We start from the raw sequence: 144,179 nt of genomic DNA, 5'->3' as shown, positions 1-144,179 counted from the left end.
ATTCATAATGCCCTAGATAGCAATTAGACCCCATGCAGTAATTGCTGCTTTTAGTACCCCCTCTCCACATAGTAAAACTGCCCCCTTTTTGCTCCCATCAGTAGTAATGCTAACTCATCTGCCCACCATAATTGAAAATGCCCCTTTTCTGCCCCAATAAGTAATAATGCTCACTTTCTGCTCCCATAATTAATAATGTCACTTTTTATGCCCCCCATAATAAATAATGTCACTTTTTATGCCCCCATAATAAATAATGCCCCTCTTCTGCCCCTGTAATAAATAATGCCATTCTATCTGACCCCATAATAGATAAGGCTGTCACTTTGGCCCTCATACGTTATATTGCGAATTTTCCCCCCATAATTAATAATTCTGCCTTTTTTTCTGCCCGTTATTAATATTGCTGCCTTTTTCTGCCCCATTAATAATGCCAGCTTTTCTGCCCCTGTAGGTAGTAATGCTGCCGTTTTCTGCCCCATTAATAATGCCGCCTCTTTCTGTTCCGTAATTCATCATGCTGCCGTTTCTGCCCCTTTGAGTAATAATGCCACCTTTTTTTGCCCCATTAATAATGCCACCCTTTTCTGCCCTAATTATTAATAATTCATCTTCTCTGTCTTGTAGGTAATAATGCTGCCTTTTTCTGCCTCAGTAATAGTAATTATTAACACTTCCTTTCTCTGCCCCCTTTTCTGCCTCTGTGGGTAATAATATTGCCTTTTTCTGCCCCCGTAATTATTAATCTGCCTTTTTTCTTCCCCCATTAATAAAGCCACCTTCTTCTGCCCTTAATCAGATCTCACCTTTTCTGCTGGTTTTAAAACAAAAACACCCGTATACCCACCTGCTATCTAATAAAAGCTTAGGACTGTACAAAAGTAGAAAAATATGACAATTATCCAGATATTTACTGATTGCAAGATATCCAGGTGCTCCAAATGTGTAGGAATTTCGAGAATGTAGAAGTGTTACTTGCAGATATTTCTTCCTCTACATATGTCTGGTTGATCAAAGTGATAACTCACCTATGTTAAGGATCTCAGCATTTTTCTAGTGTCTAAGAATAATCAAGTTTGCTAATGCCAGCACTTTGCATACCAGTGAATCACAGAAAGGGAAATATAAAAACAAACAATCACTGAAAACAGCCATGTACTTACTGACACAGGAGGGCAAACATGTGCACCAACCTCAGCATGCAGGCAGCCATACTGCCAAATGAGGGAGCCAAGTACACCTGTGGAGGACACCGATGAGACAGCCACTCACACAACCTCCTATATAGAGGGGGGTCGCTGCTTGGTGTATACTCCTGCACAGAGTAGATACAAAGTGTCAGACTATCCTGATACATGTAGTGCACCACGCAAAAAAGCAACCTATTAATGATGCCATAATAGTTCGGTGGGCTGCCCTTCCCCTTAAAAAGTGAACTACATTGGTACTGTCACCCTGGACTTTCCCGGCACAGTGTGGCTGCTTGCATGCTGAGGTTGGTACATATGTTTGTCCTCCTGTGTCAGTAAGTATATGGCCGTTTTCAGTGATTGTCACTTTGCATACCAGGATTCAAACCTTTAGTAGGATAGGATGGGAGTTAATGTTCATCAGAGCTAGCAAGGAGATTTCCAGGCTCTATGACCAATTGAAGATAGTAATTGAAACACAAAGTCCCAATCCTGCTGGAGAAAAGGGCAGTTCCACATTTTGTACAGCAATGATCCCTTGCCGCCACAGTTTCTCTAAGGCCGCATTCACACAAATGTTTGTGTATTTACATAAGTATGAGCGAAGTGTTTTTATGGAATAAACGAGGCTTGTTTGCATGCGCATCAGCATATTTTACTGTACTTTTTGCACCCGCAAGACATGTTCACTTGCGTGCAGCAAACAAAGACTCGATGATTGAATAGCTAATTAGTCTTAATGAATTCCAGATGTGTTCCTTTTCCTGTGCAAGTACACAGTGTTGCACACATCCTCTTGCCTATCACATCTGCATTTGTACCCCCCCCCCCCCCTTCTCTTCCTCCCCATTGGCTTCTATGGGGACCTTTGGTGCGCAAATATACAGAAAAATAGAATATGTTCTACTTTTTTTGTGCAACCGAAATGTGCACACAAAATACGGAACTCTGAATGAACCCATTGGCCGAATCCACATATAAAAAAAACAAACCGCTGACGCGCAGTTATTCTATGCTTTTGGAAATCAGTTGATCCTCAAAACATAGAGGAAGGGTTTAGATAAGTGTCTCCAACCCAACATGTCAGGTACTGTGTTTATTTAGACTTGAACTCTGGTCATTCCCTGCCATGCTTTGTAGCCTTGACCACTATGCTACTCAGTCTTGTTTGCTCTGTTACATCTCTCCTGCATCTAGTAATTGGGAAATGCTTGCACCTGTTCAATAGCAATGATTGCTGGACTATTTAAACCCACAGTTTAGCACTACCTGTATTCTTGATTATTCTATTATTTTGGCTGGCGGTCACTCTACAGTACACTGCAACCTTGGCTCAGTTATTTCATGATGTGGCAATCCATGACTCCAGTATTCTGTGATGTGCTACACATACAATCACATCTTTTAGTACTGCAATTTAGTTTTGTCGTTTAAGGGCTTATTCACATGAGCGTATATCAGCTGCGTTTTTACGGCCGACCAACTGATGCATTGGATTCCAATGCACCAATTCAGCTGGCCGATTTTCGGGTGTGTAAAAACGGTCGACCAGAAAAGACAGTGCGCATTCCATGCCGGCCGGAAAAGATAGTTCCAGAACTATATAGCGGCCGGTCTCATTGACTCCTATGTGAGCCTATGGGAGCTGCCGAAAAAGGGAGGTTGGAGGGAGTTTAGCAGAGGCTTTGCTAAACTCCCTCCCCCTCTCTGCCCCTTGCTGGCTGTTGGTAAAGGGAAAGAGCAGGATGGGATGGAAGATTAGCACACTAGCTCCCACCCCATCCTTCCCCCTCTCTTTGCCAACAGCCGGCAAGGGGCAGAGAGGGGGCGGGAAGGGAGTTTAGCAGAGCTAAACTCTCTTCCCCTGCCTAATAGTATCCCGGCTCAGCGTATACTCACTGCACCCGAACCGTCTGAATAGGCGTATAAATGAGACGTAGCCGTGACTTGGTCAAGGCTGCCTCTTGTTCATGCGATATTTAGCTGCACTTCGGCCATGACACAGCTGACCAAAAATCGCAGCGCCCGTGTGAAGAAGCCCTAAGACTTATTTTTTTCATTAAATTGGACTATGATGGAAACTCTGTTGCCTGTCTCACCACTTTGACTCTGCAACCAGATTGTAACATCATGAAAGAATTGATTGCCATAACCCTTGTGGAAATGTCTTGGTGTGGCAATACTTGGTTCTACTAGTCTACTTTTCAATGTTCCCTACCTACCATACTCTGGACTAATGACTAATTCTCTTATACAAGGACCTTCTATGGAGTTATTTGACTAATTCAAATTTTTTACAGCACCTTTCGAAGCCCCCAGAATTCGGTGAGACCTCCAAAGTTCCTCTACATGGTCTTCTCATTTCTCTTTTTTCTCCTGTCTTGGTATATGCGGTATCTCTCTATCCAGGTAGCATTTTTAGCTGTCTTATGCATTTACAACAGCAAGACAAAAAGATGATGATCCCGCAGTCTGACTGATCAATATAATCACTTCAGATGCCATCTACTTATACCTCTCACAGGGTTTATAAAGTATATGCAGACTGATTTCAGAGGCATTTATAACTTGCAGGGACATATCTAGCTGTTTTACATCTTTCTTTGTATTTTCTGGTCTCATATGGGGATATTAAATTGAAGTTTTAGCTCTTCTATCTTTCTACAGCATTTATCTGTTTCTATCTCGGTTGTGTTCCTCAGGGTTAATGTCTGTAATTCTGTTTGCTCTTTATATTGAAAATAAAAATCCTTGAATTTGAAGAATACAAATGTTTAATTATTTAGCATTATACAAGATAACACTCTTAAATGCACCTTAGTGTGTAGGGTTGAATGATGCATGCATAGTCGTCCTTGATTTCTATACACATGCTTTTACTTTCATTTCAGAGCTGCCCATGAACTCTATAAATCGTAAAAAGGTAAAATACAGCTCAACACAAATCTTGCTCCACAGCGTTATGCTAAACAGCCAAGTCCAATAAGGGGAGCACGGAAAACAACGCCAAGCCGGTTTTTCAAGCATGCAATGTGGAAAAAACTATATCGATAGCTCCGGCGCTTCTCATAGAAAATAAACCTTCATTAGAATATATCCATAGAAAGGTTAAAAAAATGCTCACATGTGCAAACAGTGACCTACATGCTTCGGCACAAAACTAAACTTCAACCCCTTTAGTGGCACGCTCGGAAAATCTCCGGGGCTTGCTGCACTGACCATGCAGTTAAACCCAGGAAGATTTCCGTGGACAGTTCTAGTGCTGAAATGCTGGCCAGCACACATAGTTATTGTGCCACTGTACACGTTTGCCACTTCAAATGACCTCAGGAAAATCTCTGGGGCTTGCTGCACTGACAAGGTAATAATAAACCTGCCACTGAAGGGGTTAAACAAGAAGCAAATAATTTAAAGGTAACAGGACAGGACATAACCAAAGCGTGACCACTCCAATAATGAAAAAAAAACAAGGGAATAAAACATGAAAAACAATATAAAAGAATACAAAAACATTAGTATATAAATATGAGATCAGATCCAAGGTTAAGACCATGTGGAAATCAGTTTTTCAACCGCATAATCCAATAAACCTTTCTTGAAAGCAATTTTTTAAACCAATTTCCACCTCTTGCTGGGCGGAACATCCTTTCAATGCCAGTGTCTTTATATGAGGATATGTCCTTGGTGGAGTTCCAAAAATGTCTGGATGCTGCAGACGGGGAACCTGCAGAGGGATTAGAGCCAGATATATGCTCAGCAATACGTAGTTTTAATCTACGTGATGTACATCTGATGTATTACTTGCAACAGATAGCACATTCAATAACATAAATGATAGGAGTGGTGTTATAATGTATAAATTAATTTATATAAAACATCTGCGATGTTGTGGAGGAAGAAAATGTTTTGGTTTATTGTAATAGAGAGTGTACACCACATCCTGATTGAGCACCTCTGAAACACCCTTTAGTCATGAGCCAACTTGGAGTTGTCAAAGTAGTATTATTGTATACGCTAGGAGCTATCCTGTTGCCTATTGTACTTGTTTTCTATTTATGATCCCACTATGGTAACCACAATGGCACAACCTGTCAAAAATAATACAACACTTAATTTTATTATCTTTTTTCCTATACAATTTAACTTCAATTTTCTTTGATAACGAGTCTCCAATAAGGAAGACATCAAGAAAAGAGAGAGATAGAATGTTGCGGAAAAGTAGAAGAGACTAGAGATGAGCGAGCATACTCGTTAAGGACAAATGCTCGAGCGAATATTGTCCTTTTCGAGTACCTGCCCGCTCGTGAGAAAAGATTCAGGTGCCCCCCCCCCCCCCCCGCTCACTCCCGCAACACAGCGCTCACCCCCGCTGGCACCTGAATCTTTTCTCACGAGCGGGCAGGTACTCGAAAAGGACAATACTCGCTTTGTCCTTAACGAGTATGCTCATTGCTCGCTCATCTCTAGAACAGGCCAAAACTATTATTATTGAGATCGGAAATATAATCAGAAATCAAACTGGGGGAATCCTGCCAAACAAGAAGGGTCATCTAGATATCTCACGTACCAACGGATCTTTTGCAGAAACGGGTTATAGAAGGCATATAGACAAGACTCCTCTCATAGAGGCATAGAGATTAGTGAGGAACAGGGAGGATGAGCACATGGGGCAACCACAAACTTAAGAAAAAATGTTATGTCAAACATAAACATTTTCTGAAAAAGCAAAAAATATGTAACATATGCAATTTTAGATCATCTGAATAGTTGCTATAACCATCCAGATGATGTCTCAATGCATTAATGGCTCTACTACCGTAAGTGGAATAACTGTATAAAGAAAGGAAACATCATGCCCATGACTGACCACTCCTGCCTGCTAGATGGATTTCTCACCCTTTTTTTTTATGTTTACAAATTTAGTTTTGTTTGAGGTCATACATTAATGGACTATAGAATAGAACTCGTGATTGTTATGAGGTTTGTTTACAATACAAATACAATCAGGGGAGACTTTTCCCAATTTTACAGATTAAAATCAAATGTAATTCATAAACTGTTATATGTAATTTTGGTATATAGTATTGTATAAAAGTTTTAAGCAGGTGTGGAAAACGTGCTGCAAAATAAGAATTTTTTTCAAAAATAGAAGGCTACTCTAAATGTTTTCTGCAACAGCACAACGACCACAAACATAAAGCCAATGTCATTAACAACTATCTTTAGTGTAAACAGGGAACTAGGAGTCCAAGAAGTGATGATATGGCCCCACAGAGTCCTAATCTCAACATTGAGTCTGTCTGGGATTACAAGAGACAGAAGGATTTCAGCAAGCCGACATCCACAGAAGACCTGTGCTTAGATATAATTGGAAACAGTTACTTATGTAGCACCAAATTTCATTATAAACTAATCATCTGCACTCTCTCCACTCACACCTAAATTAACACATCCTAATTTTATACCAAGACATAGCTGGTGGTATCAACTCAAACTACATACCTAGTTTGACTATTGCAGCTTAGAGAAACCTAAAGGCCCTTTTACATACAAAAATAATCTTTCAAACGACTGAAAGATTTAGCGATCTATTTGCATAAAGCGTTAAGGGCCATTAATTGCCCTTAACACTTTATCATCTTTATTTGCATGTAAAAAGACGTCCATAAGTTGTTTGCAGAGTTGGGCGTGTGTTGAAACACACTCCCAGCTGTGTAAACAGCTGCTAGCACATTCCATTGTTCTCCTCTTGGCTGTAGAGACATTCCATTGTTCTCCTCCTGGCTAGTGTAAACATGCCATGGGGAGCACATCCTGCAGTCTTTTGAAAGTTGAGAGAAGTACATTTAAATGGAATGCATTTGATCAGTCTTTCAGCGGCTGAACGATGGATTTTAAGTGAACTAAAATCCATAGTTAAAACGAAAAGTGCATGATGCCCGCATTTACATGTAATGATTATCCCTCATTTTCAGCCGTTTTGACGAATTTTGAGAGCTAATTGATGCATGTAAAAGGGTCTTAACTCTAAGCCAATATAGGACAAGTTTGCTTTTCCTGATGTGGAGGGATTTTGCCTGCTACAAGTCTTCCACTTTTTGAGTTCCTTAACTAAAATAATCCCTATCATCTCCACAACCACTTTTGAATGGATTTGCCTACTCATACTGCTACACGGAGGTTATATCTCCCTGCTATATTCCATTTTCAATATAACCCCCCCCCAGAACAAAACTACCCTTTATATTACAGTGGAAAGTGGATTTGCGTACTACAATGACCCTGGCCTGATGGTATAACTGTTGTACAACAATCTTATAGAGCAGTCACTAGGTTATGTTGGCCAAAACAGCTCTCAGAGTGGCACACCAGACATATTTAGTACCGCAACACTTTCGTCCTATTTTTTCTAGTAGCTCTCCTTTGTGTTTCTGACATGTTCTGATGATATGGCTCACTCACCCTTAATTGGTGGACATGCCCAGTAGCTCTAGATATTTGGCACCAGGTAACTCGCCTAATCTCTAGAGTCCACCAGATATAAGTTCCTTTCATGTCTACAGTCTCCTTCTCTTTGGGGACGAAGTACATATGAATGGCTGCTCAGATGCATATTGCTTCTCAGTGGAAGTCTTCACGGAGAGTCATGAACGCCATCATTTTAAATTTATGTACATTATAAAACTGGCTTAAATATATTGATAAATCTGACCCATTGTATTAAATCCAAAAACATCTGTTCAATAGGAGTAAAGTTAAAAAATTATATATATATATTAGAGATGAGCGAGCATACTCGCTAAGGCAAACTACTCGAGCAAGTAGTGCCTTATGCCAGTACCTGCCCGCTCGTCTCTAAAGACATGGGTGCCGGAGGGGGAGAGCGGTGAGTTGCAGGAGTGAGCAGGGAGGAGAGGGGGGGGGGGGGAGAGAGATCTCCTCCCCGCTCTTCACCGCTCTCCCCCGCCGACACCCGAATCTTTAGAGACGAGCGGGCAGGTACTCGCATAAGGCACTACTCGCTCGAGTAGTTTGCCTTAGCGAGTACGCTCGCTCATCTCTAAGATATATATATATATTTTTTTTAGTTGTATAACTTCTTATAAGCATATTTCTACCAAAACATTAAGACTGCACACGTGCTTATGAATGGTTGTCTGATGTGTTCAGTATTTTATTGGTTATAACAGTACATTACTCAGTACATAGCGACACTTTAGTGCCGCCTGTGCCTACTTGATTAATATATAGAAAAACGTATTCCAATACTGACAAAGCCCATATAAGTGAGACCAGTGAGGAAAGAATACACATTGCCTTATTGCTACCATTTAATTCAATGCAGAAGAATTTGGAAAATGTACCAGGAACAATTTCAATAATGACATTATATTAAACACTGCTCGTAATGCAATTTCCTAATATAATAAAGATGCTCCAAGTAATCAGAAAAACATCACCAGTTCCATTTTGTTGCAGAGTTAAACGGATGTGCCATTATTCACTTTAGTCAAGTTGGGCATCCACAGTTCGGCGAGCTCTATTGGCAATCATAGTAACCATCATCCAGCTTTCGAAGAATCAGATGTGAACTTTCCATGCCGTTTTTATGTGGAATTTGCTCTTAGTTTGTAAAAAAAAAACACACATACACACCATGAATTTCATTTTTACAATTCTTTTTGGTGGATTATAATAATTATTATTATTAATTCTATACAGGTTTATTTCTCAGACATTTTTTTTCCTATAAAGAAGCCCATGGGAAAGTGCCTTCAAGAAAAATTACTGCAACTGCCACACACTGTGCTTTGAAAACAATGTTGTGGACCCAAAAACCACACCAATATGGAGGACAAATACCACAATACACCCCCACTGTTTGTAGTACCTCGATTAACTCCCTACTTGAGCTACAGTTAACATCTGGTCTCAGCACTGAGAAAACACCACAGAAAAAGGCTATATGTGAAACCACCCATAAAAAGGGGAACCCCAGTGACTTATACGTAATGGCAAGTTACCTATTTATTTATTATTTGGGTGAAAAAGTACTTCAACAGTAGTAATACATAGAAATAAAGCAGCTATAGATAGAGAATGTCCACTCTATTGGACATACCAGCCCTTTCATGATATGTGACCCCAGAGTGCAGCATAGAATCAAGTGGATCTGCTTCAGGGTGAATCCACATTAGAATGGGAAAATCTAGTGATCTAAGCAACTTCAAACAAGGCATTGTTATCAATGCTAGACTAGCTGAGGCCAGTATTTCAAAATTTGCCAACTAGAGATGAGCGAGCACCAAAATGCTCGGGTGCTCATTACTCGGGACCAAATTATCGCGATGCTCGAGGGTTCGTTTCGAGTAACGAACCCCATTGAAGTCAATGGGCGACTCAAGCATTTTTGTATATCGCCGATGCTCGCTAAGGTTTTCATTTGTGAAAATCTGGGCAATTCAAGAAAGTGATGGGAACGACACAGCAACGGATAGGGCAGGCGAGGGGCTACATGTTGGGCTGCATCTCAAGTTCCCAGGTCCCACTATTAAGCCACAATACCGGCAAGAATGCCCCCCCCCCTCCCAACAACTTTTACTAATAAAAAGCCCTCATTAGCAATGCATACCTTAGCTAAGCACCACACTACCTCCAACAAAGCACAATCACTGCCTGCATGACACTCCGCTGCCACTTCTCCTGGGTTACATGCTGCCCAACCCCCCGCACGACCCAGTGTCCACAGCGCACACCAAACTGTCCCTGCGCAGCCTTCAGCTGCACTCATGCCACACCACCCTCATGTCTATTTATAAGTGCGTCTGCCATGAGGAGGAACCGCAGGCACACACTGCAGAGGGTTGGCATGGCTAGGCAGCGACCCTCTTTAAAAGGGGCGGGGCGATAGCCCACAATGCTGTACAGAAGCCATGAGAAATATAATCCTGTGCCACCGCCATCAGGAGCTGCACACGTGGGCATAGCAATGGGGAACCTATGTGTCACACACTATTCATTCTGTCAAGGTGTCTGCATGCCCCAGTCAGACCGCGGTTTTTTATAAATAGTCACAGGCAGATACAACTCCGCAATGGGAATTCCGTGTGCACCCACAGCATGGGTGGCTCCCTGGAACCCACCGGCTGTACATAAATGTATCCCATTGCAGTGCCCATCACAGCTGAGGTAACGTCCGATTAAATGCAGGTGGGCTTCGGCCCACACTGCATGCCCCAGTCAGACTGGGGTTCTTTAGAAGTGGACACATGCAGTTACAACTCCCTGTGGACCCACAGCATGGGTGGGTGCCAGGAAGCCACCGGCGGTACATAAATATATCCCATTGCATTGCCCATCACAGCTGATGTAACATCAGCTTTAATGCAGGTGGGCAAAAAATTAATTGGATTACACTGTAGGCGAGGGCCCCAAAAAATTGGTGTACCAACAGTACTAATGTACCTCAGAAAAATTGCCCATGCCCAACCAAGAGGGCAGGTGAAACCCATTAATCGCTTTGGTTAATGTGGCTTAATTGGTAACTAGGCCTGGAGGCAGCCCAGTTAAAATAAAAATTGGTTCAGCTGAAAGTTTCAACGCTTTAATGAGCATTGAAACGTATAAAAATTGTTTACAAAAATTATATGACTGAGCCTTGTGGGCCTAAGAAAAATTGCCCGTTCGGCGTGATTACGTGAGGTTTCAGGAGGAGGAGCAGGAGGAGGAGGATGAATAGAATACACAGATTGATGAAGCAAAAAGGTCCCCGTTTTTGATGGTGATAGAGAACGATGCTTCCATCCGCGGGTGCCGCCTACGTATTGCTTAGGTATCGCTGCTGTCCGCTGGTGGAGAAGAGAAGTCTGGGGAAATCCAGGCTTTGTTCATCTTGATGAGTGTAAGCCTGTTGGCACTGTCGGTTGACAGGCGGGTACGCTTATCCATGATGATTCCCCCAGCCGCACTAAACACCCTCTCTGACAAGACGCTAGCCGCAGGACAAGCAAGCACCTCCAGGGCATACAGCGCGAGTTCAGGCCACGTGTCCTGCTTCGACACCCAGTAGTTGTAGGGGGCAGAGGCGTCACCGAGGACGGTCGTGCGATCGGCTACGTACTCCCTCACCATCCTTTTGCAGTGCTCCCGCCAACTCAGCCTTGACTGGGGAGCGGTGACACAGTCTTGCTGGGGAGCCATAAAGCTGGCAAAGGCCTTGGAGAATGTTCCCCTGCCTGCGCTGTACATGCTGCCTGATCTCTGTGCCTCCCCTGCTACCTGGCCCTCGGAACTGCACCTTCTGCCACTAGCGCTGTCGGATGGGAATGTTACCATCAGTTTGTCCGCCAGGGTCCTGTGGTATAGCATCACTCTCGAACCCCTTTCCTCTTCGGGTATGAGAGTGGAAAGGTTCTCCTTATACCGTGGGTCGAGCAGTGTGTACACCCAGTAATCCGTAGTGGCCAGAATGCGTGTAACGCGAGGGTCTCGAGAAAGGCATCCTAACATGAAGTCAGCCATGTGTGCCAGAGTACCTGTACGCAACACATGGCTATCCTCACTAGAAAGATCACTTTCAGGATCCTCCTCCTCCTCCGGCCATACACGCTGAAAGGATGACAGGCAAGCAGCATGGGTACCCTCAGCAGTGGGCCAAGCTGTCTCTTCCCCCTCCTACTCATGCTCCTCCCCCTCCTCCTCAACGCGCTGAGATATAGACATGAGGGTGCTCTGACTATCCAGCGACATACTGTCTTCCCCCGCCTCCGTTTCCAAGCGCAAAGCGTCTGCCTTTATGCTTTGCAGGGAACTTCTCAAGAGGCATAGCAGAGGAATGGTGACGCTAATGATTGCAGCATCCCCGCTCACCATCTGGGTAGACTCCTCAAAGTTTCCAAGGACCTGGCAGATGGCTGCCAACCAGGCCCACTCTTCTGTAAAGAATTGAGGAGGCTGACTCTCACTACGCCGCCCATGTTGGAGTTGGTATTCCACTATAGCTCTACGCTGCTCATAGAGCCTGGCCAACATGTGGAGCGTAGAGTTCCACCGTGTGGGCACGTTGCACAGCAGTCGGTGCACTGGCAGATTAAACCGATGTTGCAGGCTCCGCAGGGTGGCAGCGTCCGTCTTGGACTTGCGGAAATGTGCGCTGACCCGGCGCACCTTTCCGAGCAGGTATGACAAGTGTGGGTAGCTTTTCAGAAAGCGCTGAACCACCAAATTAAAGACATGGGCCAGGCATGGCACGTGCGTGAGGCTGCCGAGCTGCAGAGCCGCCACCAGGTTACGGCCGTTGTCACACACGACCATGCCCGGTTGGAGGCTCAGCGGCGAAAGCCAGCGGTCGGTCTGCTCTGTCAGACCCTGCAGCAGTTCATGGGCCGTGTGCCTCTTCTCTCCTAAGCTAAGTAGTTTCAGCACGGCCTGCTGACGCTTGTCCACCGCTGTGCTGCCACGCCACGCGACACCGACTGCTGGCGACGTGCTGCTGCTGCTGACACATCTTGATTGCGAGACAGAGGTTGCGTTGGAGGAGGAGGAGGAGGAGGAGGAGGGTGGTTTAGTGGAGGAAGCATACACTGCCGCAGATACCAGCACCGAGCTGGGGCCCGCAATTCTGGGGGTGGGTAGGACGTGAGCGGTCCCAGGCTCTGACTCTGTCCCAGCCTCCACTAAATTCACCCAATGTGCCGTCAGGGAGATATAGTGGCCCTGCCCACCTGTGCTTGTCCACGTGTCCGTTGTTAAGTGGACCTTGGCAGTAACCGCGTTGGTGAGGGCGCGTACAATGTTGCGGGAGACATGGTCGTGCAGGGCTGGGACGGCACATCGGGAAATGTAGTGGCGACTAGGAACCGAGTAGCCGCCGCCGCCATCATGCTTTTGAAAGCCTCCTTTTCCACAAGCCTATACGGCAGCATCTCCAGGCTGATCAATTTGGCTATGTGCACGTTTAACGCTTGAGCGTGCAGGTGGTGGTGGCTCCCCAGCTGATCTTGGCGCGACAAAGGTTGCACACCACTGTTCGTCGGTCGTCAGGCGTCTCTGTGAAAAACTGCCACACCATAGAGCACCTTGGCCTCTGCAGGGTGGCATGGCGCGAGGGGGCGCTTTGGGAAACAGTTGGTGGATTATTCGGTCTGGCCCTGCCTCTACCCCTGGCCACCGCACTGGTTCGGCCTGTGCCCACACCCTGACTTGGGCCTCCGCGTCCACATCCTCTAGGCCTACCCCTACCCCTCAGCATGCTGTATTACCAGTAGTGCAGAAACAGAACGCTGTAATTAAATGTGCCGCTTATTGGCCTGTGGTTGGAGGCTGACTTCGCTTACGGAACGCACAGCAGAGGCAGGAAAGAATTTTGCGCAAGCCTGCTGTAACACTTAGCTGGCTGCGTATGAATTAGGACAACTACCCCCAGCAGAGACCCAGTACACTTGTGGACAGGAATACAGCGGTGATGTAAGAGGCAACACAGAGGCAGGAAAGAATTTTGCGCAAGCCTGCTGTAACACTTAGCTGGCTGCGTATGAATTAGGACAACTACCCCCAGCAGAGACCCAGTACACTGAGGACGGTCACAGGCAGCCCAAATAGATTTTTTTTCCCAAATGTTTTTGGAAAGGCCCACTGCCTATATATACTAAATATGTCTTCTGTCCCTACCTCACCATTACTGGCCCTGGACAATGTAAAATTACTGCAGGACGCAATGCTCTGCACGGCCGATATACAAAAAAAAAAAGGAAGTGCAACACTGCAAAAAGCAGCCTCCACACTACTGCACACGGTTAGATGTGGCCCTAAGAAGGACCGTTGGGGTTCTTGAAGCCTAAAATAACTCCTAACGCTCTCCCTATAGCAGCTCCGGCACCAGCAGCACTGTCCCTGATCTCTGTCAGAATGCATCTGTGGCGAGCCGCGGGAGGGGCCGATTTATATACTCGGGTGACACCTGATCTTGCCAGCCACTCACTGCAGGGGGGTGGTATAGGGCTTGAACGTCGCAGGGGGAAGTTGTAATGCCTTCCCTGTCTTTCTATTGGCCAGAAAAGCGCGCTAACGTCTCAGAGATGAAAGTGAAAGTAACTCGAACATCGCGTGGTACTCATCTCGAGTAACGAGCATCTCGAACACACTAATACTCGAACGAGTATCAAGCTCGGACGAGTACGTTCGCTCATCTCTATTTATATGTAATTTTGGTATATAGTATTGTATAAAAGTTTTAAGCAGGTGTGGAAAAAGTGCTGCAAAATAAGAATTTTTTTCAAAAATAGAAGGCTACTCTAAATGTTTTCTGCAACAGCACAACGACCACAAACATAAAGCCAATGTCATTAACAACTATCTTTAGTGTAAACAGGGAACTAGGGGTCCAAGAAGTGATGATATGGCTCCACAGAGTCCTAATCTCAACATTGAGTCTGTCTGGGATTACAAGAAGAGACAGAAGGATTTCAGCAAGCCGACATCCACAGAAGACCTGTGCTTAGTTCTCCAAGATGTAATTGGAAACAGTTACTTGTGTAGCACCAAATTTCATTATAAACTAATCATCTGCACTCTCTCCACTCACACCTAAATTAACACATCCTAATTTTAAACCAAGACATAGCTGGTGGTATCAACTCAAACTACATACCTAGTTTGACTATTGCAGCTTAGGAAAACCTAAAGGCCCTTTTACATACAAAAATAATCTTTCAAACGACTGAAAGATTTAGCGATCTATTTGCATAAAGCGTTAAGGACCATTAATGGCCCTTAACACTTTATCATCTTTATTTGCATGTAAAAAGACGTCCATAAGTTGTTTGCAGAGTTGGGCGTGTGTTGAAACACACTCCCAGCTGTGTAAACAGCTGCTAGCACATTCCATTGTTCTCCTCCTGGCTAGTATAAACATGCCATGGGGAGCACATCCTGCAGTCTTTTGAAAGATGAGCGAAGTACATTCAAATGGAATGCATTTGATCAGTCTTTCAGCAGCTGAACGATGGATTTTAAGTGAACTAAAATCCATAGTTAAAACGAAAAGTGCATGATGCCCGCATTTACATGTAATGATTATCCCTCATTTTCAGCCGTTTTGATGAATTTTGAGAGCTAATTTGTGCATGTAAAAGGGTCTTAACTCTAAGCCAATATAGGACAAGTTTGCTTTTCTGATGTGGAGGGATTTTGCCTGCTACAAGTCTTCCACTTTTTGAGTTCCTTAACTAAAATAATCCCTATCATCTCCACAACCACTTTTGAATGGAGTAGCCTACTCATACTGCTACACGGATGTTATATCTCCCTGCTATATTCCATTTTCAATATAACCCCCCCAGAACAAAACTACCCTTTATATTACAGTGGAAAGTGGATTTGCGTACTACAATGACCCTGGCCTGATGGTATAACTGTTGTACAACAATCTTAAAGAGCAGTCACTAGGTTATGTTGGCCAAAACAGCTCTCAGAGTGGCACACCAGACATATTTAGTACCGCAACACTTTCGTCCTATTTTTTCTAGTAGCTCTCCTTTGTGTTTCTGAGATGTTCTGATGATGGCTCACTCACCCTTAATTGGTGGACGTTCCCAGTAGCTCTAGATATTTGGCACCAGGTAACTCGCCTAATCTCTAGAGTCCACCAGATATAAGTTCCTTTCATGTCTACAGTCTCCTTCTCTTTGGGGACGAAGTACATATGAATGGCTGCTCAGATGCATATTGCTTCTCAGTGGAAGTCTTGACGGAGAGTCATGAACGCCATCATTTTAAATTTATGTACATTATAAAACTGGCTTAAATATATTGATAATTCTGACCCATTGTATTAAATCCAAAAACATCTGTTCAATAGGAGTAAAGTTAAAAAAATTATATATATATATTAGAGATGAGCGAGCATACTCGCTAAGGAAAACTACTCGAGCGAGTAGTGCCTTATGCCAGTACCTGCCTGCTCGTCTCTAAAGACATGGGTGCCGGCGGGGGAGAGCGGTGAGTTGCAGGAGTGAGCAGGGAGGAGAGGGGGGGGGGGAGAGAGATCTCCTCCCCGCTCTTCACGGCTCTCCCCTGCCGACACCCGAATCTTTAGAGACGAGCGGGCAGGTACTCGCATAAGGCACTACTCGCTCGAGTAGTTTGCCTTAGCGAGTACGCTCGCTCATCTCTAAGATATATATATATTTTTTTTTTAGTTGTATAACTTCTTATAAGCATATTTCTACCAAAACATTAAGACGCACACATGCTTAAGAATGGTTGTCTGATGTGTTCAGTATTTTATTGGTTATAACAGTACATTACTCAGTACATAGCGACACTTTAGTGCCTTCTGTGCCTACTTGATTAATATATAGAAAACCGTATTCCAATACTGACAAAGCCCATATAAGCTAGACCATTGAGGAAAGAATACACATTCCCTTATTGCTTCCATTTAATTCAATGCAGAAGAATTTGGAAAATGTACCAGGAACAATTTCAATAATGACATTATATTAAACACTGCTCGTAATGCAATTTCCTAATATAATAAAGATGCTCCAACTCTTCCAAGGTAATCAGAAAAACATCACCAGTTCCATTTTGTTGCAGAGTTAAACGGATGTGCCATTATTCACTTTAGTCAAGTTGGGCATCCACAGTTCGGCGAGCTCTATTGGCAATCATAGTAACCATCATCCAGCTTTCGAAGAATCAGATGTGAACTTTCCATGCCGTTTTTATGTGGAATTTGCTCTTAGTTTGTAAAAAAACAACAAAAAACACACACACACACACCATGAATTTCATTTTTACAATTCTTTTTGGTGGATTATAATAATTATTATTATTTCTATACAGGTTTATTTCTCAGACATTTTTTTTCTAATTTTTTCAAAAATTACTGCAACTGCCACACACTGTGCTTTGAAAACAATGTTGTGGACCCAAAAACCACACCAATATGGAGGACAAATACCACAATACACCCCCACTGTTTGTAGTACCTCGATTAACTCCCTACTTGAGCTACAGTTAACATCTGGTCTCAGCACTGAGAAAACACCACAGAAAAAGGCTATATGTGAAACCACCCATAAAAGGGGAACCCCAGTGACTTATACGTAATGGCAAGTTACCTATTTATTTATTATTTGGGTGAAAAAGTACTTCAACAGTAGTAATACATAGACATAAAGCAGCTATAGATAGAGAATGTCCACTCTATTGGACATACCAGCCCTTTCATGATATGTGACCCCAGAGTGCAGCATAGAATCAAGTGGATCTGCTTCAGGGTGAATCCCCATTAGAATGGGAAAATCTAGTGATCTAAGCAACTTCAAACAAGGCATTGTTATCAATGCTAGACTAGCTGAGGCCAGTATTTCAAAATTTGCCAACCTTCTGTGTTTTCTTATGCAACTGTATCGAGAGTTTCTTCTAATGCTGGCCCACCTTTTATTTTCACTAGCTATAGCCTATCTAATAAACCCCTCAGATCCAGTTAGCATTCGCTGGTCACCATTTCCTCTCTCCTTTAAATGTGCGCTCTGGAACGGTTAGCATGCTATAAACTACTCACCATCCATGATGACATTGCAAAATCTCTAAACCTACTGACTCTCACAGAGGCATGTCACCAACTCCCTCACAGCTCTTACAGTGGTATACATTTCTCCCATACCCCCAGACCTGAGAACAGGTGTTGTGGTGAAGTAGTCATTCTTCTCTGTCAACAACGTACCTTCAAGGTCATCCCCTCAATGCCCTCGATCAGATTCCCTTCTTTTAAGATCCACATCCTTAGACTCTTCTGTCTTGTGTAGGCTCTCTCAGCCTATTTCTCGATCACTTTGCCACCTGACTCCCGTACTTTCTATCTTGTGAAATGCCAACTCTCATCTTGGCCAACATTCCATCTGATGACCTCATCTCCTCATCTGCCTTTCAGCTTCTTGCTAAATTCCTCCCTAGGCCTCTCAGAGCTTACACCTTCCTCTATGCACAAAGATGGCAATTTTTCTTTCCGTCTTTGTTTTGTTTCTGACTTTGCAAATTCCTCTCTCCCACTGTCTGATCACAACTACCTTTCCTTTACTGTCAAGTATTCTTGTCTTTCTAAGGACACTTCTACCTAGTACACAAACCGTCATTGTTGTCTCCAATCTCTTCTTTCTCTTGTCCCAAATGCTACACTAAAACTCTTAAAATTTCACTGGATGAGGCAGTACCCTGCATGCTCCAACCCTCCCGATGCAGACCGCAGCAACCTTGGTTCACGACAGAAAGGCATTTCCTTTGGCGATGCCCCAGATGTGCCACATGCAAGTGAAGAAAATCACAAACATCTGCAGATTTCCTCCAGTACAAATTCATGCTCAGAACATTCACCTTTGCCCTTCAGCATGCCAAAAAAGCCTACTTCACCTTTCTAATTTTCTCACTATCCAAAAACATTATTAGATACATTTCCCTCCCTCCTCAGCCCTAAAACACAGCCCCCTAAGATGGGATCTCAGTGGCGAAGATCTGGCAGCTTTCTTTCAGAGAAAATTAATAACATCCATCAGGATGGATATATGAATAGTACCCCACAGGTGTAACTATAGGGGACGCAGTTGCACCCAGGCCCAGGAGCCTTAGGGGGCCCATAAGGCTTCTCTTCTCCATATAGGGAGCCCCGTACTATGAATAAAGCATTACAGTTGGGGGCCCTGTTACAGGTTTTGCATTGGGGCCCAGGAGCTTCATGTTACGCCTTAGTACCCAGTCTATGTGTATACTTCTGTATAGTCTGTAAGCTTTTGCGAGCAGGGCCCTCATCCTACTTGGCACAAGCAGCATGAATCAATGAACTCTTACGATCAGCTGTTGAGAGCATGTAAGTACCTCCATCTAATTTGTGGCAACTGCAAGATGCTCTCTGGTCTGCATGGGTCAATATTCCTGTAGAACAATTTCAACACCTAGTGGAATCTATGCCACTCTGATTTGCTGAGGTTCAAAAGGCTAAAGAAGGTCCAACGTGTTACTAAATGGGTGTCTTTAATAAAGTGGTCATTGAATGTATAAAGTTTAAAAAAAACAAGAATTGGTTTTCTTATTCTGCTTTCTGTTTATGTAGCCTCTCATTAATAAAACCTGTCTTTGGCTGTCGATCTACTGGTTCCATCATTATTTTCCCTCCGGCATAAACAAACATTAACATTAAATTCCATCAAGTAGAAAGACTCATGAAAGTTCTACAATAGCAGTTTGATATATACATAATAGGAACTTGTGCTGCACATCCATTTCAGTTTGCCTATTTTCATACTAATATCTTATTAAAACAATATATGTAATTATATAACTAATTAACAGATGAGTTTAGAAAAGGCAAGAACCACTTTACGGACTCTAAAATCAAAGTCGAATGGCAGCAAAATGTATAAACACAAAACTGCAGAACCATAAACATGAAGAAAAATATATGTACTGCACAATTTAGCATGATTGTGATAAACACCATGCAACGTTTTCCCCTTTAGGCTTCATTAGAATATACAGTCTGTCAGAAAAAAATCCATCCCTTAGAAGGAGTTTAAGTTTTGCCGCAAAACTCGTCATGCAGTTACATCTCAGGCAGATATGCAAGTGATGAGAGTTGTAGGTTGATTAGATGAACGGTCTTTCCACCTAAAGGCCCTAAAAGTGGTTCCCCCCTTGGCTTATAAAAGGTCTCGGAGGCTTCTTCTGCGTAGTGAGCTCTTCTTCCACTTGTGTAGAACTTGACAACAAAATGCCTCTATGATGTAATCAAAGAGATTTCGCCCAGTTAACATGGTTTTAGAGGGGCGCATTATTGGAATGCGAGAAGCTGGATGGTCATATCCACAGACTGCCCACAACCTGACCAGACTGGTAGGTGGTGTTCGGACCAGTGGATGCATGAGGGCACACGAGGTGACCGGGCTCATGATGCCCTCGATAGGCCACCAGTAGAAAGGTTCATCTAACAAGCTCGAGCAGTTATAACTATTTCGTTGTCCACCCATCCAGAGACTGGTGGCATCATCATTACAGGCCCCTGTGTCTCTCAAAATCATTTCCAAGTGCTTGGCTGAGGGAGATTTGGTCTCATGGCACCAAATTACGCATACTATCTTTGACACCTGTCGTCGTCTCTGTTTGCAGAGATGCATTACTTGGCTTACATGGTATATGTTTGCTTTATACACCTGACTACTTGTTTGTACTGATTAATGTGGGTGTGTTCTGTCTTGTGATTTGTGTAGATTGCCTTCTGCTTGTTATTTAAGACTTGTCCATGTGTGTAATGGGTAGCTTGAAAAAGGACTCATGTGGGCCGAAACATAGCCTACCCTTTTATAGAACAATCATGGAAGAATAAAGATTATTTTTTATGAGATCCTTATATGCTGCCACTTCCTTCATCTTTTCCGGTTCTGTTAGAAGTGGTGTCATGAATGACGAAATTGAACTGCTACAGAGTGGAACCACTCTGTCTTCAGTGACAAATGCAGGTTTAGTTTTGGCATGGATAATGGCCGTATTCGTGTCTGGAGAACTAGGAATGAGCACCTCAAACCTCCCTCGGCTGTGGAGTGGCACACTGCCCCCACAGCTAGTGTTATTGTCTAGGGGGCCATCACACATGACAGCCAGTCATCCCCAGTGGTGGCACGAGGGACAATGACAACTCAGCGATATGTTCAGCACATCCTGCAGCCACATGTGTTGACTCTCATGTTGGCTTCCAAACTTCAGGGCCTGCCCAGTTGCCAGATTTATCATCAATAGAATATGTATGAGATTATATGGGATGCCAACTTCGACAGTTTGCATGATCTAGAAGCTCAGTTACAGCAAATATGGAGCGATATGTCACAAGATACCATACAGAACGTGCATGCCTCCATGCCCGCTCATATCACATCTTGTATCCAAGCTAGAGACAGTACAACAGGGTACTAGAGCCTCCAAATCACATCTTGTATCCAAGCTAGAGGCAGTACAACAGGGAACTAGAGCCTCCATGCCTGCCTGTATCACATCTTGTATCCAAGCTAGGGGCAGTACAACAGGGTACTAGAGCCTCCATGCCCACCCGTATTACATCTTGTATCCAAGCTAGAGGCAGTACAACAGGGTACTAGAGCCTCCATGCCTGCCTGTATCACATCTTGTATCCAAGCTGAAGGCGGCACAACAGGGTAACAGAGCCTCCATGCCAGCCTGTATCACATCCTGCATCCAAGCTAGAGGTGGTACAACAGGGTACTAGAGCCTCCATGCAAGCCTGTATCACATCTTGTATTCAAGCTAGAGGTGGCACAACAGATTTTTTTTTAAAGGGATTGTACTTTTGTGTGGCTTATTTTTGGACTAGTGAAAAGTGGTCTGAATTTTTATGTGTTTTTACAATTTTTTTTGTGATGCTTTTTCTGATAAAAATTCATGTCAAAAATGTCTAAGTCATGCTTTTTTCCCATATAATGAAGCTTATGGAAAATTGCCTGTAAAGCTCCACACCTAGAGCACGTTTCACTTTGAAAAAATGCCATGTACCCAAAATACACACCAACAGAAAAAACCCGCACCAAAATGCACTGTTCATAATGTGATTACTAGTTCTCTACAGACTTTTGGCTAACATTTGGTGGCAATGTTTTTTTGAAAAATAAACAAAAAACAAATCAATTTTTGTTGCCCTGAGGCAGGTACTGGCTGTCGAACTTTAGCCTGAGGGGCAAACACCAAGCACTGGCCAATGAGTAGCAGCTGACCCTAACTGTGAACACAGATGGTGCAGCTGGACACAACCCACATAACCATGGTCACGTAAAGTATTGGCAACATTTGTGGGGGAAGGGGGCATGTTCTGGTTGTGTGCGGCCAACCTCATATTGTCCTTTCATCCTTAAGTTTATCTATTTATCAAAAATATATCATCAGAACAACCTTAGTACATAAATACAGCACAAAGTTCATAACATAAATACAGTACTAGAACCAAGCTTAATGTATAAACATGCGTCAGTACACAAGTACAGTACAAGAACAAAACTCATAAAGTAAATATTATACCAGAACCAAGCTCAGTATGTAAATAAAGCACCACAACCCAATTCATAACAAATATAGCACCAGAATCAAGCTCAGTACAGAAACACAGTAGAAGAGCTAGGCTAATAACTTAAATACCGCACTACATCCAAGCTAATGCTCTAGTTACTGCACCAAAACTAGGAACTATATCAATGGCCAGTCTGACAACTTGGGGGTTACTTTGGGACACTCCGGACAACCAGATTTTTTTAAAACTCTGGCGTCTGCCAACTTTATTGCACAAGCAATAGTTTTACAGTATCAGCATAATGCAAATACACCAGAACATAACTTTTGGGTTTACAACCTACAGTGTCCTTGCTGCTATCCCCAACCAGGGGATCTAGGTGGCATCCTTCCTTGTCATACTCGAGACAGACACAGTCTGGTCCACACCAGACCTCAGGCTTGCAGCTCCAGTAGCTGCCTTTGCAGCCTCTTCCCCAACTTTCAGCTGTCCCTGCAGCTCTGGCTTCCAGCATCCATCTCCTTTACAGGAGTGTGTCAGGAGGTTTTATCTTCCCCAACCACACCACTATAACTGTCCCATCTAATTTAGCATACAGAATGCCTGATTTCAGCCCCCTGCAGGCCATTTTGTGCACCACTTTGCCACACTAGTTTCAGATGAGCATATTAAGGGTGCTTTTTCCACAAGAGTGTCAAAGCCCAACTACAGGTCTACTGACCCAAACTCACAGCATGATAGGGATCTATCATAGGGCTCTATAGCAAAACTGAAAATTTACTTCTAAGTTCCCCCACTCACCCCCCAAAAAAGTATATATACTGTATGAAAACTTTTAGAACGTGGCACTATACCTCAAAATGAATACAAATTCACTGGGGCAGAGGAATCAAATATAATTAAGAAGTCCTTCACTGAGTAGATTCCTAAAACTAACTTTTATTAATACCTAGCTAAAAAAATATAAGGGCTCAAACACAGAAAACGAATAAATATACATATATGTAACCACCAACCGTGTATGGATTCTACAAACCTAAATACAAGTGTACTGTAGAGAACCGTATGGTTTACTATAAAATCATCAGGCAGAATACTCACTATGCATGTGTACTGCCTGTTCAAATGATTACACCTCTATCAGTAGGATGAAAAAGGAGGGGGGATTGCAGTCCTTTAAAAGACCAGTATTTGATGCATCAGGACTTATAGATGCCAAATCACTGCAGTTCTAGACCCCTGATTATGATGATAAGTACACCACCAGAGAAAAAGCTCAGTATGCAACCCTCAGAAGTGTTACCTCTCAATACCAAGAGTTAAGTTTTAGGAATCTACTCAGTGAATGACTTCAAATTTAATACAAGTATAATGTTCTTGAATGCTGGCTCTACACAATGATAGTGATTACAGTGCAGGCACCTGTTTGCAATCATCTATATTCGGTTCTTTCTCTGGGTTCAAAATACCAATGAGATTTCATCCAGATATCACTTACTTCTGCACATCTTTCCTTTCAGCTGCTGCAACCCCTAATGAACTTCGCAGAGCGCCCACTGTGGCTCCTATTAGTAATCAGAACACCCACTTTTGTTGCCATAGTTAGTAATAGTGCCCCCTCTATGGCACCCCTCTGTGTCCCCAAGAAGTATATGCTTGAAGCCTGGCCTGGGTGGGTCATAGCCCCTCTGCCCGGCCAGCTCCTGCCCTAATAATAGGTGTGATACCAGAGTTGCACAGATCGTGATTCATTAACAATTTATATCATTTTTCATATTAGGAAAGCGGCATAAAACAAAGTAATCTTGCCATTGTTTTGAGCCCGAACCAACATTTTTCAACAGAGCATTTGCCAATTGTTGCAGAGGAGGAAAGATACTGATACAAAGCATGGTGGATCAGTATTAAATTAACCTTCCAGTCCCGGAACCAAATTTGTCCAAGGACCTGGGAGAGAGGGAGTTATATTATCTGGTGTCCTCTTGTATGTGCCTACTGTCATGAATCTGACATTTTCCTGGACCCCTCAGAAGTCTTCCAAGATTGTTACCATTGTGCATTGGTAAGTAGAAAATGCATGCTGTTTTGGATTAGCCATAACTGCTCACATGGCTAATTAGAGCAGCATGTAATGTTGTAATAGATTAGAAACGCTATCTTTTCTCCTTAGGGAGAACACGTAGACTATGAGAAAGTGAGGAGACTTAAAAAGGGCATTCATGCTCCTCTGGGTATTATGCAAATAAGGGAGATGGAACAATACCTCCACAGCACCACCTATTGGAAGGCAGCATTCCTTCAGATCAATGTTAGACTATACAAGCCTTGTAACAATGAACGGGAATTGAAAGCAAAGCCGGATCCATGCACAGACAGCTGTTTTGGGGGGTTTGCCCCTCATCAGTGTGCACCCTGAAGCGGTGATGGGAGCGAAAGAGGTGAGTATAGTGCCATTTTTTATTTTACAGCATTCAGGTGTTGTATAAAAATATTTAAAGCTGCTGAACAACCCCTTACCAGCAAAGGAGGCTAATTACATGGGGGACACAAATAGGGGCTTCTTACTGTGGGGGACACAAATCAGGGCTTATTACTGGGAGTGCCACAAAGGGGGGCTTATTATTATGGAAACTTAATGCTATGGCATGTTTAACGGGTATGTGGACTGTGAATAAGGGAGTAACAAACACACAAAAACATTTTTGCAGCGTGCCACACCCTGCTTGTGCAGCTCTCTACATTCCCTCCAAAGGCAGATTAGAAGAGTTGGAAAGTATTTTATAGCATAAGGAATCTTGGAAGGGTTATAAAAAGTTAGCATTTCCTGAGCAAAAGAGCCAAACAGTGCACAAACAATAATGCCATATATTACCATAATTATACTGCTGAATAGTCCCCTAAACTTTAAAAATAATAATGCCACTCAACACGCAAATACTGTAACACTGCTGGTTGACACCCCACCACCACCTGGTGGTTGGCATCACTTGACTGGTTACAGCTTAGGCAGCATTGAAAATTTTACAGACAAGAAAGATGGGCACCTTCCTTCTGTTTCACAATTTTAGCTACCAAGAGTAAAGTACATGGGATTTATACAAAGCTCTGGATTTGATTGGGCAAGAGTTAGAAGGGCTGTACAAGTTATGTAAAGGCCATCTCAATAGGTCCCCCATGGTGTAAGATAACAAAGCAAGTGATACTCGCCTATACTTGCTTTTCTCTCTTTGGCAGTTCTGGGTCTCCCTGCTGATGTCATCTTTACAGGCTGTCCTGAGTCTGGTCACCTTGTATGTGTGTCCTCACGTATCCACTGGTCTCAATACCTCTAACAGTCTGGTCACAATGGCCCGGTGGTGCACAATTCATGGATACAACCATCCAGCTTCTGACATCCCAATATTGCGCCCCTCTCAGACTCTGGTAACGGGGTGAGATCGTAGATGCGTCTAGTGGCCAACAAGCTCTACACAAGCGGAAGAAGAGGTCACTACACACAAGGAACCTCCGAGAGCCTTTTTATAGGCGAAGGGTGGAATCACCTTTAGGGCCTCAGGTGGCAAGACCATTCATCTAATCACACCACAACTAAATCATAAGATGTAAGATGTAACTGCATGCCGAGATTTGCAGCATTACGACGAATCCTCCTTGGGGCTGGATTTTTTTTACAAAGTGTGTAATAGTAGGAGGTAGAGAAATCCCCAGAGTTGTTGTGTAACAGTAATGACAATTGTGATCCTCTGTGCTTCTTTCACTTAGCCATGTCCTCCAGCATACACAGTAATACTCTACCAGCATGCATGGTCCGTGTAAACAGTGAGGTGTGATATCTAATTTTCTCACTACCAGCTCCCTGTTGTCTCCAAAGACAAAGTATTACAGAGGTGATACCTTTATTGGCCAACCAGAAAAATTCTATATGAAAACTTTCAGAACTACTTGGCCTCTCTGTCAGGCTGCTATAACCTGAATACATATATACACATCAGCTTGTCGATGAGGTCTAGTCGCCTCGAAAAAGCTTGCATAAGGAATTTTTCTGGCTAGCCAATAAAGCTATCACCTTTTTAATACTTTTGTCTTTTTTATACAAGAATACTTAACATCACATAGATTTTTCTAGCTAACAAGGTACCACAACTATTTTTGCCGCAAGTTTTCCAAGACCGAAAAAAGTGAGGCTGGGTTCATATCTGCGCTTGTACCTCCCAAGGTTCCGTCACAGATCCGGCACAAAATACTGGAAGAAACAGCGCTGCTTACAGCACTTTTCTTCTGGTAAAATGCGGGCAGCTGAGCTAAAGCCGAACGGACCAGATTATAGTCAATGGGGAAAATGCCGGGCAGCTGAACTAAAGCCGAACGGACCAGATTATAGTCAATGAGGAAAATGCCGGGCAGCTGAACTAAAGCCGAACGGACCAGATTATAGTCAATGGGGAAAATGCCGGGCAGCTGAGCTAAAGCCGAACGGACCAGATTATAGTTAATGGGGAAAATGCTGGGCAGCTGAACTAAAGCCGAACGGACCAGATTATAGTCAATGGGGAAAATGCCGGGCAGCTGAACTAAAGCCGAACGGACCAGATTATAGTTAATGGGGAAAATGCCGGGCAGCTGAACTAAAGCCGAACGGACCAGATTATAGTCAATGAGGAAAATGCCGGGCAGCTGAACTAAAGCCGAACGGACCAGATTATAGTCAATGGGGAAAATGCTGGGCAGCTGAGCTAAAGCCGAACGGACCAGATTATAGTTAATGGGGAAAATGCTGGGCAGCTGAACTAAAGCCGAACGGACCAGATTATAGTCAATGGGGAAAATGCCGGGCAGCTGAGCTAAAGCCGAACGGACCAGATTATAGTCAATGGGGAAAATGCCGGGCAGCTGAGCTAAAGCCAAACGGACCAGATTATAGTCAATGGGGAAAATGCCGGGCAGCTGAACTAAAGCCGAACGGACCAGATTATAGTCAATGGGGAAAATGCCGGGCAGCTGAGCTAAAGCCGAACGGACCAGATTATAGTCAATGGGGAAAATGCCGGGCAGCTGAGCTAAAGCCGAACGGACCAGATTATAGTCAATGGGGAAAATGCCGGGCAGCTGAGCTAAAGCCGAACGGACCAGATTATAGTCAATGGGGAAAATGCCGGGCAGCTGAGCTAAAGCCGAACGGACCAGATTATAGTCAATGGGGAAAATGCCGGGCAGCTGAGCTAAAGCCGAACGGACCAGATTATAGTCAATGGGGAAAATGCCGGGCAGCTGAGCTAAAGCCGAACGGACCAGATTATAGTCAATGGGGAAAATGCTGGGCAGCTGAACTAAAGCCGAACGGACCAGATTATAGTCAATGGGGAAAATGCTGGGCAGCTGAACTAAAGCCGAACGGACCAGATTATAGTCAATGGGGAAAATGCCGGGCAGTTGAGCTAAAGCCGAACGGACCAGATTATAGTCAATGGGGAAAATGCGGGAAGCTGAGCTAAAGCCGAACGGACCAGATTATAGTCAATGGGAAAAATGCGGGAAGCTGAGCTAAAGCAGAACGGACCAGAATATAGTCAATGGGGAAAAGGCCGGGCAGCTGAGCTAAAGCCGAACGGACCAGATTATAGTCATTGAGGAAAATGCTGGGCAGCTGAGCTAAAGCCGAACGGACCAGATTATAGTCAATGGGGAAAATGCTGGGCAGCTGAGCTAAAGCCGAACGGACCAGATTATAGTCATTGAGGAAAATGCCGGGCAGCTGAGCTAAAGCCGAACGGACCAGATTATAGTCAATGGGGAAAATGCTGGGCAGCTGAGCTAAAGCCGAACAGACCAGATTATAGTCAATTGGCTACATTCGGCACTCTTCGGTTCAATCAAAAGACAGATCCGTTCGTCCAGAGGATTCCCCTTTCTTGCTCCCCAAAAGGAGCAGGAAAACGGTACCCCCAACACAGATGTGAAAGCAGCCGTAGGCTATCCGTCCTGCTGAATGTTTACACAGGGTGTTCGATAAGGGGCTGGACTGGAAACAGCTCACATGGAACAATTAAAAAAAAATCAAAAGCATCAAAACTGACCACCCGTTAGAAATACATATCATATTCACATATTGCAAGGTCATGTATAAAAAGAAAAAATGACAGAAGTGTCCCTAAGCACCGATGACTCTAAAAAACATGCTAAAGATGCCAGCTTTTATACATGGCTTTGCTTTTAGTGGTATCAGAGCTTTGTATTCAGGGGCATAGCTAAAGGCTCATGGGCCCGGGTGCAAAAGTTTATCCCCCCCCCCAACTTCTCTTAACCCTTTAACGCAGAGGCAAAACTTGACGCTTCGGGCCCCAATGCAAAACCTGTAACAGGGCCCCGAACTATAATGCTTTATTCATAGTACTGGGCTCCCGACATGGAGCAGAGAGGCCTTATTGGCCCCCTAAGGTTCAGTATCCCCTATAGTTACGCTAGTGTTTGTATTATATCCCCATAAATGGATGTTCTGTCTGCAGACCAGCAGCTTTGCATGCACCCCCACACTCCCCAAAGACACTTCTGTCATCAGTATCAAATATAGTAGCACATGGTAGAAAGAGGGCCCTGTTACAGATTTTGAATTAGGACCCAGGAGAAACAAGTTATGTCTCATACTGTAATTTAATCACTACCATAATTGCTTATTAAATTTGCCATGTAGCAAAACCCCAAGAGGCTGTGTATAAGGGTGAAGAAAATAGAAAGGGTGTACAGAATCGCAGAAGTCTTTAGTAACAGTTTCATGCACGGTTAGCGTTGATAAAAAAAAATAGAAATATGCAAAATATAAAATATGGAAATTAATACAATTCATTTCCTTTGTTACCATTAACTTTTAAGTCTCTTCTTCCAGAGTTCAACATCAGACCTAGAGACAGTCGAGATTATACTGCGTAAGCATTTTTTCCTAACATATTAAATAATTGTATTTATGATATTGACCTAAAACTTGTGAATATTAATGTCATTCCTTGATTTATTCATTTACAACTCCATCCCCTGACCACAGAGAGAATACCTGAATAATAAAAAAGTCAACAAGCATGAAGCAAAGAAGGCTTCACAAATGCATTTTTCCCCCTTTTAAATGGTCCCTGTCATGTAAACAAACTTTGCAAAAATCAATAGTGCAATCAATTATAGGAAACTTTGTAATATACGGCACTGCGCAAAAGTTTTAGGCACGTTCGGAAAAAATGCTGCAAAGTAAGACTTTGTTTCAAAAGTAGACAGATTACAAATTTTTTTTCTGCAGCAGGACAAGAACCCCAAACATAAAGTCAATGTCATTGACAGCTATCTTCCGCGTAAAGAAGAACAGGTGATCCAGGAAGTGGATATGACCCCCACCGAGCCATAATCTCACATCACATCGAGTCTGTCTAGGATCACATGAAGGACTTGAGCATGCCTACATTCACAGAATATTTGTAGTTACGTCTCCAAGATATCTGAGAAAACGGTCTTGCCAACTTCCTTCAAAAACTGTGTGCAAGTGTACCTAGAATTAGTAATGCTGTTGTGAAGGCATAGGGCGGTCGCACCAAATATTGATTTAATTGATATTTCTCTTTTGTTCATTCATTTTACATTTTGACAAAAATAAATGAACACTTCTATTTTTGAAAGCATTCTAAGGCTACATGTACACTTCAGTTTGGGTTGTTGGTTATAATTCCATCTCTTTGTTCTGTTTTTGGATCAGAGAAACGGAATTAAAACTGAAATAAATGGATCTGTTTTTTCCCTATTGACTTCAATGGGTTTTTACAAAAACGGAAAGCTTTCCATTTGCTTCGATTCGATTTGTTTTCTTAACAGAACAAATAGAGGAATTTTCCCCCCGAATGGGCTAATTGGCTTCTGACTCATTGGTGTTTTTTGCCTTCCTCTGGATCAACAAGGTGTGGGGGGGGGGGGGGGGGGGTGAAACAGGCTGAACTAGATGGACATTGTCTTCATTCAGCCTAACATACTATGTTACTACGTAAATAGTGCAGCCTGCAGCACTATTAAGAAATACAGAAACTAACAGAACTGATGTACACTGAAAGTTTTCAGTTTGCCTTCCGCTTTATTTTTTAACCCATTGAATACAATGGGGAAACATGGATCAGTTTATATTCTGTTTCTTTGCTCCAAAAACAGCAGAGATGGAATTATAATTGACAGTCCTAACTGAAGTGTGGTTGCAGCCCAACTTTGCAGCATTTTTTCTACACCTGCCTAAAACTTTTGTACAGTACTGCAGCTTATTAGAGACAATTTCTAAATGCCAACTATAGAAGTCTAAGGAGAGGGGTAAGGAAGGTGGAAGAAGCATCTGCAGCTGGAAAGAAGAGATACACCTAGATGCAGCTGCAGCTAATAATAAGTGTTTTATCTCAGTGCTGCATTCACAGCTACTGTACAGTGCTCAGCACTGCTATATAATGTCCTTTATGCTTCTTCTGTGCTTGTGCTTCATTGAACTCACTTCTTGCAGTGTGTTCCAGGACGCTATGGCAGAGCGGAATGGACAAGAAGCATGTAAGTGTACATATACCTTCCTTATATGATACATTTTTTGTACTGTATGTTCCTGATGAGGTGGGGGGGGGGGGGCACCTGCCTGTAGACCCCTAAAATGCGTTGGTGTCTTTTTTATTTTATTATTAAAGTTCAAATACCCTTGATTGATCTGCTGAGCTCTTCTCTGAATATAGGGTGGTGGAAGATGCTTCTTCTCTCACAGATGTAAGTGAATTTTCCTTTTTCTATAATGGCATGTCACACTTCTATAAGCTACAGCAAGACAGAGGGAAAGAATCTCCACTTCTCTATGTGCACAGTGTATAAGAGACATTATAGAACAGTCTCAGGGAAAACTGATAATGAGAGATGGAGCCTGCAGAGTGGAAAACTGGTGATTAATGCAGAACACAAGTCATATAAAGGCCAGATCTGCTGTTCCTCATGTACACAAATGGCAGTTTATTCTTAAAAGCCATCTGAAAGAACAGGTAGACTTTAAGGCTAGGTTCACACAGGGCGGATTTGCCACGGCAAATCCGTCTGCGGCCGCTAATCTCGGGATTAGCCAGCCATGTGGACGAGATTTCTCAGAAATCTCGTCCACACGGGACGGCGAATCCGCTGCGGTAAGTCAGGCAGGAACCGCAGGCGCGGCTTTAGAATATGCAGCATGTCTATTTATTTTTTCTTTCCGCTGTGGCCGCGCTCTCCTCTATGGGAGCGCCGGCCGCAGCGGAAGAGCGAGCGGCCGGGCCGCTTCAAAGCTGCCATGGGTTTTTGCGCAGCGGTTCTCCCGGCGGAAATCTCGCGGTTTTTGCTGCGGCCAAATCTGCCCTGTGTGAAACCAGCCTAAGTATGGCATCCTTACATACAGTTTTTGTACAACCCTATGTTATGAACAGTACTGCTCTGGCCTCCTTATGAGGTTCTCCTCTGCTACCGTACATTATTGCATGTACCAGCTCAATTCTGCAACATCATTGCCAAAACTTGCCTGTTCCTTTACGATGCCAAGCTACCCCATGATCGCCAGTCTGATCGCAGTGGTGGCATTACACCCTCTTTTATTGTTTAATTCTACAACAAAATGACTATAGGCGGAGATAACTATTCCAAAATGTAACTGCTATAATATGTCATTGAAATTACGATATATAATATGTTTAAGATAAGGGAAGGAAACAGTCAAACTTATGGTTAAAGAGGCTTACTAGGGAATGACTAACATCTCCCCATCAATTAGCAGTAGGTATGAATGGCTTAACCTGGCACATTGAGGCAGCCCCATTAAAGAGAATAGCTGTGCGCCTCCATTCAAGTAGACAAAATTAACAAAAATCCACATTTTGCAGGGGGACCCATTACAGCCGCTTCTTGCTGCGAGATTGTTATGAGCTGAGCTCATGCGCCTGTACCATTTTTTTTGCCATAAATGTACAGCATTTCGCACCGATGATGTACGTTTATAGCATTGGGCGGGAAGGGATTAATTCTTTTCTTTATATTTAACAATGGATACATTTCACCTCAATTATTGAGTTACTTTGTAGATTGCATTGCAATGAATAAATACTGTGTAAATCCGCAACAAATGAAGCATGCTGAGGATTTTATTTTCTGCTGTAAGTGATTGAGGTTCATTAACCCCTTAATGACACGGCCTATTTTAGGCTTAAGGACGCAACGATTTTTGGCGGATTTTCTTCTCCATTTATCGAAAGTCATAACTTTTTTATTTTTCCGTCGATGTAGCCATATAAGGGGCTTGTTTTTTGCGTGGCGAACTGCAGTTTTCATCGGTGCCACTTTTGGTACATTGACTATATTGTAAAACTTTTATTTTATTTTTTTATGATAGCAGGGAGAGAAAACGCATCAATTCTGCTATAGATTTTTTTTTACAGTGTTAATCATGCAGCATAAGACAATCCATCTTTTCTGCGGGTCGGTACGGTTACAACGATACCAAAATTCTTACATTATTTTTAGTTTTTTTCACTTTTCTGCAATAAAAACTTTTGGAAACCTTTTTTTTTTCTAAATCGCTGCAAAGTCCTGTAACTTTTTTATTTTTTGATGTACAGACCTCTATAAGGGCTTATTTTTTGCGAGACGAGCTGTACTTTTTATTGGTACCATTTTGGGGTACATATGGCTTTTTTGATCACTTTTATTGCGTTTTTAGTGAGGCAAAATGCTAAAAATTAGCATTTTGCCTCAGTTTCTTAGCGGTTTTTTTAACGCTTTTTTCCGTGCACAGTCAAAAGCATGTGCAACTTATTGTATGCGTCGTTACGGATGCGACAATACCAAATATGTGGGGTTTTATTTTTTTTTACCTTTTTTTATGCTAATCTGAGAAAAAGCATAAAAAAGGTTTTTTTTTACTTTTTTTAATTAATTTTTTTAATCTTTTTTTTTTTTACAACATTTGTGTCCCTCTGAGGGACTTTCACCACAGCCCTGATGATCGCTGTGATAAGGCATGGCAGGGCTACTTATCGCTTATACAGCGATCTCAGGCACTGGTAACACAGGACGCCAGTGTCTGGCGTCCTGTTGCCAGGGCGACAGGCCGGGCTCTCACGATAACATCGCGAGAGCCGGCCGAAGACACAGAGGGAGCGTGCTCCCTCTGTGAATTCTTTCCCTGCCGCGATCTACTTAGATCGTGGCAGGGAAGGGGTTAACAGCGAGGGGCACATCTCCGATGCACCCCCTGCTGTTGCGGCGGGAGGCCGGCTGTGACTGACAGCCGGCTCCTGCTGTGGGATAGCGCGGGATCATATGTGATCTCGCGCTATCCCTAGGATGTAAGTTTACGCCCTGTTGTGGGAAGTACCCCGCTCCCAGGATGTAAACTTACGCCCTGGAGCTGGAAGGGGTTAACACCCCATTCACTTACATTATACTGTACATTGCTGTGAATTTTGGCTTGCGGTCCTACAGCCAAAAATCCACAGTGTAAGAACTTACCCTAACTCTACAGCATGTCATCATAAATAACGTCCTTCAGCCAAGCGCCTGGAAATGGTTCAGACAGACACAGGGGTCTATAATGATGGTACCACCTGGGTCTGCATGGTGGACAATGGAACAGTTGGAGCTGCTCATGCTTGTTGGACAGTCAGATTACCCTCTCTACTGGTGGTCTGTCGAAGGCGTCCTGCGCCCAATTGCCTTGTGTGCCCTCACACATACATTGGTTCCAACACCAGCTTCTTGCATCCCAATAATACACCCCTCTCAGCCTCTGGTAACGGGGTGACATCTCTTCTCTGCGTCGTAGAGGCATCTAGTGGCCAACAAGCTCTACACAAGCGGAAGAAGAGGTCACTACACACAAAAAGACTCTTATAGGCCAAGGTGGAAACCACTTGTAGAGCCTCAGGTGGCAAGACCGTTCATCTAATCACCACAACTCTCATCATTTGCCTGAGTTGTAACTGCAGGACGAGTTTTGCAGCAAAACGACTTCTTCTAAGGGAAAGATCTTTCTTTCGACAATGTATTTAAATAGGCATGTCTGAAACTGACCTAACAGGAAGGGTTTGTGTATCAGTACCTTCATTTTATGAGGATATCTGCACAGTAAAGTGAATGTTCCATAGCAGCCACAGTCTCTTCATACTGGGAGCAGTGGGTAAAACTTTTAGGGTATGAGTAGAGATGAGCGAGCGTACTCGGAAAAGCACTACTCGCTCGAGTAATTTGCTTTATCCGAGTATCGCTGTGCTCGTCCCTGAAGATTCAGGTGCCGGCACGGAGCGGGGAGCTGCAGGGGGGAAAGCGGGGAGGAACGGAGGCAAGATCTTTCTCTCCCTCTCTCCCGTCCGCTCTCCCCTGCTCCCCGCTGCGACTCACCTGTCAGCCGCAGCGGCACCCGAATCTTCAGGGACGAGCACAGCGATACTCGGATAAAGCCAATTACTCGAGCGAATAGTGCTTTTCCGAGTACGCTCGCTCATCTCTAGGTATGATCACACATCGCAGAGTAAATCTGCACCAAAAATCCATGTGTAGATGTTGATTTGGATTTTCACCATGGAATTCACTGATTGCAATGGATTAATCCTACGCTGAAAATCTACGCCATTTCTGCTACAAATAGCATGCTGCAGATTTAAAAACCCACAGCATGCTCCATCTTCTGCTAATGATTTTTTCCCACTGTAAGGCCGCCTGCAGACGTCCGGGTCAAATCCCTTGCGAGAATTCTCACAGCGGGACCCGACCCGCGCCCCTGCAGTGACCAGTGCGGGTCTCATCTGCTCCCGCGGCTCTGTGATGTGCTGGCTGCCGCTCAGCCAACGCATGCGCGGAGCGGAGCCGGGGCGCTGGGACTGACATTTCTGTGCGGGCCTCTGCGAGACCCACACAGAAATAGAGCATGCCGCGATTTGTTTTCCGCGTGTATTTTCATGTGGACAAATCGCGTCCGTCTGCATAAGATTGCGTTTTGCAATGCAATCCTATGCAGGCGGGCACGGGCGGAAATTCTGCAGGAAATCCCGCCGCAGAATTTCCACCCGTGTGCAGGGGGCATAAATGAAGTTTGTTAAAACCCTATTGATGTGCTACTGTACACTGCTGCAGAATTTCAACTTGTATTCTGCAGCAATTCAACTGTGTGTGTGAACTCGCCCTTAGACTAATTTCACACGGGCGAGTGCGATACTGGGCCGTGAAACTCGGCTCGATATCACGCTTGCCAATGTGACATTTCCTAGTGGATGCGGGTCGTTTTTTTTAACAAAAACATCTTGCATCACTTCGGGGAAGTAGCGATCCTCCGACGTGGCTGACAGCTGCGGTGGAGGATCGCGGCGTGCTTTCAATAGGAGACCTTGCATAGTGGTGCGATGTTTTGCCGACCCCATAAAAAAAATGGCGGTGTGAGGGTATGACGCGGAAAAAAAGAATGCTCATGTGTATGACCCTATTCCAAATAATGAGGTACATATTTGTGCAAGATTCTCAGCCGTGTGAAACCGGCCTTGGACTGCCTTCATACATAGCATGAATGCTGTGTAATTTCCATGTGGAGATTTCAAAAATCTTCACACAAAGCAGAACAGTTCTGCTACGAATCTGCAATTCTAAATCCGCAGCACGCCTCTTTATGATGCAGATCTGAAGCCGTGAAATAAAAGGGTTAAAAACCTACTGCAAAGTCCACACCATGTAGCTGCAGATTTGGTCGCTGCGGACTTGCTGCAGATATGCCCCATGTGAAGGCCTTGAGAATACGTCCATATGCAGAGGAAATGCTGCAGGTTGTTTCCCCGCAGATGTGCAGACTGCTAAAGAGATTGAAGATAGACTGGCAAAGGCAAACAAGAGCATGGTGCAACAAACACCTAAAGAAGAGCACAAGGATCAGTGCCTATAGAACCGCCGCATTGACAACCCTTTTATATGGCTCCGAGTCATGGGTCATCTTTCATCATCATCTACAACTCCTTGAGCGTTTTCATCCGCGCTGCCTCTGCATCATTCTTAGCATTCATTGGTGCGACTTCCCTACCAACACTGAACTCCTTAAACAGGTGGAAATTAAGAGTATCGAAGCCACGCTGTTGACGCAATGGCACTGGACAGGACATTTCGGCAAGATGGAGAATCAACGTCTTCCCAAGTCTGGGCTGTATGGCAAGCTCAGAACTGGTCACATTCTAAGCTTGAAGGGGTTTTGTCATTAGAATAAAATATATATCATTACTTACCTATTGCTCCCCAGGCAGTCTTCGTACCGGATCTTCTCCTGGCTCCTGCAGTCCCCTGGGTCACCTCACTGCAAGCCGGCTGGATCCTCTTCCTCGTTATGGAACGTCCATTCTCGACAGTCTCCTCCTGGCAGGGCAGTGTAGGTTATGTCACTAGTGACGTAGTGTTCGCTGCCTAGCATGGAATGCCGAGCTGTTGCCGAGACTGCGCATGCGCTGTGTCTTGCCGAGTGTTCATATACTATTGTCTCGAGACAGAGCGCATGCGCAGTCTATGCAACAGCTCGGCATTACCTGCTAGGCAGTGAACACTACGTCACTAGTGACTGAGTACACTGCCCTGCAGGAAGGAGACTGCCAAGAATAGACACTTCGTTACCGGAAGAAGGGGATCCAGCTGGCTGGAGGCGAGGTGACCAGGGGGACTGCAAGAGCCAGAAGATGCAGTAAGAAAACTGACGGGGGAGGGATAAGTAAGTATTGATTTTTTTTCTCTTTTTAATGACAGAACCCCTTTAAAGGCGAAGTATAAGAATTCTCTGAAGAAGTCCCTGGAAGCTTGCCATATTGATCACGAGTGGTCTTCTCTAGCCTCCGATCGCAGAGCTTGGAGGCACATCAAGTATCAAGCTGCATTCTTTTTTGAGAACAAGTGCTGGGCCGCTCTCAAGGACAAGAGGAGACTGAGAAAGAACCAGGACACTGTAGCCGTAGATCGAAAACAAACTTTCCCCTGCACTTGCTGTGGCGGTATATGCCTATCTGGAATTGGACTCCTCAGCCACCAGTGAGCCTGTAGTACCCGTGGATAGCCCCTTACTTGAATCATCACTTGCGAAAGCAAGCCATGATGATATCCAGGTGTTATACCATTTATTTAACCCCTTAGTGACCATCCGTACGTGTCTTCACGTCCTGGGTGTCTGGGCTTTAATCTGCAGGGCTGTAAAAACACGCTGGTTCTGTAGACTAAAGCCCCAGTTTGACATTTCCCTGCTCCCAGAGGTAGCCAAGAGCATGGAGATTTCACAGAGGGCCGTGGTATGTGGTCCCCGGTCATGTGATCACTGTTATCCAACAGGTAACGGCAATCATGTAAAAGTTAAAGAAAAGTAAAACAAGTTGAAGATTTACCTCCCCTCCCGGATCTGATGGGACCTGAAAACCCTTAAACATAGATGCAAATCTCTTCAAACCATAAAAGCAGTGAAACTTACCCATCCTCACCTGGGGCGGTCCTCCCCATGGCTGTTTTGCAAGAGCTAGCACCTGACCACTACAGGCAGTCATGGCTCACAGCATCTAAGTGGTGATAGGAAGAGATTGACATGTGACCCACTGCTGCGGTAAGATGGTAGCTGTTCCAAAACAGACACCCAGAGGACCACTTGGCTGCAGCGCTGGATCCCCGACGGTGAGAAAGGGGTAAGTACCGCTGCTTTTATTATCTCAGATTTGGATCCATCTTTTCAAAAAATTGTACAACGTTTAGACAACCCCTTTAACTATCATTGTTGTAGCATTTACGCCCCGTATGAACATACGCTAAAGATTCTGTAGGCAAAGAAGTATCCACAAGTCCTTCATCACCAGACTTGTTACAAATACTTGGGGTCGCTCATTGAGAAGGATGGAGAAGTTGTGGTGAGAAAACATGTTAGGCCGGGCTCACAGACGGGTCGGAATCCGCATTCGGTAGCCTGCAGCAAAATCCACTACTGACGGCAGCCGGCGACCCCGCGTACCTCTAATTTCTTCACTGCGGACGCTCGCCGTCAGTCACACTGTGTAGACTTTAAAAAATATATATATTTGTATTTCCCACAACGTCGCTAGGCGATGACACAGGTACACGCGGTCTATCCACAATGTCAATTGTGGATGGGCCGCAGATCAGACGGCTTCCATTGACTTCAAGGGAAAACACACAAAAAAAAATGCTGCAATTTTATTTCCGTTAGCGAAAATCACAATTTGCTCCTCTAAGCGGACATACGAATGTTCCATCTTTGTAATGTATGCAGAAGACGGCGGGTGACGAGTGCAGATTCCGCAATTCAAATCCGATCGTGTGAGACCGGCCTTATGATGGTATCACAGCTGCATTAAAGTCAGTTCAGGGTTTCGCTCTATCCCCTCAGGTTTTGGAGGAAACCAGGAAAAAACATATCTGTTTTTTCTGCCCAATGACTTCAATGTGGTTTTTAAAAAAAAAAACAGAAACGGAAAGGCTTCCATTCCATCAGGGCTATTGGGGAAAACTAGAAAACCAGATGGGATTGAAGAAAATGGAAACCTGTTATTTAGAAACCAATGGGATGGGGAGAGGGGGAGACAAAAACACTTTTTTCCCCCATTTTATTTTAGTTTCTCTCCTTCAAAAACGGAATAGAAAGACAGAAACCCTAAACTGAGCCGTAACCCTTTCCAATCCCATTTCCTTGCCGCCCGCACTCTCTTTAGCGCTTACTCATTTTGGGTGGGAAACACCGTTGTGGATTTTCAACAGCCTGAGTTTTCAGGCACGTGTGCAGGAAACACGGCCGGCGTGATGACATCATAAATTATGTCATCAGGCCAGACAGCCTCCGACATGCGAGCGCTGTACATGTACCGGATAGCCTCTGACATAGGAGTGCTATACTTTGCCCCACTAATACATGTGTCAGACCTCATGCAACACCGGAGCTATGGAGGGAAATCTTAAATGTCAGGAGAGAACCGACACCGAATTGGAAAGGGTTAATGCAGGTGTGAAAGCACCCTGAGGATGCATTTGCACGGGGGAAGGGGGTTGTTGGTGGTGGGTAATACAGCACACTGCCAAACCCCCCCCCCCCCCCCCCGCAGTAGTCCAGCACACTGCCCCCCGCCCCTTGCACGCAGTAGTCCAGCACACTGCCCCCGCCCCTTGCACGCAGTAGTCCAGCACACACTGCCCCCGCCCCTTGCACGCAGTAGTCCAGCACACACTGCCCCCGCCCCTTGCACGCAGTAGTCCAGCACACTGCCCCCCCCTGCACGCAGTAGTCCAGCACACTGCCCCCCCCCCTGCACGCAGTAGTCCAGCACACTGCCCCCCCCTGCACGCAGTAGTCCAGCACACTGCCCCCCCCTGCACGCAGTAGTCCAGCACACTGCCCCCCCCTGCACGCAGTAGTCCAGCACACTGCCCCCCCCCTGCACGCAGTAGTACAGCACACTGCCCCCCCCCTGCACGCAGTAGTACAGCACACTGCCCCCCCCTCCCCTTGCACGCAGTAGTACAGCACACTGCCCCCCCCCCCTTGCACGCAGTAGTACAGCACACTGCCCCCCCCCCTTGCACGCAGTAGTACAGCACACTGCCCCCCCCCTTGCACGCCGTAGTACAGCACACTGCCCCCCCCCTTGCACGCAATAGTACAGCACACTGCCCCCCCCCTTGCACGCAATAGTACAGCACACTGCCCCCCCCCTTGCACGCAGTAGTACAGCACACTGCCCCCCCCCCTTGCACGCAATAGTACAGCACACTGCCCCCCCCCTTGCACGCAATAGTACAGCACACTGCCCCCCCCTTGCACGCAGTAGTACAGCACACTGCCCCCCCTTGCACGCAGTAGTACAGCACACTGCCCCCCCTTGCACGCAGTAGTACAGCACACTGCCCCCCCCCCCCCTTGCACGCAGTAGTACAGCACACTGCCCCCCCCCCCCTGCACGCAGTAGTACAGCACACTGCCCCCCCCCTGCACGCAGTAGTACAGCACACTGCCCCCCCCCCCTGCACGCAGTAGTACAGCACACTGCCCCCCCCCCCCGCACGCAGTAGTACAGCACACTGCCCCCCCCTGCACGCAGTAGTACAGCACACTGCCCCCCCCTGCACGCAGTAGTACAGCACACTGCCCCCCCCTGCACGCAGTAGTACAGCACACTGCCCCCCCCTGCACGCAGTAGTACAGCACACTGCCCCCCCCCTGCACGCAGTAGTACAGCACACTGCCCCCCCCCCTTGCACGCAGTAGTACAGCACACTGCCCCCCCCCTTGCACGCAGTAGTACAGCACACTGCCCCCCCCCCCTGCACGCAGTAGTACAGCACACTGCCCCCCCCCCTTGCACGCAGTAGTACAGCACACTGCCCCCCCCCCTTGCACGCAGTAGTACAGCACACTGCCCCCCCCTGCACGCAGTAGTACAGCACACTGCCCCCCCCTTGCACGCAGTAGTACAGCACACTGCCCCCCCCCTTGCACGCAGTAGTACAGCACACTGCCCCCCCCCTGCACGCAGTAGTACAGCACACTGCCCCCCCCTTGCACGCAGTAGTACAGCACACTGCCCCCCCCCCTTGCACGCAGTAGTACAGCACACTGCCCCCCCCCCCCTTGCACGCAGTAGTACAGCATACTCTTTCTACGACCGCAGTGGACTAAAGCAAACGGCCGCTCTAGCCCGCGCATGCCCCATCCGCAATCCGCCGGTCTCCGCGCGCTACCGCTTCCGGCACTGAATGAGTGGACTTCCGTATCCCACTCATTGGCGAAACCTAATTGGATGACGAAACTCCCAAAACCACGCCCACAGCCAAGGCTCATTTTCCGCAGTCTCGGTACAATCTCCGCCCCCTTTCGCTCGCTATTGGCTTCTTAGCCCCGTCAATCATTGCACGCTTTCCCTTTTTTCCAGTTCATCTGACAGCACGTGCCTCGGGCCCATAGGGAAGTGTTGCGAAGGTCCCGCCTGCGAGTGACGTCAGCGCCCGCGAGGGGAAAAAAAGGCGGGCTCCTATACATTTTTTTCAGCAGCCTATTGTCCGCCACTGGTTGTGGCGTTGTGTAGCCCCGCCTATCACGTACCTGTCGCTTGCCTATTGGCTGAGAGTTTATAGGGTTCTGTAATAATGGGCGTGGCTTGTCGTCATGCCACTCCTCTCTCTCCTCAACGCTGACTAGGAAATGTCATTTGAGCTGTGAGTGCTGAGCGGCTCCCGTCTGCCTGACTGGACTCTCCCCGGGACTGGGATGTGGACGGTGAGCTCGGCGGCCGCGACGGAGTACAAGGTCCCGGCACGGAGCAGCGCAGGAGACCGGAGGGCGGACGAGCCCCGTGCCCGCGCGTTTTAAACCTCCCTCCTCATTCCCGAGCAGTCACCGACAGCCGTCAGCCCCCTCCCGCCCCCGTACACACCCCCACCCCGGGAGGAGGAGGAGCGGCCGCCAGCGGGGGGGAATCCAACATGGCGGAGCACGCAGCCCTGGATAATAAGCACAAAGCGGCAACCGTCAACTCCGGGGCCTCCTCCCCCGCCCTGAGCCCCGGGCGCTCGGGAGCAGCCTCCCCGGCCGGCAGTGTGGCGGCGCACTCCCCCGGGGGCGGGCTGTCGGGGGGCTTGTCGCAGCCGGCGGGCTGGCAGTCCCTGCTCTCCTTCACCATCCTCTTCCTGGCCTGGCTGGCCGGCTTCAGCTCCAGGCTCTTCGCAGTCATCCGCTTTGAAAGCATCATCCACGAGTTCGACCCCTGGTGAGTGCGGGGGGGCAAAGTACAAGGGCACTGCCCATAGTCCTAGTGCCAGGCATGTGTGCTGGAGCAGTGGCCATGTGGGCATCCTGTGTGCTGGAGTGGTTGGCACCCTATATGCTGGAGCAGTGGCCATGTGGGCATCCTGTGTGCTGGAGTGGTGGGCACCCTATATGCTGGAGCAGTGGCCATGTGGGCATCCTGTGTGCTGAAGCAGTGGGCATTCTATATGCTGGAGCAATGGCCATGTGGGCACCCTTTATACTGGAGTAGTGGCCATGTGGGCATCCTGTGTCCTGGAGCGGTGGGCACCATGTAGGCTGGAGTGGTGGGCATCCTATATGCTGGAGCAATGGGCATGTGGGCACCATGTGTACCGGAGCTTGGGCACAGATACCTTTCTGTGTTAAGTTCTTCATTGCCCCCATCACTGTGCCCACCTCTTTGGATCCCTGCAGTAGCTAACTGGGCAGGGAAAGTGCCACCCAGGAGAAGTGGCATGTGTCTGCCCTTCCTCTGCCCACCAAACTAACCAGCGGTTTTCTGACACTTGTCCTAATTTATGATGTGGCAGAGAGTCAATAGCGTAAACTGCTGGGTCCCAACTGGCTGGCATATATTAGGTGACTGGGTGCCCAGGTGGACTGGTGACCGGCAGGTGGCATGCATTAAGTTACTGTTCTATGGATGATTGTACTGGGTGTTAGAAATGGCATGTACTTGGTATTATATGGCATGAAGTGTGGTGGGTGATCAGACACTGGCATGTAGTGCCCAGGTGGACTGGTGACCAGCAGATGGCATGCATTGAATTACTGTTCATTGTACTGGGTGTCAAAGTGGAATCTACTTTGGTCTTTTATAGCCTGGCATGCAGTGTACTGGATGATAAGACACTGGCATGTATAGCCCAGGTGGACGGGTCACTAGCAGTTGGCATTCACTGATGAGGCAGATGTTGGTTATGCTGTGCTCTGGGTGCTTTTATTGGGTACTGGGCATTAGAAACTGGCATGTACTTGGTCTTTTATAGCTTGGCATGAAGTGTACTTGATTATCAGACACAGACATGTAGTGCCCAGGTGTACTGGTGACCAACAGTTGGCATACACTGGCTATAATGTTCGTTTGGTGATTGTACTGGGGATCTCAGACTGGCATGTACTGCTTTATATTGCTGGTATGCAGTGCCCTGGATGAGAAGACCCTGGCATGTACTGGACTGGTCACTAGCAGTTGGCATGCACTGACTGGTCAGATGTTGCTTATAGTGACTTTGCTGGTGTGTACTGGGCATTAGAAACTGGTATGTACTTAGTCTTTTATACCTTGGCATGAAGTGTAGTGGATGGCCATAGATTGCCCAGATGCACTGGTGACCAGTAGTTGGCATACCCTGGTTATATGGGATGATTTGTACTGAGCGTCTCAAACTGGCATATTTCTTTATATTGCTGGCATGAAGTGTATTGGATGATGAGACACTGGCATGTACTTCTGCCTGTATTGGATGATGAGACACTGGCATGTACTTCTGCCTATACTGGGTGATCAGACACTGGCATGTACTTCTGCCTATACTGGGTGATCAGACACTGGCATGTACTTCTTTATATTCCTGGCATATACTTCTATAGACACTGGCTTGGATTGATTCAGTGTAGACCTACAGTGGGTGACGGTTGGCATGTGCCGGGTGACTGACTTGTCCAGTAATACTGAGTGATTTGCTGTCATCTGCTGCTTTTTCTGGAGTGTCAGTTGGCTGGGCGCTGGCATCCGCTGGTTAACAGGGGTTGGCATGCTCTGCTGCTGAAGATGCTGTAATGTCTTCAGTAGAGAAGTGGGTTACGTCTTGTGTAATCTTGGCGGGATCTCGTGTGCATCTGTCTGGTACAGAGGGGGTTAGTCTGATAGTGCTATGTTACGTGGCACGGAGGAGATGGTAACGGTGTGCCCCCTCCCCGCTCTATTGTCGTACCCAGCGATGCGCTTCTCCTCCAGCCTCTGACTCCTACATTTTAATGTTTGCGGCACGTTTCTCGTCTGCAGGAGATGATTTTAGGGAGGGGGGGGGGATGAGCCTGATCTACCACCCTGCCATATGCCCTTCTCTCTTGTGCCCTGTCACATTGCTGCCTGGCAGCGGCGAGCGCAGTGCTGTGACATCCAGCGCCGCCTCCTCAGTTAGGCGCCTGTTCAAACTGTAGTGATTATGAGATTGTTGTGGCTCGGGGCGCAGCCCTACCTCCTCATTACACGGCGGGCACCACCAATAGCAATTTCCTGGGATTTCTTTTAATCTAGCGATAAACATACAGAATACATTACGTGTAAGACCCTTTTTAAGGGGAGCTGACGGCGTTCTGGATTATCGGACGAGCGCAGAAATAAAAATGTGTGCAGAAATCCCCAAATCAAAGGCTAAAATGTGATGCTGCCGCTCTGGTAGTCTGTAATCGGAGGAGCCCGGGATCGTTCATCTGTGCCCGCTGATCTGCCAGGGTGAGACTGGATTAGTCGTGGGATTGACTGTCAGATGCCAGATTAAAAGGATTATTTCGGTTACGGTTAGAAGGATCCGTATTTTTTTTTTTTTTTTTTTTTAAGTCTTGCAATTCCCTTTGCGGCACGTGTTCCAGGGTGGCGCTAATGTGAAGGTGCAGAAGACTGAGCAGAGGGAACCAATAAGGAGAGCCCGCTGACTTAGGCTGCAGTCACACGGGTCGAGAAACCCCGCCCAATATCGCAGCAGTCAACTTGCGTCTTGCTTGTGGATGTGAGGCGTCTTTCATGTAAAAACGCATTGCTTCTGCAAAATTCCGATCCTCACTTGGGTTTAGAAGATCAGAAGTGTTTCAGTGGTTTACAGTCCCATTGAAAGTGGGCAGTGCATTCTGGGGAACGCGAAAAAATGGGGCACTCGGCGACTTATTTATTTTTAAGTTAATTTAGTTTTAGTTTTTTTACCTTGCGGCATCACAGAGAGCTCCACTGCAAAGAGAACGCACTGTGTCCCCAGCTAGAATACTGAGGAAGGGGTGCAACGGCTGCGAAACGCCTCTGTTGTAGGAGTAAGTCTTAATAAAAACAGAAGTTAAGTTTAGTATTGCGTCTCGTGCCCCTATAAGAAGAGGGACTGCGCCTACAACTACTTGTCTACATGATGCGGCGGCTCGCTCTTTGGCTCCGAGGGGCGGCTCGCTCTTTGGCTCCGAGGGGCGGCTCGCTCTTTGGCTCCGAGGGGCGGCTCGCTCTTTGGCTCCGTCTGCCGGTCACGCACCTCCGTTGTCTTCATAATGTGCGTACTAGCTCTGTCTGGCCCATTGAAATGAATGGAGGCGCAGCACATGATCACAGTTTTTTTTGTTTGTTTTATTGTTTTTTACCTGGGTTCCATGCTGACATCTGCCTGTTTTCCATGTTGTGTTATTTTATTTTTTTATATCTCTCAATGACGTAAATTCATTATCCGGTAGCCGCTATAGCGTCAATCAGTGATGCTGATCCGTCTGCCGTGCCGTGGGTTCTACTGCAAATACATGTCCGTTTTTGTTCCTGCCGCGTACCGCATGTGAGTATGTCCTCTAGCGGAATTCGCCTTTTTATTTTATTCATCAGTTTTCAGTGTTTTTCCTTCGATTCTTCTCTCTGTCCCCAATACCGTTAGACAGAACAAGCCCTGAATGACTGAGATTCGTCTGTGTGACATTGATGCAGCGGACGGACGGCCGTGACACGCGCATTAGATTTAAGGAAGCGAATTGAGCCAAAGCGGTCGTCTTTTGTATAGGCAGCCGCGCATTGTCGTCGCGTAGTAGGGAGAGGCCGTGGTTAAAGCTGGATGGGCCCCGTGGGTAGATCATACAGGGGTATGTACAACAAGTGCGCTGGGCCGCTTGTGGCTCATTGATAGGGATGGGGGGTCCCTTTTTTTTCCCTCTATACATGCTTATTACCTCTCCTGTATACTTTTTCTACTGAATCCCTTCATATAATGTATGAGGCACTAACGAGTCGGTGAATATTGTATAGGTCTTCTACTGCGTTGGCTGGTGATGCATTAGATCGGTCCTACAGGTTGGCATGTGATTCCAACTTATCTGTAGTTTTAGTTTCGGGGTAGCTGAGCACTAGACCTTGGCTATCTTTTTTCGGCGCCATTGAAATGAATCTAGTGGCAGCCCGCATGTGTGGATGGCCACCGCTCATTCGTTTGGGGATCTTTGAGACCCCTGTTTTGGGATCAAGGTCTATGTAGAGAACACAGGAAGTGGTGCCGCTATTTCCTGTATAGGACTCGGCGATCATGTGATTGCAGGTGACCCCCAACATGACAGAGCTGCAGCTCCAGCCCAGCTTGCACAGTGACTAATGTTTTCCCCTGTAACCGTGGCTCCTATTGATGCCCCATAACAGTGGAAGACTGTAAAGTAAAACAGGACATTGAATGCCCCCCCATCCCCCCCCCCCCTCCCCCAGAGGTCTTGTGTGACGTGACTGGGGGACAGGATATAGATGTTTTTAACTTTTATGTTTTAAACATTGTATTAATAGAATACTACCATCGCCCACACCAACATAAACTGTCACTATATCACTCTGTAATGTGAGGATACAGGGAATATATCACAGCGGCAAAAACTAAACATGAACTTGTTCCTGTACTTTATTTTAGGTAAATATTTACAGATTTAAAAATAAGTATAAATTGAAAAATACGTTTTTTTCCCCTTACTTTCTGTACACACTAACCTAATGAAAAAAAGGGTATGTAAAAATAACCATATGTGTCATGGCACAGCCAAAAAATTAATTTTGGCAGCCTAAGGCCTCCTGCAGACGTCCGGGTCGGATCCCGCTGCGGGCATTCTCACAGCGGGATGCGAGTGACCAAGCACTCAGCTCCTCCTGGCGTCTAGTTCTGTGCCAGCTGCCGCACATGCGCAGACCAGTCAGCACGTCACCAGTGCCAGAAATAGGCCATGCTGCGATCTGTTTACCGCGTGAAGTCGCACGCGGTCAAATCGCGGCTTTCTGCATAGGATTGCATTATCTAATGCAATCCCATGGCAGCGGGCATGGGTGGAAATTCTGCAGAAATTTCCGCCTGTGTACATTTGGCCCAAGAAAAAAAAGAATAAAGCCATAAAACCAGCACAGGTGTAATAGATCGCCAAAAAGGATCTGGTCCTCTTTAGATTCAAAACTCTCTGGCCATGCTGTGGAAAATCCCACAACCTTTTTGCTTAACGCTTGTAAAAGTCAGCACCGTAGGTGTGGGCTGTGACCAGGCATAGGCTGCGTATCCACAGGTGAGTTTAGTAGCTACTTTGCTCCCCCTCACCTGAGACTACATGGCGCAGTCAGCGTGTCCCGGACAGGCCCCCCGTAGCCTCTAGTGAGTACGCCGTAGACTCCCAGATTACATTAGTCCTAACACTGTTCACAATTGGCTGTAACTTTAGTAACATTGGCTAACTTGGTATATATATACACTGCTAGTGAAGTCGGTTCTTGAAGTTTTTTGTTTTTTTTTTGGAAGTAGAGCAGATGAGCCAGTGACTCTGATAAGGATTGTGATGACTGATGAGTGTCTCTAAAGCCGCAGGTCTCATGGGTAGAAGACTAGCCACCAGAGGGCGTATGGTGCGCTGGGAAACCTTCTGTCAGAAAACCTTGGGTCCCGGCATTCATATGGATGTTGGTGTGACATAAAGGTAAAGTCCCCTGGTGCAAGCACCGAGCCATGACTGGCATCGTTGCAGACCCCTCCATGGCAGTGGTTGCCTTAATAGTCACATTGTGATGTTTTCTTGGCAGACTGTTTTGCGGGGTGGTTGCCTTCCTCATCTTTTTTTATGTGGGGGATGGTTATTCCCGTGGCCCAGCGGCGGCAGGGTGCGCGGGGGGGGGGGTTATTCCTGCGGCGGCAGGGTGCGCGGGGGGGGGGGTTTATTCCTACGGCGGCAGGGTGCGCGGGGGGGGGGTTTATTCCTGCGGCGGCGGGGTTATTCCTGCGGCGGCAGGGTGCGCGGGGGGGGGGGGTTTATTCCTGCGGCGGCAGGGTGCGCGCGGGGGGGGGGGTTATTCCTGCGGCGGCAGGGTGCGCGCGGGGGGGGGGGTTATTCCTGCGGCGGCAGGGTGCGCGCGGGGGGGGGGTTATTCCTGCGGCGGCAGGGTGCGCGGGGGGGGGGGGGGGGTTATTCCTGCGGCGGCGGGGGGGGGGGGGGGTTATTCCTGCGGCGGCAGGGTGCGCGGGGGGGGGGGGTTATTCCTGCGGCGGCAGGGTGCGCGGGGGGGGGGGGGTTATTCCTGCGGCGGCAGGGTGCGCGGGGGGGGGGGTTATTCCTGCGGCGGCAGGGTGCGCGGGGGGGGGGGGGGTTATTCCTGCGGCGGCAGGGTGCGCGGGGGGGGGGGGGGGGTTATTCCTGCGGCGGCAGGGGGGGGGGGTTATTCCTGCGGCGGCAGGGGGGGGGGTTATTCCTGCGGCGGCAGGGGGGGGGGGGTTATTCCTGCGGCGGCAGGTGTGCGCGGGGGGGGGGGGGGTTATTCCTGCGGCGGCAGGGTGCGCGGGGGGGGGGGGGGTTATTCCTGCGGCGGCAGGGGGGGGGGGGTTATTCCTGCGGCGGCAGGGGGGGGGGGTTATTCCTGCGGCGGCAGGGGGGGGGGTTATTCCTGCGGCGGCAGGGGGGGGGGGGTTATTCCTGCGGCGGCAGGGTGCGCGGGGGGGGGGGGGTTATTCCTGCGGCGGCAGGGGGGGGGGGGTTATTCCTGCGGCGGCAGGGGGGGGGGGGGGTTATTCCTGCGGCGGCAGGGGGGGGGGGTTATTCCTGCGGCGGCAGGGGGGGGGGTTATTCCTGCGGCTGCAGGGGGGGGGGTTATTCCTGCGGCGGCAGGGTGCGCGGGGGGGGGGGGGTTATTCCTGCGGCGGCAGGGTGCGCGGGGGGGGGTATTCCTGCGGTGGCGGGAGGGGGGGTTATTCCTGCGGCGGCAGGGTGCGCGGGGGGGGGGGGTTATTCCTGCGACTGCGAATACCATCAGCCCGGACATAATGACCAGTAGTAACACCGATGCCACCAGTCTGTGGCTCCGAGGCATCTGCCCGTCCAGGGCTGCTGTCCACATGCCTGATGTGTCAGAGTAAATGCTCATATCTAACATAATTCTAAACAATCTCTTGTGCCGTTCTTCGATTTGCAGGAGGAATAATGTCCATTGATAACTGGGTGTTACCAGCTGCAGGTGCGTGCCTGTAGACTCTAACACAGCCCAATCACTACAGGGGAACACCCCTTTGACAAGAGGCATGGTCATGCCCAGTTGTCAACGTCTTCATACATAGATGGAATAGTGAAGGAACAGCACAAGCAGCGTTGGGAAGAAAGGCGCTTCACAATTGTTACTTTGTTTACTAACATACACAGCGGGTCCTCTATACACTGAATGAGGCTGTCCTCGCACGGCCATAGGCGGAGTCTGCAACTGGTTCCAGCTGCAATTCCAACACTCTTACCCACAAGACCGCTGCAGCCAATAGGAAGCTCCGACACAGGACATCCTCCTAAACCAGCCAGGAGTTCTACATTAGAAGCCCACATGCCAGTTTTACATCAGGGGCCAGAAGACCTGGTGACGTCACGTGACAAATGCCATGGCACTTCAGTGCCTCAGTGAGTACAATGCTACAATATAGTCTTGTACACAGGGGCACCAAAAACTTTAGATTTAAAAAAAAAAAAAAAAAAAAAAAAAAGACAACCCCTTTAACTAGTTGGATGTCGTAACTGGCAGTTTAACTTGTTCCTGCGTGTTGAAACCACCTTATAGACTCTTTTGCAACTTCAGTGACTCAACTCCTAATATCTTGGTTCCTATCAAGTCTCCTCCCGGCTCTCATGCATTTAAACCCTGAGACTTCCTAGTTTAAGGTTCCCCTGCACACGCAGAATTTCCCCCGTGGCCGCTGCCATAGGATTGCATTAGAAAATGCAATCCTAGGCAGACGGCCGCGATTTGTCTGCGCAAAATTGTACATGGAAAAAAAAATTGCGGCATGCACTATTTCTGTGTGGGTCTCTCAGAGCCCCGCACAGAAATGTCACTCCCTGGCCAATGGCTCTGCGCATGCGCTGGCTGTCCGGCAGCGGCACTTTAAAAAGCCGGAGCGGCGGCAGAGGTGAGTGCCGCGCTGGTCCCTGCAGGGGCTCGGGTCTGGTCCCGCTGTGAGAATTCTCGCAGCGGGATCCGACCCAGCCGTCTGCAGGCAGCCTTAGATGTGCTTAAGGGCTCCTATCCACGGGCGATGGTTTATTGCGTTATCCGCGGCAATAATCCGGCCGCGGGTAACACAGTGAACGCTTTCCATAGCACCGCTATGAAAAGCGCAGCCCTGCTTTCCACGAGCGGAGAAGCGTAGCGATTCTGCTCTTGCGGGATTCACATCACAGGCATGCCATGATTCTCCGCGGGAAACTGACAGCTCTCCCCCACAGCCGAATATCGCTAGTGATATTCCGTCACAGCCATAGACTGGGGGCCCTAAGATGACCTTTTATATCCTCATGACTTGCTGTCAAGCTTTTTCCACGGGCGAGTTGGATTCTTACCCTTCCGGATCCACTTGTGTGACCGTGCGTGTCTTCAGACTTTTCCTTCCGGCCGGCCGGCACCGCAGATGCGCAGTGGAGATCTTTTTGAAATCTCCTGTTTTCCCGCAGGATGCACGGCACGTCTGCAGTGACAGCTGCGACTGTGTTTCGCAGATCGGGGCGGCTTCCATTGACTTCAATGGAAGCCGTTCCTGCGGGATCCGTGGCAAAATACAGCATGCTGCGATTTGTCTTCCGCAAAACAAATCTGCATGCCTTAATAAAGCTGCGGACTCCCATGTCTGCTTATGGGGGCTTCAACTGCAGATCATTCACGTGGTACCCCACGCCGATTCCGGAATTTAAACCCGCCCGTGGACTAAGCCCTCAATGAAGCTGAACGTCACCCATTGACAGTGAGGACAACTACTTGACACATTAACAGTTTGGTGATTGAAACGAAGAGCCTTTATGGGAGAACGAGAGGGACTTGAAGGAAGAGGGACAATGTTGGATTTGGTCCTCTGCTTAAATGGACACTAAATGCAAAATAAAATCTGCGTTTTTCTATATATCGCCATTGCTCACTAAACGGGAAACCACTGGGGAACACGGACATGGGAAAAGGAGTTTTGGTTAACTGTAAGCTTAACTGCAGCAACCAGTGTCAGGCAGCTGCTGCCAAGGCAAATAGGATCATAAGAGTTCTAGAACGTTCTCTGGCCATGAGGGGCTTTAACAAAAAAAGAAGTTAAAAAGGAAAAAAAATTCCAAACTTATTGCGTGTGCTATTTTTTTGATAGACTTGCTGTGATTTTTGCAAAGCACATTGAAGTATATTAGACTTGATTGCATTTCACTGTGTGCCGGGGATTTGCTTTGTTTGATTTATAGGATGGCATTAAATGCAGTGCCGCCTTTGGGGGCGCACATGACAGCACCTCATCTGTTCAGCAGACCTGCTTAGAAGCTGTATCGGCAGCGCTGCAGCCTTGGATGATTGTCTTCCCTCTCTATTTGTCTCCTTTTGACTATTAAGTACACTACAGTCTGTAAATTTAATTTCTTCTTAAGATGTTGTGTTTTATGGCTTAAATATGTAAATCAAGGTGATCTAGCAGGATAAACGGCCCCAAATACAGAACTTCCTCCTTCATCAGACCATCTTAGTCATCTCTGTAATTTCTTTCTATGTGACCGATGGGGCTTTAATGCTGCACAATCTTTAGACACGTAGACTTTGCTGATTGACTTATTGGGTTTAAAGCAGGTAAAATGGTCGTTTTTATATATAATCTTGTGTGTCCTTGAAATAAGTTACAGCTAGTTACTGTCTTATGTTCGTTTTAGTAGGGAGAGGCTAGGCCTTTGCTTCATTCCCTTTTTTTTTTTTTTTGTTCTGCTTTTTGCACCCCTATGATGATATAATAGAACTAGTAGTTATTAGGAAATTATATTACCGGTGTTTCTGTTGGCGCAATGCGCCACACAGCTGTGCTACGTGGTACATCCATTATGATTACACACACAGCTCTACTACATCCATCTTGACCCCACACATTGCACACAGCACATTATACACACAGCTCTACTACATGCCACACACAGCTGTAGTACATCCATCTTGATTCCACCACATCACGCACACACCTCTACTACATTCATCTTGATTCCCACACCTTACACACAGCTCTACTACATGCATTCTGACCCAACACATCAAACACACAGCTCTGCTACATTGTACATCCGTCCTGACCCCACATATCACACGCACACACAGCCCTGCTATATACTGATTCACACACAGCTCTGCTATTCCACTCATTACCAGACTCCTGGATACATTGATTCCTGACTCCACCCACACAGGTGATCACATGACGGTGACATCATCATAGGTTCTCAGCCAGAAGTACAGATTGTATCAGCAGCACCAGATTCCTCCCGAATCTGGTCAGGCCATATGCAGAGCCAGTTAAGGAGCCTCAAACCTTCAGCTCCACGAAAGTCCAGAAGGAATAAAGTATTGAACTGGCAGCATGTTGGGATGCAGTAAAATGATTTATTCTCCCATCACAAGATACTATCTTGTGATGGGAGAATAATTCATCATCACAGGTCCCGGTAGTAGCTGCTGTCTATCTAGTATACAGTACTTTCTACCAAACTGCACAATGGCTCCTCCCACAGCAGTGACGTCACCACAGGTCCTTCAACCCACCAGATCTCTGAGGTGACATGAGGTCGGTGTCTTCTGTCAGGATCGCTGAGTTGTGTCTGAGATAACTACTTAGTTGTATTCTCCTCCAATTCCAAGAGCCCTAACTGTATTGTTCTTCTGTCAGTGGGCTCTGTGTTTTATATATGTTGTAGGACATTCAATGATGTCACCAGGGGAGCGGAGCGATGACATCACCAAGGGCGGAGCATGAGAAGCACTCACATACTAATAGACAAGGGGTCGTTAGTAGAGATGAGCGAACGTGTTCGGCCACGCCCCTTTTTCGCCCGAATACCGCGAACTCCGAGTACTTCCGTACTCGGGCGAAAAAGTTCGGGGGGCGCCGGAGGGCGGGGAGAGGCGTGGCGGTGCGGGGGGTAGCAGCGGGGAACAGGGGGGAGCCCTCTCTCTCTCCCTCCCCCCCACTCCCCACTGCTACCCCCCGTGCCGCCACGGCGCCCCCCGAACGTTTTCGCCCGAGTACGGAAGTACTCGGAGTTCGCGGTATTCGGGCGAAAAAGGGGCGTGGCCGAACACGTTCGCTCATCTTTAGTCATTAGTAATTTAATGGGGGTCTATTATAACTGTATAAACATCAGACTCTGGTGATTCATCCTGCTTTTTCTCCATGGCCTCTGGTGACATTTGTGCCCGTGACATCATGATTCATCATATGACTGTAGTTCTCAAACTGTATGTAGGTGGCGCCTCCCACTATCCATGATTCTTTGCTCAGGGCTGTGACTTCAGCCAAAACATCGTATTCCTCTATCTTTCTACAAATTTATTGTAATAAACCTAGTAACATCAGACATAAAGGCTACGTACATCCTCAGTCCCTTTATTTTTCCTCCTTAATCAATGTGTCTTTGAAAATGAAGACTTTTTGTAATTGGTTTCAATGTAAAAATTCCTTGTGGTTTGGTTACTAAGCTTGTACTGTCTTCCAAGGCAGAGGCAGAGTGGAGAATTGACAGATAAGCAAAGTCTGTCAGTAACTGACAGTGGCTCCTCAGCCCCTCCTCTAGCCTGTTCCCCTGAGCCAGTAAGAGCATGCTGTGAGGAGGGCATAATTGCACAGCAAGGGATTTGTGAGAAACAACCACTTAGGGGCTTTCTGCAGTGACAGGAAGAAATCTGCACATAGTCATTTGTAAGTTCATGTGAGTCTGCCACACAGAAGTGCAGTCTATGGAAAGCAACGTGACAATGTTTATTACAATCACTCCAAGTTATAAGGAGTAAGAGGATGAAAAAAAAACAACTTGTGGTGTCTGGAGGGAGAAACCTTATTATAGAGGGCTATATGACAGTGTTGGAAGATGTGGGAAGGAATTGCTCATCTGACCAGTCCCCATGCCCTAGCATCGGGCACCTTGTAGTATTACTATATTGTCATGCCCTGCTCTCCATCTAGATCTGCCACCCCTCTGCCTATAGTACAGTTAAAGGCTTTTTACACGGGACGATTATTGTTCAGAATTGTTCGAATTCCTGCGCTCCCCCTGGAATTTGAACGATAGTGTAAATGCATGCAGAAACCTGAATGACTAGACATTCAGTGATCGGCTGTCGTGTCTTAAGTGAATGGAGGTGGGCGGGACGAACGTTCCCCGGCTGCTCCGACAGCGCTTTCGGCAATGCTAGCGATACTTGAATTACTGGGATGAGCTGACGGACATAGTTTGCCCAACTGCGGGTCTTGTCTGAATGGAGCATTAGGCTCTGCTTTTAGCCCAGTTAATCTCCCAGCACATTGAGCACAAAAAGTGGCTGTATGCAGATGACAGACCACCTGCAGTTATCTGCATACAGCAAAGGGAGCTTCATTTACATGCAAATCACGCTAATAAGCTGCTAATGGGCATTAGTGCAAATTAGCAGCTTATGCAAAATCACTCAAACTCATTCTCCCTAAATTGTGAGCGATCATCTTTGCCTGTAAATTGGACTTTAGTTAGGCAGCGTTTTCGGCAATGCTAGCGATACTCGCATCACTGGGATAAGCTGACGGACATTGTTTGCCCGACTGCGGGTCTTGTCTAAATGGGGCATTAGGCTGCTTTTAGCCCAGCTCATCTCCAAACACATTGTCATTTGATCTAGTGATAGCATTTTGTTATAATCCACTACACAGCGCTCATCTGTTCTACCAGCACCAATCTCTCCCCCAGCTAGTATATGGTAAACCAAGAGATAGCTGTGTAGTATTCAGTGGGCGTGGCTACACAGCCTCAGACAAAAGGGGGCTGAGATTTTCCCTCACGAAGGAGACCAGCTTCGGGAACACCCTTGCATTTTATTCACGCACATCTCTGTTCTGAGCTTAGTGGTCCAGTGGACGTTGCTATTAGTGATTGGTAGTTCTTTCTATAGATGGAGTCATACAGAGAACTATCAATCACTGTTAGAACCACCCAATGGGCCACTAAGCTCAGAACAGAAATGTAAATTAGGCCTCCTTCGCACTGGCGAGGGTGATCCTGCCAAAAACCCCTGGATGCGAGGTGTTTTCATATGGAAACAGCCTCCCATCACTGCAGTGCTAAAGGAATCCTCTATAGCAGTGTTTCTCAACTCCAATCCTCAGGACCCCCCAACAGGTCATGTTTTCAGGACATCCTATAGGAAGAACACCTGTGGCAATGTCTGAGGCACCGACAATAATTACATCACCTGTGCAACACTGAGGAGATCCAGAATACATGACCTGTTGAGGGGTCCTGAGGACTGGAGTTGAGAAACACTGCTCTATAGCAAGGAGGAGGCGGAGCTACAGGGGAATCTCCTAGAGATCTCCCCATATTTGGAGAGAGAGGGTGTGGGGCTAGAAGGCTTCCCAGAGAGCAGGAGTGAGTGTGTGGCTAGAGGGAGGGTGACCAGAGGGCGGATCCCTCTAGCCCCACTCCTCTTGGCTAGCGAGGAGTCACTATGAGAACCCCCCTCTAGCCCTGCAACCTATCTCTCCAAACTTGGGGAGATCTCTAAGGGAATCCCCTGTAGCTCCGCCCATCTCCTCACTATGGGGGATTTCCTTAGCCCCGCAGGGATGCGAGGCTGTTTTGCGATCTTCCCCCATTAATTTCAACAGGGCCGGTGCTGCTGCCGCCAGTCCTATTGAGAACAATGGGCGATATCCCTAGAAGAAAGAACATGCGATTTTAGTTTTCTGTATAGCATCGCAACGTGGGGCCATGCAGGAAAACCTCGCAAATGTGAATGAACGCATCCAAAGAGAATAGGTTTCATATTTGTGCGAGATTTGTTTTTCACCAGATTTTTATATATATATATATATATATATATATATATATATATATATATATATATATTTTTTTTTTTTTTATATATACATTGTCTCCTATAACACTTTCTGAACACATTATGTGGGAATGACTGCAAAGGAGTAATGTGCTGCCATAAACTTAGTCTTGCACTTTTTTCCCCCCTCGGGTTGCAACTTAAGTATAAATCGCACCCCTGCACACCTCCCGTACATACTGCCACCTCCTTGATGCAGGCAGTGAGTCAGCATACAGCTGTTATCCAGCAGTCAAAGGGTTGAACACTCGGGATATGGATTCTCCTAGCGCTTACAAAGACCAAACTTATTAAAGTTTTAAGCTTCAATACAGAAAGTGCAGTGCTTTAAGAAAAAAATAAGCCAATACAATGACATACAAATGCAAGCAAAAACGTTCTAGGGAAATAGTGAATCATCTTCCAAATAATAATTCCCCCTCCTCCCCCCCCCCCCCCCCCCCCCCACTCCCTACATACCAAGATGAAAAATGTAGTAATTTGAGCCAATATTGAATTTTGTGGTTCCCTGAGGCTGGCAATCCTGGTGCTCCAGACACATAAAAAATGGAATACCCTGATTGTAAAGACCCTAGCCGGATTATTTAAAACAGGGATTATGACAGGGATGTCTTGGAGCGATTTCGTACTCCTTTGTAACTTCTAGAAGTTGCCTACATGTGTGTTCCTAGAGTCCGGCCGTCTAACATGAGACTTTTCACCTCCTGCTTGTTAATGTCTGGACCGCCATAGAGGGAGATCTGATTTTTTTTGTGGTAGCCTGATTGAGCAAGACGTCCTGATTTAAATTCCCCCTCTTATTTGACCAGGGACATCTTACGTGGGTTTGATTTAAAAAAAGGATTACAACATAAGTTTTGTGTTCTATACTTTTCTAGAACTGTCTGACATAACTCATTTGCAAGTGTAGAGGCCCATGAGGAGAAAAACTGAAATCAAGGACTTAAGGCCCATTTATACTGGACGATTATTGCTAAAAATTCGCTAATCGGCGATCGTTTTAGTGATAATGCGTGTAAATGGGCGCGGGGCACCCGCATTTCGGGCACTTTTTGTTGATCATTAAAATCATGCTCACTTGATTTTTAAGGATCTTTTTTATTAGCAGTTCTCCAAGGGGAGTGCTGATAGCATTGTTTACCCTGGAGAACAAAGGATCTGAGCACAGTTAATAGCCTTGGCTATTAGCCTGTGCTCAGTGAAGGCTTCATTTACATACATAATTGGTATTTAAAGGGGTTGTCTCGCGAAAGCAAGTGGGGGTATACACTTCTGTATGGCCATATTAATGCACTTTGTAATATACATCGTGCATTAAATATGAGCCATACAGAAGTTATTCACTTACCTGCTCCGTTGCTGGCGTCCCCGTTGCCATGGCTCCGTCTAACTTCGGTGTCTTCTTGCTTTTTTAGACGCGCTTGCGCAGATCTATCTTCTCCATTCGGCTCGGCATCACCGGCATTTTGGCTCCGCCCCCTTGTACGCGTCATCGCGAAGCTCCGCCCCCGTCACATGTGCCGATTCCAGCCAATCAGAGGCCGGTGATTCTGTATGGCTCATATTTAATGCACGATGTATATTACAAAGTGCATTAATATGGCTATGCAGAAGTGCTTAACCCCACTTGCTTTCGCGAGACAACCCCTTTAAGTAACTGAACAGCTACTTGAATACCAATAATTTTTTATGCAAAATAATCGCTCGAAGCTGTCGCTTAAACTGTCGTTCGAGCGATCTTCGAGCGATTATCTGCTCGTGTAAATGGGCCTTAACTCAACTCTTATCTGCTACCAAAGCTGACCATACACAATAATGTTGGCCAAAGCCACCTGTATCGGTCTTCAAAACTCTCCGACAGCACATGACCGAAGGGAAAGAGGGGTCGGATATGTTGGATTTCAGCATGTCTCCATTGTTTTGATTTCAGTGTGGATAAGCTGCCACCAGAAGTGTCTGGCAGTAACTTACTCCCTTATCCCCAATGAAAAGCATGCATGGCTACAGGTCTAAGTTCTATGGGGATCGGGAGAGATGGCTATAGTAGGTTTAACATGTATGGCCAGCTTAAAGAGGATATGAGGTTTTAAAAACAGCCCAGGTCCTCATTGCATCCAGTTTCAGCTCTATTAATTCAGTTTTCCAAGTAGATTTTCCTACTCTTCCGCTGGCTGCAATCCCCTTAAAGGGGAATGTCCTAAGCCAGCCATTCTGCCAGTACTGTACTGGCCAGGACTTGCTCTCCCAGACTTCCCATGATGCCTTGCGTAGCTCTGCTCCAATCATCTGAATGGCTGCCCCTCTGTTGGATTTACTAACCAGCAGTGTCCCCCATGCACACTGACACTTTTCGTTGATGTTTAGTGAAACAATCTTTATTTGTCACACATTAAATGGGATATTTACCTTTTGGTCCATATAGCCCAAAATCCGCTCAAACAATGTCTTTTGAACGATAATTGTGTGTAAATGCTACCGTCGTTTGCTTTTCATCCAAACTATGATTTTACGTTGAGTTTAAAATCCATTGTTTGCCCGGAGAGCTGATAGCAGGGACCGCACGCTGTGATTCTCCACAGGAGCGCTGAAAACATTGTATTCAGCTGCTGTCCCACAGGAGAAAAAAATCGGCGGCATGCAGATAACAGACTACCTGCTGGTATCTGCATACTGCAAAGAGAGACTCATTTACATGCAAATGAAGATAATAAGCTTCTAATGGGCATTAGTGCCCAATAGCCACTAACGCAAAATCGCTCAAACTGTCATTCTGCCTAAATTGTGAGCGATCATCTTTGCGTGTAAATGGGGCTTTAGTGAGGCAGCGCTTTCAGCAATGCTAGCGATACTGTCATCACTGGAGCAGGCTGACTGACATCGTTTGCCCGACTGCGGGTCTTGTCGAAATGGGGCATTAGGCTTTTAAAAAAATTTTTTTTTTTTTAGCCCAACTAATCTCCCAGCACATTGTCATATGATCTAGAGTTAGCACTCTGTTATAATCCACTCAACAGCGCTCATCTGTTCTACCAGCACCAATCTCTCCCCCAGCTAGTATATGGTAAACTAAGAGATAGCTGTGTAGTATTGAGTGGGCGTGGCTACACAGCCTCAGACAAAGGGGAAGAGGAGCTGAGATTGCGCTCCTTCCCGAGGGAGACCAGCTGATCAGAACTGGTAACACCTTGCATTTTATTCATGTCCATCTCTGTTCTGAGCTTCGTGGTCCAGAATTTGCTATCAAAGTGAATGGGATTAAAGGAAATCCTGATCACTTGTAGAGGGGGAAAGCCACGCTAAAGAGTTTCTGCTGTAACTCTAACCTGCCGATCTGCTGCAAAAATGGCACAACAAATCCAAAACATGTGACCGTGCCCTGACTATACGTTCATCTAGTAGATATGCTGGGGATTTTACCCGGCGGAATATTCCGTGGCGGAATCTGCAACATTTCCGTCAAAGAAACAGTCAAAATCCGCACCATCGGTGTGGAACTTGACTAGAAATCGGTTGTGTATCCACAGTGGATTTCAGCAGCCATGACGCTCCCCCTCACCTTGGAAGTCATTGCACTGTCAGCACGCACCCCTTCACCTGGCCGCCTCTGGTGAGTGCAGTGCCGCTGGCCAGGTGATACGGAGGTGCCCTTACCCACCTGACCAGTGGTGATGTACTCACTAGAGGCCGCCTGGTGAAGGGTGCGTGCTGGCAGTGCAAGGACTTACAAAGTGGGGGGGGAGCACCGTGGCCGTGCCGACTTCAAATCCGGCACCGTTGTCCGTAACCCCCATGCCGCTGTATTGCCTCTACACCACGGCTTCTGCTGCTTCTCTGCAGGGTTGACTAGTTTCGTGTATATGAATACTCGGCGCGGTTTTCATCTGTTGCATCCCCATGGTGGCAGCGCCCATCGGCTGGTGCGCAGGCCTAAGCTCTAAACGCTTTACGGCTTCATTTTCCTAAGAAGCGGTGATCCGTAGCCGCTTCCATCCCTTTTATCTCCGCCGCTGACATCTCGCAGTGTCTTGTATTCTGAGAACCTCTTCCTTATTTTATTAAGCTGTGTCTTCTGCATTTGTCAACCCGTTTTAATGTGCGGAATAAAAGAATATGTCGTGCGACGTGTCGGAGCGCTAAATATGCTTTAATGATATGCTCTGGCCTATGGGCCTCTACTTCATCAGCGTGATTGGCACCTTGCTGACGTCTCAGAATATTCATTAAACCTGTTCTCAGCTGAAGCTTTTGGAGAAAGAGCTCTGTAAATTGGTGGGTTCCGCAGGCTCTTTGTGTCTCTGAACCATTACGGCTTCTACTGCTTGTTCTCTTTTATATAAGTTATAAATTCTTTTGGCCACATAAAGATCTTTAGTGATTGTTAAACGCCCTTTCTACCCTTTTTATTAAAATGGTTTTATTTCTGGCTTCTAATGTCAATCTAGTGAAAAGCAACAAAATACATACAAAACAACAAAAAAAAACCATTTAAGAGTTTAGGAGCCAATAGGACCCTATCCGGAAGCATGTCTGAGCTTTCAATGGTCAGAAGTTTCAATATTGGGCCAACTCCAATTTTTCCTAATATTTATGTGTATGTATACAGTTTTTAGAACTGTGGGGTCAAGAAATACAAGGGGTGGGGGTGGAGGGTCAATGAGAACCATCAGTTTTGGTAACTTATATCTCAAACTATTGGGTGTAGGAAGATGTGCGAGGTCTCATTCTCTTCGTAACATGTCTTCCCCATCACGGTCTGTAATGCTCAGCCTAGAAGTTCAGCTGCATCTCGCTTGCAGACTGCAGGCAGTCTGGATGATGGAGACCCGATTCCATAATGAGGGAAGAAGATAGAGAGAAAAGGCAGTACATGAAGCTGGGTTGGCTAGGATCAGTCACTCAAGGGTCATTCAACCCTTCATGGATCAGGAAGCCGAGAGCTCCATATATTGTGCAGTGGTCTGACGTGTTATTACAGGGCACAGCTCCCATTCAATTCAGCGGGGGCTATGCCTGCAAGTCACACTGGGCCACCGCGCAAGTAATACGCCCTTTTGCTCTGCACAGGGTGACAGCTGGCTCAGAACAGCTTATCACGAGGGGTCCTAGGTTGCTGAACCCAATGATCAGCTATTGGGAACAACCTGCGGGTAGGCTATCAATTTTTAAAAGTTGGAAAATGCCTCTAAATGGAATTTCATGCTGCGTGTTGACTTCACTGGGTGACAGCGTGAAGTTGGGAGTGTAGAGGAGGTATTAAAACAATCGCCCCGCTCCTGAAACTTAGGTGCTGGTGGCAGGCTCCCTTTAAGCTCTGTTCCATTAGCGGTTCACTAACCGGAGTGGAACAGATCAGCCGGACGTTGTACGCGCGTTACCTGCAGGACTTCCACTACATGATTTCTCCGGCACACCATCCTGCAGACTGACTGACAGCGGCAGCCGGATTGTCTACGGTTTGTTTTTGTGTCATTATTTTGTAGATATTGTCTTATTTATAAACACAAATGACTGTTTTCTCACAGTTTTCATAAACGAGACCCATTTGGGTCTTATTTCTATTATCTAGTACAAGCATAAAAAACTGGATGTGTTGTCATAGTAACAAATCAGATTTCGTCTGCACCAGTTTTCATATATGTGCTTTTCAGGTTGCCTCGGCTTTTGTGCATCGCTTGTGTTTTTAGTCTGAGAGGAGAAGATTTCATCTTGTGGAAATCGCCAAGTTTGCATAGGGAAATAAGTGTGCAAACTGCGTCTCCTTACAGGAAGAAGGAAAGCGGGGTCTGGTGCGACCGGCGGGGGTCTAGTGTGACCATTGGGGTAGTTTCTTTATTAGGGCTCACACAGACTTGTGTCCCATGTAAAATACACAGCAGATACACGTGTGCATGCATATTTGCTGCACACGTTAAATCTCATGTTGGTGCGTATTATGCATCGGAATGGGACATGCAAAGTTTTTTTGTTTTTTTTCTTTTTTTTATTTTCTCAAACTCCCGCATAATCTGTGGCACGTCCCCAATGTCAATTGCAGATGGGCTGCGGATCGGACGGCTTCCATTGACTTTAATAGAAGCATTCCGTGCATGAATCACTGTGAAATGGAGCTTGCTGCAATAAAAATTTTTCTGAAAGCGGAAACCACAATTGGTTTCCTCTACTTGTGGACAAGAAAAATCATTTTTCCATAGCCTGCTATGGAGGGTTATTGCTGCGGAATCTGGAGGCGGACATGAGGGCTAATTTGTACAATATCTGCTCAAGCTGCAGGCATGGACTTGTAGGGTTGATACCTCTTCAGTAGATGGCGCTGGAGGCTGTTTTCCATCACCCTCCCCCCCCCCCCCCCCCCATCACACAAGCGTATGTGTATTTGTGTGCGCCTGAATACAGCATATTTGCGGACTGATGGTTTTTTTTTTTTTTGCGTGCATCGCCTTATTTTACTGTTTTTGCCCCAACCATTAATGTTCATTTGTGCGTGGCAAGCATACTAATCTATCTGGTGTGATGTTTTTTCCTGATGCATCTGTAGCGACTAATCAGATTGTAGTTTTTATTTATGAGCCCCATTTTAAAAATGAACTCCTTAAACACCTTTTCACGCCTCTGGGGCAGCAGTTCCTGAGATCGTCGCTCCAGGATGCTGGTTTGGCGCATTGTATACTCCAGGAGTCTGCAGGATTATACTCTGCTCCAGAAAATTAAAGCCGGTTTTTACACAGGCGAGTGCGATATTGGGACGTGAAACTCGGCCCGATATTGTGCGTTTGCCAACGTGCGACGTCCCTGCAGATGCGAGGTGTTTTTGTGTTAAATCCTTGCATCACTTGAGGGGGGCAGCGATCCACCGCCACAATGTTTTCAGTGGGGAACCTTGTATCACATCAAGTGCTCAGTATGAACCTGCTCTCATCTGTGACGGGTGCTAGTGGTGGACATGCTAATTATGGTATTCTCTGGCAAATCCCAGTCGAGCAGTAGTGGGCACAGGTACCCCTACAGGACGTTGGGCACTCATGCCACTCTCTTGGACTCTTTCTGACTGATTAGAATCATGCATACTGGTAGCCCGCTGGAGGTTAATGTGTAGGATTTGGCCGTGTTCCTCCCTCCTCACACAAAGGAGCAGCTCCCGGTCCTGATGCTGGGCTGATGCCCTTCTATGGCCTGTCCAGCTCTCCTTGTTCAATAGTCTGTGTCTTGGTATCTGCTCTTGAGACTGTCCCAGGAGACACAGCTAAGCTTCTTATGACAGAACCTATGGATGTGCCATTCTGGAGCAGCAGGACCACCTGTACAACCTTTGTTGGTTTTTCTTTAATTTATCAATGAAAGCTTTAACCAATTACCTGTGTAAATACAGTTCCTGAGGCTCCCAACCATCAGATGTAAACTGTATAATTAAAGGACTGTTGGCGGTATAATGCATCGATGCGCCGAGTCCTCCATTGCAATGCACTGTGGGTGATCTCCAATTTGGCTAAAGTATGGTGAGAGCGGTCACTCTATGCAGCACTAAAACAAAGCGGAGTATCCCTGTTATATACACCTTCCTGTTTGCTGTCGACCAATCCTCATCAAAGGGTTGTGCCAAGGTAGAAAGTTATCCCTTATTCACCACCCATCCAATCCTGAGAATGGGGGTCTAAAAGGTACCTTTTATGAATGGAGTGACTATTATAATATACTGCAATACTGAGATTGTGCAAGCGATCAAATAATCACAGGTTCAATTCACCTAGTTGGACCAAACTTATTCAAATGTTGCGTTATTTATCCTGGAAGTAAATGCCATTAAAATTACAGCGCCCTAATGGCCAGAATGTTCTGTACCTTATATAAAAAAAGTGAGTGAAAAATGACCAAATTGTATGTAGGTATCAATATAAACTGCAGCTTGCCCAGCAACCAAGAGGCCCTCGCACAACCTCCCCAATGGAAGAATAAAGCTATGGGTCTCAAAATAGAACGACGGAACAAAATAGAAGTCTTATTTTTAAAAAATGGTAAAACCTTACATAAATTTTGGTGTATCCATAATGGTATTGACCTACAGAAGACTGTAAGGCTAACGTCACAGGGGAGAGCGAGATATTGGGCTGTGAATCGCGACACCATGTCAATTCTCTGCGGCTATGAGACGTTTTATGCCATTACTTAGGGGATGAATAGACCCGCCGACGCGGCTGTCAGCTGCAGCGGAGGATCGCGTAGTTTCTCCCATTGCTTTCAGTGGAAGACCTCGCACAGCGCGTGCACCTAGAATGCAGTACGATGCTGTCACCGGGCCCATGGAAATCAATGGCCGCTGCGATGCGAGAGCGCACAGCAGGATGGAACATACCGCTTTTTTTCCCTCTGCATCGTGGTACCATGCAGGAAAACATCACTGATGTGTATGACCCCATTCTCACAAATCTCACAAGATATTTTCTCGTCCGTATGAAGGCAGCCTTAGGCCTCATATCCACAGGGAAATTCGGGCCCACACGGATCTACCATGCAGAATCCCGCAGCGGGTCTCTCCTATCCTGCAGACATGGGGCCAAGAAAATAGATTATACTTACCTGTCCGGACGCTGCGGGTCTCCCCTCCATCGCGGCTGGATCTTCTTTCTGCGGCTCTGCTGATGTGCTTAGCATGCCGGCAGCATGTGCCATGCACACTTTTTTTTTTTTTAACTCCTGCTTTTTTCACGGTCCCGCAGCACAATAACAGCTGTGGGTATTTAATTACCGGTGGGTGTCCAATGATTCCCTATGGGCACGGATCACGTGTGCGGGAGACCTGCACGGTTTTATTAATTATACTTTGCCCGTGGACATTGGGCCTTTAACGCGCCACTTTTACTGCACCATAAAGACAAGTCCGATAGAACAATGACACAATCGCATTTTATTTCTTTTTTTTAACCTAAACTTTTTTTAATGAACTTATGGTACATTAACCAGTAAAGTACTTTTTCTGTAAAGGCAAGCCCTCATACAATTATTAGTGAAAAATTACGTTTTAACTCCTAAAAGTTGGTGACAAAAATAATGTAAAATGGTCAAAGGTAATGACAGTCAGTCTGCACAGCACTGCTGAAAAGTGAGCTGCTTGAAAAAAGGTGTGCTCTAGTGGCCAGTTCGAGAACTGTTTTTTAAGAATGTGTTTTTGTCTGGGTGGTCTGTAGGTAAACAGATGAAAGCTGGAAATCCTAAAAATTCAGTACAAAAAAAAATCCCTGTACTTTCTGATCCTCCTACAGATCTTCCATTTCCCTAATCGGATGGCTGCGCATAGCATTGCTTGGTCCACTTTCATGTATTTGTTTTCCCCTCTTCCACCGTCCTTTGTCCTCCGTCTATGGGATGCTCTTCTGCATCTGTGAAGTCTTTGTATGCGTTCCCTCCCTGCGAAGTGCCCGCAGACGTTCAGCGTGCAATTCTATGACGGCTGAGTCAGGTATTAGAAGAGGCATCCTGTCGGAGGGAGCGCTTTTTCGGCGTGGCGGGTTCTGCTCAACAATGCTTATTGTAACTGAAAGCGGAGTTAAAAAGGGATCCATATTCAATTCTGTCAATTGCACTTAAGAGCGCTGCCAATTTCATGCCCTGGGAAAACAGAGCGGCAGCCCATAGATGTTCTGCGTGTGCATTGTCAGGAGAGGGTTTGCTGCTTCTTGTGTAGCTTTGTCTGTAATGACACTGGAATAGCTTTCCTGTCATCCGGTTTAAATAAATTGCTTTAACAAATGTTTTTCCTCTGTAGTATTTGTTCTCTAGTGCGGCTGAACAATGGTCATCTGCATCTTGTAGCTCTACCGTTTCATTTTACTATTGCTTTCAGATTTTTTTTTTCTTCCTGGTTTTAGATACAGCGCAAAAAATAGATTTCTGCTGAGAAAAAAAAAATTAGGTCTCCGAGGAGAAATGCTCGTTCCCATTTTTCACTTATTACCACCTGCCGGTGCCAAGTGGCCCCTCCGACGGGATGCGACTAGAGGGCAACGGATTATAAACAGGGTGGTGTGCTCAGTCAAATGCCCAGCGATGCCGGCGAGTCTGCAAATTAGGCCAAGTATTTAATGATTAAGCTTTTTTAATGATCTCTTATTGCCTTGTATGGTAGGTATAACATAACAGATTTCCTTTAATTAAGAATGCAGTCTATCTCTTAATGATCTATGTCAGGTAAGAGGCGCCCAGCTGATAACACGGCGTGTGAGGCCCGATCGCACGGAACTAATTTAATACAGCAAAAAGCTCATAAAACAGGAGTTATGGAGGTACAAGTCTACTGCTTAGTGAAGAAGGGTGATCTAGAAGAATAGGAAATGCCTAAAAAATAGGATTAGGACCCAAATCTATTAGAGCACAACCGCCTATGTGCACCAAGCTTGCCAAAGAAAACTTCCCTGTCCGTACTCGAAGCATGTATCTGGGAACTGATTGCAAAATGTTGTGTCCCGACCTGCCAGTTGATCTAGCGATGATGAGAACATTGCGACACAAAGCTTTGTTCTTGCCACAAAACCGGATGCAGAATGCACCCAACTTGTTGTCAATTTCATCGTTGCGGAGGGAAGAGGTCTAATTTTCTCTAAAGCATTGTGGCACTTATACCTTCTCACTCCAAATGCATAATGTGGGGTCCCCGATTCCAAGATCTCCCCAACAGGTCATGTCTTCAGGATTACTTTAGTATTGTACAGGTGATGTAATTATTGTCGGTCCTCAGACATTGCCTCAGGTGTTCTCACTATGGGATATCCTGAAGACGCGACCTGTTGGGGGTCCTGAGGACTGGAGTTGGGAAACAAATGGCGTAACGTGTCTTAAGTATTTTGCAAGACTCCTCCAATGAGTTTGTCTTTTTCCTGTGTCCTCATACGTTTAATAAAAGAAAAAAACTCATTACTGAGTAAACGAACAAATAAGAGAAGCGAGAAGTGCTTGTACAGCACACTGCGAGCGACTGGTGTCCAGGGGAGTCGGACTGTGTTGGCAAATGTGTCCAAACATGTCAACTTTTGTTCCCTGTTTTCATTTGAAATATAGAATTTTTTTTGCATCAAATGCAGCAGAATTTTTTTTTTAAACTTTTCGGAACAGTTTGGATTAAAAAAAAGCTTCCTAAAGGTTTCAAAACTGTAAACTAGGAAACATTCTTGTAAACAGTTTCCAGACTGTTTTCTGAAGACCTCTCCCAGTCTGGACTAGGCTTAACATGCCCTATTAAAGCAGTTTTGGTTCACTTATACTCTTCAAGGGCCTTTCCAGTAATTGCATGCGTGTATATACAACAATCCTATTTCCCGTTGCTTATATTGTGCCAGTATATTCTGCATTGTTGTACTCATTGTCGTCTCTCTCATCAGGCTTTTCCCCCAAATGGGGCTAATAATACAGTTTCTAATTTAAAGGAATTTTTCAGGCCACGCCGATTGTCTGTGCCCGGGACACAGCGGGGTCAGAGCTGCACTTAATTAAGGGTTCCGGCCACTACAGTGATCAGGGCAGCGGCTTCTGCTCCGACCCCCATGTATCCTGGTGCTGCCTGGAAACCTCCCTTTGATCTGGGACTTGCAGAAGTTCCAATTTCATAGCCAGTTAACAGTATCCGTGTGAGAGGGAGTCTGAGAACACAGAGAAAAGCCACAGAGATAGAACACGCAAACTTCCATGCACACGTTGACCTTGGTCAGAACCCCAGTGCTACAAGGAAACTGTGCTAACCACTGAGCCACCTTGCTTCCCATGCCGATAAGTACCCTCCTACCCCGAGGGGTTTAAAGGGACTTTTGGTTGTATAAATGGTACAAATTCATTGTACAGAGAAAAGCTGAGCATGTTTAATATACTTTGTTTTCACTTTCTCACAGTTTTCAAGATCTCTGCTTCCTGTCAGTGAAGTGGGAACTTTCTGGTTTACATCTAGCGCTAAAATAAATTATACAGCAAAGTCTCCATACACATAGCAGAGACGTATTCTTGGAGCCTGTATGGCGGTGCACTGAATCCCTAGTGCTCCATAATACAACTTTTTAAAAGGGCTTTACCGGCTAAGGCTATGTTTACATCTGTTTCGGATCACCATTCTGAGGCAGATCGACACAAAGTAGCGACCAATGCTGCATGGTTTTGGCCGGGATAATGGTGGAAGCCATGTTGGAAATTCGGCCGACCCCATTGTAATGAATGGGCTCTATTGGGTGCCAGCATGTGACTGATATGGTTTTGTTCTTCCCCCCCCCCCCCCAAACCGTAGCCTAGAAGAACCACTATCCTTGATGGGCATACTACTTTCTAACTGTCCGATCGGCTGCAGTGATCCGGCTGATCAGCCCGATGAGCAGATGACATTATGTTGGAATCTCCGGCACGGTTGATGCGTTTTCACCCCTGGCCGTGTGCAGCACCGTCGTTGGCATCTTGTCTAATGCTGGGAGCTTGCTACAGGCAGCATCATGTAGGCAGAGAGTTCACGATCCGTAAATACCGAGGAGGTACAGCAGCGTCTGCGGGCCTTCTGCGCATAGGGTTATGTGCTTTAAAATTGATGACATTCAAGACAAATCTAAGAATCCCAAGCTTCAATTTACATTCGTCCGCAGTCGTAACCCAGAGCGATCGCATCCTGCAGTAGGAAAGGCTTGTAGTACTTGATTTAAGGAAGTCATCAAGTGTGAGGACCGGGTCTTGATTGATGATGAACAAGTTATGTAATCGGAATAGGACTTCCCTGGTGCTGAGCGGGGTTTCCTGGAGTTACAAAACCTCCCGCTAGCACCTCAAGTCCTGGCAGGCTTATAATGTGTTTACTGATCTTCAGTCCCGCAGATGATCAATGGATATGGAGAGCAGCAATGAGGGAGACCCCAAAATTTATTTTTTTTATAGAAAAAACTAGGTAAAAACAAAGCGGATGTGTTGGGGTAAAAAAAAGTCCTTAAAGGGGTTGTCCTGCGGCAGCAAGTGGGGTTATACACTTCTGTATGGCCATATTAATGCACTTTGTAATGTACATTGTGCATTAAATATGAGCCATACAGAAGTTATTCACTTACCTGCTCCGTTGCTGGCGTCCCCGTCTCCATGGCTCCGACTAATTTCTGCGTCTTCTGGCCTCTTTAGACGCGCTTGCGCTGTCCGGTCTTCTGCTGTGTTGACTGGGGCCGCTCCGGCGTGCTCGTGCCGGAGAGTTGATCTGCGCGTCGTCATCGTGGTGCCGATCAGCCAACTATGTAACTGTAATCGGCAGTGGAACGCAAGACATCCACGATGCACCATGGGAGAAGACCCGCAGTGCATCCTTGGGAAAGGACCGGCGGCCATCTTTAAAAGAAGAAAAGAAAAAACTGCCCGAACGGGGATGCAGGTAAGCGTCTTTTTTTTTTTTTTTGTTTATTTTTAAATAACAAAGGGATTGTTTTTAACAAGGCACAATGTGGGGGTATGTAGAAAAATTTTTTTGATTTTCGCCACGGGACAACCCCTTTAAGTATAAAAGAGAGGTTTTTCCACTTACTTGAAAATGGATGCTAGGAACCCACCCCCCCTCCCCTAGGCCCAAGAAATCTGTTGGTAGTCCAATAAAGTCTTCAAATACTTTTTTTCAGTATTACAGGATAGATGCAACACGTTTCGTCTTAATAAAACTTCTTTATCAAGGGCGATCACCAACTGGCACTACTTCTGTTTACAAGAATGGGTTATCCAGCTGGGAAGACGTGGATATGTGTCGAAGGTTGGACAAGGAGCAATATCTAGGGAGTCCCGTTTAAAAGTCATACGGAATGGGGCTTGCATATAATGTAGCGAGCTTGATGTGAGCTTTATGGATGACACATTGCTTCACTTACCGATAGTACATCTTATGATTATTGCTGGTGTTCACTCCGCAGGACGGGGTGAGCCGCTGCTCTTATGGTATGCAGGAAACATTTAGAGCCCGCGATGCTGTTCTTTCTCTAATTCTGCCAATACTTTGACTTCACACAGTAAAGGTCAGCTTGAGCAATACAATCCGGGCAGACTTGCTTTAGGCTATTGTAGCAAATTTGAATAGCTGTATTATTTAGTATTTTTGGTTGTTTTTTTGTTTTTTTTCTGAACTATGTTTGTTACTTTTTCTTTATTTTTTTTTCTTTTTTCCAAGTAGAACTCGATATCTCACAGAAGGGATTTATCAATCTAAAAAGTAGTGAACCTCGGCCACTAAAATCTGGAAGCGTCTCCCCTTTTGGCGGTTATAACTTCAGTTATTGGTATCGTGAGATCTTCCAGAGTAATCAAATGTACATCCCCAAAGCGCGTCGACATCGTTTCCTTTTTATTTTTTCAGGAGCGAAAAAATAATGGGAAAGATCTAGCTTGTAATTCCCAGGTGTGATAAATGTTGTCAAGCGTTCAGTCTTACTGCGCTTGTTGGTATCACATAGTTAAGTTCTCACGCAGGATGTGTAAAACCGCTGTAAACATCTTGACAGTCTTCCCGATGACGGCGTGTTTGGATAAAACGGTAGCGCACAGTATGAAATTATGCCGGCAAAACTGACACCCTGCGAAGCGCAAAAGTAAGAACCTGAAAACTACCGCGTAAGATGATGTGCGACAGAAGCAGCTGGAACCCAATTTAAAATGGCTTTGAATGGAGGGGGGTCTCTGCCTTCACACTTTTGGGACACAAAAACCTGTGAAAATGGCTTATTTCTACAGTCGAGGCTCACAAGCTTTGCTCATGTGTAGGAGAAAACTAGACACTTTTTTTTTTTTTACTATAATCCTGCTATGTACCAACTAAAGGGGAAGGTATAACCAGAGGCATGTTAGGAAAACTACTCACTGGTGTGGAAACAGAAAAAGGTATACACTCTCCACCTGGCGCCTCGCCGCGCTCTGCTTCACCTGGCGCCGCACCGCGTCCTGCTTACAACGAAGGGCCCTTTTTACACTGAACGACTGTCATTAAGATTCTTGCTAGATCCCGAGAATCTGACCGATAATCATTCAGTCTGCGTGACTAATACTAATCTGTATGTCGTTCAGTTTCTGTCGTCCTAAAGATCAAACAACGATCGGCCCGTGTAAACAGGCAGTCATTCATCTGACTGATTTCCTGTTTACTATGAATGGAGCCGGGGAACCAGAACACACTCTGACACAATCTGCCTCCAGCGGCTCAATCTGATACCTAGCACAGGTCTCCCGTTCCGGGGAGAGCGGGTGCTCCGTTGAATAACAGCCTGGCACCTGCTCAAACAGCAGGGACTAGAGAAACCTCTGATCCCTGCTGTTTAACCCTTTACGTGCCACAGTCAGCGTTCCCGCTGCATGTAAAATACTGACAGTGGGAGGGGGCTCCCTCTCGCACCCATTAGACTCCTGCAATGTGATCATGGGGGTGCAGATGGGTTGCTGTGGAACCTAGAAGCTTGAATATGGCCTCCAAATCTGCCATTGAGAACCACCAGTGATCCAAAGAACGGATTCTGTCTGCACACTGCCCCACCCATGAAGTGAGAATATTGAATGGGGCGCAGGCTGTGCGTAAATGGTGCTGTTGGAGATAGCCAGGCACTTGAACTTGCGTATTTTTGTCAGCCTGTTGAAATAAGTGAAGTGGTGCCATGCATGTGATGAAAGGAGGGGTCATGGAATCCCCAATCTTGGGATTAGTGGGGGGTCTTATGTTTTTTCTTGGGGGGGGGGGGGGGGGGGCATTGGTGTTGTGTTTTTTGGGGGGGTTTTTTTGTTTGTTTTTTTTTTGTTTGTTTTCTTTCTTCTTTCCCATTAGCGCCATGCTTTTTGTATCAAGTCTCAATCTAAGGTTTTTTTCTTTTTGTTTGATATATTATAATGATTTTACATAAAAAAATAACATTTGTAAAATGACTTTAGTACAGAAATTCTGGCTTTGGGTGCTAAGAGTTGGGTTTTGGCTCTGGGGTTTTAGTTATATGTAGCTTTCCCTAATATGATGTTTGCGTTCCTTTTATAATGTGTGGTTATGAGAAGTCCCTTATAAAAGTGACCTACAATTAGCGCACGTCGGTAGAACTTCTCTGATAACGCTGAAAATAATAGCAGAGTCCCACCCTCACTACTCTGGTTGTTTACATGATGGCCCATATTCCGATGTGCAAGTAACCCTGGGATATAACACAGAAAACTGCTGGCAGCAGTCTCTAATGCGTTAAGATATTAGATTCTGGCACGTCGGACGCCGTCTGCCCATGCCAACTTCTGCCGAGCCCTGCACTCTCCGAAATGAAGAGTCATGACTGATCTTCAGAAATTGGCTGAGGACCTCACCAGGCAATGTAAGCTCGCCAGTGATTCCCTCTCATCCCCATATGCTTCCTTGACCATTATCTGTATCCATTTGAATGAGCATTTCGGGTTTAGTTCTTTATGGAGATTGTGGTTTACATGTATGCAATCCTTTTTGTAAGAGGAAAATGACACGTTAAAGTGGACACATGTTTGTCTTGTGTGGCACCAACCCTATACCTTAGCACTTCATACATTCTGATTACTTGCATCAGTCCATTGTGCTTCAGAGGAAACTATCCAATTTCCTTATGTCAAGTTCATACAGACTTAGGGAAACTTTTTTTCTTGGGAGCCAAGTTCACCTGTCTACCGATTTGGTCTTTGCAATATGGCAGCACGAAGAGGGCTGTCTAGTCATATGATCATTGGTGTGAGTGCAGTCATTATTGCTTATTGGCAAATATTGACCCTCTCTCAATCTTGGTGTGTTACTGTTAGTACAATTCAGTAGGATGGAAGCCGTGTATCCCCCTTGACTTTCTCTTGTACATGGGAACTCTTGGGGGTATCCACTTTAATGCATACCTAACTTTTCAAAAGAAGTTGTTTGTGTACGTAAATAACACGATTTTTGGCCGTTATAACAGTCGCAGGACATTTATCACTACTTTTTCCCCTTGCAGGCTGTATATCTATCTAATTTGCAGTTTTTCCTGAGTTGGTGGAAGGAGTTAGTTGCAGTGATATCTCCCATATACTGTGACTCCCCTTTCTCTGTAGCACTCTGAGAAGCTGCAGCATGGAGGTCACTCTGAGGACCTTGTACAGCAGTACTGAGCAGTGTAGCTGTGAATCCTGCACTGGGCTGACAGCACGCACTCAGTAGAAGCGGCAGCCGCATCTGTAAGTCTGTCTGCCTTTGTCTCCTGCAGCTCCCTCACCCATCCTGCCTTCATTTTCCCATACACATCTGTGGGCAGCATAAGACGGCAAGTAAAGCCTTCTAACACCCCACTCCATTCTGGTAAATCTTCTCCATTCCTATCAGTTTCTTCGGCCCTGCCATGTGCCAGTGGCCTGATTCCGCATGCGGTTTCCCGCAGCGGATTCTGGTTCTAACCCCGGCAGGCGAACCTGTGTACTTGTTGCTTCTCTACTATGGATGACTGCGGACACTCGCCGTCGGTCATGCGCAGTACATTTTTGTTTTGCGGATGGCTGGTGTGCCGAACAGCTTCCATTGACTATCATGGAAGCCGTCCATGCGGAGTCCACACTAAAATAGAGCATGCTGCGTTTTTTTCCCTCAAGGAAATCGCAATCGAGTGTAAAGGAAAAAGCGAGTTTCCTTAGCGTGCCTTGACCGGTATTTGCTGTGAATGCTCTGAGCGGACGCCGACCCCCGGATTTCGCAGCAAAAATCTGTTTGTGTGCAGCCGGCCTTGGGGTTGTTTCACATCTGCGACTGGTTCTGGAACAGATCCGGAAGAAAAAGCGCTTGGTCTTCCGGCCTGAAAGCCACTGACTATAATGGGGTCTGCCTGGCGCTGTTCGGGTCTGTCCGCAGACAGAACCATTTGAACCCTTTCTTGCTCACTGAATGGAACAGGAAAGCAGAATCGCCAGCGCCCATATGAAAGCAGTGTTTCTAAGGCCGCTCACACAGGCGGTTGTTTCAGTGTCTAAGGGTGCATTCACACGAACGTATATCGGCTCGGGTTTTACGCCGAGCCGATATACGTTGTCCTCGGGTGCAGGGGGGGGGGGAGGATGGAAGAGCCAAGTGCAGGAACTGAGCTCCCGCTCCCCTCTCTGCCTCCTCTCCGCCCCTCTGCACTATTTGCAATGAGAGAAGGTGGGATGGGGGCGGGGCTACAGTCCGGGAATTAGCCCCGCCCCCGTCCCGCCTCTCCCCATTGCAAATAGTGCAGAGGGGCGGAGAGGAGGCAGAGAGGGGGCAGGAGCACAGTTCCTGGCCCTGGCTCTTCCATCCCCCCCCCCCCCCCCCCCCCCTGCACCCGAGGACAACGTATATCGGCTCGGCGTGAAAACTGAGCCGATATACGTTCGTGTGAATGCACCCTAACGCTGCATTTTCAGCGCAGCCCTAAACGCTGTCAATCACTACCATTGATTTCAAGGGGGCTTCTCAGATTAGCGTTAATACGCAGCGTTTTTCAAGCGCTGTCTTCTATTCTGATGCATTTATGCATTTTTAAAACCTAAAAGTTTCCCCTTCGAAATGAATGGGGTGTGTTTTGAACGCTGCTGAAAACACGGTAGAATGTGGCTACCGCGTCTTTGACACTTTTTTTTTTTTTTTTTCTTCCAGTTCTGGCATTAACGACTTGCCTACTTTTAGAACTGCTAAAAATGCGGTCAAATGTTAAAAAAACGCTGTGTTTTTACAAGCGCCCTTGTGAGATTGGCCACAGATAGATTTCGCCTGACAACAGGCAGTGGACTGCAAGTTAGTAAGACCCTTAATGGCTCTTTAGAGGTTTTTTTTTCCAGCACAAACCGTATTTTAGGTAAACTGCCTTACACTGTTCCTAGTTATCACATAAGCACATGTTTATTGAACGATTAGTGCCCACTTAAGTTGGGATATAATGTGTATGACCCTATTTAAGGTGTGCCTGCCTTGCATACTCCTATTTCACATTTATGCATTTTATTACATTTTGGCAGCATTTAGACTTTCAGAATAAAGGGTCACCGATACTTGAGCCCAAATTAAAGATTTTAGAAAATCGGAGCTTTAAAGAGTTGCCCCCAAATATTCCAGTAATGTTAAGAATCCCAGCAGCCTGCGTGGAAGGATCAGAGGGATAGTCTAGAGCAGTGGTCTCCTGGGATTTCTGTAGAAATGAGAGAAATTCGTGATTTTGCAGTTTTTGAGCAGATCACCGCACATGAGCTTATCTGCCTGACTAGCGATTGCAACATAATTGCTTCACAAATAGAGCAGAAAAAATTAATTACCTGTGACTGGAAGGACTGATGAGCAGTCTTATCTCCAGAAGACATTCAATAAAGACCAAAAACTCCCAGAAGGCAGTAAGTTTACTCCGCGATGAGTTAAGTTGTTTGTACATCTCTGCCTGAGATGTCGTTATGTGTTGTTGCTCCGGCTCTTAGTTCGTCTCCTACAGTAATCCGACTGGGGTATGTGTTATTGCCCGTCGTCCTCTGTAGAAAAGTTTCTTAAAGCCGAACTAACAATATATAATGCAGCATCTTGTACCATTTCCTACAAGCGATGGAAAAAGTGTATTCTGGGGCTGCCCAAATCCCAGCTTTGTGGCTTGTTCTCTATTGAGTACGAATAAGGTTATTAGCTGTAATGCTATTGGCTAAATGTAGTCATGTGACCTTTCAGGTGTGAGGCGGAAATTGTCTGACAATGTCCTGCCAGCTGTAGGGTTTGTGCATACAAGATGGAAGTACCATTTTATGTCCCTCTACTCTGTGTGCAGATACATTGGGGGGGGGGGGGGGGTGATTAACACTTTGCAATCCATTTTTAGATTCAGGGTTTCCTAGGGGGCTTTCTCTTTCTGCCATTTCTCAATGGCGCCGTCTGCTGGCTAGGGCCAGTGCTGCAGTATGGGACATGCTGAAGAGGCCCCAGACAACAGAGCAGCCAGTAATATACAGTAAGAATACCCTGCCGGACGTCTTCCGACATCGGCGCTGTACAGGTTTCAATCAGAATGTCGTCAGACAATGGATTGGAAAGGGTTAAAAAAAAATTAGTTGCTCCTCGCAACCGATCAGAGTGCAGCTTTAGTTTTTGGATTCTGCTCTGGTAAAATGAAAGCAGAGCTGTGATTGAGCGGAGCAGCTAATGGCCCATTTACACGGGACTATAATCGCTCAATCGTCCAGTATAAGTGCAAAAACATCGTTCGCTATTTATCACTGACTTTCAGTCTACATAAAAACCATCGCTGGATCGCGGGCTTGTCGTTTCGTGTAAACTCTCCCCGCTTCATAGAAGGTGCAGTTCTGAGTGAGAAGCTCACGGCAAAGTCTGTCTACACTCTCTGCACGAGCGCTAACTACCTCAGGGGTGACATCAGTGTTTGGGAAGCCGTTTAGACGACTGTCATCCCGTGTAAAAGGGACTTTAAACCAGTTTGTGTTTTTTTTTGGTTTTTTTTTCTTTTTTTCTTTTTGACCGTTTCATAAATCTGATGTCCCTATGGTGCCCCAGGTCTTCTGGGAGAGGATGGGCCTGTAATACAGCGAGAGTTGCAGTATGTCACAATTTTTTGTTCTCATGGGTTCCATATGCATCCTTTTAGAGGAAAGAGAGAAAATCGTACATCCATATAAAATTGGAATTGAAAGTACCAATAGTGTTCTTTATTTTCCCCAAACCCCTGAAATCTCTCGCTCGAATCAGTTTGATCTGGGAGAAAGGAATGGGTGGCTGTTACTTGGGACAACTATTATCTGAAAAGTTGCTTTAAATAGTCACTGCCGCGTACGAATGACCGGGTGCTTTTACTTAGAGCAATTGTTGAGTCTTGTGATTGTGGAACAACTGGTTGGGGCATTTATATGGGTGAAATATCATTTGTTAGTCAGGTGTGATGTTCTTTGGCAGGAGTGTGTTTGAAATTACCCCCCATCGCCCCCCACCCCCCCCCCCCCCACACACACGCGCCCCGCAACGCATGCTCATTGGTTGTAATGTCTACTGAACATACACAAATGCGAGCCGCGGTCTTCCAGTGAACGCTCACCGCTGCTCTTTCGACAGAACCATTCGGAGACCGTAGCAGTAAGTGTTCTTTCACACCCCAGCAGGGGCTGTTCAGTCAAGGATCACTCGTGTATTTGCGTTAAGTAACATGTTCAAAAATGGCGAGAGCCAATTGACTTTCAGTGGGAGACTCATTCCGAACAAGCGCACACCTCCCTGTGAAGTTGTAGGCAGACCATGATCACCAGTTTAAAACAGTCGCTGGTTAATCGTCTGCTGTATGGTTGAATCGCATGGACTAGTGAACCAGTTCTTGGTCCTCATGTGGTTGGTGGCCATGTTTACATGCGACGTCTATCTCTTATGTTTGCTCTATCCAGCGACCATTCGTACGATGGTTGTCCCATGGTAAACCACTCATACAGTAGCTTCCTCTAGGCTTGAAATCCTGGTGGAGTCTGAGAAAACAATCTGTGCTGGTTATTCCAATACTAAAGGATGTCAACATATGGCTTCTATTCTCCTTAAGCTTTTATTCATGCCATCAGCATCTCCTGCGAGGAGTTCTCGAGATGATCCGTGCGCTGGTCGTCCTCTGATGGAGGGTTTGACTGATCACATCTCTTAATTTGCCTGGAATGCTTCTCTAATGGCTTCCCTGTAAAGAATCAATCACTTCTACTTAAAACCCTTCCAACAAAACCATTGTCGGACCTTACTAAATAAAAAAAAAAACACTACTTTTCTTTACTTAAGTGTGAAGAAAGCAGATGCTGAAGGTCACACTATTGGCTCATGCAAATGGCGTACTTGTTCTTACAGGAAGTTCATAATTAACTCGAGTACATTGGTTAGTGGCGTTGAACTTTGTCTTTGTTCTGTGCCGGGTCTACATTAGAGCAATGGCTGTGTTGGTGGAGAATTGGGTTTACACTTTGTGGGCAACATACTAGGAGTTCTCATTATGTACTAGCTGTTTGGGTTGATTTCACACTTTCCTAAATGGAGTTGTCCAACATAAATATGAGCGTGCATTGGCAAGCTTAGTGATGACTTTAAGAGGGCCTCTCAGGGGTGTTGGGTAGGGACATATCAAAACTGGACGTTACAATTCCCATTTTATCAACTTATACATTTCCAAAAGGAAAAGCAAAAGGACAGAACGAAGCAGAGTTTTAAGAGAAGATGCTCCAGTATTTTTATTTCACGGGGAGTACTAGTATTCAAGTAGACATGTAAGAATGGATATCCTCTTTAATGATTATAGTTATATGCAGTTAAAGGGGTTTTCTGGGCAAATACTGTTCATGACCTATCCTCAGGATTGGCCCTCAATGGTCAATTGCCAGGGATTGCGTCTTAGAGGGTTTCACTGGCATTGAGGTCAATAGGAAGCCTTCTGTTACACTTCCCGCTCTGACACCAGGGTCTGATTTGAATGTGTAAGAGAAGGCAGTCCTCACGTTGATTTCTTTGGGCGTGAAGTCCTCTGTGATGCATCGGCTTTCAACACTGATGACTGTCTAGCCCTGCTGCACTTAAAGCAGGTGAACCTTCAGCTGATCGCTGGGGGATCCCGTGCAGCAGGTCCCTGGCATTTAACTATTGACGTAACCAGAGGATAGGTCATTAATATTTGCTTGGAAAACCCATTTAACCGTTTTATAGAACACACACTAAGAAATTGCATATTCAGCAGTTTTAATACAACTATGCTTTTAAAGGGGGTTTCTGGAACTGAAAACATCACAGGCTTGAATAAAAATGCATACTTGCCTAAGTCAAAGGTTCCCCGTCCGGCACCAGTGCCCGTTGCTGAGAACCCAGAAGAAGCAGAATGGCGGTTATGTTACCGTACACTGTGCGTGTGATCGCTCAGCCAATCGTAGGCTCCAGTGGTGACTTCTATGGCTGCTGTGATTGGCTGAGTGGTCATGTGCACAACGTACGGCACTTCACCGTGAACCAGCTTCTTCAAGGTGAAAATGAAGACCAAAGTTCCCCAACTATTTCCTGTGCTCCTTTCTAAACTGTGTGTGTGTATAATTAGTACAGATTGCTGTTAGAACCAGAAGGAAATGCTTCAGCCTTGTAATATATTCCTTAACGCTCGTGGAGTTGTTTCACAGACGTAAGAGTTCAGACTCGGTATGAAAGAAATGTAAAATACAGCGGCTTCGCCCCGACAGGTCAGCTGCAGCAAGCGCCAGATTTGAGAAAATTACAGTATTTGTCAGGCTCTGATGACTATACGTTCTGCTTTATAAATGGGGTATTTACTATGCAGGCCAAGTATTGGTATTCATTCTGCTCCCGAACGAAGAAGAAAGTATGTTATTGCCTACTCCGCTGAAATAACGTATTGGTCCACCCACAAAATTGGTTTTGTGTTAAACATTAGTTTTAACTAGTCATTGTAACTTGTAGGAGTCTGTCCCTGCCATCCTCTCCATGATCCCTCACGTTGAAGGGGGTTTCCAGCTTTAAAAAAGACCCGTCTTCAGGCTGGGTCATCCGTAGCTTACCTCAGAGGGCACTACCCAAGAACCGCGCCAATCGCTGTTCACTGGGCTGCTGCCACGTGTATGGATCAGGAAGCAGATGGTTCCACACATTGTGCAGTGCCCTGGCATGGTATTGCAGGCACAGCTGCCATTCACTTCACTGGGAGCAGCTTCCTGCTGTGAGCACCTTGACTGCTGACTGGCAGGGAGACCTGGGCGTAGCACCGCTGCTGATCTGCTATTGATGACCTATCTGAGGTTGGGTCATGAGGATTTTTTTGTTTCACTTTTTTATTTTAGGCTGAAATCTTCTTTTTTTTTACCTAAACCTACTCACCTATGTTATATATTATGTAACAAACGAGCACATTTAATGTATCTGTATGACTAAAAAAGACAATCTAGTCTGAGTTTCACTGATGGCTCAAACTCCACCAGAGACCCTCTCAGTTTCCGTTCGTCTAGTAGTCCTCCTGAAAATGTATTAATAAATTAACAGGGTCTACAGACAGGGTTTAACCCCTTAATGACGCGGCCCATCTTTTTTTTTTTTTCCATTTTTGTTTTTACACACACAGCTTAACTCTATTTATCCATCGATGTCGCTATATGAGGGCTTGTTTTTTGCGGGACGAGTTGTATTTTTCTATGGTGCTATTTAGAGTTGAGCGAACATACTCTTCCGAGCTTGATGCTCGTTCGAGTATTGGCATACTCGATGGTGCTCGCTACTCGAACGGGCATCAAGCCGTGTTTGACCCCACCCCCACCCCAGTTTTTGGCTCCTCCCTGCTGTGACTTGCCTGTTTTGGCGCCTCCCCACTGCGACGCAGAGCGCGTCATTGGCAAATTTTTTGTCTGGTAGGCAGGGGGGAAAGAGGGGGGGGGGGAGAGAAAGACTAACCTAGGAGAGAAAAAAAAAGCTCGGCACCTGGCATCCCACATACAAAAATGCTCGAGTCCCCCATTGTAGTCAATGGGGTTCATTACTCGAGTAGAGCTCTCGAATTTTACAAAAAGCTTGACTCGAATAACGCGGACCCGAGCATTTGGGTGCTCGCTCATCTCTAGTGCCATTTAAAGTACCATACAATGTACTGAAAAAAATTACCAGATTGGATATCTATATTACACTCCAGTTTGGTACTAACAACCAATCAGGTTGAATCAGGCAACACACAAGCCAAACAACCAATGAGATTGCTGGAATTGTGAATCAGAACCAATGAGGTTGCTGGAATTGGTGCATAGTGCCGAACTGGAGTATAATATAGACATATGGGGGGGGGGGGGGGGGGAAGAGGCCAAACTGAATAGACACGTGTTTTTGTTTTTTTTGTTGGCATAACATGCTATGTTACTATAATACTATGTAGAAATAAAAAATAATAATTCTAATGAGCACCTGTTAGGCTGTGTATAGGGAGAACTACTTCTGAGGATATGTTTTTACTGCATATTTGGTGGAGGGAGCCGTCTGAGAAGAGAAGAACCTGTTCACATTGGAATTGCCACCATCATTAGTTTCCTTTCTACTCTGCTAAAGGAGCAGAACAAGAAAACTAATCGGCGGTGGTGTCGGATACAACATATGCCCATCGGACCCCGCTGATTATAATAGCAGTCGAGTTCGTTAGTGTCCGGTGTTTCTACAGAAAAAATCGCACTTCATGATGCTCCCTTCTTGGGAAGGCCCAACGCAGGTGTGAAAGTCCTAAAGCTATTGTCCAATACCTGCAGGAGTAGGAGGACAAGACGACCTGCTTCATGTAGAATAGTGTGACGCATGCAGATCTGTTCTTTCAGTCTTTAGAATAGATATGGCCTCCAATGCCTCCACGCCGCTTTGTGAATGTGCGCTGACTTCTTTTTTTTTTTTTTTTTCTTTTTCATCTTTCTGCAAATGTCAAGTATGTCATTATTAGAGAAAGGGGTTATTTAGTCTTACAGTTTTTCACTCGTCTGTGCTTTTTTTACAGGTTCAACTACAGATCAACACATCATCTAGCATCCCACGGGTTTTATGAATTTTTAAATTGGTTTGATGAACGAGCATGGTATCCACTGGGAAGAATAGTAGGCGGGACGGTAAGTGTCGCCAATGTGTTTTTTTTTGTTTTTTTTGGTTAATGTATTTTCGGTGTCGCTTAACATTTGTGATTTTGGGTAACGTCACGCTACTGCCTTTTACATAATGGGAAACTCTTCTATAAGTTGGCTTTAAAGCTACGTAAGGGACGTTGTTAGAATAGTCCGCTCATATAAAATCGAACATTTATGTAATTTTATCTTACTGCTTTGCTGCTATCACTTGTCTATATGGCTTTATAACATTTTACTGTGACTTTTATTACATTGCTGATAAAAATGAATTAAAGTGACCCTCCTGTCGGGTATAGTGTAGTCTACCGCAATATTTCTTACTGTGGGGGAAAAATTCAAAAACCTACTGGTTCGGCTTACACCATAAGGACACTGTTTAGGCATACCCTAGGTTTATGGGTCTGTCGTTGCACGTACATCGAACAGGGCAGTCCATATTTGACCGTGACACCAATTATCTGGAAAAGAATTAAGCAGGTTAATGTTCAACCTGTCCAGTCCATGTTTGACTAAATGGATCGTCACTCAATTAGAGAGGGAAAGACTGAACTACCTGTGGCAAAACATTTTTGTGGTCAGGGACACAGCATAGAGCAGATGATTTATTATACTGAAGGGCAATTTCAAGTCGCAGCGTCACAGAAGAATTTAGGAGTACAAATTTATGGCCATGTTTGATACCCTCAAGAATGGAATGAACCTCAGTCTGGGATTCTTACATAAGTGGAAAATATGAAAGGTCTGAAGGAGGTCAAGAGGAATGTCCTCTTCCCAATCGTATTTCTTTTTCTTTAAAACTTCATAAAAATTCAGAACTTGACTTGCAATGTTGCCATCCAATAGGTAGTGCTGCATCTCCTTCCATGTGCAGGTTGAAGGAGCGAGAACACACATCATAAAACTGTCCTGAGCTCAGTGGACTGATTTACGATTTATGTCTCAACTCAGTTTGTCTGTTTTAAGTTTTGAGTGCAAAACTGTCTTCGATTTCTGTGTGTGAACATTTTATTTAGATCAAGAGGAGTGTGTTCTCCTCCCCTCTGCATCTGTGTGTTATAATTATGTGCCATCCAAACTAGTTTCATTCATTAGCCTGATGAAGGCAGAGAGATATCCCCGAAAGCTTGCTGTAACATCATGCATTTTGTTAGCCATTAAAAGGTATCATATCTACAAGATTACTTGGTTTCTCTCACTCAGAACAATCACACATTGCTCTACTGGCTAACACGGTACCAAACATTTTTTTTTGTTTGACCAAATGGAAGCACAGACTGGGTAGATGGACTGTCTCCATAGATTGTCGGTAGATCCCATTAAAATCTATGCCGATCCAAGTAGAGTATATGGCCAGCTTTGCACACTGAATACTCCCTGATCTACATATGTAGTCATGGCCAAAGGTTTTGAGACTGACACAAATCTTTTTAGTCAGATGTTTCATGGATACTGAGGTACAATTTTATAACTTGTGCGCCCCCCCCCCCCTTCCCCCAAGACTTTGCCCTGGCATGCTGGATATCCGCTTCTAGGTCAAATCCTGACTCATGGTAACCCATTTTTTCCTAATCAGTGTTTGGAGTTTATAATTTTTGTTTTTGTCTGACCAGCTGCTTTTTTAGGATTGATCTCGGGTTCTTAACAGGATTGAGATCTGGGGGGGTTTCCTGGCCATGGACCCAAAATTTCAATGTTTTGTTCACCGAGCCACTGGGTTACTGCTTTTGCCTTGTGACACGGCGCTCCATAATACTGGAAGGAGTATTGTTCATAACCAATTGCACCTGAATCGGTGGGAGAAGTTTCTTTTGGACGATGTTTAGATCCCATTCTTCATTGGCAAGATTCTTAGGCTGTGAGTGAGCTCAGTGCCTTGGATGAAGGACAACCCAACACCTGAATGATCTCAGGATGACATGACCCAGGACTCATGGTAGCGCTCACCTTCTCTTCTCCAGACAATCATTCTTCCAGATTTCCGAACAGTCTGAAGGTGCCGTCATCAGAGAAAATAACTTGACCCCAGTCCTCTTCAGTTCCATCCTTGCGCTTCCTGCAGAATACGAGTCTGTCCTGATGATTTTTCTTGGAGAGAAATGGCTTCTTTGCTGCCCTCCTTGACACCATGCCAGCCTCCAAAAGCCTTCACCTCACTGTGTTCAGATGCATCAATGCCCGCCTGCTGCCATTCTTGAGAAAGCTCTGAATCAGTCCTGTAGTTGAATCCTCTTCTGGAGACTGGGCACTTGCTGGACTTTTTTTGGCCGCCCTGAAGCTTTCTTCATGGACACGCTATCCTTTAAAGTTTTTGATGATTCGATAAATGGTTGATTTTAGGGGCAGTCTTAAAAGCTGAAGTGTCTTTGCATAAAAAGGGCTTCACAGGCAAAGAAATGACTGCATGTGTTTCCTTGGAGGTTAACAGAAGAAGACAATGATGTAAAGCACCCATTTTGCAACGGCCGAAAGTGAGCTATAATCGTTACATGTAAACGCGGGCAGTCGTGCAATATTCGTTCACTTGTCATTTAGCGCTGGTTTTTAGCCTGCCTAATAATATCTGCCAGGCTGTTCAAAATTAATTCAAAATGAATGGAAATCATTCAGTATTTTGAGCATCCTGCAGACTTGAATGTACAGTTTGCCTTGTATACACAATGAGTACATTGTTTACTTTGCCAGGAGAAGACAATGGAATCCTGCAGGCCAGATAATCCTGCGCATAAACACACGCCCATGAGCAAACAAGTAATTCTCCTTCCACAAAGTTAAGTTTAGCTAATGAGGTAAATAGAGCCATTATCTGTACGTGTGAAAATATTGACACTTCGTTCAGTCACTTGGACGTTTTAAGAGATTTAGTTTTGCTTGTAAAAGGACCTTAGAGCAACAAGTCTGATCTTATCACTGTCATGTTGATTGACTCATCAGCTGCCTCGTCCTCTTTAACGCTTTTTCCTGAACTAACGAGAAGATGTTTAAAATAATGATAGCAGGTCTTTTTTTTTTTTTTTTTTGGTAGGACTGAAATTCAGTGAAATAGTGTTTTTTTTTGTGATTTAAGTTAATGTCCATGCCAAGGAATGAGCTTGTATTAAGAGTGATCGGATGAATTGCAATAAATTGCCACTATCTATACAAACTAAAGCAGCAGACTTTGGGGAAAAACAAAATGTGTCAGTCTCAAACATGTGGGCCACGACTACCTAAATCCAGGCCCCCTACAGGCACAGCTGAGAATTCTATCGTGGCCAAGCCATTTCAAACTTACTGCATAAACTTCTGAAACGGTAATTTGTGCAATTTTAAAAATGTAATTAAGACTTTATTTTTGTCCATTTAAGAACTAAGCCTCGTCCCACCAGGGTTCCCGAGCCGCCGCCATGCTGCTGATTTAATTTCCCAATAACTGAAGTATTTGTACAGCATCACAATTCTTTTTAGTGCGGAATTGGCTTTTTTTTTCATCTTAATTTCTTTTTGATGAATAGATTAATAAAAAAAAAAAAGTGGTCTTTTATATACGTTCCTAAATTGTGCGGCAGTTTTTAATTGGGATGTTTTTAAAACAGCATTTCCTTTTGTGGGAAAGAATATTTAACTTTTCAACCTAGGTGATTTGCAGAAATTAGAGTGAGAACATGAAATGATTAGTAAGTTGTTGCTGGTGATATTCTGTCAGTATAAATTGAATATGTGATACAAGCTTATATCTCTACGAGGCTCTTAATTGGATTTGGTGTCGTTAAGATCTGTCTTCCAGTTTGTACTTTTTGCCCTTTTTTATCTTTTTGTAGTAAAATGTTCTGTTCGCTCTGTATGTCAGTTGTTTTGTACATGATGCGCTATCACCATAGCAAGTGTGACAACAGAACATTTCCACCTTAAATGGCAGGGAAAAAGGTGCCCTAAACTATGCCTGGAATGACTTCGGGGGAATGCATGAACAGAGACCCACTTTGCTTGACTGTAAATTAAATTGGCAAAGTGGCCACTAAAGAGGGGTGTTGAATTTTTTTTTTTTTAATTTGGTCTCCCCTCAGAAACCGGCGCCACTCTCGCCTACGTGCCATCTCATATTGCATCTAAGACTTTGTTCATACTTGGGTTCGGTCATGCCATCTGGGGGCGGATCCATAACAACGATCAGTGCCCAACGGATCTGAGAGACTATGATGGTTTCGTTCAGGTGGTCTGGGACTCGGTCTTCTCTCTGCACTCTGAATGTTCTTGAGGCTTCACTCCCTGTAAGATTTTCACATAGCGGAATCTGATGCAGATTTTTTTAGCCTGTAAAGACCGTGGCAGAAATCCTCAGCTAAGATGCAAATATTTGCCACGTATTTTGCTACTGTTTCGCACTGATTTATCACAGTAAATGGGCAAAATCCATGCGCAGAATTTCACCCCTGATCTACGTCAAAGTCAGCATGCAGATTTTGTCCTGTTCACTGGACTATAAATCCGTATGTGAATCTGCAGCTGAATTTTGCGCTTATAGGCCTCCTGCACACGGGCGGAAATTCTGCGGCGGGATTTCCCACAGAATTTCTGCCCATGCCCGTCTGCATAGGATTGCATTACAAAACGCAATCCTGTACACACAGCCGCAATTTGTCCACGTGAAAACATACGTGGAAAACAAATCGCGGCATGCTTTATTTCTGTGCGGGTCTCGCAGAGGCCCGCACAGGAATGTTCCTCCCGGCGCCCCGACTCCTCTCTGTGCATGTGCTGGCTGGGCGTCACCCGGCACATCACAGAGCTGGAGCAGGTGAGAGCCGCATTGGTCCCTGCAGGGGCGCAGGTCTGGTCCCGCTGCGAGAATTCTCGCAGGGGATCCGACCTGGCCGTCTGCAGGCAGCCTTAGCCATGGATTTTTGTTGCAGTTTTTACTGGCTGAATCAATGTGAAAAGATCCATGTCGGATTGTGCCATTAGAACATACGCTTAACCCTTTGCAATCCAATTTTAGATTCAGGGCTTTCTTTTTGCCATTTTATACAATGGTGCCGTCTGCTGGCTAGAGCCAGTACTGCGGTATAGGCCATGCTGGAGAGACCCCCGACAACAGTGGCCAGTAATATACAGTAAGAACACCCTGCCGGACGTCTTCCAACCTGGGAGCTATACAGCCTTCAATCAAATTATCTGAAGATGTCACAGTGGATTGGAAAGGGTTAAGGCGCAAAGCTGGAGTACAGAATATCCACAGCAGACTGCACTTTGCAGAAGGCATGGAAAAATATCCCCAAATATTTAATTTAAAAAAAAAACAAAAAAAAACTGACACTATTGGGCAATCCTGTAAGCAGCCCCTTAAGGCTGCGTTCACACAGAGCTAGTTTGCTTCAGGTTTTTCCTCAGCAAATCCACATCAAGATCTGCACTATTTGCTGCAGATCGGCAACCGATTTTACGCCATCAATTTTAATATAATTGATATAAATGCACATTTTTATTTTTAGCTACAGAAAATCTGCAAATAGTCATCATGTGAGCGCCCCCTTGTACTACGTGGCCAGTTTTTATAATAGAAGATCGGACAGTTATGTTATCCCGCAGAGGCAACGACGCATCAACCTTTCCATTTGGTTAACAATATCAAAGTCAAGTTGTTATAAAGTGCCAGTTGCCACTTGTAATGCCCACCCAAAAGATGGCGGGTATATATATATCTCCCAGAAGGAAGTACAGAATGAGACGTCGTGTATCCAATGCCTGAATGTTGGCCACTTGAAGCGCTGAGGCTTTATAAGCCAGTTATGTCGCTGCATCATCTGAGCAGTCTTATATGCGCATCTGCCTATGTGCTAAAATCTGTGTACCCACGGCAGGAGGTTACGGGCATCGCAGATCACTCGGTTATAGTACATTGCTGACAATGTGACTACTTCTGTAGTCTTTAACACATAGCTTGAGGTATAGCCATATGAATGCTTACATACTTGAATTCTCCCCCACTGGTACTTGACAAACCATTGGGGTCAGTGCTGCCCTTATATACGGCCTGTATCCTTTAGCTCGTAAATGACTAATCGAAAGAAGCGGCTCGTATAGGAATGTCCTAATATTTAACGACCAACCCATCTCCACTAGCACATCTCTGATCCGGGATATAGAGGGGAGTTCTAAGTGTTGAGCCTAGGCAAAACAAAATCTAAACCATCCATAATATTTGTGACCCGTATGTAGCAAGTACTACAATTTGACACATTCGATACATGTATCCTTTCTCTTTTTTTGACCCTGTACCTTTCCCTCTTGCAGGTCTACCCAGGGCTGATGGTGACAGCCGGACTGATCCATTGGATTTTAAATATGCTGAACATCACCGTACATATAAGAGATGTGTGTGTGTTCCTCGCACCCGTTTTCAGCGGCCTTACATCAATTTCCACCTTTTTGCTCACACGAGAACTGTGGAACCAGGGAGCGGGGCTTCTTGCTGCCTGCTTCATTGCTATAGTGCCAGGCTACATATCCCGATCAGTAGCCGGATCCTTTGACAATGAAGGCATTGCTATTTTTGCACTGCAGTTTACATATTATTTGTGGGTAAGTAATTGGATTTTCCTCTTCCCTGTAGCCTTTCTCCACGCTCTGGCAGAGAAACAATAACTACCTTTATGAACTGCATAAATTGTCTGAACGTTCATCTGCATTTTACTCACACCCCACTGGCTCTTCAACGTGCCCCGTCACAATTTTTTAAGGAATGAATAGAAACTCTGATGTTTTTCCAATGAGATTCTTTACATGATTTCTTTTTTTCCTTTCCCCCCGTGTTTCCCCAACACCTTGCCGACAGCTGAAAACTACCCCCCCCCCCCCCCCCCCCGTCTTCCTGTGACCCTCATATCTGTGGCATTCATGCTTTCATATACGCCAGTCTGTAAGCATGCCTTCCAGATGCAGATTACTCAAGCAAAGTTTCCTTTATGACACAGACACCGGTGTTTAGTAGGCTCGCGGTGACACGCACCGGGTCGTTAATGAAGGTGCCGGCAGTTTATTGTTGCTTGTAACTACCGCTCTCCTGTAAATGTTTATTGATTCGCTTAAGTATGGTTTTAATATTTTTATAGTGGCTATTAACTTGGCTTGTGTCGCGAACATTAAGGGACCCGTGTCCAAGTTTTGCTGCAATTTTGATAATCCGGTCGCCTGGTGTAACGGGTCCATATGGTGGCAAAATTGGGTAGAAAATAGTACTTGGCTCATAAATTGTTAGATTTAGGAAGCAAAAGTGATAAACCGATCATATAGAATTAAAGAAAAAAAATAAAGCCAGGCATAATGGGTGGGTGACCATAATCCAAAGTAGAATGAGGAGAGGTGACTTTTTTTTTCCCCTTCTTAAATTCTCCATTCTGTTTCATAGCGGGTTGTATATGTAAACGCATGTATTGCGCATGGACAGCATTGCATACACTGCCTATACAAATGTTAAGGAGACTTAAAAAGCCATTCATGCTCCTCTGGGTAATATGCAAATAAGGGAGATGGAACAATACCTCTGCAGCGCCACCTATTGCAAGGCGGCAATCCCTAAAGTCAAAGTTAGACTCTTTATACAAGCCTTGTAACAATGACCAGGAATTGAAAGCAAAACCAAAACCCATGCACAGATAGCTGTTTCGAGGTTTTTGCACCCACATCACAGGCCTCTCTAGCCAAGCCAGAATCCTGCTGCACACAGATGAGGAGCAAGAACCCCAAAACGGCTGTCTGTGCATGGGCTCTGACTTTGCTTTCAGTTTCTGGTCATTGTTACAAGGCTTGTAGAAAGAGTCTAACATTGACTTTAGGGATTGCTGCCTTCCAATAGGTGACACTGTGGAGGTATTGTTCCATCTCCCTAAAACGCCCGTGGACATGAGCCCTTATTGGTACGTTCCTTCTGTAAGAACGCCTTTCCTCTTTCTGTATATTTGTATGCTTGTCCATGAGACCTGGAGGTGGCACCCAGCAGGAACACAATCCACATAGTCCATGACTGTGGAGCTTGGTCATAGAAGATTTATATATGAAGGTTGGATGGATAGTTGTGTGAGACCATTAGGTGGGTGGGTATTGTACCCTAAATATATAATTGTACCCAATCCGTCTCTGTGGCGTGGTTTCTGTTGGGTTTATGGTGGCCATTGAGATGTGTAGAGCCTGAGTTTTGTTAAGTTATTTGAAGTCTATGGACACTTTTTTTAATTTGTTTTTGGCTAAAAATTTTTGTGTAGCTGAATGTTAAAATGTTAAAGCGGACTCTTCCAGCGTCTATGTATCCGGTACATGACGGGCCGCAGAGTGCTATTCAGTAGTAAGGCCCTCCGACTGGTTGTCCAATTCTTCGGTCTCCAGCTCCTCTGCTGAACAGTCTTAGAAGCTGATCTATTACCACGTTGAAGTTCAACCTTGGTTTGCTCATAAATTGGCTTATGCTTCACTTACACGGGACGGCTGAACGAGCGCAGACGTCACAGCTAGGTTGTTAGCGCTCCGTTTAGACAGGTAGATCGTCGCTGGCTTCTCACTCGGGGCTTCACATTATGTGTGTCTGCATGCAGCGAGAAGTCAGCGATCCAATGAGGTTTATTTTTTTGCATACGTTACAACTATCACGCATTTCGTTCATTTGATTTTGCACAATCGGACCATTTAAAGGACGTTTTGGACTAATGTTCCCCAACTCCAGTCCTCAGGGATTCATAACAGGTCATGTTGTCAGGATTTCCTCAGTTTTGCACAGGTGATGTAATTATTGTCGGTGCCTCAGACATTGCCACAGGTGTTCTTGCTATAGGATATACTGAAGACATGACCTCTTGGGGTCCCTGAGGACTGGAGTTGGGAAACACTGTCTTAAATGATCGTCCAGAGGAGTTAGGGCTCATGCCCACGGCCGTGACGGGCTCCGCAAGCGGAATACCGCAGCGGAGTCCGTCACAGCACCCTCCCCAAAGACCTCATACCCTCCTCCGGAAACGCTGTGCCGGCAGCGTCGCGCCGGGCGGGGAGTGTATTCACGCTATACTTCCACTGCGCTACAGCAGAAGTATAGCGTGATGGGTGGCTTCCATTGACCATAGAAGCCGTCCGCACGTATTCCCGCGGCAAATGGGACATGCCGCGGGTAATTTCACGTTGCGGAATTTCACGGTCGAATTCCGTAGCGTCAATATTCAGCTATTAGGTTCAATAGAACACAATACCGGCAGCTGCACGCGGTGGAAATCCGTCCGTGGGCATTAGCTCTTAAGTAGGACAGGAAACAAAGTCCTCAGGCAGCGCTTTGTAATGAACGGCAAAAAGCACAGTGGTTACAAAGCCCAATCACAAATATGACTGTCACGCCCCAATGAGCCATCTGTAGCCTTATATCTACGTGTGGATCTCTGGTGGTTTCTGGTAAGGATGCAGATGCTTGTACACCCAATAAACCTTCAGCACATGAAGATGAGACATGGTGCGGAAATATATCAGGCCTTTCATCTGCCATGAACGGAAACAAACAAGAACCCAGCGAGATGATTATTGGCTAGTTTTGAAACAATTCTTTACAACTGGAGATGATTAATAGTACAGAACCCAATAAAACCTATTTTATATAAGTGTAGCATTACATAGGGTTACATAGACGACATCCTCCTAGAAGGCCAGACATTAAAGAGCTTGGATTCTGTAGGATTAAAGTTTATAAGATACTTTTTCTTTGTACCATTGTTTTCAGTGAGGCCGGCCCAGCATCGCATGGCGTTATAGGCGCACATGAGTGCAATGTGAGATTTACCCATTGAAGACAATGGGCAACTCCCTGCGATCCTACTTTCCAGAAGTAATACGAGAGGGTTTTAACACTAAAACGTCTTGTATCCACGGGAACATCGCATGTTGGCGAGCGCGATATTGGGCTGAGTTTCACAGCCCGATATCCCACTTGCCTGTGTGAAATTCGAAAAATAAACCCGACTCGTTGATTTTTGTTATAGGCTGCCTGTCCATTGGCATTGGGGTATCCTGTGGCGGAATGCCGGGGACCAGGAGCCAGAGCACGCATCTCCGCTGTGAGCCTATCTGACAGGCTGACCACGAAGAATCGCGGCAAATCGCAGCATGCTGTGATTTGCCGGCTGCGAGCGGAGAATCGCTCTGATTCTCCGCTCGTGGACAGGGAGGCTGCGCTTTCCATAGCAACGCTATGAAAAGCGTGCACTGCGTTCCCCGCGCCCAGATTATCGCCGTGGGGAACGCAATGCAAAAACGCTGTTGTACAGGCAGCCTAAGGCTACCCTATTCCAAAATTTACACAATTCCAGACATATGCACTAAATCTGCACCCTCCATATAATATTTCTGACAGTCTGATTTACAATTGAATACCCATATTAAACTTTAGTTTAGTACAATAAACTCTGTGCACTAAATACAACTGCGATATTCGTTGACTTTCAGAAAATTTCATTGGAATCCTACTCAACACTATGGCTCCTTTATCTTCGCTAAATGGCCTAAATTTTTTTTTAACCTTTTTATTGGGAATTGCTGTAAATGGTAAACATTCTGTCTATATAAATAAGAATAGTTGTTTGGAGATTATACAGTACCAGTGTTTCTGGTGGTGCAATGCGCCACACAGCTCTGCTACATGTACATCACATACAGCTCTGCTACATACATTCTTCATACAACTGGGGTCAAAAACAGCACAGCAGAGTCCTGCACTCTTATCACCACCTGGTCATGTGACTTCAAACTCCTCCCACAAAGGTGACCTCACAGGTCCTGTAGGTACATGGCTGCTGTAGATGTTCATTATTATTCCATCCCCTACACACACCACCCCCACCCCGCAGCCTCAGTTGCTATGGAATACTAAAGAACACCTAGCCATACAGCAGCCATGTGCTTACAGGCTGCGGGGGTTTGTAGGGGATGCATAACTCACTCACTTGGGATGAAAAACCTGTGATAACATCAGTCATGTGATCAGGGTAAAAAAAATGTAACTTACTCCGGATGACGGACCCGTGTTGACATCAGTCATGCTCTGCCCCTCATCACATGACGGTGACACTCCTCCGAAGTGAGGAAGTTACACGGTCCGCCCCTGAACACATGACTGATGTCATCACAGGTTTTTCATCCCAAGTGAGTGAGTTATGCATCCCCTACAAACCCCCGCAGCCTCAGTTTCTATGTAATAGGACCTATGATGATGTCACCGTCGTGATCAGGGGCGGGACATGTAAGTCACTGCGGGTGAAGGACCTGTAATGACATCACAGTAATGTGGTCAGGGGCAAAGCATGTAACTCCGCATCCTCATGTTCACAGGCCACACGGTTTCCCCGTGCAGAATCCCACAGTGGATTCCACCCGGCCCGCAGACATGAGGCCAAAAAATACATTATTCGGACGCTGGGTTGCTCTCCTCAGTGCAGGCTGGATCTTCTGCATGGCGAATGCGCTCGGGATCCCGGCAACATGCCGCGCATCCTTTTTTCTTTTTGAAACTCCTGCTTTCCTGCGGTACAGACGCAGTGACAGCTGCATCCGTGCTGCGGATCCGAACGGCTTCCATTGGCTTCCGCATAAAAATGGAGCATGCTGTGGTGGTTTTCCCACACGTGCAATCCGCACGCTGGGGGGAAAATGACACCCCGCAGGTACCTAATAACTGCGGTGCACAATGATTCCCTATGGGCGCGGGAGACCCATAGGGTTTTGAAAACCGATTTATGCCGTGGACATGAGGCCTAGATCTGTTAAAGGGGTCTACAACCTTTAGAAACATGCCATTCAACCCCTGCCATGGCGCTCTCCCCATCCCTTCAACTGTTGCAATAGTTACACCAAAAAATATATCCAAACATTTGGAATTTCCAACCCTCCAGACCGTTTATCCCTTTTGTAGAGTCTCCATACAATATTTAGGAGCTTATTATGCACTAAGAAATCTGCTAGAATTAAATTGAAGTCTAAAACAATATTGTGATGGATTCCAAACAGGAGAATATTGATGTGTGTAAAGGAGTTGTGGCATGAAAACCATTTTAATAAGATTTTCCCTGCCAATTATCTACAATGGTAGATTATTCCTGATCTTGGCCTTATCGTCAAACCCTCGTACTAATGGTAGCAAATTGGCAGAAATAAAGTCCTGAGGCTTAGAAGATACCACAACTCCCAAATATTTGTCATTGCATATGTTACAATGAATAGTCCACCGGCAAGGGATCTAAAGTAAGAATTACGGGTTTCCCCCAGTTTATAGTAAGACCTATTAACCGTGCATAATAATAGGTCTGGGCAAAATGGGCATAATAGGATTAGCTGATTGATCTACTCGGATCCCCGTATACGAATACAGATTATTTGCATGTATTTCTCCATACTGCAATCTAACTAGATCAGGTGATTGCCTTGGCAATCAAGCACTTGGTTGCTCTGATAAGGCAAAGAAGGGACACCCCTGCCTTGTTCCCCTCACAACACCCTCCACCCCGAAATAAGATCATGTACCCTTACTCTTGCCGCTGGCATTGATTAGAGCAGTTTAATCCATCTTATGAACAACAGCCCATAAATAATTTCATTCAACGCGATCAAAAGGTTGGGCAGCATTAAGTGGAAAGACAGTCCTGTTCCCACCAACTCTATGATCCTCCTGAAGATTCAGATACAACTTCCCTAAATTAATAGCAGTTGATTTGTTTGGCATTACTAAAAATCTATTCGCACGTACCTTCACCAAAAATTTTAACAGTGGTCATTAGAGATATTGGACAGTAGGATTCAGGAGGAGGGAAATATATTTATTTTGCGCAATAATACATCTAAGGCAAACCAATCTCCCCGTGGCCTGCACAAGAGACGAGTCGCATTTACAAGAGATTTTTATGAATCAATACCCTTACTCCACAGATTGAAAAAAGTGTGCCCATACAGAATCACGTGGAGCAAGTGTACATTATCTCCTGTTAAATGTGTTTCTAATAGATAAACAATAGCTGGTTGAAATTGTTGAATAAATGAAAAACAGCATGTCTTAGTTTAATCCCCCATCCCCAGCACATTCCATGAAATTATATTAATCTCTTGGACCATAGTAAATTATATGTGTAAAGTATAATGAATAGCTGTTAAGATGCCGGGAGTGAATGTACTGCGTCCGTGGTACACTTAGTTTGCAAAAATATAATTGCTGTTTGAGCTGGGACCTTCAAATGCCACATTATCACTGTTTTTTATTAATTTTTTTCTCTTGTCCCATCTCAGTGGTGGGAAACCGCAATCAGCAAGTCTGTTAGATGCATATGGGGAGGGGCAGGGTGACAATGGTTATCACTAGAACAAAGGGCTTCCTTGCTGGTCCCCAAAGAGGCATATTAGATCAAAAGCCCCTCTGGTGCGCAAGGCAGTTGCATGAATATTGAGGAGCTCTGCTTGGCAGGAAAGACACTTTAATATCTGCCTAAATCCACACAACTTTTCCCAGACCAGAAAAGTGGCAGATTGTCCTCCATCTTTGCATGTCTGTCTACCAGTATCACAAAAAGGACTCCTTATTACTGTTCTATAAATATGGTTCCTTCTTATCAATTCAGAAAGCCGCATCCCTAGAATTGTCAGGGGAGTACGTTTCCTCCTGCATCACGGTTCTCAGCCGTGCGGGATCTAGAATGGCAGGCATGAGGCAGCTTTATACCCCTTCTCTCAACATCTTGTAGCTGCATTGACTTTGGAATCTGTCTTGTACAAACTGATACGCTATGAAGTATTGGCCTCCTTCAGTTATCATCCTGCAGGGACACGGATTCTGCGCCTCTGTCTTGCCCTTGTCTTGTTTATTGCTAGTCGGTGTGCAGTCGCAGTAATGCCGGCTCTGAATCTCTGTGCACAGATTACTGGCACATGCGCAGTACTATGACCTATATGCGCATGCGTTGGGGAAAAGAAGATGACTTCTTGGATGGAGGATGACCGGATGTTCTGAAGGGACCGTTCTGATTCGCAGATGGATGGGCAGGCCGTTCGTGTAAGGCCGCCTGTCCACGGGCAGTGCTATATACCGCCACGGATTTCTGCCGCAGAAACTGCCGCCGGGGAGCACTTTTGTCATTGCGATTTTCCGCATTGAACCTATCCTTAATGATTAGACGCAAGCAGAATCGCAAGCGATTTTCTGCTTGTGTACATTGGGCTGCACTTTCCATAGTTATCCAATGGAAAGCGTTCACTGCGTTACCCACGTGAGTATTATCGCCACGGGTAACGGTGTAATATAGCCTGCGGACAGGAGGCCTAACTGCACCTTCGTTTTATGAATCTGAACGGAGCGTCAAACATCAGACCCTTCTTTACTGAAGGTGTCCATGATGTCGCGCTGTTCCAAGTACTGGCCGGAATGCATGTACTCCGAGTCAAATGGCACGTCACTGGAAGAATTGGCAGAGTGGCTGGGTGGGCCAAGTAATCGGGCTAATTTTGGCAGTAAAGATGCATTTTGGAGATGCGCTTTACACGGACATTCTGTCCCAGTCGTGCTGGACGTTAACATATTAGTAAACGAAGAAGTAACTGGACATCCTCTGTAATCGGTTTGCACAATTAGTGGTCACATGATCTTGTAGAATGCAGTAGTGAGCTCTCGCTCACGACCTGAAGGTTACTGGTTCAAGCCCCGCATGGTTCATGTAGCCAGCTCCATCCTTCTATCTTTCCGAAGTCGGTAACATGAGCACCCGGCTTGCTGAGGGGTCTTAAATTACCTGAAAGCGTTGTGGAATAAGTTGGCGCTATACAAATACCAAGTCCCTCATCGTGTGTGTGTGTATATTATATGTATATATAATATAAATATGATACTTGTTGCACGGCTTAAGAAATGGGCTTTGTGAGATGAAACTTCTCATGGGTTAAGACAGAATCTTCTCTCGGAGTTGGGGATGATGAAGCCTCGGGCAGCACTCTCGCGTCTTGTTCTGCGGAGTGCGGTGTCTAGCGAGTGTGTATTTTACTGATTATTTATTGGATCTACATTAGGTTTAAGAATAACTTTATCCATTTTCGCTCATGTGAGTAACTCTTATGGTCTCCTGGGCTTTCGCTTGCAGTGCGGGAATCGTTTTGTTTTGATTGCTACCTGGATAGGACTGTCTGCAGTCAATACAATTAAAAGCAGGTTGTCTTGTAAAATTACCGGGTTCCTCCTTCGGAGGGGAGAATACAGAAGCCCAGCAGAGACTGACAGATCTGCAGGCATCTGCAATCATGATCAGTGACATACATATATATATATATATATATATATATATATATATATATATATATATATATATATATATTTTTGCCTCTCGAGAGCAATGTTTTTGGAAGGTATATATTTGGAAGGCTTTCTTACTACAAAGCTCTTCGTTGTTCCAGTGTACCAGATACTTGCTACATATAAAAGCATTAGACATTTTGTAGCCGTACTGCAAGAACAACCTACACAGTAGGCGAGCGTTATGGGAAGACTGCCGGTTGTCAGGAACATATCAATCTTTCCAACAACTCCTGATGCTGTTTTTATCTTGTAGGGCTGCTCATTATTGCTGGTGAAGTTCTTTAATACAACTCAAGATTGATTTATATTTAATTTGATCTTCCTCGAGGAATTTCATTTTCAAGTGTAGGAGTTCTCAATTTTACTCTTCCCAAGTACAAAATATTTCCGGTGGAGACAGTACGTGTGGCATCCAAATGTCAGTTTATTGATCGTCAAGGGGTTTCTCTAATACCACAGTAAATGATCCTATCGTAAGGATATGCGATTGCTTAACCTTTTCATGACCAAGGATCATTGATGCTAGTGTGTCCAGGTGACATTCTGCATTTCTCGTACCCCAATTAAAAAAAACAGAACTTTAATGTAACCCGCCAAAACAGGAAAACAATATTCACTTAATACATTATATGCACGTAACATACCGAATAATGTATTGGAAGACCTAAAAACTATTAACTCGGGCGAAATTTAAGACAACCTGCAGTTGCACCATTTCGGGGGCGTTGTTTTATGGCTTTCAGAGTGCAGTAACAATGATGTTACCTGTATTCTATGACGGCAATACCAAATTTATGTTGTACTACTAAAAAAAAAAAAAAAGCCTATTGGCATCTCTTGCCTCCCATAGCTTTTACTTTTCCATTGGTGGGGTTATGAGGGCTTGCTTTTTATTTTTTTGCAAGGTGATCTTAGTTTTTACTGGTACCTAAAGCAGAGGGGCAGAAGCTGTCATCCATGCACTGCACTCATTCAACTGTTGGTCACCACTTGAAGTGGTGGACGAACAGACTCCCCGCAGGGAATTATAAGGATAGTCAACTGACGCATACCATGGGAGAAAGGGATGTACTTTAAAAAGTAAAGCAGGACACAAGTACTGTAAGATACGGTCCAAATGGTTGGATGCATTTGGCTTGGCACAACTGAACTTGCACATTAGGTAAACCGAGTCTACAGGGAAAGGATACATGGGGTATATCTCAGTCACAGGAGAGCAAAGTAGTGACCCATGAAATAATCACAGAGCATGTATCTTAGGCCCCGCTAGCGATATTCCGCCATGGGGCTGAGGGAGGAGCTCTTGCGGGCTCACCTCTGAGAATCGCAGCATGCCGTGATTTTAATCGCGCGAGTGGAGAATCTCTAAGATTCTCCGCTTGTGGACGTCGGGCTGCGACCATAGGCTAAGTATGGAAAGCGTTCACTGCGTTACCCGCGGCCGGATTATTGCCAGGGATAACGCAGTGACATATCGCCCGTGGACAGAAGGCCTAAATGTATCTTCCCGTTTGTTTTATTGGTAAAGCGTTGCACCACGAGATCACCAGGTGGAGGTAGTGCCCGAGTGCAACCATCACACTATTCAACTCTACGGGGCTGACAGCTGAGCGCCAAGCTCTGCCATCCCCATGGACCATGAATAGGCTGGTTGTCTCTTGGTGCGCCCTTCCCATGATTCCAGTGGGTTGCTGTTGGGGGGAGGAGTGAGGAGAAACTACACAGGAAATAAACAAAAACTCTGTAAATAAAATGTATTCTCTTGTACAGTCCAGAGTTAGAGGGAATTTGCCATGCTTCATGCATGCAGCATAAAGTAGTGACAAGCATGCTAAGTTCAGAAGTCTGTCACTTATGGATTAATCTTTTTCAGTTTTTGGGTATTTGCATGTTGCTTTCGCAGAAATCGGCTATATAGATGTGGCTTTCTGATGAGGCACCACTAACCGGCCCAGTTTCTGTAGTTGCTACAGAAAGCAGTTAACACACTTGTTGACAGATACGGCTCCTTCAGTTATCACGCAGTAGACACGTTAGTCTTCTAGGACTCTAATGTTGATGATGACCTATCCCTTAGGTCATCAATATCTGATCGTGGGGGGGTGGCCTTCAAAGCACATGACATAACATTAATCACGTGGCCCGAGAGCTGCTCAGTGAATGGGACCGAGCGGCTATACTAAGCAATAAAGGGCGCTGTGCCCGATATTCAGTGAAGAGGTTGCAGGGCTCACCCAAGACCTGCTGCTTCGTGAATCAGCTGATCACTGGTGGTCCCGGACAGCAGACCCCTCCACTGATCAGATAATGATGACCCATCCTAAAAGATAGAACATTAGAGTACTGGAAAACCACTTTAATGATTTCTTCATTAGATTACATATAAAAAGGTCTGGTATAAAGGCATCTTATAATGCAAGCCAATGGCGTCAGACTGCCTTCACATCTGCGTTGGAACCTCCGGTTGTAGATCTGGCACAAAATACCGGAAGGAATAGCGCTGCATGTAGTGGTTTTTCTTCCAGTAAAATGCCGGGCAGCTGAGTGTAAACCGAACGGACCCCATTATAGTCAACAGGGACTGTTTGGCGCTGTTCAGTTCCATCATTAGATGTATCTATTCTGCTAGAGGAGCAGGAAAACTGACTCCTCGACGCCGGTGTGAAGGCCGCCTTACTGGAGCTCCATGCAGTCATTAAGGCAGAAGGAAATGCAGGAGGGCTTCAGCTCTGTACTACAGTTTAATGGTTTCTAAAATTACAGTAAAAACTGATTTATGGTTCTTTTACACAGGCAGACTATTGGGCCTCAACATTCCCAACCAACGGGCGGTGTAAAAGGAGACACAATCAGCTGACAAATGAACACTCATTGGTTGGCCGATTGTGCCATTTCAGCAAGAACAGGGACTAACTTGCTGATCGGTGGGGGTCTGAACGCTGGGACCTTACCAATCCTGAAAATTCCAACCTTGGAGCACCTCTGCTCCATTCACTTCAACTGGACTTCCAGAGATAGCCAAGCGCTTGAACTCCTCCATCTCCGGCCATCCCATTGAAATGAATAGAGGCGCACTCTGCTGCCCATGCTGTAGGATACATCGGGACTGTAATCCCGGGATCAGAGGGGTCCCAGCGGTTAGATACACACAAATCAGCACATGATGGGGGATAACTTGCTGAGGTGGGAACACCCTTCAAATGGTCTCCAGTGTTTACCGGATACCTTGATGAATGTGAGCGGTACTGGAACTTTAGAAAGTGTAATAAAACATCCGCTTCCAAGCTACACGGTGCTCACTGGGTCATGTGAAACTGTACAGGTACAACATATCGGTAAGGAGGCTTCAGTAAAGGATAGGATTTCTTCAGTCATTGCTAACCATCTCCAAAAACATTTTTAAAAAGTTGACTTCCGCTGACAATACCCTAGTCAGCTATAATCACTTCTCCAAGCTTTAGCGGAAGTGTAGTATTATATGGCGGCTATTCATAAGTCGGGTTGTCCAGGGTGCGATACCCCTTTAGGACATCTGTATGGACATTGGTTGTTGTCCCAAGACAACCCCTTTATAAGAGGAGCTTGTGGGCTGCTGATCAAAAATAACGGTACAGAGGACAAATGGGAAAAGTTTAAAAGGATCCTAATCACCTCATGTGAGCAGTTCATTCCCTTTAAAAATATAAGAAACTCAACTAAAAGGAAACCAATGTGGCTCGACAAGACGGTAAGAGGGGCAATAAACGAAAAAAGAAAGCGTTCAAACTACTAAAGCAAGAAGGCAGCGAAGAAGCGCTAAAATCATACAGGGAAAAAAACAAAATATGCAAAGATAAGATCAAAACTGCCAAGGAGGAAGCAGAAAGACTGATCGCCAAAGAGAGCAAAAACAACCCGAAGCTATTTTTCAACTATATTAACAGCAAAAGGATTTGCAGGGAGAGCACTGGCCCTTTAAAAAATAATGCAGGAGAAATCATTAATGATGACTGAGGGAAAGCAAATCTACTAAACAGTTTCTTCTCAAGTGTATTCACAAACGAAAAGGAAATGCCACACGAGATGCAGGGGAATAAAATGAACCCCTCACAAAATATCTCATACCTAACGCAGGAGGAGGTGCGGAAGCGACTAAAGAAGACTAAAATTGATAAATCGCCGGGCCCAGATGGAATACACCCAAGGATACTAAGGGAACTAAGTGATGAGATAGCTAGGCCGCTATATCTAATATTTCTAGACACTATCAAGACCGGTGTAGTACCATTGGATTGGCGCATTGCCAACGTGGTTCCAATTTACAAAAAAGGGAGCAAAAGTGAGCCTGGTAACTACAGGCCAGTAAGTCTCACTTCAGTAACGGGAAACATTTTCGATGGGATTCTGAGAGACGCCATCGATGACCACCTCAAGGAGAACAAGGGAATAACTCACCAGCATGGATTCATGAAGGTTCGCTCATGTCAGACAAATCTGATCAGTTTCTATGATTAAGTAAGCTCTAAGCTGGACCAGGGAGAATCTATTGATCTCGTATATCTGGACTTCTCTAAAGCCTTTGACACCGTGCCACATAACAGGCTAATATACAAAATGAGGCAGCTCGGACTGGGTGAAAACGTGTGTAAATGGGTAAAAAATTGGCTCAGAGATAGAAAGCAGAGGGTGGTAATAAATGGTTCGTACTCTGATTGGACCACAGTCGCTAGCGGGGTGCCACAGGGTTCAGTATTAGGCCCCACTCTGTTCAACATATTTATCAATGACCTGATAGAGGGGCTGCACAGCAAAATATCAATATTTGCAGATACAAAATTATACAATATAATTAATGCAACGGAGGACAATGTGCGGCTACAAACGGACCTGGATAAGCTGGGGGCTTGGGCAGAAGGGCAACTAAACGAATACATGGAATGAAGGGACTGGAATACCCAGAGAGGCTATCCAAACTGGGATTATTCACCCTGGGAAAAAAACGGCTAAGAGGTGATCAAATAACCATGTATAAATACATGAGGGGACGATAAAAGGATCTCTCCCAAGATCTGTTTACACCCAGGACTACGACGGTAACAAGAGGGCATCCGCTACGATTGGAGGAAAGTAGGTTTCATCACCAACATAGAAAGGGTTCTTTACTGTAAGAGCAGTTAGACACTGGAACTCTCTGCCGGAGGAAGTGGTGATGGCAAAATCCATAGAGGAGTTTAAAAGGGGACTTGATGTCTTTCTGGAGAGGAAGGACATTATAAGATATCCGGGTATATAGGCAGGTAGGAACTATTAGGGGTTGATCCAGGGAACAGTCTGATTGCCATTAGGGAGTCGGGAAGGAACTTTTTCCCCAAAATGGCTAAATTGGCTTCTGCCCTTGGGGTTTTTTGTCTTCCTCTGGATCAACACAGGGGGCTAGACAGGCTGGACTAGATGGACATTGTCTTCATTCAGCCTTACATACTATGTTACTATGCCAATTTATGGAGGCAGTTATAAGAGCCCCTAGTCAACCCCCTTAAAGATGGGGTAATATCCTGATCCGCCGTGTATCGCGCTACACAAATACAGCTCCATTTTTCTCATGTAATACAATACATGAACTTTCCTTGAACCGTCTATATTTATAAATACATTTTTCACAGAAACTTCATGGATTAAAAATAAATCTTGAAATACTGATTTCCAGCAAATCTGCTGCTATAGCCAGTAGGAGTGTGCTGTATACTGAAACTGCAGCATAATGTAGTGGTCTTACCACAGGGGATGAAAACTAAAATGTATACAATCTACCGTCTCTCCTCTGCCGTAAGCCCTTTCATCATCAGGGCTTGCACATATTTCAGTCCGACTGACAAGCTGGTAGGTAAACCATCAATAAATTACTCACTGTGACACCGGGAAGTGGCGCCTACAACAGGACCAACAATCGCACACCGGTGGCCCCTGCAGAGGTCCGGACGCTGCAGCTGAAACACACAGGCTTGAATACAGTACAAGACTCCATCCGGGTTATCTCAGGACTGGGCTTATGGCCCATTTAGACGGGACGAGCTACTGGGTAAACGATGCCGACGCTCGTCCCAGTGCTGCGCTGTACAGGAGCCAGTATCGTTAGTCGTTCATCTTACACCGGCTCGTCCACTTCTCCTTCCATTCAGGCCTCCTGTCCACGGGCGACATTTCACTGCGTTAACCGCGGCGATAATCTGCACGTGGGTAACGCAGTGAATGCATGCCGCGATTCTCTGCGATGAACCTACCATTATAGATGGGTTCATTGCGGAAAATCACTATGACAGTGCACCCCGGTGGTGGCTCCCGCGGCGGTATACCGCACCGCCCGTGGACAGGCTGCCTTAAACGGCGCTTTTTCAGTCTTTCACACTAGTAAATTTGAAAGACTGAACAATTCTCGTTGACTGAGCCAACGATCTATCTGCCTGTATAAACAGACTGCCCGAGTGAATGAGCTAACAATGGCGGCATTCGCTCGTTCAACGGATCATTGGCTTTGTCTAAAAGGGCCATAACGCAAATAGCAAATGAACCCGCTTGGCCTAATTTAAAGAATCTTGTCCTTTTTGTAACCAATCAGAAGCCAGTTTTAGCTAGTCAGAATTGGAACTATTAGAGACAACTAAAAACAGGATTAACGGAGCAGAGCAAAGAAACTAACGAAATGAACAGATGACTAGTGGTAACGAAGATGTGTCAAAACATTCCAAATGTAGGGTCCGACCCCTTGGGTATAGCAATGCCCAATTAGTACTGTGATCCCTTTATTCTAAGTATCGAGAGAATGGTCCAGGCAAGTGGACCAAAGATATATGTCCTAATCGTATATGCACTGTGCCATTAGCATGTATATAAATACCCGTGGTATATGCCGCTTCATCCATGTCAGGCGCCAGTGTGATGGGCAACATCCAATTGCAACAGCCGCGAATGGAGAGCACTTTGATCATTGCTGTTAAATCCCAAATGATCGGAGCATTTACATTTTGCGGTTAGTGGCATTTAAAAGGTTGTGTCCCAAAAGGGTCCGCCCGCAGTGAGATCGCAGGGTGCCATCTGGGTATCATTGCAGCAGTGGGCCTTCTGACAGCCTCCCTGACTGCCACGACCGATTGCTTATACGAATACATTGTAATGCAATGCTACGGTATTACATTATACCGTATAAGCGAGCAAATGATCGTAAGTGCGAGTTAAAAAGAAAAATTACAAAAAAGTCTAAACCCTCACCCTTTCCCAGTCACAGCAACAAAATATAAAAAAAACATTTTAAATGAAAAGGAGTAAAAAATTGGCATCCCCACGTCTGTAAAAGTCCAATTTATCACCTTCATCCTGCATGGTGAATGCAGTCTAAAAAATAAAAAAAAAAGATAACATAAAACCCATGCAATGCCACATTTTTTTCATAGAGATTGGGTGATCAAAAAGTTATATTTCAGCACCCAGACTCTCACCAATCCTAATGTCACTAGGACCGGTCAAAAGTTTGAAAAAAGTTTAGTCCCCTTTAAGACCACATAAGGCATAACACAATGGGCCTCATTTATCAAAGTTGGTTTGTCAGATCCTCCATCGCTGCTGTCTGTAAACATCCCAAATGAAATAATGCTGCATGCCGTGCCGTTTCGTTCACTGAGGTGCTGGCATGCATAATAGGAAGCCATTCTAGTTCCTGGCTTGTGTTCATGCCAGATATGACACTTTTTGGCAGTTGTTCGACTCGCATACGGAAGCTGAACCACGGAGGCTGTTTGCACAGAAGGGAATGAGCCCTAACACTATTGTCTGTCTGGTGTGTTCCTTCAGGTGCCCTAAAGCACAAAATACACATTGGAACATTGTGTGTCTACAAACTATATATGTTTATGCAAATTCTCTTTAGTGACATCCTTGGCTTGTTGAAACGTAGGGCTTATGTCCATGGGCATATGCGTAAAATGGCACGGGTCTGCCATCCTGTATTACCTATATGGAGGACTTTGCTGGCAGAGACTGCGTATCGGCTGTGCATACACTGCTTGTGTTCGGGAATCTGGCGTCACGAACATGCACAGTGTGATTTTGTTTGTGTGTTTTTTAAAAAAAATCTGTTTAAAGTTTCAAAATGCCCTTTTTGCAATGCCTGCCTAGGGGCAGCACTTCAATACGGAGCCTATGGCAGGGCTCCGTACCATACGCAGAGAAATGCATGCTGCTATTTAGTTCTCTGCCGTATGGAAACTCAGTCTACATACACTGGTGTGCATGGAGGAATGGAAGTCCAATGACTTTCATTGCCCCCATTCAACACGTATCACACGTGAAAAAAAAATCCCAAAATATGGCATGCTCCATTTTACAGCATATTACGCGTGTACAGCCCCCATTGAACTCTATGAATGCATGTGCTTACGCAACCCATTGTGTAGGCCTGGCACGTGAAACACTTGTTGCCTAGCAAAATGCTAATTAATCACTATATGCTTATTTCCCAGCCTGTATTTTTTTGTTCATGTGCGTATGGAAACGTGGCCATACCCCTTACAAAAACCCGCATATGCACTCAGAAGCAGGGAATTACGTAAGGAACACACGGCATTGTACACATACGTCCGTGGACATGAGCCGTAAGTCATTGGCTCGCTGCCGTCTGCACCACACTCCCTATGTGTAGATATTGTCGCCTACATGCAATGCTTAAATTCAGTGGGGGCGCTGTACTAAATGGTGGTGTCTGCAAGCCCTTATACAAAATCGCAAAGAAAACGGAAAAGCCATTTTCTTTAGAGCAATTTAAAAGGAAGTTTGTTCAGAAAGCCTCGTGTTTTGTCTGCAGTTGTATTTCGGTTTTCACGTGCGCCACAATCATCCGAGGATTTTCATGCGAACCGCCAAGCTGTCGCCTGAGCAATATAGAGGGAAGCAAAGAATGAGCAGCACATTAGAAAAATGGCGTATGGTGATAACTTCCACGCTTTCATGAATTGCATAAAACTTGGCACTAAATATGCAAATTGTATCACATCGCCAGACAGACCGCGGAACAGCCGCTCTTTCATCTTCTACCTTCGGCAGTTTGCAAACTGTTTAATGGATGGGTTGTGGTGACGGATTACCTCTTAAAGTTGAGGGTTTCTTTTGTTTGTTTTTTGTTTTTTTTTAAAGGGGTTTTGCCACAACTTTAAATTGCCTCATAACCACTGTGTCCTTCCTGGCTGCTGCAGCCCAGAACATGTGACTGCTGCAGCCAATCACTGGCCGCAGCAGTGACCACCTATACCCAGTGATTGGCTGCAGCAGCCACATGTCCTGGTCAGCGACAGTAAGAAAGGATATGAGGCACTTTAAGTCGTGGGGGAAAATCCCTTTTTAGGAAAATGCCAGTCGGCTTATTCCTGCAGATGGAGATTTTCTGGTTCATGGCGACTAGCGATACTAGCTTAACATTCAGGCCATGCAAATGACTGGCCACCTATTCAATGCATGGACTGTAGATATCTCATGTCTCTGGCCGGCCTAAATGGACTGTACAATAGCGAATCTCTGTCCACTTGCACGGCTTTAAAATGGCAAAGTGATCTCCGTTCTCCCTATTATTGTGCCTGGCGCTCTGGCCTATAACTGCGCGGCTTCATCACATGCCATCTATGTCACCATTGCGGCCCGTCGCTAGACTCAGCACTATTGAGGTCCATGTTGGGCCAATGAGGTCACTTGCGGAGACGGTGTGTAGATGCGACCCAGATGGGACGGAAGTGGTGGGAGAGCGGCACGGCAATAAGGGGAGCAGAAGTCTGATCATTAGACCACATTAAGTCCGGTCACATCCCCACCGGACTGGACTGTGGCATCCTGACAAGCTATAATAGCATTATATAGATAATTGGTAATCCGTAGCCGACCGGCGTGGGCTCTGTGCGCGGGTTCGCCGTGTACAATTAGTAATCGGTGTAAACCTTTGCACCTCTGGGTTGACTTTATTACAAATCTTTGACTCATCCGGTAAAATGTCTATCTATTAGACCCGCATTAATCCGGCCCTGTTCTCTACACAATGGGCTCCCCATAGGGGGATTCTTGTACAAGCGGGTATGAAATCCATATGATTTTGTTTGTTTTATGGGACATTTTCTCTCATTTTGCTTTGTCATTTCAGGTGAAGTCTGTGAAAACTGGCTCGGTGTTCTGGACAATATGCTGCTGTCTGTCTTATTTTTACATGGTAAGTCCGGCAGCATCGCTGTGCGCCTCCCGGTGGTGATGGCCGTCTATATAGTAGTCTTTGGTTGTGGTTTGGATGACATGATAAGGGCTCTTTCACATCAGCAATAGGGGTTTCCATTTTCAAGCTGCATTCAGGGAGCAGGAAAACTACCCCGACCGAATGACCAGTCTTATGACCGAACTGAACTGCGCCAAATGGACCCCATGGACTGCAGTGGGGTCCGCTCCGTGTACAGCTGTCCGTCCGGCATGTTACAGGATGACATGGCACGGGGCTCGTGTTTAGGCAGGCAGACTTATCGTTGACTTGTTGAACAAGAGCCCTTCAGTCTTTCACATTAGCGAATGTGAGGGACTGAAGAAGAGTGGTTTAAACGAAACGAGGAGCGAATGGGCAAATGATGACTTTTATGCCTGCAGAAAACGAACGAGAACGAGATTCTCATTCGTCCGGTCGTTAATTTGCATTTAGATCGAGCGATTATCGATCACTTTCACTCGTCATTCAGTCTAAAAAAGCGCCCTCGCACGTAAAGGGCGGGGAAATGGTGTGATTAATTTCACCTGCCTAGTGAAGAGGCCCAAGGACTGTTTTATCCCTACACTATGGATGCCGCTTTCCTGCTCTGTCGGGGAGAGGGGAATACCTGCGGCCGACCGGTTCCTTTTGTGGACTGAGCCGCACAGCACTGGGTGGGCTCTGCTGACTATAATGGGTTCCACACGCTTTCTGCCCAGCTGACCGGTTTGGGGAACAAAGAACGGACGCTGCATGTACTTCTTTTTTTCCATTATTTGATGCCAGATCTGCGACAGAGCCTCCGGCCAGAGGTTTTGGGGCAGATGTGGAACCGGACAAAGTAGCTTTGCAACATTGTAATGTTTATTTTGTTAGCCATTAAACTTTTTTTCTTGCTGCCACTGTGGAATCCCCTTTCTGCCATACCCCAGCTCCATCGGTTTTAACTTCCACACTCGGCGTAAAAACTAAGCTGCGAATTGGCACTAAAATTCTGCAGACAAAGCCGCATGTCTTGCTTGCAAATGATATGGAATTCAGCCACGGATTTCACTCACTGCAATGAATGGAATATGCAGTGTTTCCACAAGTATGGCGGTGGTGCGGATTCGTTTCACTCTGAGTGTAATTTTTTTTTATTTTTCTGAAGTTCCGTAACAAGTACTCAATTTGTGAAATTGGCATAATATTTGCTAAGAACTACGGAGAACAAGACGCACCAAACAAGTCCTATAGTTCTCTTCCTGATTCAGCTGTTGGGTGATGACCAGTGTGGCTGCTCTTCTCTTCTACAGAAGTTGTGGTCATCTGCTATTCCTAAAGGCCCATTTACACATGGTAGTTATCGCTTGAAAGCCATCTTTTGAGCGGTAATCGTTTGGTGTAAATGTGCCCATCTTTCCCTTTTCTGCCGGAAGATGGATCTGTTCGGCATGAAATCCATCGTTCGGCAGTAGAGTTGATAAGACGGACCGCACACTCTGTTCTGCCCTGGGAGAGCTGTTTACATTATCTCAGCTGTCAGACCTATGGCAGAACAAGGAATTTATTCAGAGAACATCGGGTGGTCTGTTCCCTGAATACAGCTCAGATGCTACTAATTGGTACTAATGAGTATTAGTACCAAATAGTAGTTTATGCAAAATAATCGTTGCGTGTAAATGGGCCCACCTTTCACTTTTTTCTGCTGAATGATTGGTTTCAGTTTGGTATGAAATACATCGTTCGGCAGAACAGCTGAAAAGCAGGACCGCACGCTGTGTTCTGCCTAGAAGCGCTGATTACATTCTCTCAGCTGTCAGCCCCGCCTGCAGAAGAAAGGGAATTTATTCAGAGAATAGCAGGTGGTCTGTTCCCTGAATACAGCTCCTGGCGGCTCACATGCTACTAATAGGCATTGGTACCAAGTAGTAGTTTATGCAAAATGATCGCTCAAAAACCATCTTTTGAGCGATTATCTTTCTGTGTAAATGGGCCCTAAGTCAGATTGTCATCAACCGGTGACTGTGGATGAAAAGGATATGCCATCACTGGTTAGTGGGTTTATAGACCGACCCCCTTAGCCAGTTGATATTGGCTTTATAGTTACGCATCTAACATGTATAACAGGTAGCAGTATATCCTCCTGTTAACCATGCCGTGTCATCTTGGGATTTTCTTACTGATGTGATGTCGTATTTGATGTGATATAAGCCAGCGATCTACTCCTAGATTATCGTCCACCGCTAGGATATTAAATGCCAATCTTGCTTAATAATGCGCTAATCTTTCTAAATGACTTTTTTGGAAACTGATAAAACCTGTAATTATGAAGTTTTATAAAGGGTTTATATATGTATATTTTCAATGGTTATTAGATCCGATCAGTCATCTGCGTCTCCGGCTGTGCCGCCGCCGCCGCTGGAGCATTGCTTTTTATTTACTCCCATACATTAGCAACACGTTCTGCAGAACGGAGACGTCCCCAATTTACTGACACGGGTTTGTTTTCCCCCCTATTTTCTCTCCTCTTCTAGGTTTCTGCTTGGGGTGGCTACGTGTTTATCATCAATCTTATCCCACTTCATGTGTTTGTGTTGCTTTTGATGCAGCGCTACAGCAAGAGAGTCTACATAGGTAAGCCGCTATATATGCAGATGTATAGAATGGAGACTTCAGCAATGCGATCACTCCGTAATACAACGCTGGGAGCCAATACCCTACCTGCGGGCATCTTTACTGTTAAACAGAGGTTTCTTTCACGCTGTGGAATTCCGTGGTGGAATTGCGCAGCGTGAAAATTGAGCTATTAGGTTCAACAGAACCTAATAGCTGCAGCATAACGCCGCAGACTTCCGCCGCGTAAAACGCGACAGAAATTCGTCCGTAGGCACTAGCCCAAAAGCAGAAGGACCAACCTTGGAACCACATTCCACTTTGGAGAGCTGCTCAGAGACGCATTCAGATAAAACATGTTAGTACGTTAAAGGCAGCAAATCACACGCTCATGGAACTTCTGTTTACAGGTTGACCTTTTTCAGTTTGCAATTTGAAACCTTAATACAATTCAATTGTGTGTATAGGATGTGTCTGTAAAGTTTTTAAAGGGCCCTTCCATCAAAAACACGTTTTTCCATCACTGCACCCCTCACCTGTTACACTCTGGATGTCCCATAGGTATGTTGCACTTCTTCTTTTCATGCACTGAAGCCTCCTGTCTAATACTTATCAGGCATCCTCTTCATTTTTGCACTTGGCCGCAACTCAAGGCAGCAATGGAGAGAACAGTAATTGCCGAATCGTTCTCCTTCCTGATCAGCGAGTCGTGTAAAAGTGCAAACGATCAGCTGACGAACAAATGCTTATCAGCTGATCGACTCGATTTTGCAAGCATTAAATGCTCGCTTGTGTCGTTCCTCCCTCCCCCCTCTCACCTCCAACTTTTCCCAAGAACTTTTTTTACTAAGATGCAACAAGATATAGTTTATAACAAAGCGTTTATCACATAATTGTATTCTCTGAACCAGACCTATATACCATAAGACATGAGAATGATTGCTGAAGGTCTCGTATCCTATTGTACCTCCATCATTGTATAACCTGCATCTACACCTTACCCTACTTATGGGAAAAAGTTAATAATAACACTTTGAAATCAATGCTCGCTTGTTGGCCGTGTAGACGGGGAGGCGCCCAGCTGGCCAGCAGCAGCTCTGTGGAGACGATCAGTTGCATTAGCGATCTCTTGTTTCCATAGTACAAATAATCTGCCCATGGAAATATTAATGATGAGCGCTGACAGACCTGCCAGTTGTCTGTCACTTGTTGGCACGAGCAGATTATCTGTGTAAGGTCGCGTTAACAGACGGCAAAAACAGGCGGCGGGTGAAACTCCACCCATCCATGGCAGCCAATGGCAGCACAGTCTTACTGATGATGTTGGCAGGGTTGGGCTGCTATTGGCATCCCTGGCTGGAAGAAGTTTCAGCTACAACAGTTTTTGTTTTTTCCTCTGTGTGAGAACCCAACCTAAAAGGACTCCAAGTTCACTTTGCAGAATTTGCAGATAATTGAATACTAAAACCAATTAACCCTTACTAGACTTGGACTTGTGTTTTTTATATTAGCATGCCTTTTTAAAAAAAAAAAAAATTGGGGGGGGGGGGGGGGAGAGATTATTTATTTATTTTTAAATCCATATTTATTTTAACCAGGGGTACAATCTGTTGGTGCAGAATTTTCCTTCGGATCAGCAGCAGACTTCATTCTTTCAACTGAAGGAATGAAATCTGCAGATCCGCTGCAAAAACTTCGAAATCAACCTGAAACTGTGCAAATTTTGGTGCAGATCGTGATGTGGATCCGCACCAAAATACGCTCCATACGAATGCGCCCTAAGGAACGACAGGGCTGGATCCAACAGACAAATGGATGATTGGCACCTTGATCCTCCCTATGGAATATATACAGTAGACGCAAAGTCAATGCGGTTTTACCAAACCCCTTCCAGGTTCAGCAGAATTGAGCCGCGGCGCTCCTAAAGGATACATGGAAGTCATATAGTTATTTGCAAACCCCAAAAGAAGCCACATGATTGTGTGTGAAGGTAACCTAACGCACGTCCTTAGTACTAGCGGAGGTGGATTGTGTTGGCAGAGTGGCCATATGCCCACGGTAGCCCCGCAGCAGCGCCATATGGCGGTGTGATCCGCAGTAATATCTGTGATATGTAAAGCGCTGCTAATCACAGTATAATAAGGGACATTTCCGATAGAACATTCCCTGCGTTGACCTCATCTTGTTGCAATTTCCTTGCTGAGCAGAAACTATTATTTCCAAGTGCTCGCCTTTGATAAGGTCTTTTTAAACTACAAAGAAAGCAAAATTAGTGTAACCAATTACTTTTTGTAATTAAGAGCCAGGATTGTCGAGCATTTCTTTTAACATCTCTAGAATTCTGTTGCAGATTTTCTTCAATGAGATGTAATCATTCAAATCCGGCTACACGGAGAAAACAAAAATGGCCATTTTTATCTTTTTTTTTTTTTTTTTAATTTTAATTACCTTAAGCAAATGAGGTTGATGTAATCCCTTTCTGTTTCTTGGCAGAGGTGCTAGAGCTGAGAGGTTTACGGCAATATTAAATGTGTAAAAGTTGTAGAGCAGCATTAACCCCTTATAGTCTTATAGACCCGCTGCGCTCTACAGCTTCTCCCAGCCACAGACTGCGTTCACACAGGGCTGATTTTGTTGAAGATTTGCAGCAGATTTTAGCCCTTCGATGGAAAGGGTGAAAACGTCTGCAGAACTGCCAGGAAATCTGTGACAATATCTGCGGCAAATCAGCTGTGTGTGAACGCACCCTCAGGGCTCCTTCACACGGGCGGTCGCAATTTCGCTGCAAGAAAATTGCAGCAATATCGCAACCTTCGCTTATGAGATGTCTCAATGTCTGCGATGCATTTTCCTTTTTTTTTTTTTTTTCCCCCCCAAAAACATCACTGCCACTTGTGATGGCCAATAGAAGTTTTATAATGTTAAAAACGCATTGCATGAAAATCGTAAGTTTTGTGTGGTGCGATGTGATTAAAGCAAAGGCTCCATAGGGAACCGTGGGTGATTTATGGGGGCAAAAAAAAGGAAAAATGCAGAAAGATAGGACATGGTGGGATTTACAAATCTTGCAATATCTCATGAGTGAAAACATCACAGATGTGAATGAAATCATTGAAAACCTTGGATTTCATAATTCTGCGTTTTCAGTCACATCGCGCAAAAATCGCCTTTTTTTTTGTCTCGCAAGAGTCAGGGCTGCCTTACTAAGATCTCACTGCCACATCTAAACGGAAAATTATATAATCCTGGCGCTGCGGCATCCAGAGGAGGTGTCGCTTTTCAGCCAGCTGAGATGGGTATATCTCTGTAAAAAAGGGAACCAATGGTTACCTTTAAGCCACATAAACTACAATATAGGGGTCAAAAGTAAGGGAATGGGGAGTTGAGCGGTTTCCTACTCACCGGGTGCCCCAGTCCTGCGCTGTGTGCCTATGAAGTTGGCGCTACATATAGCTGGACTGAGAGAATGAATGACTTTCAGAGATGAAAAGGAGAGTTTGCAGACGGCTCTGTCCTCATAAGTTGGTGCGCCAAGTCAGCACTGTGTGCGTGCCAACTCTGCAGGGGGACAGCGCAGCGACGGGGCAGCCAGCGAATATGAAACACTTCCTGTTCCCTCAGGTTTCATAGAATCACTTTAAGCCCCATAATGTAGATTTAGGCTCAAAGGTGATGACAGGTTCCCTTTAAAAAAAAAAAGACAATTCTAAATATGCATAAAGGAGGAATATTAGTAACCTTTATTACAAAACAAAGTGCATTCCTTAAAGTGTCAGAACTTTAGTAATTAATTAGTATTGTGCACCCCTCTGAGGGCGGCATGAGATAGTGGCCGTCACACTGATTAGAATGATATGTCTGCTGTGTGCATCTGTGCAGTACTTCTGGAGAAACTTGAATTTTATCAGCAACAGCACATGCATAGATGAATACAGGAAGTAGTCCTAGCCATTTATGAGCTGCAGGCTAGCTTCATCCACTCTGCCCTCCAGCCACTGATTGACAGCTGTCTGGCTATTACAGTGTATAGGGAGAAAGCGGCCAATCATTGGCTGGAGGTCGGGTGGGTGTGGCTAGCTGCAGCTCATGAATATCCAGGACTAGTTTTGTCTGGCTGCTACTGATAAAATGCACGTTTCTCTCAAACTGCACAGATGCACGCAGCAGGCATATCACTGTAATCAATGTGACAGGCACTACCTTATGGCGCTCTTAGTGAGGGCTACGGAAAGATGGGGACTGTCTCTTTAAGACCCATTTGGCATAATTCCCTGGAGGCTTACAGTACTTGTAGTCTTCTCCAACCTTTAGACGGGTACCAGAAGCCATTGTTCTTTATAATTAAAAGGAACACAGTGAAATAAAATAAAGGTAAACGTCAGGGGAAAGAACACCATGTAACAACTGAAGTTCTCTTGCCAAGACTCATGTTGCTCATCAAATTTACACCCCTCCCCTCCCCCCCTAATTCCTATTGTCAAACTAATCGATTCTACAGCGACGGGAGAGTCTGCTCTCCTCTGACTGTGGAATATGACCCAAAACCGTTCTTAGGGCTTGTGTACTTCTAATAGTGAATCTTCACTTGGGGTAGGGTTCAGCTTGGCCGTTGGGGGTGGGGGTGGGGGGCATCTATGACTGTTTACCGGAAACTTTCCACTCTGCAGTTAGTGGGCAGCAAATTCAGGGGGTGCGCCATTCATCTTGCACATGACTGCTGCAGCCAATCACTGCATGAAGGAGATAGGACCACTGAGGCCAGTGATTGGCTGCAGATGATGGCAGGTGACCCCCTACAGGAGCGTCCTTACCTGGAGCAGCAACGCTGTAACAACGGGCTGTTTGAAGAGCGAGCTATAGTTTGTTTTGCTGTTATCGGCCCCCGCAGGCCACTTATTTTTTTTCTTTAACTCTTGAAAACCCCTTTAATCTGTGTGGATACAAAGTATATAATGTATCACGTGGCCTTTTTTAAATCCATGGTGAGACCGAGCTGTACTCTTACGTGCCAATGTAGCTGATGTTAGAGGGTCATCCGCAGCATATTGCAGTATATATGATGTATTGCCGCGTCCTGCATGTTAGTGATTGCTGTAATGGCCAAGCTTTCAGGCGCTGCGTGTAGAATATAATTGCGTATGATCCCTGACCCCGAGGGCTGTAAACACGGCCGAGTATATAGTTTTGGCCTAGTGTGAAGGCTTGTAATGCGATAAGATCTGTTACCGCCCGGCGCAGTGATTCATTATATAGTGGTGTTTATCCAGGCCAGACATCTCCGATGACAAATGTATATCGCGGCTGTTTCCACAGGATGGCACTCTAACGATTATTATATAGAACAGCTTTAGGGGAAATGATGTGACACGTTCGGAGATGCAGGCTTCCTCGCTCGCTTCGTCTGACATGTCTTGACTTTGTTCTGCGCTCCAAACCTCTTCAGCGCTACGAATTACAGCAGTAACGGGGCTAAACGAGAGGATTTATTCCAACACTTCAAAAACCATATTCTTCTCAATACATTAAACAAAAAGGCCATGAAAGTGTTTGTACTAGACACCTAAAATAGTATTCGGCCACGTTTTTTGTCTGGTACTTCACCGAGTGACTAGTAGGTCTCCTATCCGGATCCGGGCTGCCTCGGGTTTCCTTCAAACATTAGACAGTAGGTTAGCGGACTCCTCTGAAGGGGTTGCCATGGCCTATACATTGATGGAGCTTTAGCTTGTATAAAGGTGGGGCCCGGGAATAACCAATATACTTGCTGGTCTGTATACCAGCCGGTAAGGATCAGCACATTAGGTGCCTTAGCCCCTTTATGACAAAGGGTCATTTATGCTCCTGTGTCCGGGGTGCATCTTGCAGTTCGGTTTAAAAAAAAAAAAAAAAAAAAAAAATCGGCTTTATTTTTCAGGTGACATCTACATGAGTTTGTTTTTTTGCGGGTGAGTTCTATTCAATGGTACTATTTAACAGACCGTATAATGTATTGGAAGAATTCTTTAAAAATTGGCATTTAAGGGGTTAAAACAACTTCATGCATTCATGCGGGCAGAGATATTGGTAAAGCATGAAAGTGCCACTTATTCTGTGGGTCAGTACGATTACAGCAATACCAAATATATCGTTTTTTTCCCGCCATCGATGGGCTTTGTGAGGACGCGTCTTTTGTGGGGCAACCTGTAGTTTGTATTCGTACCATTATTTGTGGAAAATACAACTTTTTGATAGCTTTTTATTCCGTTTTTTTTCCTCTGTTTTTCTTTCCCTTTTTTTTCTTTTTAGAATAACTTTTATTTATTTCTGTCCCTATAGGGAAGTTGATCTCTTATACAATATAATGCAATACTATGGTGTTGCATTATATTGTATTTTAACAGGATGCCTACAAAAGACATGCCACTTGCACATTTTTAATAGGCAAACAATCATGGCAACCCTGCAAGCTTTAAGAAGGCCCCCAGACTACATGACACCCAGGCAGCACCCAAGTGATCTTACTGTTGGGGGGCATTCCAGAGCTTTAAATACCGATCATTCGGGACAGTTAAATGCTGCTGTCAGTGGCATTTAAAGGGTTGGCACACAATCGGTTCGATCTTTTATCTCCAATTGCAGCAGTAATGCCCAAATAATTGTACTGCTCTGTTTTCAGAACCTGGGGGTCTAGGACACTGGGTAGGAAATAAGCTAAGAGAATTCACCAGTGACTTTTATATAAAATGGGTTGTCTCACTTCTATCCATAGGATAGTTAATCTATAGTAGATTGACTGGGCTCCGCTGCCTGGGACCCCCTAGCGAACAGCTGTTTTCCTGGGCTTAGAGTCTGTGTGTACAGCTCTGTACATTGCACAGTGGCCTAGGTTGATATTGCATGTTGATTCCCGTTGCCTTCAAAAGGATGCAATGTGCAGTACCAACCTGGGCCACTGTGCAGTGTAAGGCACTATCTACTTCCTGCAGCAAAACTGCTCTATAAGCAAAAGCACTGACCATGGGAAACCGTTGATCCCTGGGGGTTCTGGGCAGCAGACCCCTGGCCATTTATTATTGGTCTATTCTCGGGATACATTCTCAGTAGCAAGAAGTGGGTCAACTCCTTTAAATGAAATCGCCAAAAATTTAATTAACTGAAAGCAGATAGGAGAAACCTTTCTTCTAATGTTTTTATTTTCTGATTGTAGAATTGTTTTATTCTGAGGTCTATACATGACTGGGGGCGGCCATCTTGCCTGCGCTAACAGCATTTAGAGAGATGCTTTACAGCAGCTTCATGGGCCAATCACAATGGATGGGAGGGGAACCCATTGACTTGTATGGGAGACTGTTCAAGGCATGCTCTGACCTGTACAGAGGTCCTTGTGCAGGGAGGGGAGTAGATGGTCACAGGAAATACCGACTGTAAATGTTGGATGCTGTGTAATCTACTTGGATCCAGTGTCGCCTCTCGGTGTAATCCTGCCTGTGATATTAATGAGATGACTGCTGCAAAGTGTTTTTCTACAGATCAGGAAGTAACAGACTAGTATCAAGGCTCTGTGGTCAGTGTGAAAAATGCAGGGGATAAAAAAGTGACCAAAAATTCTTAAAATGTTTAACACAAAAATGTGATTTGTGTAATGGGTCATTTTCTGAGGACACATTCCCTTTAATAACTGCCTATTAAAGGTGTATTTCAGTCTTAGACTTTTAAGGCATAGCTACAGGATCCACCATAAACGTCTGATGTGAATTCCACCTAACGGCAGCCTGGAGTACGGAAACCGTGTAACGGCCTGCTCCGCTGTCTTCTGGCTGTACAAAAGGGGTCTTGCCATCATGGCCGTGATCTGCCTGAGATGGGAATACGCCGGCCTTCTGAGGGTCTATTCAGATTGCTGCTCTGCCAATGGGACAGGTGAAGCTCACTAAAACCGCATGTCCTGGCCGTGTGCCAGAGATGGCACCTGAACCGTGTCGGGTGCCTTGTATGTTGGTTGGGGCTAGATTACTTCCATCTCTAACCACGCTGGATACAACGGAGGACATTGTAGGAGGCCGACTGACAGCCTAGTAGAGTAGTAATGCAGCAGGAATCGCGGATGATCCGCTCGTCGGGCAGAAGAAATGCTTATTTTGGTTCATTTGCCCACCTGGTGGCACTACAACTCCCACAAGGAGCGGCTCCTCTGCGCCCTACAAAGCCGTTTTACCTTGGCCAATCTAGTCCTATTTCTTGAGCTTATTGATCAGGTCTCCTTGTCTTACAATGTCCGCCGCGCTCCCCCATGACTGTTTACTCTGTCTTGAACCGAGGTATTATCTCACTTTGTTTGAGGCCTATTCTATCACTCTGCCTTTTAGCAATTCTGTTAGGGGCACCATGTCAAATTCTGTCAGATGATCCCTGGGAAAGCCACAGTTTGCAATCAGACGGACTCTTACAGGTTTTCTCTTGTGTGTTCAGTTAGAATATTCCTGATAATTCGGGGTTAATTGTTGCTGCTTTGAGAAATGGGAATGTTCTAATAATTGCTCATTATGTTTCCTTTTGTCTCCTCTGTAGCATACAGCACTTTTTACATCGTGGGGTTAATACTATCCATGCAAATTCCCTTTGTTGGATTCCAACCCATCCGCACAAGCGAGCACATGGCGGCGGCAGGTAAGGCCATCGGGTGGATGTTGGATGGGGCCGCGGTCGTGCTTTCCTTGCTCCCGGACTCTTCTGACTCATCCTTGTGTTTTCAGCCAGTTTCCCTTTTGTTCACTCTTTTTCTATGAGCCGGTGGAGCGTGTATGTGTGCAGCCGCTTGTACTGTATGGCTATAGCTACCTGAAGGGAACCTGACATGGACAGGTGATCATAAACAAGTGCTTGTCCAAACGTTCCATCTCCCAATCCTCTGCCGTGTGCCGGCGCCACCGATCACCCAACAAATAAGGAATTGCTCCTTTGTTGAACTCCCTCCTTTTATGCGTCGCCAGAAATAATCGTTGTTGGCAGCGCACTTATCTTTGGAAGCGGGATGTCCCGCCAACAGCAATGAAACTTTATGGTTGATGAACGATTGTTTGTCCCCCCCCAGAGTGTGAATGAGACCATGTGAAGGACAGCTAAAGCGATGCCCGCTGATTGACGCTCATCATCTAGCCACTGTTGTGGCGTGTAAAAGGACCCCAATAGTGTGAACCCTATAACTGGGAAGACTGTCGGATGGCTTACCGCTATTGTATTATGTGACTCCACATCCTGGCGGGCTCTGATGCCTTCAGCTCTGTGTGTTTATGTCTGGACTGAAACACTCTGGTCCTTTAACCCCTTAAAGACCAGGCACTTCTCAGTGATTTTTACCTGGGTGATGGTTATATGGCCCTTTTTTTTTTTTCTCCTGGCCTTCCAAAATCTTTTTTTTTTCTTTGTCACAAGTACGGATATTTTTTAATACCTTTTCCTCACAGAATTTTTTTTCTTATTTTTTTTTATTGGGGTAATGTGTTTTTAAAACAGAAAATTCTTTTTTATTTAGAGCTTTATTTTTACGTTAAAATAAAGTAGAGGATTGTGGCAGCCTTTTAGGTTGCCTTTGGCAGTGGATTGTTAATTTTGTGTTTAAATAGTCTGTACATTTTTTTTTTTTAAACTTTTTTGTTAACACCTATGTTCCCAATGAAGGCCCCCTGCACACAACGGGGTTTGAATTGCCCAATCTGCAATCGTCTCCCACGCGAACGATCTGCGGCATTCGCACCAATTAAAACCAATGGAGCATCTGCATGTCCGCTCACACCAGCGGACAGCGACTGCGATTTTTCCACTCGTGGAGGAAAAGTTACAGCATTTTCCGTTTTTTTTGGGGGGGGGGGGGCGTACGGACATCTTCTATTGATGTCGATGGAAGCCATCCAAGCCACACCCTTTCCGCAATTGACATAAACCGTGGAATCCGCGTCATCACCTAGCAATGACACGGGTAAGATAAGGATTTGAAGAAAAAAATCTGCACCGCGCATGTCCAACGGCTTGCCAGCTGGACCATCTGCAGTACAGAATCGACAAGAAATGACAGGTACGCAGGGTCACCAGTCGGGAACGGGTCTGATACCGCTGTGATCCCACATCCAGAATCCAACCCGTTCGTGTGCAGCTGGCCGAAGTCCTACAAGACCTCTGGAGAACATTCACACTTTTTTTTTATTTATTTTTTTTTAAATCTCACACTTTCCCACTGTGGCTGGGGCATCCACAGCAGCATCCATAGGAGCCCCAATTAAAGGGGAAAACAGCCCCCTATAGTTAGAGTAGTCAGGGTCAGCTAGTCAGAGGCTTGCGAAGATGCTGCAGCCAGGGTCACCGGTGATCACTTGATCGCTGGGTCCCATGCAGGAACTGGCAGTGCCGCTTCCTACATCTCCACATGGCACTCATTGAGCGCTATGTAGCTTGTAAAGACGGCAGAAGTGGTTTAAAAACTGCTTTTGTCTCCTCCTCCGGGTCTTAGACTTTGTCTCACATCCAAGGACCCAACTGATTGCAAGAACAAGAGCTTCAATTCCCCACCGTATATTTACTCTCTGCCAGGATTAAAGCCCAGGACCAAGCGTGGTATATTTATGGCACCCGATCCTTCAACAGCTTTCTCAGTAAATGACATTAACCCATTAAAGGGGTTTCCCCATCTTACAAAGTGACTGTTGCCAAAATATGATCGCTGGGATCAATCTCTGGTTCAGTTCTACGTCGTCTTCTACTTTTTCCTTTGCGTTGTGAAGTTCCCATCAACCTGACTTGGCAGGAAACAGCATCCAGTCTCGTTCATTTTAATGGGGGCCATGCTGCGTTCCCTTCAGGGCAGGGGGCTGTAGCATCACTTTGCAAGGGGAATTGCTGAAGGCGAGGGACCTGCGAATCTAACCAACCGGAGAGAAGCTGTCCAGCAGACATGTCTCACCTTTCTCAAAGGTTTCTCTACCGTCTCCAGAGTAGGCGCTCCCTACCGTGGGCGTATGGCGCACTTATGAGTGAGCCCTAAAACCTAGTTCTTTGTAACGCAGGAGCCGGTCCTGTGACTAGAGCAGCATGATGCTGATGGACGGGTTCCCTGTCATTCTCTGTTTCATCTCCGGTAGCTTGGAGTCTAGTTTGTGGCCTCTTCACCGTATATTTGAGTTAATATTAGATAAATGCTTTGTATGGAGATCCCTGCTGTGGTTGCTAATAACTTGTCTTTGTCCGTTTCAGGGGTCTTCGCTCTGCTGCAGGCATATGCTTTCCTGCAGTACCTTAGAGACAAGCTGACAAAGCAGGAGTTCCAGACGCTCTTCTTCCTGGGAGTGTCTCTCGCGGCTGGAGTCGTGTTCCTCACCGTTATCTATTTAACCTACACAGGTACGCTGCGCCGCATTCCCATCCACAGCCGTGCGTGGCGTCTGATATGTGCGAGCGCTGCACGGCTGAGGCATACTCCTCTCTGTTCTTCCCCTCCGCAGTTCCTACACATTGTCAATGGATTGGCAGGATCCGTAGGATTTCTAGGCGCGGAATTGGAACAATTATTTAATCTATGGCTTGGCGATACGGACTAAATGGAATTTATTTTCTTTTGTTACACCAAGCTGGACAGATTCTCGTTTTTGTTTTTTTTTGTTTTTTTTTGTTTACCTTTTTTTAATTTATTTTATTTGGATTTTATTTTTTAAACAAGCTAAGAGTACCAAGACATTTTTTTTTTCTTTTCACGTAAAGTAATTGTTTGCACGGCAATTTCTATCCAATCCAATATTCCTGCCACCCACACACTCCCCAGCTCTTACCGTATATACCGGCGTATAAGGCGACGGGGCGTATAAGACGACCCCCCAACTGTCACCTTATACGCCGGTATTCAGTGGAGAAAAAAAAATAAATTCATTACTCACCTCCCACGGCGTTCTGTCGCGCTCCGGCAGGATGTCGCTCGCTCCGGCAGGCTGTCGCTCGCTCCTCGTCCCCGGCGCAGCATAGCTTTCTGAATGCGGGGCTTGAGATCCCCGCTTCCAGAAAGCTAATACACACGCCGGCAGCCATGACATCATTGAATGGCTGTGATTGGCTAAGGCGCACGTGGCTTCAGCCAATCACATTATTCAATGACATCATTGAATGGGTGTGATTGCTAACACGTGCGCCTTCAGCCAATCACAGCCATTCAATGCTGTCATGGCTACCGGCGTGTGTATTAGCTTTCTGGAAGCGGGGATTTCAAGCCCCGCATTCAGAAAGCTATGCTGCCATGCTGCGCCGGGGACGAGGAGCGAGCGACAGCCTGCTGGAGCGAGCGACATCCTGCCGGAGCGCGACAGAACGCCGGGGGAGGTGAGTAATAATTTTTTTTTTTTACACTTTTTTTTTTTTTTGTATTACCGGCGCATAAGACGACCCCCGACTGCAGAGCAGATTTTTCGGGGTTCAAAAGTCGTCTTATACGCCGGTATATACGGTATTTATTTTGGGTGGAAAAGCACGTTTTGGATTCCTTGAAATTACTCAATAGAAACACATAAAAATGACCCATTTATGATGATTTTTATTAACTCCTGTTTAATTTTTTTTTTTAAATGGCTATTTTGTATATTATACATATGTATGTGTAATATAAATTACACTATGCAGAAGGGAGGTCCAACGTCAGAGCTGTTCTGCATTGTGTTAGAAACCTGTGTCAGACCTCACCTGATATGGGAGCTATGCAGGGGAATCTCAGTGTTGGGCGAGGTCCAACACTGGATTGGAAAGGTTAACTACCAATTTTCAGGCTCGTATTGGCCAATCTGTATATATTAGGGAGTTCCTGTGCATGCATGTCACTTGTGTGAAAGAACGGAGTGCAAACCTGAAGTTTTTATACATGTGAAGGTTGAGGCTCCACGGCCCCCGGTCATCAGTTTCTCATGTTGTGTTCACTGCCTCAGTCATCGCAGCCCCTCATGTATTATTCACTCCTCTCTCCAGCCATTAGAGAACCTCTATGTACTATCCATCCCTCCAGTCTCCACAGCCCCCTTCTTCGACCGACTCCTCCAAGTCATTAGAGCCCCCAAAATTCCCTTCTGCAGCCGCACTGAACTCCGTTGCCATGTAGTCACACCTCAAACCCTGAACAGCTGAAGCTAGTAGAAGCCTGGAGAAAGTAAAGGTGTAAAAAAGTATCCCCGTGTAGCCATGTACTTATGAGCCACCAGACGAAGTATACAAGCCTAGCACTGATTGGCTGAGGCTGTTTGATTTCTGCATCGCTCCCTTACTCATCAGCGCACGGTCACCTATAGCGTACTGCCCCTTGTAGCCTGCCCTGCTATCGCCTCCACCGACTGGTATTTGTATCTAGATACTAGCGGCATCGTCTCCCTGGCTTCTGGGATCTCCTCAGCTATGACTTATGTTGATACGACAGTTTATCCTTACTACTTATTGTTACATTTACATGTTCTTGTTTTTAACGAAGCTTACAAAGTACAAGCTGCGTACATGATTGATTGGTTCTCTGGGACCCGATGAGGCCGGTGTACTTGGAGGGTCCATGTCAGATTGGCTGTATATTCGTTATTGAATGTTTTCCCGCCTGATACTAATATGTAGATTTTATGAGCCCAGCTGTATACTATAACATGCACCATCTTATTTTACAGGGTACATTGCTCCTTGGAGTGGACGGTTTTATTCCCTTTGGGATACAGGGTAAGGTTGGCTGTATTATGCTGTTCATGCTATACTAATCAGAAGGTCGCTCAGGCTCTCTTCTCGGAAGTCTGTTAGTTGACCTATCACCGGGTGAACCGCCAAAGTCATTCCTTCCTGTTTAGACATTTTATGTGTTAGAAATACGAGAAAGCAGGTGGAGCCGCCCTGTTGAAGAACTAAAAATGGAAGCTTAGGGCTTGGTTGAAAGGATACAATGGGAAAGCCTTTGTGGCTTTGTAGGTGCAGCCCACCCTACTTAATGCTTTTACCTTCTCGCACACGGCGTCAGCAAGACACCACGACTTTGACCGCAGCACTTTCAAGCGCACTATACAGCGTCCGACACTTAACACCCCTTTATTGTGATGAGCGATGAGGTGCGCGAAAGTCAGCCAAAATAGGGCAGACAGCGCTTGAAAATCATGTTTGTTCATTCGGCACAACTCGCTGTTGATATGACGTCGACTATCCAGACGTGTGTCCCCAGCGAGTACTGAGGAAGAGGTCTATGTACCCCAAAACGCGTTTATAAACAGAGATCCTTTTTAGCAATTATCCAGTTTCAGTCGTCTGTCTGAAGGTTGCGCCACATTTACCCCTCTGAACGTTTTCTTTTCCTTCCTTGCTTAAACAAATTTTTTGAAGGGCTATAAACACACAAAAATGGCAAACGAGCCCCAACGACCGAACGATAATTCTTCATTTTTGACTTGCCCATTTTATGTAGGCATAAAAATCACTGTTGGCTCGTTCACTTATCGCTCAATTCAAACCCCGCTCTTTCAGTCGTTCTCGGTGACTTATACAGCGAATAGGAACGACTGAACGATTTCTCGTTTTTGAACGAGCCAATTATGTATCTGCCCATATAAACGGGCTGCACGAGCGAACGATGACGTCATTCGCTCGTTCAACAGATAAATCGTTTGGTGTAAACAGGCCCTTCGTCTTGATTGTTTGCTCTCTGTATATCAACGGCATAATCGGCTCTGCTCACGTCTGACACCGGAGCCTCTGCCGCAGATTTTTGCCTATTTGACGAGCGAGATGGCGCTGTATGCACTATTTTCTTGCCAAAACAACGGCTCCCGCCGGACCTTCTTACGTCAGCGGTATCCATCGTACGATGATCTGACAGAACATTGTGGCTTCCCTTATAATTGGATGGCAGAAGAGCCGGTTGGGAGAAAATCCGGTCTGTAGGCTACCAGGGACCACAAGGCAGACCTGAGGAGCTTTACACTGTTTTACACGGCGGTTGTCATGGGGAAGGGAGAACATTAAACATTTCATATTCTGCAAATCCATAGAAGTAGTGTAAATTGTTTCAGGCGTCTCTCGCCGGCCGGGGATGTTTGTTACATTAGCTGGCTGGAATCGTTACATTCTCCGGATGGAGGCGCCCAGCCAGCTCAACAGCCGGGGAGGATCAGGCATCTGGACAGCAAACTGACCTGTAAAATTGCAAGGCGCATCCCTTGTTAGATGCAATTGGTAACCGAGCATTTGGCAGGTGTGAGCTAAAATGTTTTGGAATGAAATGGTAATCAGCGCTGTCTTTATACCTCGGATCCCTGCGAAATTACCGGCAGCTTAGCGGTTTAAGAATGGCCAAACAGTTTAGTCTGTATTTAGGAGGTCATTATTAACATCAGGTTCAGCGACTTCAGCATTCGCTTCTTGGCAACCATTTTCACACACAGAAATCTGAATAACAAATTGACAGTTAAACTGCTGGATTCTGTCATGTAATGATATTCTGCCGTGGTGATTGTCCCTTCACTTCCCTTTGTAACGGGATGAGACAAAGCAATTTGTTGGGTACTGTAAACAGTAAAATGTGCAGTTCAAAAGTGCTTATGAGCAGAACGATGTACGCTGCTGCCATACGCAGATCAACCAGGATAGTAGAACCACTTGCCTAATGTTGTATAGGTCCCATTCACCAAAACCCTTCTGACCCATCAAGGCATGAACTCCAAAAGACTTAAGGTGTCTTGCCAAGACATTGGCTGTGGATCCTTTACAATGTCCCTCCCTCCACTCTGATGTCCGTTTGATGTGAAAGTAAACCAGGCCACCACCTTCCATTGCTTTATGGTCCCATTTTACTCTTCATGCGCCCACTGTAGGTGCTTTCAGCAGTGGTCCGGGGTCACCATAGGCACTTGGACTGGTTATGGGTAAGCAGCCTCGTACGCAGCCAGCTGTGATGCACTATCTGTCCCGGCACCTTTCTGTCGTAGCCAGCACTAACATTTTCAGCAATGTGAGCTACCTTCTGTAGGATCAGACCAGATTGGCTCAACTTGACTCCCCATGTGCCTCGGTGAACTGTGGGTGCCGGTGACTATGTTGTCGGTTCTCTCGGACCACTTGTAGTAGGTATTAACTACTGTATATCAGGAACACCCCAGAAGACCTTCCATTGTGGAGATGCTCCGACCCAGTTGTGTAGCCACCTAGTCGTTTTTCACCCTTGTGAAAGTTGTTCATGTCTTCACTTACCCGTTTTTTCTACTTCCAAACTCCAAGAATGACTGTTCACTTGTTCCACAATATAGTCCACCCCTTGACTAGCGCCATTTTCACAAGGTAATCATTATTTACCTTCATTGGTTTTAATTTTATGGTTGATTGGCATATGGTATTGATATTTTAATCCATTTTGACCTGCAGAATAACCGTAGCTGATCTTTTGAATTTCTTCCTATTTTGTAATTTCCCTTTATTAGGTACGCAAAAATTCACATCCCCATTATTGCTTCGGTGTCGGAACATCAGCCAACAACTTGGGTTTCGTTCTTCTTTGATCTCCATATATTAGTCTGTACCTTTCCTGCAGGACTTTGGTTCTGTATAAAGAATATCAATGATGAAAGAGTATTTGGTAAGTACTGACTAGAACTTGTGTTGGCGTGCCAATGTCCTGCTTGTAAAATACTGGTAAAGGGCACACTAAGACTTGTGCACAGAGCCTGGCATGACTTAGTACAGTCTTACAGCCTTCATGCACTGCCATAGAAGGATTAGCTGGCTTGGTCTGTGCGAACATATTCTGCCCTAGAAACAATACCTTCATACCATTTGTAAGTTAAATTGAGGTACTTTTAAAGAGTACCTGCACTTTTTAACAAACCTTTGACATGTGAGAGTGACATGCCAAAAGTTTTGATCAGTGGCGGTTCAGATGCTGAGACCCGTGCTGATCATGGATATGAAGGGGCTGCATCGTTCTCACAAGCGCTGTGCCCCTTCAGCTGTCTGTCAGCCCCTCTGCGCAGCTGAAGACTGATGCATAGATGTTTACAGAAGCCTGTGCATCCCTCTTCAGCTGCCCAAAGAGCTGACGGGCAGCAGTGACAGCTGAAGGGGCACAGCACTCGGTAATGCACTGCAGCCCTCCACTTCACCAATCAGCAGATGTCTCGGCCCCCAGGCCCACACTGAGCAGGGCTTTTGACATGTAAAGTTTGTAAAAAGTGCAGTTGCTCTTTAAACCAGTAGAGAAACTTTTTTTTTTTTTGTTTCCATATGAACTTTTGTGTATGAATCCTAATGAAGAGTGAAGTCATGTTTAACGGGAACAGGTCGCCTCCACACAGCACCATAAGCTAAGTCATGCTGCTGTTAGGGAAGCCCGGTGATGTATTTCATTTTTCTTGCCCACTTTCCCGGTCCCATGCTGTATCTCGGACGACTGCACTTGGCACGAAAATCTGCCTCTTTTCAGATTGCCATGCTTGAAGTCTATTGCAGAGGGTGTATATGGAAATCTGAAGAGAGGTAGATTTTTTGTGTCCTGTGTGGACTTTACTGGCTGACGGCTTAATATCAGGTGAGTGTAAGAATACATCATCCGTCTCCCCATCATAACTTCGTTAATGGTGCTGTTGGGAGGTGACGGGTTCCCTTTAATTTCCAATAGCTTAGAACGGCCATCAATAGTTACCTTCATCTTTAAAACACCCGTCATATCTTTGAGACAAGTCCGAGGATGTTATCGGTGTGTCGGGATCTTCACGGTCCTCTACAATGAGGAGGTTCTAGTACTCTGGCAATCACAGCGCCCCTTCAGTTTCCATCTACTTGGATCTGATTGCATTCCCATTGAAACCAATGAGAGTGTGATGCAGCATCCGCTTCACTCATCAAGCCCTTTAGGATGAGGAGGCTGTAGCTCTTTCGTTCTAGTGGTTGTGGGGATTCACGCGCCAAGATACGCTGGGACCTTACAAGATGCTTAGAGGCGCACCTACCCAATAAACTATTTATGGCGGCCTTTTTCAAGCTTTCTCGCATATAATACATTGCTGTTCCGGGTCTGACTGTTAGGGTTTCGTTATTAAAGTGTAGGTTCAGGTCTCGGCAGTCCGTCTTTCTAATGTTGGCTCCCAGCATCTTTATCTACTCTCTACCATAAGGCGTAAGCGCTCGTTGTGTTTACAGCCCTTTTTATGGCATTTATTTTAATGCCTTGCTTGTTCTACCGAATGTCGTCTCTTCCACCTGCCACCGGCAGAACAAGTTATGAGCGCTGCTCCTCTGCCGGCGGGACATCCTACTGAACGCTTGTATTGTGTATATGAGATTTATGCTGTCACTTGACTCCGTTATGTTGATGTAATACATAAACTGCGAGGGAGTCGTATCTGAGCAGCTGAGGATATTTATCAGCTTATTAGCAGAACTCTTTATTACACCTTTTTTCTCCCCGTTTCCTCCACAGTTGCTCTATATGCAATCAGCGCAGTATATTTTGCCGGTGTGATGGTCCGTTTGATGTTAACCTTGACTCCTGTGGTCTGCATGCTTTCTGCCATTGCTTTCTCGAATGTCTTTGAACATTATTTGGGTGACGACATGAAAAGAGAAAATCCACCAATAGAAGACAGCAGTGATGAAGATGATAAAAGGAATTCGGGAAACCTTTATGATAAGGTAATTTTGTTTTGCTTTGGTTTCTGTGCTTTATGGCGTCTGATTTGCTGCCAGCAGTTGGATTAGCCCCCTATTGTGGTCCTTAATAACCAGGTGCCTGGTGGTTGGGTGTTTTTAACAGATGGAGCTTTTATCTTTTTGTATCACTTTCATTTTTAGCTTTTAAAGCCAAGAATCTGCATAATTTGGGGACAAAATGTTTTTCACATTTTTATACTTTGTTCTGGGATCCGTTATTAACAAACTGTATGCTGTGAAAGGACAGAAAATGCCTTTTATGGTCTCTCGTCCATTATTGTAAAAAAATAAACTCGCCACCTTAAGGATACAAATGGACATACCGCCAGAGAAAGCCGCGCCACAAGGTGGCTTGTGCTCACGTCGGAGTTGTGCTCTGCACCGCTTGATCCATTGTATGAATCGGCAGTACATGTAAGACGTGAGAAAACTACAACTTTTTTAGTAAGGCAGTCCAATCCACCGCAGGCCCGGTCCCAGCAGTCGGTCTGCGCTACAGAAAACTGCATAGGGACGGAGCCGCAGGGTTGAATATGTGAGGCTCTTTGGTTTCCTTAGCATATAGTTTCCAACCCTGTTAGTCTCTTAAACTGGACAGAAAAGCACCAAGAATGGTGGAAAAGACTCTTCCTTGGTGCTTCTCTGTCCAGTTTAAATGATCCACTGCGATGGAAGCTATGTGCAAACCATAGAGGTCTCCACTTCACATATTGAAGCCTACGGTTTCATCATGCTAAGACAGCTGGGTTGAAGAGCACAATGTGAAAAGAGCCTAATTATATATATATATATATATATATATATATATATATATATATATATATATATATATATATATATACATATATACATATATACAATGATGTAAAGGGGACTTCTGCAACTGAAAATCTGTTTTCTGCATCCAAATGGCATGGCTTACACAGAATATGCATTTCATTTTTTTTTTTTTTCTTGTCCTAACCGATTCAAAATCGATCTCACGTGAACATGCGGCTGTAGTTCGGAGCCTCCATTTCAAATTCTACAGGACTTTTTAATGGTGTATTTGTCGCCTATTTTTCCTGTTAATATGAAGAACACTAGAACAACCCCCACCCACCCCTACCCCTGACAGACCATCGTTAGATGTATCCTATCTAGAGATGTGGGTTCCATTTTGATGGGTTGGCAGAAGATTCAGTTGGGAGAAAACTGCTGATATTGACCTTCAGACAAGTTGGTGTATGGTGGTATTTATACTTGGTTTCTGGGTAGAGTTCCATTTTTTTTTTTTTTTTTAAGGCTGAGGGGGCGACTTAATAGCGATGTATAAATATATCAGGGGACAATTCAGAAATCTCTCCCATGTATTATACCCAGGACTGTGACCAGGGGGCGCCCTCTACATCTAAAGGAAAGAAGGTTTCTACACCAACATAGAAAGGGGTTCTTTACAGTAAGAGAAGTGAGACTATGGAACTCTCTACCTGAGGACGTGGTGATGGCAAACTTGATAAGAGTTCAAGAGGCGCCTAGGCGCCTTTCTTAAGCATTTCCATATTACATGTTACAATCACTTATAACTTCAGAAGGGTCGGTGATCCTGGGATTATTCTGATTGCCAGATTGGAGTAAGGAAGGAGTTTTTTCCCTTGAATGGGGGAAAATTGGCTTCTACCTCATTGTGTTCAAGTGGGGTTTTTTTTTTGTTTTGTTTTTTTTTTGCCTGCCTTTGGATCAACATTGGGGGAAGGGGATGTAATAGGCTGAACCGGATGGACCTATGTCTTCTTTCAGCTACACCTACTATGTAATTGCTCTTGGGGCTTGGTGAGGCAGCCGAAGCTGCACTCCATGTACTGTTTTCTAATCGAGCATTGGTTAGAGCAAATTGATGATAAACGGCATTGTGGTACTTCAGCAAATACTCACAATACCGCACAGCCAACATCAATCCAACTGCTTGTATCAACTAGAAGACCGCGCTGACTTGCGGTTTTTGTCACACAGCGGCAGCACCTCTGCCATGTGGCGGTCGCAACAACTTCCTATTACGGTAACGGTTATGAGGTGATGTAGACATCCGTCTAAATATAGGCACCGCCGCTGCCGCCTTTTAGACTTCTTGCTGCTTTACGATCCCGACTAACAGCTTCCTGAGGAGGTTCCGGAAAGAATGCATACGTCCCGGCGCAATTAAATAATACCGTATCTGAGTAGCGGTGATCAGAAACGCCGTCCTACAAGAACATTAGCCGCTTTAACCCGCTCTGTAAAATATTTAAGCGGTGTAATTCTTCCCCGATGAGCTTGGCTAGCTGTAATTGATGTGACGTTGCGAGCGGTGTTTAATCTCTGCATTGTGTAACCACCTCTACAAGAAGTTAGGTAATGAAGTGCAGACAATGGCAATTCACATTTTTTTCCCGACTTTTAATTGCTCAACAAAATGAAAATACTTGGCTCGGCGGTGGATGCGGGGGATAACAGTTTGATTATACAATTATCGTTCTGAATGTCAGATTATTTTCCATGCTGGTTGCCTCTCAGCGGGGTGAATGCTAGATTGCCTGCTGCTGTGTAAGTGTTACATTATGAAGACTAGTCTGCCAAGAGGCCACCTGGGAATCACTGGCTGCTCCTGAGCAACACCACATCTGATGCAATCAGCTTAACCCGTCTGCCGCCGGTAGACCTACCATACCTGACCGCTCTCTCAGGCTAGTGCTTACCACGCTTTATTTTAATACAAGCGGTGGGCTGTTAAAGCCTGCTTCTGTTTAGCCTCTCATCCTTGCCTATAAGCCACAATTGTGTAAAATAATTATATCTATACGTATATATATTATTTTCAGGGCTGGAGCAAATCGTAAGTTCCCTTTAAAACACTAGCACTGCTATCACCGCCACAAACTAAGTTGTGGTGCCCATTGGCCCACTTTCAAGGTGTCTATGGATGTGGTTTTCTTTTTGTGTACTCCCCAACTCCCAATTCCCACACTGTCGTCCACGGAAAGTGGCGCCTACGGGCTCGCCATGCAGGCACACTCCCATAGCGAACGGTGTGCGTGCATGCAGCCTGCAGGGGGAGCATAAAATCAAACAAGATGACGAGTTGGGTTGAGCCTATAAATTCATGAAGAAAAAGCTAATTCGCTTAAGGTAGAAATTCAAAGTGATCCTTTTTGAGGTGTGATCACATCAGTGAAGTCCGAGTTTGAACCTTCTCAGACGTTCAGAGTAATGGAGTTATTTTCCTGTATAGCTACGTTACGTAGAATACATCACAGATTACCAAGGAATTCAAGTCCCACCTACCCTTCATTGGTGGATTCTGTGAGCTTGGACCACCAATGGGATCTTTTTGACATGCATCTATGAAATATTAGATTCATTTTAGCCATATTTCACATTTCAGTGTAGGCTTCGCTCTAGAAGATGTTAAGAACATGACTTAAGTATTGACTAACCAGAAGGATCGGTCCTCTGACAGATCTTTTTGCTCTACTGAACTTAATTAAATCAAGATCCGTTTAGTTACTTGAGTTGTCGGGAACAGTCTTACTGGAACACTGACTCTAGGGGAGAATCACTAGGAAAATAAAGACTTGATGTAACGTCCCTTAGGAAAAATTGGCACAAATTCAGTTTTCTTTTTTTTTTTTTTTGGTTGAGAGCCATTTGCATCGCCTGAAGTCGTCCTACATTTCTTGTTGATTCCTCTGGAGGAGAGTCCAAGAAAATCCTCAGGATTGACCAAAGAATTAATCTCGCACCTGATTTTATTTCATGCTCCTTTCTCTCCTCTTATATTTGAAGTAAATTGCTCCTTAATGTGCCTCACCTTCGGAGATGAGACCGTGTGCGCCGGCTAACCGCTGAGTTCACCTTTGCAATGGAGCAGAATACGCGTATTTTAATTCATGCTAAATATTTTTCTTGTGTCAAGCAAAAACTAGCATATTAGAGGCAATCAGCCTTTAGGCATTGTGAAAACTGTAATTTCTGCAATTTGTCAGAACTTTCAGAGTGAATTAGAGCTTAGAATTATCCCAGTCATTCAGATGTAAACAGCTTTGACCTATGAAGACACTGATGTGCTTTACTGGTTATTACTGGCTCTTCAGAGCCCGCTTCCGTCATGGCAGCTTGTCAGTTGGCATAGTGACTACGAGGACCTCTGCAACTCATTCTGTCTTTGTATTTGTTCAGGCCGGAAAAGTGAGAAAACACGTGTCTGAGCAGGAGAAGACCGAAGAAGGCCTGGGACCTAATATAAAGAGTGTGGTTACCATGTTGATGCTGATGTTGTTGATGATGTTCGCTGTACATTGCACCTGGGTGACTAGCAATGCCTACTCAAGTCCCAGTGTGGTGCTGGCTTCATACAACCATGACGGGTAAGTCTGATGTATTTATCGATCACATGAGTAAGAATGCTTTATGGCTTCCTTCAGCCTTCCTCATCCTAACTCGGTTGTCTACCTAGAAGTTGGACCTCCTTAAGCCTTACCACCATAGAGCCATGGTTTCTATATCCTGCAGTGATGAAGGCTTCTAAGCCTAGAATAGCTGTATGCAAGATAGAATAAGTAATTCTACTACTTTGGTACATCTGCGCTATATTACTGACGTTTTGGGTACATAGTTGACACCAAGTGCATAAAGGGTCTCTACCAGCTAAAGGACTGTATGTGCTGGAAGGGAGCATGTAAATACCTTCTGTCAGGTTCGTGCTGCCCAAACCACGGACAATATGAACCAGGGACAGGGATGTCTGTTGGCCCTGTAGATGTTTTGGTTCTGAAACACTGTGGCGTTTTAGGGTAAATACACTTTGAAGTTTGATTCGCAGCTGAGCTCTGAGTCGGGCAGGCGGGCCGCATCGGGCCTCTCACCGCCTGCAACATTAAGAGTGACAGTTCTCTCTATACACAAAAGGGGGAGAGCTGTCGGTCTACATGAGGGGGACAGGCCGCAGTGGCCGGCCTCTATGACTCAAACTTCAAAATGTATTTATTCTGAAACAATGTAGCTTTCCTGTATAAAACCTACTGGGTGCAGTAGACATCTCTGTCCCAGATTCATGTTGCCCTTGATTTGGGCAACCTGAACCTGATGACCGGATCCCTTTAAAGGGCCGTCCCTCCACCGATCATGACAACGGGGGTTCTGAAGGCCCCCGAATGAATGGTGAAGTGCTCACTCATGCACGCTACTGCTGCATTCGGTTCAGCGGCCTTGTCAGATGTAGCTGAGCGTTTGAACTCTGCTGTTTTCTGATCTTGTGATCTTTCATGGGCCAAGTGGTCGGATCAGACTAATCAGATCGCTGTCCACTATCCTATGGATAGGAGATGACTTGTTTTCATGAGACAACCCTGTTAAGAAGGCTTTGCTCAGTCATAATTGCTTCAGTAAGGGGGTGACATGGTTGCCATCCTCACTGTAACCTTGTCGCGTACCTAGGAGGGATCCCTGTTTACGGACAACCTCCCTACCGCTCGCTAAAAGACAACGATCATTAGTTTTTATACACCCCACTTGGTCACACACATGGTTTACACATTCACACCAGTTAAAGGACCCACAGCCACTTCTACACAAGTACTAAACCTCAGTAATATTGAGCGGAAGCCATAAGTGGATGCAAAGCTTCCCATTATACTTTTGTTTGCTCCGTTCCTTTGGTTTTGGTTTACAAATGGTGACCAAAATACTGTTGTGTGAAAGTGGCTGAAAATGGAAAAAGTGACGTCAGTTTAATGTGTTCCTTTTTTTGTAAAGGAAGAAGCTCTTAATTGTCGGCAATGCTTTGTTTGACCTCATCAGTCTCGTTTCAGAACAAGAAACATCTTGGATGACTTCAGAGAAGCATACTACTGGCTACGGCAAAATACCGATGAACATGCCCGTGTGATGTCATGGTGGGATTACGGGTACCAGATAGCAGGAATGGCTAATCGGACAACGTTGGTAGACAATAACACGTGGAATAATAGTCATATAGCATTGGTAAGCATGTGAAAAGCCTCTTGGCTTAGAAAGAACGGGAACATTAAAATGATACATCTGTAGATTTGATATATGTATATTCAGTACTCTTTTGAATCCGAATTGTAAGTATGGGGACTCTCTGCTCACATCACCACCAATCAACTATTGATGACCCCTTGGTCAACAATAGAGAAAAAAATTAAAATAAGTCACAAAATACCACTTTGAGAAAACGCTCAACAGCCACTCTTCTTCCACTGTTACCCTGATGCCTTGGCTAGAAAAGCATCAAATTGTAGACGTCAGATTCATAGACTGGATCGGGGCAGCCGTAGTCATAACCGGTCCTTAAGACTTGGAAAGGGTCTTGGCTGTCTGTAGTGCGGGGCAAAAGTAGTAATTCAATTTTGAGTAAAGCTGATTGTAGGCTTGTTTTTTTTATGTAAGAAAAGTCTCTATTTTACTATTTCAACTTTTCGTCGGATGTAAAAGGATTAAAAGTTTGCCGTTCCCTTCATTCTTTGCGCTGTAGAAACAATCGGTTCCATACAATTGGACGGGCATTACAGTCTCAGGGGTTTCTCAACAACTCCGCTGTGTGTGATTATCACCGTCCTCTTCCATATGAAGTGTGACAATGGCGGCTACCCTCCCAGCAGCGTCACTTGTGTACTGCATGAGGGTCTTAGAGGAGAATGATCGTTAGATGTTTGCATTCAGGCTCAATAAACTTGTCCCTTTTTATATTGTGACAGCAGATCACTGGGGGCAACATTGAACAAAATAAAGTTGTTTATACGGGGGTTCCCAGCTAACTTCGGCGTCTCTGCATGGGGAAACAGCATTTTAATGAAGTATTTGAACCTGTGTATACAGTGGGAGTCGTCAGGAAATGTGGGTGCTGACTGCTTATACAGCAGCCAGGATCGGAGATGGCTCCCAATCCCTTAGATGCCGCTACAAAAGAGGGACTGCACTTTTATATAACTTTTGGCATGTCCTACAGGCAGCGGGACCTTCACTGATCATAACGTTTGATATACCTCTACATGTTATAAGTCCAGTTACTCTTCAAATATTAACTACCGCATCTAAATGGTTAAACAGTGAGGGGGCTTCCTCTATCACCTCATTAGCCGGGACCTGATTGCTGAGTGCTAATGAGTTGCTGTAGGAGCTAACAGTGGTCCCAAAGGCCTGCCATCTTAGTATTACCTAAGTATTCTAGTATATGAATTCGGCAATGCCGCGGGAAAGGCTCCATGTTTGACTAAAACAGAATTAACAGAAGAAACGTATGCTAAAAATAAAAAAACTGTTTCTTTCACAAGAATGGTGAAAAGTAAACTTGCATTGCTTCATCCATAAAAGCCCAAACTACTAAAATACCAAATTTTTTCATTCCGCCTGACTGACCAGAAAAAAACCGAGTGACTTGCTGGTGGTCTCGCTTCGCAAAAATGGAATAAAAAGTGATCATAAAGCTTTATGGACTCCACAGAGGTACTAATAAATACTGCAGCTCTCGCCCCAAAATACAAGCCCCTTCAACTCCATCAATGGAGATATGAAGCTCAGGCTCTCCGTATGTTGGGGCACAAAGGCATTTTAATTTTATTTGATTGCATAATAGTAACACAGAAGAAAAATTGTTTCATACATTTTGGTATCTCCACAATCGCCCCGACCTGCGAAATAGTCAACATGTTATATTTACTAAATCCTATAAACGCTGGCATAATTGTGTTTTTCCTATTCCAGCCCACACAACTTTTTTTTTTCTGAAAATTTTTCGTTAGTGTGGTAAATTTAATATAAAAAAAAAACAAAAACAAAACTTGACCTGCAAAAAAAGACCTTGTTACGGCCATGTTATTAGGAGGGGGCGGGGGGGGGGGGGGGGAGAGGAAAAACCTTTTCATGTACAACACTGGCCGTATCAGAAAGGGGTTAATGACTTTTTCTTTAATGCTATCATTACAGCGATGTCAGAATACAATGTCTGTATAGACACCAAAGAACTACCGAAAACATCTTGGATGATTTATTACTTATACAATCCGCTCTGAGCGATGCAAACCGCACCCTACTGGGCTGATATTGGTTGGCAGAAATGGAGAAGTAATGTTTTTCTCCTCGGTGCTTTCTCTTTAAAACTTTCTGACTTTTGTGTTTCATTTGTTTTCCAGGTAGGGAAAGCAATGTCTTCAAACGAGTCGGCCGCTTATGAAATTATGCGCAGCCTGGATGTAGATTACGTATTGATCATCTTTGGAGGGGTGATTGGGTATTCTGGCGATGACATCAATAAGTTTCTCTGGATGGTTAGAATAGCGGAAGGAGAGCATCCCAAGGATATTCGGGTAAGGAAACCTTATAGTCTTGTGTCTCACATAGAAAGCATTGAGATCCTTGGCTAGTAAAGGACGACCGAAGTTTTCCACATTTGTTCCCTGTAAGCAGCCACTTCAGGCTGGGGTGAAGGCTGACCATGAAACGCGTCTGCCTAGATTACGTCTCACATCCCCGCTTTTGAGACGGTCTATAAACATTTACATACAAATGTCAGAATATGAAGCTTTTTCTACAAACTGCACTGTAGGTTTATTACTCCCGTAAAGCTCGGGGATTTGCAAACTTTACTGCTTGTTGAGTTCTTCTTGCTTTGAGCAATTTTATGTTTATTCTTTATGATCAAAAACTGTTTTGCGGCGAGCGATGCGCTTCACCGGAGAAGTTGTAAGATGAGGATTTGTTTTTTCTTTCGAATAGGAAAGTGATTATTTTACACCCCAAGGTGAATTTCGCGTTGACAAGGCCGGCTCTCCAACACTGCTCAACTGCCTCATGTACAAAATGTCCTACTATCGGTTTGGGGAGATGCAGGTAAATATTGTTTACTGCACAGTTGAACTCTTGGGGGGTACAAGGCTTCATCCTGAGAGGTCGGAGCCAGACTTGCATCTAGAACTGACTGTGGGCAACAAGTGCAAATATAGAAAATCCATTGAGGCCAAATGTTTTGCTTTCTTAATTGATTGTGTCATTGTTGATGATAAACCGCAGAGTTATAGCGGAGACCAATAGTTTTAATAACTTTGAGCCAAGTACATCCGTATTACCCTATGGAGGTCCATTGCGATAGACTGACCAACTACGAAGATACTGCTTTACAAAGAGGTTCACTTGAGAGGAGTTGTTGGTAGTCCTAGGATGTTCCTAAGTCAGCTGATCTCTGCAGTAAGGATGCACACACGACGCACTTAAGGCTAAGGAGGCTTCCAGCGGACATCGGTTTTATGGCCCAGAAGTTGTCAGGCCTGCTGGATGCCTCCTCTAGTTGTCAGTAGTAGCGGACTTGTTATCTGTATTATACCGAGAGCACTTCAGATTTCTTAACATTTTGCTCTCGTTCACTAATGTGTTGTGTGTTTTTGTTTTTTTTTGTTTTTTTTTTGCTTTTTTTCTTCCTTGGCTTGCAGTTAGACTTTCGAACTCCTCCGGGCTTTGATCGTACCCGTAATGCAGAAATTGGAAATAAAGATATCAAGTTCAAACACTTGGAAGAGGCTTTCACTTCAGAACACTGGCTTGTCAGAATATACAAAGTCAAACATCTAGAAAACAGAGAAGTCCTTGACCATAAACCAAGACTTACCAACATTGTCCCTAAACAGAAGTATTTATCCAAGAAGGTGAGCTCTCATGTCCCCGTCGTCACGTCATGCTGATGGCTGCACATCTCGCCATTTCCACCGCTTTCCTGAGTGATCTTTCTGGCGAGCTGCAGACTGTTGGCCTGAACTCACACTTATCACTTGTGATCTGCCGACACCTTCCTGTAACATGTAAGGGGGATCAATGATGGCTGGATTTCCCCTCTAAATTTGCGGCACGGATATCGGGAACACTTTCACTGGTAAAGGGAGTGATAACACACGTGATTCTAGGGGGACTACTGTTTAGACGACCCCCTGATATATCGCAGACCTTATTCCAATTTATCATTTGCGCAGAAACTAAAATTCACATCAATCTGCACCCCCTAGATAGTAGCGTGCGCACATATGTGTTTAGTAATTTGTATCCAGACATATTGGGGGATTTATTATGGGCTTATAAAGCCAGGCAGATGATGTGTGATAGATTTGGTACATCTCGGTAGACATGTTGGATACTGTTTGTTCTCATTCCACCTCTTGGTTAGCTTTTTTTTCTTCTTCTTCTTTTAGATGACCTATTTTGTTTCATTACCTTTGGTACATTTCAAGACTCTCAGACTCTGTCGGCTACTTTTAGCCTCATGTGCTTAGCTTATGGGCTAAAAGTAGGTGAAGCGCTGAGTCCATGGAAGGATGTATATTTGCCTCCTCCGTCATCCCACTGGTGTCAAAGCTGGAAGAAGCCGCCGCCGCCCAAGGCATTGAGCGGCACTGCCTAGTAGTCCGCCTGTTATAAAATGGCAACAGGCAGACTACTTAGCATGCCGCTCAAAGCACTGAGTGGCGGCCTTCAGCGGTATCCCCAGGGGAATCACCGGGGAGGTAAGCATAACGCTTACGTCCCTGGACTCTGTGGATCACCTACTTTCAGCCCCCAAGCATAGCTTATAGGCTAAAAATTAAAAATGAAGTCTATCACCCAAGTTATGCATTACGTTATATGCACCCCAAGGTAGCGCCATTACAATTATACTTGTCTCCCTCATGCGGCTATATTGTAGAAAAAGGAAAGTTATAACTCTTGCAATAAACGAAGAATATATCCCAGTCATTAAGGCTGAAAATAGGCCGGCCCCGAGGGCCTGAAGGAACATCTGGCTGGAAGAAAAAATTAAAAACGCCATGAAAAAATACTCCCTAAAACTGTGCGGGTTTAGCCTTATGCTGCTTCTCTTATGATTTTTATTTGTTTTTTCTGTTTTCAGACCTCAAAGAGGAAGCGTGGTTATATAAAAAACAAACTGGCACTGAAGAAAGGCAAGAAACCGAGCAAGAAGACCGTTTAATACCATCTGATCTCACAGGAAGGAGTTGTCCTTGAGAGATAACCAGTCTTTGCCTTTAGATGAGCTCATGTTCTTCACTGGCATGAGAGTACAGAACCATCTCTGGTCCAGAATATTGTACAAAATTTTCAGGCAATGTCTGATTACAAATATTTATTGGCTTATTAAGAACAGCTGTTTTAGATTTGTAACGTGAAGCCAGACCGAGCTGCTGTCCACCAGTAACAGCAGAACTTTTTCCTTCTCTTCTCTTTTTTTCCTTTCCTTCTGGGCGGGGAGTGGGTGTTTAATGAAACATTTTGAAATTGTTGACAATTTGGACTGTGTGCACCAAAGAGCCCTCTATTTTGGTTGCTATACATATGCATACTTGTCAATTTTTTTTATATCCCCCCAATAAAGGTAGATATAAACCCCTGAGCTGTATTTTCTTACACTGCAACGCCCGCCCACATGTAGCTGCAGGTGGCGTCGTGGCAGACGGCAGTCGTTCCCATAATTCCCCCTTCCTTTCAGATCCTTTTTCCTCCTCCTGATGACCTAGGGTGCTGGTATCTTCTGTATTTGCTGCTGTATTTTTGTAGGGACGACTACAAGCATATTTCAATCAATCATTAATGTATCCAAGACAATGTGATCGGCCAAGTCGATTTCACACAAGTAAGTCGCCTGCCAGCCATGCAGGTAGCCATGTTTAGACCGAACCATTTTTAAGTCAATCAATTTGATAATGGCTTCGTCTAAAGTTTATCAAATCTGAAGTGTAGGGATTTACCTACACCCCTTCCAATGCCGTAAAGCCTGAACAGCAAGGCTAGACGTGGACTGAAGAGGTCAACCACGTTGTAAAAGGCATAAATCCAGATGTTGAATGTTTTTTTCTTTTGCACAATCCTGTAAAATGCAAACAGCCAAATAAGTTTGAATGTTTACATGTTTAAAACCTATATAAAAAATTGACAAGTATACAGACACGTTACTGTGTGAAATCCGACTTTCTATAGAGTATCTCAGCTTGAGCAGAATTTCTAAATGACTCTTTAATTTTTTTTATTACATTTTTTTTCCCCCCCTTCCCTCTCGGTAATAGAAGTTTAGTCTACTTACCCGATTCTGTTTAATGATAGGTATTTGGTTTTCTTTACATCTTCTTAGACAACAATTTTATCAATTGTCATGCACTAAAATGTATATTGGGTTGAACATTTGGGTGGATCTTCTATTTTTTTTTTGGCTTTTGGCATTATGCAGACTTGAATTTTTTTTAGTTTGACAGATGTCAACTTTTTTTTATGATTTCCTTTCCTAGTTTTTTTTTGTTACTTTTGACTTTGCCACAAATGGTTACTGGATTACCCTGTGTTCTAGGATCTATCTTTTTTTATAACGAATTGAAGAGGTCAGAGCTGATTGGTATCTCATTAAAAAAAAATATCAAATTTTTCAGTTTGTTTTTCAAGCTTGTGATATTTTTACATACCATGACTCTGCATTGCTGTTAAGCGTCTGAATGAGGTTCTAAGGCCACTAGAAAATGCTGGCAAATCTGTATATTGGATTAAAAACTTTGGAAATTGACAATAGAAAAAAAAAATAAAGATTTAATTAAGGTTTTATGTGAAGTGTCCTGTTTTTCGTTTCTAGATAAAATATTCTTATGGCCAATTTCTAAAAATTTATCTGCTGTCATGTGTGGCCGGCAGCGCAGGGAAAGATTAGACTAAATAGCTCTTTTGGAATAGATTTTTTTGGTATAGATTAAAGGAACTTATTTTGAAAATGTTTATTGAAGAATTGATGTGTGAACAGAAATGCAGTAAAAACTTTTAATTTGAAATAAAAAGAACAAAAGAATTTTGGTGTTTTTTTTATTACAATCGCTGATTAATGAAGTACAAGTAGTAAAGAAATGCGTGCAGCAAAATCTGCTTATGGAATGTGGATATTGCTGCAGATTCACCATGGATTTCACCCAGTTACACTGCAGCCGGGTCACATGGGGGCTGATTTGCATAATGTCTGCAGCGGGTAATCCACAGTGGATTGGCCTGCCTCCAGACCTGCCTTTTTAAGTGAGTTTTATCACATATTCCTGCGTGGATCCACCCCCTGGAGCAGAAATGAATTCTGCAGCGGAAAAAGGGCAAGAAAACGGACATGCTGCGGAATTGAATGCCGCACTGCGTGTCAACTTCTGTACTGGATTATTTCTGCAGCTTGTGGATGAGACGTTCAAAATCTCATCTACTTTGCTGCTACTGTTACATGCTGCAAATTTGGGCTTCCTTCAGACAAAGGGCGATGGGGGAATTTTATTTAGCACATTTAGTTTTTTAGCATAAGTCACATTTTTGCACTCTGCACATTAAGTTTTATAAAAGTGGTTGGCGCTTGGCAAATAAAGGGGCCTATCAGGTTTACTATAAATTTACACCAGGAAGTGGCATAAATTATAGTGGCAATGCTACAGCAGCTCATAGCTGACATTGATTTTACATTGTGGAACACGGACTAGCCAGACATGTACCAAATTGATTAAGAGGCATGCACCTCTTGGGCCTCATGTCCACGGCATGCACGGATTTCTGCAGCACAAGACCGGTGTGTCAGTGCGAAAATAATTTTTAAATACTCGCCGGCGATTGCAGATTTTTTTTCCCTGTGTGGATACACAGTGGAATGTCCATGCAAAAAATAAATCGCAAGCCCAATGGAGATCAATGGAGCATGCTCAGTTTTGTTTTGTTTTTTTTGTGTGTGGCAACCGCAAAACAAATCCACAGGTGTTAATTGAAGTGCGGACGCCCCATGCTTCTCTATGGGCGGCTTGAACTGCGGATCATCCGCGTGGACTCCGCAATTCAAATCCGCTAGTGACCGTTGGGCCTCAATGAATTTGGTGCAATGCGGGTTTGTTTCATATACCAATCTACTTGAATTTCCCCTAGCTTCTTTTTCTGGTATGGCGAGGTAAAAAAAAAAAAAAATTCACATTAGAATTGAAAAACTCCTCCTGGAAATGTCACTTATGTGCCAAATATAAAATTTACATGCTAAAAAATTCAAGATCTACAATAACTCATCTTAAGCCCTTTTTATCTCGTTGTGGCATAACTGTTATTCTTTATAAGTAAATGGTTTCCTCTTCTGTGTTCCAGCAGTCGTAACGTGTTTTTTTTTTGTTTTTTTTTCTTTTTCTTTTTTAACCTGGACCATGGGTCTGCAAGAAAAATAGTCCATGCGCATAAACTATAGTTGGGCCATGTGCTTTCTGTGGGCTAACATTGGCCTGTGGCACAATTGAGTGTTTGGAGCAATGTGCTGTCAGTGTGAAGCTACACCACAAAAAAAGCATGTAGTTCATTTTATATTTTATTATTGACCTGCTGCTAAAATTCTTTTTTCAAGTTTTTTGAGGGAGAATGGGGCAACAATTGATACTACCAAATGTCTATAACAAGAACACAGAAAGCAAGGGGATCTGGTATCTCAGACTTAATTCTTGCCAACAGGGAGGAAATGGTTGAAGTACGGGTGTCTGTGACCTTAGGAGACAGCAATCATGCTATCCTTGATTTTTTGATAAGGGGAGGAAGACATGAGAACACCGGTGAATTGGTCAAAACAAAGGAGAAGGCCGAACTTTTAAATTCCTATTTTGTATGTTTTCTCTCAGAAAGTAGATGGAACATCAACTGATCTTCCCTGTGCTATTGGGGTGGATAAAAGAATCCAGGCAATCTATAAGCGGAGAGATGGTAAGGGAAAACTTAGCTAACTTTAAATTAAGGGTCCTTTTACACCTAATAAGTGTCAGGCGAACGTCCCGTTGTATACTCGCTCCCGTGCTGTTACACAGGAGCGAACATAACTGGGTTGCTGACAGAGTGGCCAGCAGTGGGGTGGGGCGGCTGGAGGAGAGTTCTCTCCCCCTCCCACCTCTCTCCAGTACTGATCGTCTGTTGCTTACAGTGAATGAACAGCTGCTGTTTACACCGAGCAATGTGTCGTTCATTCAGATTTTAAGCTGCTTAAAAGTGAACAACTGGACGATTCTTGTTCAGTTTCAGCATGCTGTTTGCAAAGAAGGTGAACTCTGGAAACTGCAGTCCTGTGAGCCTGACTTCTATCCCGGGAAAAACCTTTGAACAATTTATTAAACAGCATGTATAAAAGCGCTTGGATGAGAATGCACTAGTTAACCAGAGCCAGTATGGGTTTGTAACAAACTAGTCCTGCCAGACAAGTTTCTTATGGTTGAATCACTGACTGCGTTCAGGGAAATGCGGTGAATATAGTGTATCTTGACTTTAGTGAAGTATTTGACAAAGTATCTCATTGAAAATATCCTTATTGAAAAAAATTACCAATCATGGGATCGACAAGACAGCTGTTTGGATTCCTAACTGGCTTAGTGATCATACTCTGGTCATAAATAGCTGCACATCCAGTTGGAAGAATGTTTCAAGTGGGGTACCACAAGGCTCTCTCCTGGGTCCAGTATTCAACATTGTTATAAATGATTGCTCAGGAGAATGGGCGGGAGAGAGATCTTTCACACTCGGACCAGTAGGCAGTTACTCGAGTAGAGCGATGCTTGCTCGAGTAACTGCTTTACCCGAG

The 144,179-nt window shown here is 45.2% G+C and overlaps 1 protein-coding gene across 1 annotated transcript; it reads left to right on the top strand.

The window, feature by feature from the left end:
- The first annotated feature begins 41,488 nt into the window (after window positions 1-41,488).
- Window positions 41,489-141,172, top strand: STT3B (STT3 oligosaccharyltransferase complex catalytic subunit B). Its single transcript, XM_066585172.1, has 16 exons — window positions 41,489-42,032; window positions 81,626-81,734; window positions 88,020-88,307; window positions 107,228-107,293; window positions 109,831-109,930; window positions 118,457-118,555; window positions 121,133-121,279; window positions 123,559-123,607; window positions 126,346-126,500; window positions 128,340-128,551; window positions 132,764-132,951; window positions 134,395-134,566; window positions 136,738-136,911; window positions 137,321-137,434; window positions 138,031-138,243; window positions 139,476-141,172. Exons 1-16 carry the CDS (start codon window positions 41,749-41,751, stop codon window positions 139,554-139,556), a joined length of 2,451 nt encoding a protein of 816 aa, XP_066441269.1. The 5' UTR covers window positions 41,489-41,748; the 3' UTR covers window positions 139,557-141,172.
- The last annotated feature ends 3,007 nt before the right edge of the window (window positions 141,173-144,179 follow it).

Source organism: Eleutherodactylus coqui, chromosome 12 (assembly GCF_035609145.1).
Source record: "Eleutherodactylus coqui strain aEleCoq1 chromosome 12, aEleCoq1.hap1, whole genome shotgun sequence".
In the NCBI taxonomy this organism is placed as follows: Eukaryota; Metazoa; Chordata; class Amphibia; order Anura; family Eleutherodactylidae; genus Eleutherodactylus; species Eleutherodactylus coqui.
Note: the sequence above shows the minus strand (reverse complement) of the source record. Positions and strands in the feature narration are given on the sequence as shown.

What these genes read in the sequence shown, in the direction of transcription:
- STT3B (XM_066585172.1), top strand. Translation starts at nt 41,749, where the DNA reads ATGGCGGAGCACGCAGCCCTGGATAATAAGCACAAAGCGGCAACCGTC. An exon ending in TATTCCCTTTGGGATACAGG is followed by an intron (nt 123,608 to 126,345) that starts GTAAGGTTGGCT and finishes TCCCTTTATTAG; the next exon opens with GTACGCAAAAATTCACATCC. An exon ending in ATCGGTTTGGGGAGATGCAG is followed by an intron (nt 137,435 to 138,030) that starts GTAAATATTGTT and finishes CTTGGCTTGCAG; the next exon opens with TTAGACTTTCGAACTCCTCC.